The following is a 144179-nucleotide window of genomic DNA, read 5'->3' on the forward strand; positions in this document are numbered from 1 at the left end:
GAAATAATTTTAGTGATAGATTTTATTTCATCCACTACATCAAAAAATACTGTCATTCCAACAATATAATCAAGGTTAAAAAATGATTGAGATGTTTTCTATTTTTTCCCAAACTCAGTCTTGGAAATCTGGTGTGCATGTTACGCTTATAGCACCTCTGGATTATGCTTATAGCACATGTGGCTGGTGACTGCAGCACAGATCTAGATGATGAGCGGCACATGCCTCCTTTACTGGAAGACTGCTGCATCTTGTAGGGGCTTAAAAGAAGCTGCTCCAGCCTGGGTTCGCCATCCTCTGGTATCCCTCTTCCTTATCTAGTCAGAGTAGGGCCAGGTATATATCAGGTGTGCCTGATCGAATCCCTGAGGCATGTTCCTGAACTTTCCTGAGGCAGGATGCCAGGTTCTGTAGTGCTAGCCCAGCATAAGCCCCGCCTCCTAGAGTTAATCTCAGTGTGCCCAGAATGCATCATTCAGTCAGTTACCACTTGTTAATTGAGCACCTACTAACTGCCAGCCTCTGTGCTAAGTAAGCACTGGGAACACACACCAGTGAACATAGATAGCTGACAGCTCACAGTCCCACCACGATAAACAAGTAACCCACAAATGAAGAAACCATTAAAAACTAAGACGGACTTTCCTGGTTGTCCAGTGGCTAAGACTCCAAGCTCCCAATATAGGGGCCCAGGTTCAACCCCTGGTCCAGGGAACTAGACCCCACACTGCCACAACTAAAGATCCTGCATGCCACAACTAAGACCTGGCACAGCCAAATAAATAATTAAAAAAAAAAAGATCACTAACTTGGGAAACAATGAAAAAAAAGAACAAACTGTAAGAAATGCTATGGAGGGCAAATGACAGGTGCTGTGAGTCTAAACAGGGATACCTGATCTCTTAGGGGTCAGAGAAGTTCTCTTGGAGGAAGTAGAATTAACTGGGCAGAGGAGTGGTCTACGTGCAAAAGCAGTGTCAGGGATGCTGGGAGGTGCTCTAACATGGCCAGTGTGGAGGGTGAGCACCACAGAGGTTTAGTGCAGCAGCCCAGAGTGGATGGGAGAGCCCTGGCTTCAGAGTCACACAGACCTGGTGCAACTCAGCCAGAAACTTGGGTGACAAGTTTCAACCTGTCTGGGCCCCAGTTACCTCCTTTAGAAGGACATGCATGCTTGCTCAGTCGCTTCAGCTGTGTCCAACTCCCTGCGACCCCATGGACGGTAGCCCACCAGGCTCCTCTGTCCATGGGATTTTCTTGGCAAGAATACTGGCATGGGTTGCCAGGCCCTCCTCCAGGGGATCTTTCTGACCTAAGGATCAAACCCATGTCTCTTGGGTATCCTGAATTGCAGGCGATTCTTTACTGCTGAACCACAGGGGGAAGCCCTTAGGGGGATGTGGTGAAGATTAAACAGAGTGATGTATGAAAACTCTTGGTATACCAGCTGCCCTGCCTCATTAAATTATTGACCCTTGTTATTATTTATTGAAGGGTCTTCTGCACTATATCAAGAAGATGGCCAAGTTTTGTGTTTGTTTCCTTGTCTTGGGGACTTTGACAGGAAGACGTCCTGGAGAAGGAAATAGCAACCCACTCCAGTATTCTTGCCTGGAAAATTCCCTGGACAGAAGAGCCTGGCAGGATATAGCCCATGGAGTTGCAAAGAGTCAGACATGACTGACCATGTACACATGCATCGCAATGGGGACTTTGGAGTTGAAGGTTCTAAATTAAAAGTGTTTGGAGAAGTAGAGGCAGAGCTCCCCCCTTTAATTTTTTCCTGACTTTATTTTTACTAGAAAATTTGAATGATATGATTAATAGGCTTGACTTTTTAAAATGAACATTTTATTGGGTTGACCAAAAAGTTCATTCAGGTTTTTTCATAAAAAATTATGGGAAATTTTTTCCCATAATTTTCCCATAATTTCCCATTATGGGAAAACCTGAATGAACTTTTTGGTCAACCCAATGTTTTTGAGTAGTTTTAGATTTGCAGAGAAGTTTAAAACCTAGTACAGGGAGTTTCCACGTATCCTTTACTGAGGTGTTCCTAATAAGCACATTTGTCAAAATTAAGAACTTAATATTGGTATTAAATACCATTAACTGAACTCCAAGCTCAACTTGGTTATCCCCAGTTTTCCCACTCATATCCACTTTCTGTTGTTGTTGTTGTTCAGTCACTCGGTCATGTCCAACTCTTCGCAAGCCCATGGACTGCAGCACACCAGGCGTCCCTGTCCTTTCACCATCTCCTGGAGCTTGCTCAAACTCATGTTCATTGAATCAGTGATGCCGTCCAACCATCTCATCCTCTGTCGTCCCCCTCTCCTCCTGCCCTCAATCTTTCCCAGGATGAGGGTCTTTTCCACTAAGTCGCCTCTTCGCATCAGGTGGCCAAAGTACTAGGATCCAATCCAGAATACCACATTATATTTAGTCATTATTTTTTCTTTATTTTCCTTAACCTCTAATCTGAAAGAGTTTCTCAGTCTTTCCTTATTTTTCATGGCCTTGACTTTTTGAAGAGTGTTGGTAAAAGTATTTTGTAAGAATGTCTCTCAGTTTGGATTTTTCTGATGTTTCCTCATGATTAGACTGGAGTTATGGGTTTTGGGAAAGAGTATCACAGAAGTGAAATGCCACTCTCATCATGTCATATCAGAGAGTACATGACATCAACATGCTTTATCACCTTGATAACTTGGTTAAAGTGGTTGCTGCCAGACATCCCCACTATATTTCCCTATCCATACTCTAGTCTTTGGAATATAGGCTTAATTTTGATAGATATTTTAGAAAACATATTTAGAAATCTATGCTCAACAATGAGAGTTTATCTCTTTCTCAAGCACATTTGGAATATTTACAACTATTGACCACCTTATCTGCTGCAAAGCAAGTCTCAGATACCAATGCATCAGAAGCACACAGATTACAATATGTGACTACAACATAAAGACACAAAAGCAAAACTTCAGGGCTTCCCTGGTGGCTGAGTGGTAAGGAGTTGTAAGGCTTACCAATGCAGGAGACATGGATTCCATCCCTGGTCTGGGAAGATTCCACATGCCGTGGAATGGCTGAGCCCATGCACTACACAACTACTGAGCCTATGCTCTAGAGCCCAGGAACCGCAACTACTGAGCCCACGCATCCTAGAACCTGTGCTCCATAACAAGAGAAACCACCACAGTGAGAAGCCCGAGCACCGCAGCTAGAGAAAAGGCCATGCAGCCACAAAAACCCAGCACAGCCAAAACAAATAAATAAGTAAAATTAAAGAACAATACCTTAAAAAAAAAAAAACACAAAACTTTAGACAACGCTTAGACTTGAACCATAATGAAAATACTATATACAAAACTTGTGGAATGCAGCTAAATCAGTACGTAAGGAGAAGTTTATAACTGCAAATGACTTCATTGAGAACTTCTCTCCAGTAAAGGGAACACGTGACTCAGCACACAGGAGACTTACCTGCACTGTGGACAGGAGTGTGGACAGGAGTTCAGAGGGTTTCTCCCCAGTGTTCTGGTCTTGGGCACTCCACCAGGACTTTAGCCTGGAGAACCACGACAGAATCAGAACCACAGTAAAACACTGAGATTGGATAGCCTACCACGTCCGAAAAGTGGAGGTACAGAACAGATTCTTTTCAATTTTACAGAGAAAAGGGATGAGATGTGTTCCCTATCGTAGCTTTGTGAAGTAAGCTGGCCTTGTGGTTTCTGTCAGAGGTGTTAAGGGAAACCAGGGTTTATGTTATACTTGATTTAGATCCGCTAAAGACATTGCTTTGTTGGGAGCAAGCAATTTATCATTTAAAAGAAGCTGTCCTTTCCAAATCCAAGACAGACAACTTCCCAGTAGTGAAAAAAGTCACACAAGAATACAGGTTTAACCTCTTTTTAAAATAAAAATTTCTGAGTAATGAAGTTTGCTCTGATGTCACAGGTGTTGCCAGTAAGTGCTACCTTTTTTCAGAATGTGCCGCCTCCTTATAAACATCAGACCACTTCTAATAGACCCTCTGCGAACTCTGCTCTCACAGGTTTAGCTGTGTTCTACTTGAGGCAAGTCAAGACTGGGAAATACAAAGCTTCATGGAGACATCAGTGGGAAGAGTGCATTGGCATTGCAGAGCAACATCTCAGAAGTCTGCAGAGGAGACAGGCAAGGCTGCTTTTGCCAAAGGGAGTGAGGTGACCATGTCGGGGGCCAGCTGGGCAAGAGACTGCAGAACACACAGAGTTAAGGCCATCTACTGCCCTTCTCTTCACTGCTCTGGCTGCAGTAGGTCAGAGAGGCAGTGTGGTCTCAACAGAGCTGTGCAAGCCAATGCCTGGGCCCAGGCTTGCAGCTCAAGCATCTGCGGGGACTGCTGGTAGCTCAGAATCTGAAACCCAGCCTGGTTTCAAAGGGAGTGAGAATCATCAAAATCAGCATGTTAAAACCATTTTGGCAGCCCAATCTTTCACAAATTCATGAAAAAATTACTGCACCAGATACCAAGAGTGGGGTCCTTGCCAGGCTGCCCACTTGGAACCACAGCTGGCTATAAGGCTCATGACATGAGTCCTGGAGTATCTCAGGGCATCTGGTCAACCCACACATATGTGAGGGAATGGTGGGGGGTAAGACAGAGGGTCGAAGAGTTCTTCAAAGAGAAGAAATGGAGAATGAGACCCACAGGGGATGGATGTGGTCTGGGACTGCTTAGTCCTGCTTGGATGACACTTTTGGCTCTGGTCAGTCCCAACTACTGGAGGGAGCCTTAGAAAATTTCAAGTTAGAAATTTCTGGCTAACAGGCCCCTCATGGGGACTGGTCTAATTGGGGCACCTGACCAAGATGGTGTTATTGGCCTAAGAAAGGTACTTAGAAAATTTTGAGGAATACCATTCCAAAATGAAGTACTGCTTGAAGCACAGGATCTGGGGCAGGGTACCTCTTGCTGTGCTAAATCGCTTCAGTCATGTCCAACTCTTTGTGACCCTATAAACTAGAGACCTCCAGACTCCTCTGTCCATGGGGATTCTCCAGGCAAAAATACTGGAGTGGGTTGCCATGCCCTCCTCCAGGGAATCTTCCCAACCCAGGGATTGAACCCGTGTCTCCCATGGCTCTTGCATTGCAGGCAGATTCTTTACCGCTGAGCCACCAGGGAAGCCTGGGGACTTCTTACCCAGGTCTAATAACGGTTACTACCACTACCAATGGATATTATTCATTAAGACTTTAACAGTCCAGCAAGAAAGTGGGTTCAGTGCTGAGCCAATGAATTTTCCACCCACTCATCTATCCATCCAATAAATGGTCACTGACCACCAACGCTGTGTCAGTATTATATTAGGTTCAGGAGAAATAGAAGTGGGTCTTCTCAACCATTATCTACACCAAGCAAGTTCTACTCAACTAAAAAAAGAAAAAAAGGAAAAAAGAAAAAATTGGCTACAGACAACATACTTCTCATACATCTGTTCAGTTAACAACTTTTCTCAATTATGGCTCTTGAAAACTGTCCCAGTTACTATGATTCCATACAATTTACCCTAAAACTTAGTGGTTTAAGACAATGACAATATTTATTTTGCTCATGAATCTGCTGTTTGGGCTGAGGTTATCGTCTTTGTTCTGCTTGGTTTTAGGTGGGCTGGCTTGAAGCCTGGGGACTGGAATCATCTGAAGGCTTCCTCATTCACGTCTGGCCATTGATCTTGTCAGCTGAAACATTCTCAAGTTGTCAGCTGAAACATCTCCATATGCTCTCTTCCTGTGGTCTGAGCTTCCTCCCAATATGGTGACTGGGTTCTGGGGGTGAGCATTGCAAAAGAGGGTAAGCCAGGTGGAAGCTGTATCCTCTTTATGACCTAGCCCCAGAAGTCACAAAGCATTGCTGCTGCTGCTGCTGCTAAGTCACTTCAGTCGTGTCCGACTCTGTGCGACCCCACAGACGGCAGCCCATCAGGCTCCTCTGTCCCTGGGATTCTCCAGGCAAGAACACTGGAGTGGGTTGCCATTTCCTTCTCCAATGCATGAAAGTGATAGTGAAGTCGCTCAGTCATGCCCAACTCTTAGCGACCCCATGGACTGCAGCCTAGCAGGCTCCTCCGTCCATGGGATTTTCCAGGCAAGAACACTGGAGTGGGTTGCCATTGCCTTCTTCGAACAAAGCATTACTTCTGCCCTATTGGCCAGAACAGTCACAGCTGCCAACCAGACTCAAGGGGAGGGAGTATGGATCCCATCTCTCAGTGGGAAGATGTTGGTTACATTGTAAGAAGTACTGGGGGATAGACAATGTATATTGGTGTCATCAATTTAGGAAAAAAGTCTGCCAGGAAAGTTGATGTTACTGTTCCATTTCAGTTTCAGACAATAATTCCCCACTTTATTCTACTTTTATAGTTAGAATTTACAACGGAGAACCAATCTATTTTGGAGAATCCAAATTTTTTCCTATATAGCATTTCACGTCTCTTCAGTCTATTGTGTATGCATACTTTTCCCCATTTCAAAGTGTTCTGATATTTAGTCTTCATTTTCCCTCAAGGTGCTTTGTGTGTGTTATAATTTTATTTTTATGTTGGTTTAAGAGAAACCCTCAAAGTTTTTTTTAGAAACTGATAATGAAAAGGTGCAGAAATATCATCTTTAAAGAATGACTCATGTGCATCTTTCCTCCACCTCCCCTGCCCCCACCTAATACTAAATCGTATCTTCTTGGTCAGTGTATTAGTCCTTATACCTTACATTTTATGTAAAAGTCATATTAGTCCCTATACCTTACATTTTATGTAGAAATCATATTCTTAAGATTATTTATTGCTTATGATTTTTGTTTGCATTGTTTCATTGCTATATTTTTTGTTTAAAATATTTAGGTGTCTCGAGTTGGAATTAAACATATTTTTTCCCATCAAAATTAATGGAAATATAATGTTTTTCATTTATCAGCTTTTCACTTAAAGGCAGAATTTGCAGGAATGAATTAAAGTCACCAGGTAGGAGACAGATTATTTTTCATCATCTCCCTAAAAGCTCTGACAGGTTCCCAGTCGTCTGTGTCTGTCATTTTCCCAGTTTCTATCATCCGTCGCTCTTCTAATTTGTCACCTCCATTATTAGCCCCTTACCTGTCTGTTATATTACAGGACTTCCGTATTTCTTATGTTAGGAATGAGTCTGATTGAAAGTAAGAGATAACTAAAAAAAATTGTGATCTAAAGAAGAATCTCCCCCTGCCCCCCATTGACTCCCCCATAAAACAGGAAGGCAGTCCAGGGTTTGTGCAGCTGCTTGAGTATGTCCTAAACCAGTCTTCTTTTGTTCTTCTGTTTCACATTCCCTAGCACAATCCTCCTCGCGGTGCCAAGATGACCGCAGTACCTCCAGGTGTTGTGCCTCAGTTTCAAGCATGAATTAGGGGAAGGGTGAAGCTCACAAACTTCTCCCAAGAGTTCCTTTTTATTCTGAAAAGGAAGTTCTTCCTTGAGACTTCTACCTATATCTTATTGGCCAGAACTTTGTCTTACTGCCACTCCCAACTGCAAAGGAAGTTGGGAAGTGTGTGCTTTGCTTTCCAGCCTCTGTAGTTTAGAAAAGCAAGTTTAAGTGGTTGGAATAAATATTGAGAGCCTCTCATCATATTTGCCACACGGTGTTTAATTGAAATGTATAGCTATGATCCACAAAGTGACCTAGATTTAGCTCTCCTCTAGCTACTTTCATGTGTGTACAAAATCTTAAACACTCTTCTCTTTTCTTTCCATGAGGATACCAATTCCTTTGTCACTCTTTGCTCCATGGTCTCTTCTGAAGGTAAGGAGGAGGAGTCAGCATCTTCTATGCTCCCTTCTGCTCTTTGCAGATAGTGACTGCAGCGCTATTACCCTGATCCCTTCCTCTCTGAATATCAAGGACAATCTCAAGGCCAGGTTCTCCCTCCTCTTCTCTCTCAGCCCAAGTTTCCTCTTCTACACCCCCAAGGCACTTGAGCTGTATCTCTCTAATGGCATTTATCATTTTCTTCATTGAAGCTGAAACCAAACGATTGGAAGTGGTACTGTTTATGAAACGTGTGGTGCATTGTAGGTGCTCAAACTGGTATCTCTTGCTATTACTACTACAGTTAATAACGTTTTATTGCCTTTATCAGACTCAGATCCTTAATGACAGGCTCTGAAGTTGATGTCTGATTCATCTTGGTAACTCACATCTGGCCTGGAATTGTGCATTGCTCATAATGCTATAAGGGGGCGGAGGGTAAAGGCCACATTTCAAAAGAAGGGTGCTGTAATGGTGGGACGTGAGAAATTCCTGGAACCTGAGTAGGAGCTAGAAACTTGCAGAGAAGACCTTACTTCGTTCGCATCAAAAACAGGCAGAGTTCCGACTGATTCGTACGGACGCAGGTGGACCGCCTCCACGCCTGTATTTCGATGAGATACGAGTATCCGTCACTCCACTCCTGCTCTTCTTGATCCGGAAAAGAAGGAGGGACTATGTCCCGCGCGCGGCGATCTGGGATAGCTGCGCACGCGCAGCTTCCGGCTCCGTGTCTTGGGAATTATTTGACGCCGCCGTCTGGGACCTGCACAAGTCTCTGATCAGGCGCGCTGCGCACGCGCGGTGGCCCAGTCGGCTCGGGGAGTTATTTGACGCTGCCGCCCCTGGCAGTCGGAAGTTGCCTGAGCAGATCCCAGCCGGCCGGCCCGACTGGCCTTCGTCGTCCCCGGGCGCCGTGGGAGAGTCGCTGACTGGTGGACAGAACGCCCGCCTGAGGACAGCCGGCCAGGGCAGCGAAAGCGCCGGTCCTATGGCGCGGGTGGCGTGAGGCGGAAGGCCGAGTGCGGCCGGCGGCGGCGCCCACCCCAGCGATGCGGGCCCCGCCCGTCGCCTCAGGTAACCGGGCGGGCCTCCAGGTCTCGGCCAGACCCTCCCCTCTTCTCCCCTCAGGCTGGTCCAAGGATGGCTAAGCCTTGTTTCTCGGTCCCGGAGGCTCTGAGGGCCCGGCCTTCGGAAGCGCATCTTATTTTGCGGGCGGGGGGGACCCACGGGGTCCGGGGGAGCTTGGCCCTGGAGTCGGTGGCCTCTGTCGGATCTGCTCAAACCCTGGGTGGTCCTTGAGAGCTGCCCTGGCCGGGAGAAGCTCTTTCCTGGCAGCCTGGGGGAGGGGGCGGGTCTGGAGCGGAGCTAGACAACTCCGGCGAAGAATCTGGTCCAGCAGCAAGGTTGGTCGAGTGGCTGCCGCCCTGTGGGAACGATGCTGCCCATTGCACGGTGACTCTCGAGGAGGAAGAGTTAATAATGAAGATGAACACCTAGCCCTTGTTTAGCGCTTACTATACGCCGGGCGTTGTGCCAGGCCATTACGTTCACCCCATCCAACTTCACAACAACCCGGTAAGGGAGGATTATTATCCCCATCTTCCTGATGAGGCAACTGAGGCCCTTAATGGTTAGGTGACGTCTATGCCCAAGGTCACAGAGCTGGTAAATTTGACTCCAGATCCAAGTTCTTAACTATTAGGTCAGTGGCTCTCCAACTTCGCTGTACGTAAAAATGACCTGGAACATCTTTTAAAGATTTCTGATGCACGGGTAACAGAGCCAGGCCAATTAAATCAGGGTGTCTGGGAGTGGAGCTGGCGGGCGGGGGGCGGGGACGACGCCAGACAGTATTTCTTAAAGATCTCCGCCATGAATTCAGTGTGCAGCAAAGTTTGGGAACTGCTAGATAATTTTGCATCTCAAGAAAACGTTTCAGTGTTTCTCCAGTTTAAGTGTGTAGGAGAACCTTATGGGACTTTTTTTTTTTAAACTCTGGTTCCACCCGCAGATAATCTTTTCATTAGGCTCACTGCACCTTGTGAAAGCTTACTGGGGGTGGGAAGTAACTTTCTGTGCAGGATTTCCGAGTCAGCTGGACCTTGTAAAGTGTGTGCATCTCATGCGAAACTGTTACCTTGCAATTTTCCTAGATACACAGTCTCACGGATATAGTGTCTCTGATCTCAGGGTCTTGTTTGCATATGTTGTTCTTTGCCTAGACTGTCCTCTTGGGTTTCTCCCTGCGCCACCCAAACACACACACTTCTGCTCTTTCTTACACACGTGCACGGAGCCTTTTCTTCCTATCTTTGGCTGCATAACTCCCAGAGTTTTTAACCTTCAGGATCCCTCTCTGTGACTCTTCCCTCCCAACCCCTCACTCCCAACAACCTTGGGTCTTTCCTATCTGCTCCTTAGCATGATCCTAATGAAATTTACCAATGATCTTTCTGTGCCATATTTCTCTTTCTTCTGCTAAGATTGTGAGCGACTTGAACCATCTTTTCTCATCTCTGTACTCCGCCCAGTGCTTTGACATACAGACTCAACAAAGGTTTTACTGAATGGAATGTTTGAGTCCCTTTTATGCCACATATTGCATGCGGCAAACAGATCCTTCTCTATTTCCATTTTTGCAAAAGGTGTTTGGTAGTTCTTAGTCTACAGAGTTTTGCTCTTTTTTGCTTGAAAAAACTCTAGTTAGGTTAATTAGTGTCCCCAAGTTGAATAAACACGTTGCATTCTTAGCACTTGAATTGCACTAAGTTGCACACTTAGCACTTAGTGACACACTCAAAAGGACTATGTGCAGTCAACATTGATTGATTTTTAATATCTAGTTTTATCACAAGCAGATACAATCAGTTCTGTAGTGGAAACCTTTTTATTGCTCTTAGACGTTTGTCTGTGTTCCCCGCTGAACACTATACTGTCCAAACACTACGTTTAGTTACCATCCACTCAGTGTAATTGGGCTTCCTTGGTGGCTCAGAGGGTAAAGAGTCTGCCTGCAATGCAGGAGACCCGGGTTCGATCCCTGGGTCGAGAAGATCCTCTGGAGAAGGGAATGGCTACCCACTCCAATATTCTTGCCTGGAAAAATCCCATGAATAGAGGAGTCTGGCAGGCTACATCCCATGGGTTCACAGAGTTGGGCACCACTGAGCAACTTAATACTTTAAAATGTTACTACCTTGTTGGCACTTGGTAAATATTAGATGGAAGTGCCGTTGGTAGTTCATCCTATTACTGGGAGGGAGAATTTAAGAAATACTTAACAAAGATTAAAACCTTGATGTCAGAAGAATTGATAAAGTTAGTATGTATTTATTACAGAATGCCTGAACTGCTATTGTCCAACATATTTACAAATTATAAAGGAAGGCAGTCTGGTAATTCAGATTATATTTGTACTTGGCTAGTCTTAAAACCATGTAAGGTTTATACAAGTGAGTATGTGTGTGAAGGTCATTATGAAGAGGTTTTTTGACAGTAAAGATTTTTTTATTGCAGTTAAATATGGTGAAGTATATGGACTGAATAAAAAGCACATTTCATGGAATGGCACTCTTTACATTATACAGATTATTATAGAAAGATTTTCTTGGTTCAGTTTTGTATTGTTTGCTCAAATTTTAGGCTAAGGCTAATGTAGAAACTGATGGAATAATTTATGTTACATTCAGACACTCAAGAAACTTGCCCTGTTTCTCTGATCAGATATGGCAGAGTATCCCATTCTGGCCTTAGGACATGGAAGAAACTCAGTCTTTAAGCTTCAGGTTTAAGTCTCTAGGTGATCCCCAAGAAAAGGTGAAAAACTACACAGACTCAGTTAAAGACCAAAGGTGACTAATCATGAGAGCCTGAGGACTAGAAATGATTCTTTTAAATATGAGGTACCCATCGGTGTTAGCAGATGTGTTGCCTGACATCTGTAAAGACCTTTCAGATAGGTCTGTTTCAGATAGAATACATTATTTTCTTTGGTGCAAGCTGATTAAGAGTTTTAGAATTAAGGTACATGGAGTTTAAGTCTAAGTTTTTATAGATGAAGAAAATAGGTAACTTGCTCAGGACTACATGGTTGGCTGTAGCACATCCAAGACTAGAATGCAGGTCTTCTTGCTCTGGATACAGTATCCCCTTCCACCCTCACACCTCTCATATGAGAGGATGTCATGTTTCTGTGTGTGTGTGTGTGTGTGTGTGTTGGGATGGGGGAAGTGGACAGAGTAGTGTGCTATGTTTGAGATACTAAGTTAGATGAATAGTGAGTGCTTTTCATCGTATGACATGTACTTTGCTGTATAAACTGGGGATGTTACGATAAATAAGACACAGCTCCTTTCCTTCAGGAATCTATAGCCTAATAAGGGTTGTAATAAAAGTGTAGTATCTAAGGCAGCTTTGCCAAATAGAAATTTCTGGAACTGTTCTATATCTGCACTGTCCAATATGGTAGCCATTAGCCACATGTAATATGTGAAATGTAACTAGTGTAACTGAACTGAATTTGTAATTTAATTCAAATTTAAGTAACATGTAGTTATGGTTACTGTATTAGAGCAAGTGTGAGGCATAAAAGATGAGCATGAGCACTGTGGTGGTGGTGGGGACAGACAGAGTATTCTTTTGTGGGGGGTAGGCTAGCAAAAACTACCTGTTTTCACTTTTCGGAAGGAATGCAGGCAGAACTTGTCTCTCTTTCTTGTAATTCAGGCATTTTATAGGATCCCTAACAGTTAGAATCTGGTGCACAGGTGAATGCATTCCTTTTTGGCCAAGGTTGATTGATATTTGCCATGGGGGTCAATAGGACTACAACAGAAATATGAAATATGTTCTTTTTGTCTTTGTTAGTTATAAAAGTTCTATGCGTGACCTTGAACACATGTATGTGCCTTAAGATCCAGCATTTATTTACTCAGTTCATTTATCCAGTGTTTCGGCACCCTATACCCTATTTTTCCTTAGAGAAACAAAGCATGCCTGATAGTGTTTATCTTGGATTTGTACTACTCAGAGTATGTTGACTTACATTGCTTTGTTTGATCCTTCTCCCGAGTCACTGTAGCTAGGTACTGCAGGTATTCTCCCTGTTTTACAGGTGAGGAAACTATGACAAAGAAATGCCAAGTGACTTGTCCAAGGTCATATGGTGAGGTGCGGAGTCTGAACAAAAGAAGGAGCATTGGACTTCGCGGCAAGAGGTGGAACTTCTTATCCCAGCTCACCTGTTGCTTCATGTGACCGTGAGCAAGTCGTAGTGGCTAGTGACATCTGTCTTCCTTAACTTCCTATGCTTGTTATGGAACTAAAGTGAAGTAACGTGAGAACTTTTTGAAAATGGTCAATTGTATCCAGCTGCATTGTTATCCAGCAGGATCTGTAGCAGTTTTTTTGTTGTAGGATGTTCCCTTCATAAATCATCACCTCAGTTGTCATGTTGAATGCTACTGTATCTTGGATTTATTCATCGTGGGTTTCTCTTCTTCACTATGAAACTTTTTCTTGGGCAGCAGTTGTGTCGTATTCATATTTGCCTCCCTACATGTTAGGACAATATCTGACACATAGCAGGTGTTTAAAAAATGTTTGTTCAATGAAATAACTGATGTATGAATTTATTTTACAAAGTTATGAAAAATTGTTTTCTGTAATTAGATTTGAAGCTCCTTAGGAACAAGAATGATGTTTATTCATTATGATATTCCCCGTGCTTGGTGTATAGAAGGCATGTAATAAATATTGGCTGAGTCAATTGATGTAATTAATGCCAGACTGTGGTCTTAGTGTGTCTACCACTGTATTGATCATTTTGGTAATTTGTCAATTAGACCAGACCTTCATGTTACTCTGTGGTAGTACTTAGAAGCCATAAGCTGTTACCTAGCACACAATGACCTGACATTAGAAACATCCAGAGAGTACCTAGAAAGTGGAAGTGTGTGAAGTTGGGAAGGATATTAAGTGATCTTCAGGGGGCACTGTCATTTTTGCCTTGCTCCTATCTGGTAAAAAAATCCACCTGCAATGCAGGAGACCCTGGTTCGATTCCTGGGTTGGGAAGATCCACTGGAGAAGGGATAGGCTGCCCACTCCAGTGTTCTTGGGCTTCCCTTGTTCTTCAGCTGGTAAAGAATCTGCCTGCAATGCGGGAGACTTGGGTTTGATTCCTGGGTTGGAAAGATCCCCTCGAGAAGGAAACAGCTACCCACTCCAGTATTCTGGCCTGGAGAATTCCGTGGACTGTATAGTCCATGGGGTCGCAAAGAGTCGGACACGACTGAGTGACTTTCACCTTCAATTCAATATCACATTTACTTCTAGAGTGTTGACAGTGGAGACTTCGCTGTTAGCAGCTCAAATTGATAGCCAACAGCCCTGATAGTTGGGAAGGAGACTCATAAGATCCTTAACACAGCAGTCAAAGCTGTCAACCATCTGACTTCAGTTATGTCTTCCTATTTCACCACAGTGCCCAACCCTCCCGGCCATGTTCCCATCCTTCCTGCCCTTCCCTTCCTCAGTGTATCAGACACACTGGTGTCTGCTTTTCTACTGTCCCCTCAGCCTGTGTTGGACACTTCCATCAAATTTCCTTAATAGGAATTCAGTTTCTGTTGTGTTATTCCTGTGATAAAGTTAAACTTTTTCTCATCTCTGCCCCCAGTTTTTACTACATTAATTTCAGATCTCCAGTCCTAGTATTCATAGTCTTTCATAATTATTAATTATAATTATAATTATAATAATGATATTCCATAAGTTCAAGATAAGTCACTCCTTATCTTGAAACCCTACTGCCTTCTGTATGTAGTTTGCTTTTCTGCCACTCTAGGTTTTTAGTTTATGATGCTATTTTTTGCTACTTGAAGCAAGTGTCCTTCCTCTTATATACTAGCTGCCCCTTGTATTCTCTTATCCACTCCATTTTCTTATCTCTGTTAAAATTTATAATTTTGCTTTGGTACCCAATTCATATGCCCTATATACTATAGTCTTCCCTGATTGTGTGCTTTTGTTTTCCAGCTCAGCCTTTCTTTCATCCAAAAGTCTTTTGTCCTCTAAACTTAGATAATATCTTGCCTATAGCTTTTCTTTTTTTAAAAAAAGGTGTTCAGAACTTGAATTTTTTAACTTTCGTTATTTATGTATTTTTTAACCTCAATTAGACTATAAACTTACTGAAATAATAACCAAGTCCTAGTAATCTGTTTCCTTCCTGATCTACTGCATTGTACATAATAGATGGTTCAGTTCAGTTCAGTCGCTCAGTCGTGTCCGACTCTTTGCGACCCCATGAATCGCAGCTCGTCAGGCCTCCCTGTCCATCACCAACTCCCAGAGTTCACTCAGACTCATGTCCATTGAGTCGGTGATGCCATCCAGCCATCTCATCCTCTGTTGTCCCCTTCTCCTCCTGCCCCCAATCCCTCCCAGCATCAGAGTCTTTTCCAGTGAGTCAACTCTTCGCATGAGGTGGCCAAAGTATTGGAGTTTCAGCTTTAGCATCAGTCCTTCCAAAGAACACCCAGGACTGATCTCCTTTAGAATGGACTGGAATAGATGGTTAATAACTGTCTATTGAATAAATCAACTTGATGCCAGTGTCTGAATATTTGTGTCTATGGTGAAGTCTACCCATATATACTTAGCAATTCTTTGACATGTTGTTGTTCAATCACCAAGTCATATCTGACTCTGCCGCCCCATGGACTGCAGCACACCAGGCCTCCCTGTCCCTCACCATCTTACTGAGTTTGCCCAAGTTCATGTCCATTGAATCGGTGATGCCATCCAACCATCTCATCCTCTGTCGCCCTCTTCTGCCTTCAGTCTTTCCCAGCATCAGGGTCTTTTCCAGTGAGTCAGTTCTTTGCATCAGGTGGCCAAAAGAGTGGAGCTTCAGCTTCAGCATCAATCCTTCCAATAAGTATTCAGAATTGATTTCCTTTAGGATTGACTGGTTTGATTGCCTTGCTGTCCAAGGGACTTTCAAGAGTCTTCTCCAGCACCACTGTTCGAAAGCATCAGTTCTTCGGTGCTCTGCCTTTATGACATGAAGAGCTATTAATTAGGGGCTTCCTAGGTTTGGCACTAGTGGTAAAGAACCCACCTGCCAGTGCAGGAGATGAAAGAGACCATGGGTTTGATCCCTGGGTGAGGAAGATCCCCTGGAGGAGGGCATGGCAACCCACTCCAGTTTTCTTGCCTGGGAAATCCCATGGACAGAGGAGCCTGGTGGACTGCAGTCCATAGGGTCACAAAGAGTTAGACATGACTGAAGTGACTTAGCACACATTCATGCTATTAATAAGAACTTATATCAAACTGTACAGCAGTTCTACTATGCAGCTAAAACTACTCATATTTTTTCTGTGATCCTTCTAATTTTCAGTCATGAATGTTTTTCTAGTGTAATCATGATATATACATCCCCCCATACATGTTCCAAACATCTTACATGTCTTGATTCTCTAATCACAACTCTAAAGGGGGCCGTTATCCTGCTGTTATTTGCATTTTACAGATGAAGGTGCTCAGATGCAGAGGTAGAGTAACTCTTGTAAGATCTCTTAGCTTGCAGGTGGTGGAGCTGGGTTTGAATATAAGAAGCTTAGTTCCAGAGTCCTGGCTTTTAACCAGTCTCCTATTTGTTTTTATGCTTCTTATCTCTATGTTTAATGGCTACATTATAGTATATAGAGTTAATCTGCCCTAATTATGAAGGTATTGTTGATGGACAGTTAAATTATGCTCACTTCCCCGTCTTAGGTGCAATACAACAGTGACTGTCTAGTGCATTTCTCTTTTGAATTGGTTCATGAGGATAAATTAAGCAATATTAATATCACTGCATCAAAGCACCTGATATTACTATGTCTCCTACTATGTATTGGCAAAACATTCATGCTGTTCTTGGGTGAATGGTTAGAAAATTGGCATCAGCCTGAGGTGCCTTACAAATGTGTGTCCATTTAGTGACAGGATAGAACTAGAAATGGTTCCATGGTGAGTGGATTAGGCAGTCAAGGCCCAACAGGATTTTTGACTCGTGAGAGGTTGATGCTGATGTGAACATCCCTGTCCAGGAGGCCCTAGACTATGGAGCACTTCTGGTTCCTAAAACCGTTGATGTTCTCTGAGATCTCTGGGTTTGGTATTTGGACAGCCTGAGCTGTCCAGCAAGAGGGGGTTCTTCTTTGTGCGTTTGAGAGTAGGCTGACCACTGACAAAACTGAGCCCAGCAGGACTTACCCTGCCAAATCTGCCACGTTACACTCGACCCTCAGCTTTTTTCCTCCCCTAACGGCAGCAAACATGAAACAAAATGATGTTATAGGACCTCCACAGATAGATTATAACCCCAGACCCTGGGGCAGAGATGGGTTAGGGTAACTTCCAGGGCGGCAATGGCTCATTCATAACGTACGCCTCCCTACGTTCCTTCCACAAGAATCATGCTAATTTGGTTATCAAAACTAGCATATGCTTTTATCTTTGATCAGTCATAAATTGACCCACGAGTTTTTTTTAGCTTGCATCCTGTTTTGTTTTGTTTTTTAAACTTGAGTCAGCTGAAAACATTTGAAGAGTAGACTTTACAGAGAAGTTCAAATTTTCTCTGTGTCTCTTGAAAAATTGGGTCTGTATTCTTTAAGGGTAATAGTTGGTTAAGGCTGAGTAGTGACTGTGCCATTAAAGAGAGCTTTAATTCTCTAGTTTGCCACAATGCCCACCCTACCTGCTTCACAATTTACTGTGTTTAGTTTCCTAGACTGGAGGTTTTTGTCCTTCCCAGATCTAATATTTGGTAATGACTGCTTCACTGTGTTGAAATTAACACATAATATATAACCTAACAACACAGAAATTTAAAAAAATATGTGAAACTAACAATAACAAATTAAAACCATGAATTACTATCCTTCCGATAAAATTAGTATTTTGGTAAGAATGTTCAGGTCCAGCTATACTAGACATATAAAGTGGTCAGATGCTTGTGTCTGCTTATAAATTGAGAAGTAAGACAGTAATATGCACTTCATATTTGACATTTTGAAATAAGGGCTAAGTACATACGAAATTCTTGTGATTGTGTTACTGAAAGCAGTGTGTGGTATTAGCAACTCAGATACCACCAATGCTGTGGCCTTTGGTGATGTGATTGTTCTGAAATGGTGAACAGTTCTTGGTACAGTAAGGTTCTAAACATGAAAAACTTGAATTTTCCCTCAGTTTGCAGGGTTAATTACGTTACTGGAAAATCTGATGTATATTAAAACACCACAAAATATTTTGTATATATGAGTAAAAGTTAGATTTTTAGGCTGAAACAATTGAAAACACAATGATTTTCTGGCAGACATTAGAAAGTCAGGTAAAATGTAGCATAATTGTAACATAATTATTCATTGTGCAGGACTGTCTTCTGTATTATAAGATCTGCCCATAAATAACCTGAATCTGTCCGTGAATAACCGGTAGCATGCCCTGATCATAATGTTAACCAGAAGTGCACCTGATGTTTCCTAGGTGTCTTCTGGAGTGGGGGGGCAGTCCTTTTTTTAATTGAATATCTTTCCCTTAAACTCTTGAAATGTGTCCCATTGGCCTTACCTCCTAAATCAAAGTGTGGTTTTATCACACATTTTGCTAGTTTAATAGGTACAAAAGGATACTTTTAGTTGCTTTACTTTTTGATATTCTTATTTGTTTCCAATGTTTATTTTCTCTTCATTGTTTTATTTAACTTGCCTGTGCAGTTGGCCCTCTGTTGGTGGTCCTGAATCTGCAGCTTCAGCCAACCATGAATTCAAAATATTTAGGAAAAAAATTTTCATAAAGTTCCAGAAAGAAAAACTTGAATTTACCATGTGCAGGCAGCTTTTTATATGGCATTTCTCTTATATTTACAACTATTTACATAGCATTTTCACCGTAGGAGGTATTTATTATAAATAATCTGGAGATTTAAAGTATATGGGAGGATGTGCATAGATTACATGTAATTACTTTATGTAAGAGACCTGGTCATTTGTGATTTTAATATTGTCGGAGGGTCCTCGAACCAGTACCCTGTGAATACCAAGGGACAGTTGTAATTACAATGTATATCTTCGTCTTAATATTTTTGTCTTTTATGCATTTTATTGAAAGTTAGCATCTATATTTTTCTATTGATATTACATGCATTTAAATATTTTAATTCAACCTTTTCATTGTATCTTTTCTATTCCTGTCTACCTTACATGTTTCTTGAAATGTGATAAGCATTTTTAAGCATTTATTTCATTTTCTTCCATGTAATCATTTAAACATTAATAGATTTGAAAAATTAAAAATCTCTTATATTTAAAAACTTTAAACAAAATTTTAAGAAAAATTTAAGAGCTATTAGTCCTGTTTTGACTGGTCTTCCAGAGTGTTTTTTCAAGAAAGATACTCCTGTCTATACTTCAGAATTGAGAAGGATGGTAGCTGTTTTTTTTTTTTTTTTTTTTTTTTTTATTTTTAAACTTTACAAAATTGTATTAGTTTTGCCAAATATCAAAATGAATCCGCCACAGGTATACATGTGTTCCCCATCCTGAACCCTCCACCCTCCTCCCTCCACCCTCCTCCCTCCCCATACCATCCCTCTGGGTCGTCCCAGTGCACTAGCCCCAAGCATCCAGTATCATGCATTGAACCTGGACTGGCAACTCGTTTCATACATGATATTTTACATGTTTCAATGCCATTCTCCCAAATCTTCCCACCTTCTCCCTCTCCCTCTCCCACAGAGTCCATAAGACTGATATACATCAGTGTCTCTTTTGCTGTCTCGTACACAGGGTTATTGTTACCATCTTTCTAAATTCTATATATATGCGTTAGTATACTGTATTGGTGTTTTTCTTTCTGGCTTACTTCACTCTGTATAATAGGCTCCAGTTTCATCCACCTCATTAGAACTGCTTCAAATGTATTCTTTTTAATGGCTGAGTAATACTCCATTGTGTATATGTACCACAGATTTCTTATCCATTCATCTGCTGATGGGCATCTAGGTTGCTTCCATGTCCTGGCTATTATAAACAGTGCTGCGATGAACATTGGGGTGCACGTGTCTCTTTCCCTTCTGGTTTCCTCAGTGTGTATGCCCAGCAGTGGGATTGCTGGATCATAAGGCAGTTCTATTTCCAGTTTTTTAAGGAATCTCCACACTGTTCTCCATAGTGGCTGTACTAGTTTGCATTCCCACCAACAGTGTAAGAGGGTTCCCTTTTCTCCACACCCTCTCCAGCATTTATTACTTGTAGACTTTTGGATCGCAGCCATTCTGACTGGTGTGAAATGGTACCTCATAGTGGTTTTGATTTGCATTTCTCTGATAATGAGTGATGTTGAGCATCTTTTCATGTGTTTGTTAGCCATCTGTATGTCTTCTTTGGAGAAATGTCTATTTAGTTCTTTGGCCCATTTTTTGATTGGGTCATTTATTTTTCTGGAGTTGAGCTGTAGGAGTTGCTTTATATATTTTGAGATTAGTTGTTTGTCAGTTGCTTCATTTGCTATTATTTTCTCCCATTCTGAAGGCTGTCTTTTCAGCTTGCTAATAGTTTCCTTTGATGTGCAGAAGCTTTTAAGGTTAATTAGGTCCCATTTGTTTATTTTTACTTTTATTTCCATTATTCTGGGAGGTGGGTCATAGAGGATCCTGCTGTGATGTATGTCAGAGAGTGTTTTGCCTATGTTCTCCTCTAGGAGTTTTATAGTTTCTGGTCTTACGTTTAGATCTTTAATCCATTTTGAGTTTATTTTTGTGTATGGTGTTAGAAAGTGTTCTAGTTTCATTCTTTTACAAGTGGTTGACCAGATTTCCCAGCACCACTTGTTAAAGAGATTGTCTTTAATCCATTGTATATTCTTGCCTCCTTTGTCAAAGATAAGGTGTCCATATGTGCGTGGATTTATCTCTGGGCTTTCTATTTTGTTCCATTGATCAATATTTCTGTCTTTGTGCCAGTACCATACTGTCTTGATAACTGTGGCTTTGTAATAGAGCCTGAAGTCAGGTAGGTTGATTCCTCCAGTTCCATTCTTCTTTCTCAAGATCGCTTTGGCTATTTGAGGTTTTTTGTTTTTCCATACAAATTGTGAAATTATTTGTTCTAGCTCTGTGAAGAATACTGTTGGTAGCTTGATAGAGATTGCATTGAATCTATAAATTGCTTTGGGTAGTATACTCATTTTCACTATATTAATTCTTCCAATCCATGAACATGGTATATTTCTCCATCTATTAGTGTCCTCTTTGATTTCTTTCACCAGTGTTTTATAGTTTTCTATATATAGGTCTTTAGTTTCTTTAGGTAGATATATTCCTAAGTATTTTATTCTTTCCGTTGCAATGGTGAATGGAATTGTTTACTTAATTTCTCTGTTTTCTCATTATTAGTGTATAGGAATGCAAGAGATTTCTGTGTGTTGATTTTATATCCTGCAACTTTACTATAATCATTGATTGGTTCTAGTAATTTTCTGATGGAGTTTTTAGGGTTTTCTATGTAGAGGATCATGTCATCTGCAAATAGTGAGAGTTTTACTACTTCTTTTCCAATTTGGATTCCTTTTATTTCTTTTTCTGCTCTGATTGCTGTGGCCAAAACCTCCAAAACTGTGTTGAATAGTAATGGTGAAAGTGGGCACCCTTGTCTTGTTCCTGACTTTAGGGGAAATGCTTTCAATTTTTCACCATTGAGGATAATGTTTGCTGTGGGTTTGTCATATATAGCTTTTATTATGTTGAGGTATGTTCCTTCTATTCCTGCTTTCTGGAGAGTGTTTATCATAAATAGATGTTGAATTTTGTCAAAGGCTTTCTCTGCATCTATTGAGATAATCATATGGTTTTTATTTTTCAATTTGTTAATGTGCTGTATTACATTGATTGATTTGCGGATATTGAAGAATCCTTGCATCCCTGGGATAAAGCCCACTTGGTCATGGTGTATGATCTTTTTAATATGTTGTTGGATTCTGATTGCTAGAATTTTGTTAAGGATTTTTGCATCTATGTTCATCAGTGATATTGGCCTGTAGTTTTCTTTTTTTGTGGGATCTCTGTCAGGTTTTGGTATTAGGGTGATGGTGGCCTCATAGAATGAGTTTGGAAGTTTACCTTCCTCTGCAATTTTCTGGAAGAGTTTGAGCAGGATAGGTAGCTGTTTCTTAAAAGCAAATTCCCAGGCCCTAATCCAGACCTACAGAATCAAGCTTTTTAGGGATGGAGTTTTGGAATCTGCATTTTAAACTAGAGGGGCTATTCTTATGTGTACAGTGGAGTTTGAGAGGTAGCTTGTCTTTTTTTTCCCTAAAAACACTTTTTCCCCTCCAATAATGTATTGCCTGGAATGGACACTAAATATTACGTAAATATTCCTTAAATATTTGAAAACCTTCCAACTACTTTTTTTTTTTTTAACTAATAAATACCTTAAAGCGAATGGACATTTTCAATTTTTTGTTTGGACTTCCTTCAGTGGCATAAAGGGAACAGCTTCTAACATCTTCCTTTTTCCCATTGGTAAACCTTGGCATTCTAAAACATTCAATATGCACTGTGTGCCAAGGACTTCTCAAAGATTCAGGAAGTGAGGTTTCCCCTCAAAAAAGGTTGACACACTTATGGTAAAAGATATCTTTACAAAGCTAATGAATAACCTAACCTGACACTTAAAATGGATAGCCTGTAACAGGGACTCAGAGATGGGGTAGAGGGGTGATTGGCGGATTAAAAAAAAAAAAAAGTTTTCCCAAAGAGGGTACTTGAGCTGTGCCTTGGAGAAGGCAGTGGCACCCCACTCCAGTACTCTTGCCTGGAAAATCCCATGGACGGAGGAGCCTGGTAGGCTGCAGTCCATGGAGTCGCTAGGAGTTGGGCACGACTGAGGGACTTCACTTTCACTTTTCACTTTCATGCATTGGAGGAGGAAATGGCAACCCACTCCAGTGTTCTTGCCTGGAGAATCCCAGGGACGGGGGAGCCCGGTGGGCTGCCATCTCTGGGGTCACACAGAGTCGGACACGACTGAAGCGACTTAGCAGCAGCAGCAGAGCTGTGCCTTGAGGGGTAGAGACTTCATAAGGTGCATTGAGGTGGGGAACAGCATGAGTTGTAATAATAGGGTGTGAAAAAACTTGCTGAGTGTGAGCAATCATCAGTAGTTCTTGGGGCCATTGCTTGGAGGATGGGATGGGAAAGTGGCAGTAGAAGATGAAACTGAGAAGGTGGATAAGCAGTTTCAATTAGAATTTCAGCAAGATTTTTTCCTTTATTTGGATAAAATCATCTTAAATTTTATATAAAAGAGTAAATGCCTGAGAATAGCTAAGAAAAGTTTTGGAAAAAAATAGTCAAGGTAAAGGGAGCTTCCTTTCTAGATACTAAAACATTGTATAAAGCCACTGAATTTAAATCATTATAACATGAGCATAGGGATAGACAAATAGTTGAACAGAACAGGTTTGTAAATTTCTACATAAATGAGAATTTAATATATGACAAATTGGTATTTCAGGTCAGTAGGAAAGGGTGTGATTTAAAAAAAAAATATTTGACTACATCAGGTCTTAGTTGCATCATTCAGGGTCTTTTGTTGCGATACATGGACTCTCTAGTTGTGGTGTGTGGGCTCAGTAGCTGCAACATGCGAGCTCTTGAGTTGTATTCTTAGACTGCAGAGAATACGAGCTCAGTAGTTGTAGGGTAGGGGTTTAGTTGTTCCACTCCATGTGAGATCTTAGTTCCCTGACCAGGGATCAAACCCATGTCCCTGCATTTCAAGGCAGATTCTTAACCACTGGACCATCCCAAGGATGTATTTTTAATAGATGATGTTGACACAACTGACTATACATCTTAAAGGAAATAAAATTAGGTCTTTCCTGTAACACTTACAGAAGTAAATTCCAGATGGCAAAAACTTAAATATGAGGACTAAATTATCTTTCTTGGAAATCTAGTAGACTACATATACATTTTAGGGCTATGTTTTTAAACTTTTGGACCTAGACCCACAATAAATATTTTATGTATTTTATATTGTGACCCAGAACATACGCATATATAAAAAATGAAACAAAATTTCACAGAACTTTGCTTACCTTTACTGTGTATGGTGCCTTTATTTTATATTCTGTTTCATATAATTAAAAAGTATTATCTATTACATTTATTTTATGACCCATGTTTTGGAAAGCACTGATATGGAGGATAGGAGGGAGAAATCATCTAAGGCAGACTCAAAACTAGAAGGTGTAAAATAAAAATATATTTGGCTAGAATAGTGAAATTTCATTTCATACCTCCAATCTGGCAAATAAATAAATACATAAGTAAATCTGATTCTTGGCAAAAGATTGGGAGTGAGAAGATAGAAAAGCTCTCATCCATTCCTAATGTGAATGGGAGTTATTACAGCTTTTGGGGAAGCGATCTGGCAACGTTAACCTGTTAACGTTAAAAATACATATACTCCTTGATCCAGTAGTTTCTCTTGTAGAAATTTAAAGGCCACTGATTAAGGATATATAAGCAAGCCTATTTTTTGCATTATTATTTCCTAGTGACAAAAAAATGGGAAATGAAGTAAATATATTAGTTTTTTTCTCCTGAAAAAAACATTATTAGGAGATTGGTTGAATAAATTATGCCACATCGTGGAATAGTACATAGCCATGAAAAAGAATCTGTTATTAGAAAGAAGTATATTTGTGAGGTACTGGTGAATAAGAAAAAGTATATAGTTCCTAGCTTTGCGTGTATATAAATTATTTTAATATGATTGAGCAAAATACAAGAGGAAGTGTTAGGTTGTTTAAATGGATTATGTATTCTGGGAAGTGAATTACTTGGATAGGGAATGAAGGCAAACAAATGAAAAGGGTGAAAAATCACACTAAAACAAAAAACCCTGTAGTATAATGTTCCTGTGTGTTTAGGTAAGAGATTATAGTGTGTGTATGTATATTATACTGTGTACTCTATGTATATGTATTTATGTGTATATATGCTTATTTTAAAAGGTGAGAAAAAATGTGTGGGTATAAGTTGTCCTCTGATGGGAATGGCACCCTATCAGAGTTTCCCCTTTTTTCCCTTCCAGTTTTGAGAGAGTTATTTTAGGGCAGCCGGGGGTAGGGGAACACCAGGATACCCTTGTCGGGGGTTCCTTATAAATCCTAAGGAGACTGAGTCAACTTTAATAGGGTCTCACATCCACCCATCCTTCACATTGTAGGTACCTTTTTTGATGCTGATCCATCCCTTCTGCCTTTGTGTTTTCAGGGACTCTTGTCCAGAGGAGGGCCATATCCTCTTGAAAAACACTGGTACTTGTTGAGCCGGAATGAGGTTTTCTAAGATAAAATTAAACAAAGCTACCCATTTGAAGAAAAACTAGCTTAAATGATGGAACTTTTTAAAGCTTAAATGTACCCTTAAACTCTGCTGGTTGGGCCAACAGATTTCAGAGCAAGTAGAAAATGAAGGTTTACAGAAATGATTTGGAAAGGACCAATCATCCTTGATTTGCTTCATGAATATGACATTTGTGATTATAATATTTACATTGTAATCATATAAATAACGTTTTCTGTGGCTAGAATTTTTTATTTGTATAGTAGACTTAGATATCGTTTCATAGAGAATATACAGCATTGGGAAAAGCAGTCTATGTCGTGGAGAATCTATAGGCTAGAGAGGGGCAGTACGTACTCCAGTTAAGAGCATGGTCCGTGGAGTGCAACAGATGGGACTCAAAACCCAGCTCTATCATGTTATAGTTCTGAAGCCCCAGAGGCACAGCGCACGTCTCTATGCCTCAGTCTTTTCATCTGTGAATAGGGATAACGTGACTTAATTTTCACAGAGTTGTGATACTTTCATGAGCAGTAGGTAATATATGCTCAATCAGTGGCAAGTCTTAATAGATTTTCTGAAGGATACTGAGTTCCAGGTGTTCCATTACCAGAAGAGGGTATGCCACTGCTGTAGAGAATGAAATGTTCTCGAAGAATTTTATGTCTGATTTAAGGGCAGTGGTGGGAAATTGCAGGGGTCTGTTTCTAGCATGTAATAGGTACTTGGAAACTGTTAACTGAAAAATCTGGGGCTTGGAGTAAACCCTTTCCTTTGTCTCCCTTTTCTACTTGGAGCATACCCTTCTTCCATCTTTTTCCATTCTGGAACATGGAATGAGGAGGGTTCCCTCATGCTGTGAGTACCCCAGGTCTGATTATTTTATCCCCTTGCACGGCAGCCATCTGCCCCAGGTCTCCTCTGGGCTTCTGAAGGCTCTTTTGGGTAGGTGCTCAGACAGCTGCTTCCCAGAGTCTGCCTTTCCTACCTGATCTCACCAAGAGGCTATTGAGAACATTCTCAAAACATTTAGGTGTTTTTTTTTTTTCCTCAGTCATCTCGAGGCAGCTGCTTTATTGTGCTATGTAGGGTAAATATGTATTTTACTTATTTTTATTAGCTTCCAGCAGTATAATCTGACGTGGAATTCTCTTTTGTCTTTTCAGGTGCCATTTGGATAGTCCTTTAGCGGCACAATGTACTCTGAGTGGAGGTCGCTGCATTTGGTGATTCAGAATGATCAGGGCCACACCAGTGTGCTGCACAGCTATCCAGAGAGCGTTGGGCGAGAGGTGGCAAATGCAGTGGTTCATCCTCTCGGGCAGGCCTTAGGTACCCCTTCAGTGGCTGGGAGTGAGAGTTTGTTAAAAACTGACAAAGAAGTAAGTGTTTCTTCATTTCATTCTACTATGTGCAAGTATGTTTGTTACTGCATGATTTATTTAACATTTTATAGGCTTCCCTGGTGGCTCAGACAGTGAAGAATGTGCCTGCAATTAAGGAGACCCAGGTTCAATCCCTGGGTGGGGAAGATCCCCTGCAGGAGGGAATGGCAACCCACTCTAGTATTCTTGCCTGTAGAATCCCATGGACAGAGAGAGGAGCCTGGCAGGCTACTGTCCATAGGGTCACAGAGAGTCGGACACAGCTGAGCACTATCACACGCTTTTAAAGTGGATTTCTGCTCAATGGAGTGTGACTTCTCAGTTTGAACTTATATGGGTTGCAGGTTAGAGCCCAGAGTTTGTGGGAGTTCAAGGAATAGATTGTTCCATTGTGCTATTGGGACTTCCTGCTAGCTGGACCCAATTCTCCTCCACCTGAGCTGTGTGCTGAGCAGACTTGGATGTCAGGACCTCAGGCCCCTTTCCCCAAGTTCTAGGCTCAGTCATCAGATTTCTATTCAGAGGCAGTGTTTGGAAGGTCTTCATTTTTACCTCTAAAAGGCCTCTAACCAAAGGCCTGTCTTGTGTGGTTTTCAGGCTACCCGTGTGCATTGAGCCTGAGGCTCTCCTGCTGTCTCCATCCTGACTTATAAGTTTGAGAGTACTGCAGAGCAATTCAGTCGGTATGGCTGTGAGCCCAAGTGGTTGGAACAGGGGTCATGTTTGCTGTCCCTAAAAATGAGGAGTTTTTGGAGTGGCTTGGCCTGGAGCTGGTTCTCTGTTCTTGGGTTCAGGGGACTGGGCATTAAAGTTAAGTTGCTTTAAGTTGGACTTAACCTGCCCATCCCTTTTCACTTATGTTCTGATTTCTCCTGAAGGAGAGATTAGACTTAATCCAGGTATAAGACCACTCTAGATAGACTGAAGATTATGGCTCAGGAGGCAGTTTATTTACCCTCTGTAGGCCATGGATTACCGAAGGGGAAGCCTTCATACTGAAGAGCATTTTCTTCTCAGAGTGCGCTAGCAGAGACCTACCCTAAGGACTAGCACTTGCCCTGGTGCGCTCTCTTCTTGGTGTATCTGTAATTCCTTGCTGCCTTCTCCTGGGAAGAGATGGCATGTGATTAGGTGGTGGTGTTCAGTGCAGCTCTTTCTACCCTTGAAAGAATATGAGAGAATAATAGTTCTTAAATCCAGTGTCCTCTCAAATTATGTAAGTGAACTGTTGTATGAAGATAACACCAAAGGTATATCTTCTCCTTGGTCTTTCCTCTGATAATTAGGAACTTGCCAGCCTCTTTTAAAATTCTTTCCCTTGTTCAGCTTAATCCAGCTCTGCACCCCTCCCCGCCTCATTTGTCACAGCCTCACTGTGTTGTTATAGTTGCTTTTAATATTAATTGCTGTGGCATTGTTGTTTTCTATTATACTGTTGTTAATATTTTCTACCTGTGACCTTTGTAGTTTTGTTCTGAGCTTAAAAATTTCAGTACATGTATTTATCTTGTTACATTCAGCTTTAGTTTTAAACTGGTGAAATCTTTGTGAATCCTGAATTTCTGTTTTACAAGTTAGTTATTTTTTTAGTTTTGTGATGTCTACACATGGTCAGCATATAATCTGATTTTCTCTAAGTTAAAATCTTGGCAGAGCCTTTGGCATGCCATTGGACATCTTCTTCCAAAATGATCTTGGTACAGTAATCCACTGCTAGTCTCCCATGTTATTTTGACCAGTTACAAATCCAGCCATTCTACCTTCTTCTGGACTATATGTTGTCTCCATCTTGTCCACAAGGACCAAATTTGTTAAAACCCAGAAACCCCTTTGCCAGAGAAGGCTGTTAATGGCATGGTGAGAATAGCTTTAGATTTCTAGGCCAGGGATCTGGTTTTCAGCTCCAGCATTTTGAAGCAGATGCTTTGGGCCAAATAGCTTAATTTGCTAAACTTCAGTTTCCTTATGTCTAAAATGAGGATAGTTTACCCTCTCACATGGGTTATTCTGATGGTTAGATAATATTTATGAAAGTTCCTCGGAAACTGATTTTAAATCAGTACCAGGTTTATACCAGCTGCCTTCATAGTAACCCTCTTAATAGAGGAGTGAAGCTTGTCTGGCATGACTTGTTCTTTTTGAGCAGGCTAGTTCCCACTGACCCTTCTTCCCTTTTGTAAGTACTCACTGATCATCTGCTTAGTAATTTGTCCCAGAGTTTTGTCTGGAATTCACTTAAACTTTCCAGTCTACATTATCTGGAATATAGTTTTATCTTCTTTTGCAAGTTGGACCATTTCCCCCTTCTCATTGTACCTTATTCATTCATGATTGCTGGCAGTGGTTCAGCAGTCTCTTAGACAATTTCTCTCAGCCCCTATGATTCGGACAGGTCAGGAGGCTGGAAGTCATTTAGTGTAGCTAAGTGCCTTTTTAAGATGTTACCCAGCTTCAGTCCCTTCTGACTTGTGTTTGATCTTACCCTTCCATTTAAAATATTATTTTCTTTGCCAAATGAAAATAGTCACACAGTAAGAGTTGGACAGTTCATCTTCCTTCCTGTTGTTTGTTAAAGTTGCATAATCTGAAAATGGAATATGATTAAATTTATGTAAATGATTTCCTAAATGACACATACCCAAATGTGTCATTTGGGTATTAAGTGGAGGAAAATATCTAAAATTTTCTATTTCTGTGCATCTAATCTCTGTGGAAAGCCAAGATGACCTGTACTTTTTATTTTACAGAGCAAACAATAATAATGTCTAAGGGGTGAAAGCCAATGTCGGCTTGATAATTAGAAATAAGCACATAATTTATTTTCTTAAATATTTTGCTTAGAGTTGTCTGAGTATGTCTTATACATGGGAGGTGCATTTTCTAAAATTAATCTGAACCTTGTTGAGACGAATATACTTCAATTGAGAGGTTTTTGGCAATAAGAAGTTAACATTTTAAATCAGTCTACTGATAAACAGGGAGGGATGTTTAATAATTCTATATCTATATTTTCTTTTGTTTAGGTAAAATGGACCATGGAAGTAATTTGCTATGGACTGACCCTTCCATTGGATGGAGAGACTGTAAAATATTGTGTTGATGTATATACCGACTGGATTATGGCTTTAGTGTTACCGAAAGATTCTATTCCATTGCCAGTTATTAAAGAGCCTAATCTGTATGTTCAAAGTATACTAAAACACCTGCAAAATCTTTTTGTACCAAGGTAAGCTATACTAGTCTATCTGGCCATTATCCGGATCATAATAAAATAGTCATCATTGTTACTTTTTTAAATTATAGGAACTGATTTCATTGTTAAGTCTTTTGAGCAGTAATTTTCATGTCTTTTTCAGTTAAAGCGTTAATATGAATGAGAGAGATGGGCTTATATAATGTTTTCTAGGACTCTTTAACAATGTGTTTTCATTTTAACAGCTTTTGGCTTTGCTTCTAAGATCTGATAGCTATTAGGTGTGAAAATACTGTGACCCCTTTCCCTTACAGTCAAAAAACTCTGCTTTTGCCTAACATAATTCTTGTCTAAACTTAAGCTAAAGAATAACTAAGCCCTGTACCTTAAAATGAATCTTATGAGAGAATGAAGATATAGAAGTAAGCAGATTTGAAATTATGGGCAAATTTGTAGAAGACCAAAAGAATACTTTTGACAGTTTGTTACTGAGTTTTTCTCCTACCTTCTGTGACAGAGACCTTAAATATTGTAATGTACAGTTGCCTTCAGTTCAGTTCAGTTCAGTCGCTCAGTCGTGTCTGACTCTTTGCAACCCCATGAATCGCAGCACTCCAGGCCTCCCTGTCCATCACCAACTCCCAGAGTTCACTCAAACTCATGTCCATCGAGTTGGTGATGCCATCCAGCCATCTCATCCTCTATGGTCCCCTTCTCTTCCTGCCCCCAATCCCTCCCAGCATCAGGGTATTTTCCAGTGAGTCAACTCTTTGCGTGAGGTGGCCAAAGTATTGGAGTTTCAGCTTTAGCATCAGTCCTTCCAATGAACACCCAGGACTGATCTCCTTTAGGATAGACTGGTTGGATCTCCTTGCGGTCCAAGGAACTCTCAAGAGTCTTCTCCAACACCACAGTTCAAAAGCATCAATTCTTCGGCACTCAGCTTTCTTCACAGTCCAACTCTCATGACCACTGGAAAAACCATAGCCTTGACTAGATGGACCTTTGTTGGCAAAGTAATATCTCTGCTTTTTAGTATGCTATCTAGGTTGGTCATAACTTTCCTTCCAAGGAGTAAGCGTCTTTTAATTTCATGGCTGCAGTCACCATCCGCAGTGATTTTGGAGCCCAAAAAATAAAGTCTGACACTGTTTCCACTGTTTCCCCATCTATTTGCCATGAAGTGATGGGACCAGATGCCATGATCTTCGTTTTCTGAATGTTAAGTCAACTTTTTCACTCTTCTCTTTCACTTTCATCAAGAGGCTTTTTAGTTCTTCTTCACTTTCTGCCATAAGGGTGGTGTCATCTGCATATCTGAGGTTATTGATATTTCTCCCAGCAATCTTGATTCCAGCTTGTGTTTCTTCCAGCCCAGCGTTTCTCATGATGCACTCTGCATATAAGTTAAATAAGCAGGGTGACAATATACAGCCTTGATGTATTCCTTTTCCTATTTGGAACCAGTCTGTTGTCCCATATCCAGTTCTAACTTGCTTCCTGACCTGCACATAGGTTTCTCAAGAGGCAGGTCAGGTGGTCTGGTATTCCCACCTCTTTCAGAAGTTTCCACAGTTTATTGTGATCCACATGGTTGCCTTACTTATACCTAGAACATTTTTTCCCATTCTAAAAGAATTATATGTCATTTTAAAGGATTTTGGAAATAATAGAAAATGGAGAGGAAAACATTAGTTGCCTACCCATTTGTAGGGATTTCCTTTGAGAAAAATATGTTTTCATCTGTGTGTGTATGTGTGTTTTTCTTCTTTGAAAATGTCTGTGGAAGGATCAAGAGGGCTGACTTCCATCCTTCTGGAAAAGTTTTGGTTAAGACTTTTGGTCTGTCAGATGAGGGACTGACTATGAATCAGCCAAAAACCAGCTCTGTAAATTTTAGCTTTTTAAATTTAGAAGGAAGATTACTTTGGAAAATCTGAATTAAAAAGAGAATCTTCATTATGTGCTGTGATGTATAGGATCAAGTGTACAAACATACCTCAAGATATTGTTGGTTGGTTCCAGGGTGCTGCAGTAAAGCAAACATTGAAATAAAGCCTTTTTTGGTTTCCCAGTGCATATAAAAGTTATGTTTATACTATATTGTTGTCTATAAGTGTGCAATAGCATTATGTCTAAAAAAAAAATACACGTTTTAATTTAAAAATACTAGGATTACTAAAAAGTGCTAACTATCATCTGAACCTTTAGTGAACTGTAATCTTTTTGATGGTGGAGGGTCTTACCTTGATGTTGATGGCTGCTGGCTGATCAGGTTGGGTGGATGTGGTAGTTTCTTAAAATAAGACAGCAGTGACATTTGCCACATTGAGTGACTCATCAGTTCATGAATGATTTCTGTGTAACATGCAGTGCTATTTGATAGCATTTTGCCTACAGTAGAGGTTCTTTCAAAATTAGAGTTAATCCTGTCAAAGCCTGCTACTGCTTTATCAACTAAGTTTATGCAATATTCTAAATCTTTGTTTTCATTTCAATAATGTGCACAGCATCTACACCAGGAGTAGATTCCATCTTAAGAAACCACTTTCTTTGCTCATCTATAAGAGGCAGCTCCTCATCCATGAAAGTTTTATCATGAGATTGCAGCGATTCAGCCCCATCTTCAGGTTCCATTTCTAATTTTAGTTCTCTTGTTATTTCTGCCACATCTGCATTCACTTCCTCCACTGGAGTCTTAAGCCCCTCAGAGTCATCTGTGAGGATTGGAATCGGCTTCTTTTAGACTTTTATTAATGTTCATATTTTGACCTTTCCCCATGAATCATAAATATTCTTAATGCCATTTAGAATGGTGAATCTTTTCCACCGGGTTTTCAGTTTCTACTTGAAATTGAAAATGTCCATCAGAGGAATCACTGTCTATGGCAGCTATAGTCTTACCCAATGTATTTCTTAAATAATAAGACTTGAAAGTTGAAATTACTCCTTCATCCATGGGCAGCAGAATGAATGGTAGGTTAGCAGGCAACATTTATCTCATTGTACATCTCAGTGTTGACTGAAAAAAAATGCACAGCCTAAAAGTTGAGAATTACATTTTATTCATCGGACTTATTGAAAACTATAACCTGGATATAGCCTCTCAGAAGCTCAGAGGGAGTGTTCCAAAGAGGTAAGGAAGGAGCAAGAATATATAGGAGTTTTGCTGGGAAAAAAAAAAAAAAAGCTGTGTAGCAGAACATGAAAAATTACTGCTAATCAAAAAGAAAAAAGACATCTCAAGTTAATGAGTTTTCTTTGTATAGGAAGATGCAAGAGTTTGAGCTTATTGAAATTATTCCTTTGATATGCATCTTAACTGTGTAGGCCCAGTATTTTGTTTTCCTCTGTCCTGAATTCCCCTAGGGTGTACTGTAGGGAGCAGCTGTAGTGACTGGTGGCTTTATGGCCACAACATTGTTTACTGAAATGGCAGGTGACGTTGCTTGTCCACATCCATCAGAGCTCTTGGATGACCAAGTGCTTTGTAAATAACCAGTAGTATTTTAAAAGGAGTCTTTTTTCCTGAGTAGTAGGTCTCAACAGTAGGCTTAAAATATTTAGTAAACCATGTTGTAAACTGGTGTGCTGTCATCTAGACTTTATTGTTTCATTTATATGGCACATGCAGAGTAGATTTAGCATAATCCTTAGGGGTCCTAGGATTTTCAGAATGGTAAATGAGCATTGGCTTCAACTTGAAGCCACTAGCTGCTTGAGGCCCCTATCAAGAGTCAGCCTGTCCTTTGCATTTTTGAAGCCAGAAGTTCTCTCTAGCTATGGAAGTCCTTAGATGGCATCTTCCAATAGAAGCCTGTAGGCTGTTTTGTCTCCACTGGAAATCTATTGTTTAGTGTGGCTACTTTCATCTACCTTATTTATCTTGGCTAGATCTTCTGGATAACTTGCTACAGCTTTTGCATTAGCACTTGCTGCTTCACCTTGCTGCTGCCCCGCCCCCCATGTACACCTTTTTTTTTTTTTAATGGCAACAGCTTCTTTCCTTCAGCCTCATGAACCAACCTCTGCTGACTGCAGACTCCTGCAGCTTCGTCACCATTCTCAGGCTTCACAGAATTGAAGAGAGTGAGGGCCTTGCTGTGGGTTAGGCTTTGGCTTACGGGAATGTTGTGGTTTGTTTGATCTTCTATTCAGACACTAAAACTTTCTTCATATCAGTAATAAGGCCCTTTCTTTTTCTTATCATTTGTGTGTTCACTGGATTAGCACTTTTAATTTCCTTCAAAAGCTTTTCCTTTGCATTCACAATTGGGCTTACTGATGCGGGAGGCCTAGCTTCTAGCCTGTCTTGGCTTTTGACCTGCTTTCCTCACTAAGCTTAGTCATTTCTACCATTTTACAGTGCTTTGTTAGATTTTGTTATACAACAAAGTGATTCAGTTTTGTTCACATGCATGCATACACACACATTCTTTTTCAGATTCTTTTCCATTATAGGTTATTATAGGATATTGAATATGGTTCCCTGTGCTATTACGGTAGGTACTTGTTATTTCTAGTTTTTGATTTAAAGTGAGAGACATGATTCTTCCTTTCACTTGAACACTTAGAGGCATTGTAGGGTTATTAAATGGCCTAATTTCAATATTGCTGTGTCTCAGGGAAGAGGGAGGCCTGAGGAGAAAGAGAAGGCAGGAAAATGGCTGGTTGGTGGAGCAGTCAGAACATGTTTATCAGTGAAGTTTGACATCTTATATGGGCATGGTTTGTGGTGCTGCAAAACAATTATAGTAGTAACATCTAACATCATTGATCATCAAATCATTGTAAAGATATAATAATAATGAAAATATTTTGAGAAATACCTAAATGTGGCATAGAGACACGAAGTGAGCAATGCAGTGGGGCAAATTGCACATATAGACTTGCTCAGTCAGTGTAGGATTGCTACAAGTCTTTAGTTTGTAAAAAACCCACAATATTGGTGAAGTGCAATAAAACGAAGTGCAGTACATTGAGGTATGTCTGTTAACTCCTTAATCTTATCACCACATCACCAGCCACACAATTCTCCTTCTGGTGGTGTAGTCATTCAGTCATGTCCAACTCATTGTGACCTTGTGAACTGCAGCACACCAGGCTTCCCTGTCCTTCACCATCTCCCAGAACTTGCTCAAACTCATGTCCATTGAGTCGGTGATGTCATCCAACCATCTCATCCTCTGCTGCCCCCTCCTCCAACCTTTGGTCTTTTCCAGGATTAGGGTCTTCTCCAACGAGTCGGCTCTTTGCACCAGGTGACCAAAGTATTGGAGCTTCAGCCTCAGTGCTTCCAATGAATGTTTGGAATTGATTTCCTTAGGATTGACTGGTTTGATCTCCTTGCTGTCCAAGGGAAGTCGTCTCTAACACCACAGTTCAAATGCATCAGTTCTTCGGTGCTCAGCTTTCTTTATGGTCCAACCCTCACATCTGTACATGACTACTGGATAAACCATAGCTTTGACTGTTTGGACCTTTGTTGGCAAAGTGATGTCTCTTCTTTTTAATACACTGTCTAGGTTACATTTGGGTGAATTAAATGCTGGTTGTTTGTATTTATTGATTTCAAAAGAAGTTATAACAGGGAATGGTAGAAAATAAATGGTAGGAAGACATTGTTTGTAGCTAAGCAGATTCTTCTAAAATGATATTACTTTTAATGCTTTCTTATCATCCCATTTAGGAGACTAACTTACTAGGCTTTTTCTTAGTAAATGGGAGAGTTTCATGGCTAGTATTGTCTCCTCTTTGTACTCTTACCAACTCTGAGTGCTCAGTTAATTTTATTGATGAGAAAAAGCAATTGCATTTATATTAATTAGGCTTTTGCTTTTCTCTTTTGAGAAGCATCAATATCGTATAAATTGTTCTTTTTACTATTTGGTAATTAGCTTGTTTTCCCAAAAGTGTGCGTAATTCTGAGAGGGTGCTGAACTGAGTATTAGAGTTCTCCTGGCAAATTGTATCTTAGGGAGCTGAATATTTTCAGTGCTAAATATTGGGAGTTATGATCTTATCTCCTGTTATTGGGAGTTTTTTGTTTTTGTTTTTTGAGTCAAATAGTCACAAAGTTGTCAAGTTTCCTTAGTTAATTGTTTTTATGAAAACTAACTCTCAGAATAGAGGAAATAGCCTCTACCACTTTGCTGAAGATTAGATCAGAATGATGTAGCCTTTCTCTTTTGCCCGTCAGTTTGATTTGGGGGAGCGCATGGCTGAGTGAAGAGTGACCCATCATCTAAAACTGATTAGGGTCTTCATTGCTCGAATATACTGTACTTTAGAAAGTGTGGCATTCTTCTAAAGCAGTCGTTGGCAAACTTTTTTTGTAAAGAGGCATATAGTAAATATTTTGGGCTTTGTGGGCCATACCGTAGTGTCTGTCACAACTATTCAACTCTACTGATACAGAGAAGCAGCCATAGACAATATATAAATCAATGTGCATGGTTGTGTTCCAATTTTTTTTTTACAAAAACAGATGACAGGCCAGATTTGGCCCACAGGCCATACATAGTTCACCAGCTCATGTTCTAGAATGGTTTTTCTGAAGTTCATAAGTTGCTTTTGGAAATATTAGGGGGAAAAGAGCATCTTTGATGTTTCGACCTTTCTATTTCTTTTTCAGTAAAGATTGCCGTATTTCTCTTAGCTGTAGAAACTTGGACACTGCTCTTGAATTTAGGCTGTCTGAGTGATGCCACAGTACCTAAGGAGCAGATGTTTCCTTTTCTGCACTGGGCAGGTAGTACTAGGAATGGTAGGTAAGCCTGGGTCACCATTTGGGAAGTTTCTAGTGTCGTTGCTGGCTTGTAAGAGTGTTGCCCCCAGGACCACTAGTGGTATTTTCATTTTTACTCTGGGTGTCCTCTTACATGGCTCCATGAGGTTTGGGACTATTGTATATTTCTTACTCTTGCTTAGTAGCAGACCAACAGATACAGGCTTGAGCCTCTTGGCTTCCCATGGTCCGGATTCACCTCAAACTGAACATGGGACCTCTCCCTGTCCTTGGGGACTCTTGTCTTTTCCTAGGTGAATGTCTCATCATTTCACTCTAGGTCTGGCTTCTTGAGGGGGAACTTAGGGTTGTCATTTTCTTGCAGCTCTGGTGTAAGTGTTTGGTTTTATGGGTCGTGGCCCAGAATCTGAGAATCTTTATCCTGAGGTTGTGATGGAAGTTCTGAGAGCACTCACTTCATTGTCTGGATTTCTCAAGGAGGCTCTGAGATTCCCTCCTCTGATAGAAACATATTTTATGAATTTTTTGTGACATGAGTCATGTAGAAACTTGGCCTCAAGATTTATTTCAATAATAATAGTTACTTGCCTTGGTCTTCACATGGGAACTCTGGAAGCCAATTCACTATTTATTCTTGAAAATCTTAAGGTGATCTATGTTGGACAGTGGGGATAAGGGCTGGGGCTTGTACTTTTATCTTCCTCCTCAACCCTAGCCCTGATATACTAATGTAATAATACTCTTGGGAAAAAATGGTGTTGTGAACTAAACAGAGCTATAAAACTTCTTTGGGAGTATCTTGGGTACCTTTGGGTTAAGTTGCCTCTTTTTTAATAGAGCCACAGTTAGCAGGTGCTCATTTCTGAGGAAGTTGTCTCTGTATCCCATCAGTTTTGGGGACCTGTTAGGATATTTCATTTTTTAGGCTCTTCTCTAGCAGACATTAACTTCAAAGGGATTGTGAGCATTATGAAATTCATGCTGAATTCTTGTGAACATATGTTTAAAATTTTTTTAAAGAATACAAAGGTCATTCTGCTGTGTGAGCAGCAGAAGTGGCTGTGGGTATTTATTTACTCATTCATTCAGCAGAAACCTATGGAGTATCTGTTGTATGTGCCAGGCACATTTCAGACTTAGAAAACCCAGAGGTGAAGTCCACTTTCTAGTATCCTCCCTCTCCCCGGGAGCTCTTCAAGCTCTTTAGGAGTGGTAGGTTTAGATCCCAGAGTGCCAAACTGCATGAGAAGGAAATAGCTTTGAACTGAAGAGGGTGCGCCTAGTTCTGTCTGCTGGTGCTGTTAGGGAGTTGCCTGTCTTTAACTGTTGCATTCTGTCCTTAAGCTTGTCAGTGATGTCTGTCTGTCTTCTTTAGACAGGAACAGGGCTCCAGTCAGACCCGACTATGCTTACAGGTCCTGAAAGCCATTCAAAAACTGGCCCGTGAGTCATCCATTATGGCGCGAGAAACCTGGGAAGTCTTACTGTTGTTTCTTCTGCAGATTAATGACATACTTCTAGCGCCACCAACTGTTCAAGGTTTGTTAATTATTTTTTCTGATTTATTGCTGTGCTCCAAACACAGTTCACTTTTAGACTCAATGAGTAGTAGACTCGGTGGGGATTTAAAATTTGGCACTACAGTTGAAAAACCAATATGAGGAGAGACGCAGTGAATTAATACGTGTTTGATAATGACAGCAACAGTAGCTTGTTCAGTGTATCAGGACAGAGCCTATATAAGAAACAGCTAATGTACCTGATTACAAAGTAGTTATCCAGGTAGACTGAAAACTTAATGACTGCAGAAGATATTTTGTTTAGCAAATGAAACCTAGAAAATCTTAAAGTATTCTATTTGGAAGTATGACAAGTGTGTCATTCATTACCTAGCCATCAAAAAACCTTCAGTTTCATGAGTTCAGAGTGTATTTTAAGATGTCTTGCTTTGTATAATATAGCACAGTATACACAGACAATAAGTTGATAATTCTAGTTCCAAATTCCCCTGTTGCTTATTCATCTCTGTATTTTTTTTACTAACACATGTGAGTGTGCTTGTGCTCTGACACAAATGCAGTGTCCAGGAAGAATTTTAGTGTTGAGAGGGACTCCGTAATAGAAATACCCTGTCTGGCATTGGTGATGAGCTAGCCAGATAGGTAGTGTGCCTCTCCCTTAAACAATCCCCATGCCAGGGATTCAGCACCATAAGTCAAGCCATCCATCCCCTTCTGGAGCTTATTATTGTTGAAACTTCATTTTTGCTCATTTGAAATCCTTAGAACTTTTCGTTCTGTATGGAAATCCAAAGTTTGCCTTCTGTGGGTAGGCAGAGTACAGACCGCTGCTCTTCTTAGTTCCCAGGCTTGGAACCGAGGAGCAGCTCTATTTTGGGCTCTGTGGTTGAGGCTTTGTCCTGCCAGAACTAGTCCTTTGGCTCCCTTCTTTGGCTCCCTCTCCCTTGAAGGGTGGCTTTGAAACACATGAAGCATTTTATAGCAAAGTTTGAAGGTAGGAAGTCTCAGGTATTTGTTCTGATTCCTTTTCTTGTTGGCTGTGTGAACTTGGGCAAGTTACTTAAATTTCCAGAACCTGTTTTCTCATCTTCAAATCGGATATAATTGATAATTGGTAATAGATACTATTGATATAAAAACCTACCCTGCAGAATTAATGTGAGGTCACGTGTATGAGCTATGTGACACGGAAGCTGATTAATAGCCGTTCATTGTAGGCAGTCATCCTTTCCCTTCTTCTGTGTGTGCTCCTGTCTCACTACTGGAAGGTTAAGATCTTCCATAAGAACCCAGCAGGGTCACTTGAAAACTTCCCATGTGATAATGGGTTGATGTGTTCATGATTTCCTTCATAAGAGCTCCTAAGAGTAGTTTTTTGTTCTTACTATTAAGTGATTATTTGAAAGTTAAAACTTAACATTGCAGTTATTTTAATTTTTTGACCAGTTCTCCCAAATCAGTGAGTTAAAGATTCTGCTTTACAAATAAGTATGCCAAAGATGTTTTCTTTTTGTTGGTAAGGTGGCATTGCTGAGAATCTAGCAGAGAAGTTGATTGGTGTTCTCTTTGAGGTTTGGTTACTAGCATGTACGCGGTGCTTCCCAACACCTCCTTACTGGAAAACAGCCAAGGAGATGGTGGCTAACTGGAGGCACCACCCAGCAGTGGTGGAGCAGTGGAGCAAGGTCATCTGTGCGCTCACTTCAAGGTAAGTTACCGTCATCAACTTGTCTTCTTTCATCCGTCTGGCCATAGGCAGCCTTCCCCTAATTCTGTGTCTTTCTAGAGTACATGGTAAAAGCCTCTATTCTGTGTCTCTTATTATTATACTTTAGTTAATAGAATCAATCAGTTTTTAAAAATAGATGTAGCAGTGGGCATTGTGCCTATCTAATCTAAAACCTTTTAGATTGAGAAAGTATGTTGGAGAGGCAGATGAATTCTGAGCCCTACTATTCCCACCCCCAAAATCCCACTCTAATTATTAAAATGTTTAGAAAGAAAGTGAAAGTGAAGTCACTCAGTTGTGTCTGACTCTTTGTGACCCCATGTGCTGTAGCCTACCAGGTTCCTCTGTCCGTGGGATTTTCCAGTCAAGAATACTGGAGTGGGCTGCCATTTCCTTCTCCAGGGGATCTTCCTGACCCTGGGATTGAATCCAGGTCTCCTGCATTGTAGGCAGACGCTTTACAGCCTGAGCTACCAGGGAAGTCCAAAATGTTTAAGATCTTCATTAAAAAAAAATGAACCAAAGAAAGTTATAACAGAAAGAGTTAAGTTCACCAGAAATCTTATTATACATAATTTTACAGAAATAGGACCATACCATAATGTTCTCGTATGTAACCAAAGTAGGCAGTTTTTTATAATAATTATTTTGTTTTTTGGTTTCTTTTTTTAGCCATTTATATATAATATCACTATTCTGTGAGTAAACCGTTAGGCTTCATTTTTTTCAGACTTTTTTTTTTCATTTCTTGTAATATATAACTCTTTAAAAGCTGAGCATTCTTTTTTAAACATGATCACAATACCATTATCACACATGAACAAAATGTTAACAGTTTTCTAATATTGTTTAGCTTTTGAGTGTTCAGATGTCCCTGAATGTCTCAACTTTTTGAAATAGTTGATTCCATTGAATCAGAACACAGACAAGGTTTGGACATTATATTTAGTTGACATATTTCTTAAGCCTATTTTAAACTGTAGGTTCCTGCTCTCTCATTTTTATTTCCTTGCAGGTTTTTTTTTGTTGAATTGGGTTGTTTTGTCTTATTGAATGCTTCACATTCTTGATTTTTCTGATTATGTCCTAGTTGTTAATTAATATGTTCCTCTGTCCCTTATATTTCCTGTCAGCTGGTAGTTAATCTGACAGGAGACTGGAGACTTAATCTGATTTAGACTTAATGGGAGAGTTAGTGGTGGAGGTGGGAACAGATAATTTATAGGTGGTATTACGTATCAGATGGTACATTGGTCTTTTTATGAGTTAATATATATATCTTTATCACTCATTTAAGATGAATTTTTGTTTGTTTATTCTGGTATGTCTTTGTGAATGTCACTATTATGAATCTATTTTTAAATAATACATCCTTTTATCTTGATTATAAAAGTACAATACATGCTTATTATGGAAAATTAGGAAGACATAAGGGGAAATATCCATCACTTACAAATAACCGATCTTTGAATATATTTTCTTCTGCTGCTGCTGTTGCTAAGTCGCTTCAGTCGTGTCTGACTCTGTGCAACCCCATAGACGGCAGCCCACCAGGCTCCGCCGTCCCTGGGATTCTCTAGGCAAGATCATGGAGTGGGTTGCCATTTCCTTCTCCAATGCATGAAACTGAAAAGTGAAAGTGAAGTCGCTCAGTCGTGTCCGACCCTCAGCGACCCCATGGACTGCAGCCCACCAGGCTCCTCTGTCCATGGGGTTTTCCAGGCAAGAGTACTGGAGTGGGGTGCCATCGCCTTCTCCGATATTTTCTTCCATCTTATCTTTTTTAAAAAATCAATTCGAGATTATTCTTTATAGTGTTACCTGCTTTTTTTAACTTGATGTCTGATTCTTGTCCCAGTAATTACATGTACCTTTTTTCTTCTTATGTAGATCTCAAGATCCTATTTTAAATGGCCTTATAGTTTTTCATTATATAAATGGAATTATAATTCATTTAATAGTTTCTCTGCTGTTTTGATATTTAAATTGTTCTCTTTGTTTTCCTTTTAAAAACTATTGTTGGGAATTCCCTGTGGTTAGGACTTGGCACCCTCACTGTTAAGGGTCTGGGTTCAGTCCCTGGTCAGGGAATTAAGATCCCATGAGTCGCTCAGTGGGGCAGAAACAAAACAAAAAAAGCTAAATAAGGATATAAAAGTAAAAAAGAAAAAATATTGTTGATTTGCGAGTACTTTACACTTAGTCTTTGTATGTATTCTGGTTATTTTATTAAGATATTTTTAGATTAGCTATAGTAGATCATAATCTATTCTAAGTATAATAGATTAATAATTGAGTCAAAGGGCTTTGAACAGTTTTAATACATTTGGAATGTTAGTATTTAGTTAAGTAACTGAATGGTCAAATTCAATTTATGGGACACATACCATAAATTCTAAACTTCATGTAAAGTTATGTTGCAGTTGTTATGGATAAATTATAATAAATTAGTTGTGTTGAGGGCATTTGTAGTATGATGAATCTTTTAAAAAATTTATCGTTTATATTATATGACTATATAATCAACATAAGCATAATTGTGCATGATTATATGATTTATTTATTTGTTATTTGCAGTTATAAATTAAAATTTTAAACAATTTGTAATTTTATAAAATTATATATAATTTGTAATTTATGTTATAGTATACATTGTAAATGGAGAAGGCAATGGCAACCCACTCCAGTCCTCTTGCCTGGAAAATCCCATGGACGGAGGAGCCTGGTAGGCTGCAGTCCATGGGGTTGCGAAGAGTCGGACACTACTGAGAGATTTCACTTTCGCTTTTCACTTTCATGCATTGGAGAAGGAAATGGCAACCCACTCCAGTGTTTTTGCCTGGAGAATCCCAGGGACGGGGGGAGCCTGGTGGGCTGCCGTCTATGGGATCGCACAGAGTCGGACATTGACTGAAGCGACTTAGCAGCAGCAGCAGCATACATTATAAAATTATATTCTGTATAAGTGTTATATACAGTGTTGTGTATTACATACAATGTTATATATAATAAGATGTATTAAAATTTATAATATGAGAAGCAATATTTAATTTATAAATCACTTGTCATTTTATAATATCATATAAGTAAATAACAAATTTATAATATAATCATATAACTATATGAGCTAAATTATAAATGATACTAATTTTTTAAAGAAATAAATACTTTAAAATAATTTTTACAAAACTGAAAGTCCTCTTCCAGTTTATTTTATAAAAAGGTTTTCATTTATTTTATTCACTTCAGTGGGGTATAATACAAGTTTCATCTATTTTCTCCTATCATATTTCTCCTACTATATTTTAATGCTTGAATGTATCTTCAGTTCTGTTAAAAATGAACTTGGTGATGTGATTTTTTTTGTTTTAATTTTCTAGATTGCTACGCTTTACATATGGTCCTTCATTTCCTCCATTTAAAGTTCCTGATGAAGATGCCAGTCTGATCCCTCCTGAAATGGATAATGAGTGTGTTGCACAGACGTGGTTTCGCTTTTTACATATGTTAAGGTACCCTTGTTGTTGTATTTCATGTGTCCTTACCCAGTAAATGTCTTAGGCAGGAACCATACTATAACTCCTTGTTGGAGTTCACAGTGTGGCTGCTAAGCCCAGGGGTCAGATAGAGCCAAATTGGACAGTACACTCATCTGTGTCACATGCCCCTTCCATCCTGGCAGGGTCAGGCTCTCCTCAGCTGCTCTTGGGCCACACTCTTTAGGGGCTCTTCCCTGCGGTAGGTGCAGTATTTGTTCTCTTGCCTGTTGCTGCCGCCTGGGTGACAGTCTGTCTTCCAGGATTTTGTCACATTCTGTGGGGCCTGAAGACTATCTTGTTCCTCTCTGTGACCGGCAGTGACTGGTCAGTCTTATTCTCAAGGCCTCTCCTCTGGTAGCCTTGTTTAAAATTCCACTAAGGGAACAGCATAAAATTTCACAGAGGGACAGATTGTTAAAAGTAATAATACTTCATGCTCTTTCTTTCTTTATGATATTGTTTTCAATTCAGTTTCATTGCTTCCTGCCTTTCTGTCTTCTAGCCCCATCCTTGTGCTCTGTGGAACTTTAATTCTGTTGTGTACAGTCTTGATTCATAAACTTTTTCCTTGCATCTTTTCTTTCTGGTTTGATGAGCCTCATTTTTCTGTTTGTATATTAGTGATTCTGAATTACTCTGTATGACTTGTTTATAAATTAGGGATCTTAACTATTTTCTGTCATTTTATTTTTCAGTTTGTAGTTTGTTTTTCATCTTTCAGTGATTTTAGTTTATTTTTTTACATCTACCTTTTTCTGTGACCATTTTATATTTCCTTTAAGATTAGAAAGTCTTCTGTGTACTTTGATCCGGTATATGCTCACCTATACTCACTCACTGGAGAAGGCAATGGCACCCCACTCCAGTGCTCTTGCCTAGAAAATCCCATGGACAGAGGAGCCTGGTAGGCTGCAGTCCATGGGGTCGCGAAGAGTCGGACTCGACTGAGCAACTTCACTTTCACTTTATGCACTGGAGAAGGAAATGGCAACCCACTCCAGTGTTCTTGCCTGGAGAATCCTAGGGACGGGGGAGCCTGGTGGGCTGCCGTCTGTGGGGTCGCACAGAATCGGACACGACTGAAGCGACTTAGCAGCAGCAGCAGCAGCAGCCTCACTCACTGCTTCTGACTTTGTGTCCTTTGTGCCATTAAGTTCCTTTATATGTATGGGTTTTGTCTTTGGGTTGCATATTATTCCATTGATCTTTCCATTCATTCTTTTTTTTTATTATATACTTTAAAAAATTTTTAAATTTATTTATGGCAAAACCATTCATTCTTATAGGAGAGTCACACTTAATTACTTTAACCTTCTATAGTTATTGGTATTTGGTAGAACTAACGACTTTTTCCCTTTTTCCATGTCTTAGAATATTTTTAAGAATCCCTCTTGCCTGTTTAACATTTTAGATGAATTTTATAATCCATTTGACATGCTATAAAGCACATGTGAAGAGAAGAAACTCACAAAACCTGTTGGGGTTTGGAGTATATATTAGGGTAAGGAACATGTCCTGCTTTAGCAGATGAACCTGGAAATCTTAGTGGCTTAGTACAGTATGTTTCATAAAAGCCTTGTGTAAGAAACAGCTTTGCTTAGGTAGTTATTCAGGGCCTCAGGCTGGCAAAGCCTCCGCCATCTTCAACATGTGGCTTTATTAGAGCATTAACTTTGTAGGCAGAAGCCTCTGTATCTGGCTAAAAGATGGAAAAGAGAAAGCAAGGAAAATTATGTGGAAAGTTTTTATGGACCAGTTCCTAAATTGATGTGAATCACTGCTACCCATATTCCTTTGGCTGGAACTCACATATGCCACATTAAATTACAAGAGAACATAGAAGGAAAAGAGAAATTATCAAACAGCTAAGCAATTCTCATCTCTGCCAAAGATGAGAATTGTATTAGCTTGTATTTATATTTAGGAGCAGCTGACATCTTAATATATTGTGGTTGCCTTTCAAGACTAGGTATTTTTCTTTTTAAGAATCTTAAATATCTTGTGGAAGTGTTTTGTACATCTGCATAATTTTTTGTGTGTGTATGATTATTCCTATGTATTTATTGCTGATGTTGTGAAAGGCCAACTTTTTTTCCTATTGTTAAATCTTACAAGTGGCTGTTGCTGCTGTAAAGAAAATGTTTTACCTATTTTACTTTTGTATATTATATTTGGGGTTTTAAAATGCTGTATTTCACTGATTCTTTTTAGATTTCTAGATATAATGGACACATATATTTGCACATATCTGCAAATAAAAAATGTCTCCTTTCTAGTAATTTATACTTGAGTCTGTGGTAATTCATTAAAAGTGTTTTGGTTGCAGTAAGACCTGTATATAAGTTTGTGTTCTACTGCTTTTTCCTTTGTGAGCTTGAGCAAGCAATTTAGTCTCTCTGAGTCTCAGTCTCTTTTTAATCTATAAAATGGGGATAAAAAATAGTGTCCATCTTGTTATAAGAATTGAAGAAAATGTAAAACAGTGCATCTAGTATGTGGTAGGTGCTTGAAAAGTTGCCATTTTTGTTACAGTTCAGTTCAATTGCCATGTCCTGTCCTACTCGCTGGGATCCCATGAACCGTAGCACGCCAGCCCTCCCTGTCCATCACCAACTCCCAGAGTCCACCCAAACCCATGTCCATCGAGTCGATGATGCCATCCAACCATCTCATCCTCTGTTGTCCCCTTCTCCTCCTGCCCTCAATCTTTCCCAGCATCAGGGTTTCTTCCAGTGAGTCAGCTCTTCTCATCAGGTGGCCAAAGTATTGGAGTTTCAGCTTCAACATCAGTCCTTCCAATGAACACCCAGGACTGATCTCCTTTAGGATGGACTGGTTGGATCTCCTTGCAGTCCAAGGGACTCTCAAGAGTCTTCTCCAACACCACAGTTCAAAAGCATCAATTCTTCGGGACTCAGCTTTCTTTATAGTCCAACTCTCACATCCATACATGACTACTGGAAAAACCATAGCCTTGACTAGATGGACCTTTGTTGGCAAAGTAATGTCTCTGCTTTTTAATATGCTATCTAGGGTGGTCATAACTTTCCTTCTAAGGAGTAAGCATCTTTTCATTTCACGGCTGCAATCACCATCTGCAGTGATTTTGGAGCCCAGAAAAATAAATTCAACCACTGTTTCCACTGTTTCCCCATCTATCTGCCATGAAGTGATGGGACCGGATGCCATGATCTTAGTTTTCTGAATGTTGAGCTTCAAGCCAGCTTTTTCACTCTTCTCTTTCACTTTCATCAAGAGGCTTTTTAGTTCTTCTTCACTTTCTGCCATAAGGGTGGTGTCATCTGCATATCTGAGGTTATTGATACTGGTCAGAATTTCTACAACACTGTTGTGTTAAAATGACACTGTTTCGACATCCCTCTTTTCTGATTTTCATTAGAATGCCTCTACTGCATGAAATTTTGAATGGGATATTGGTTGTTAATATTAGATAGTTACTGTTTCTTGTGTTCTTGATTTCATAAGCAATTAAAGAATTTTAAATTTAAAAATACAAATGGGAAATAGTGCTGAATTATTTTCAAGTCATATTTTGGGATCCGTTTAAGCAATTAAATATCTTTTCTTCTTTTATCTATTGATAGGATATTAATTTTTTTCCCCAGTGTTGAATCATCCTGCATCCTTTAAAGATAAATTCTGCTTAATTATGGAATGTTGTTCTTTTAATATTTTCCCAAATTGTCTCTCTTTCTGTTTTTTGACTAATTTATACTTCGGTAACTTTAAAAAACTTAGGAAACTTCCTATCTTTTTCTGTACTCTGTTGTATGAAAGTTATATATTCCTTAAGAATTTGAAATATGCCACCAGTAAAACTCTAGTAGTGGAATCTTCTTTAATGGTAGTTCTTTTTTTTTTAGTGGTCGTTCTTAGATAGTCTTTTCCTTTTCTTCACTATTTATTTCTTTACTTTTGGTTGTGCTGGGTCTTTGTTGCTGCACGGGTTTTTCTCTAATTGCAGTGAGCGGGGGCTACTCTTTGTTGCACTGCATGGGCCTCTAATTGGGATGCCTTCTCTTGTGGGGCCCAGGCTCCAGGGCATGTGGGCTTCAGTAGTTTTCAGCGAGTGGGCTGAGTTGTGACTCCTGGGCTTTAGAGCACAGGCTCAATAGTTGTGGTGTGTGGGCCTAGCTGTTCCATGGTATGTAGGATCTTCCTAGACCAAGGATCGAACCTGTGTTTCCTGCATTCACAGGTAGATTCTTTACCACTCAGCCACCAGGGAAGCTCCTACTCCTTCACTATTAATTGATCTCTTCATACTCTATCCTTCTTCTTGAGCTGAAAGAGTGTTTTAGTTGCTTTTTTTTTTTTTGGATATACAGGATAGGAATTTGAACAAATGCTGGTGGAAAAGAGGGGTTATTGTGTAATGATAGGTCTTACTGGGCGTCGGGAAGCGGTGAACATTCGGTACTCGTGATTGGAGGGATCTGGGCAGCCTTGGGATAGGCTGCTCTATCATCTGTCTCTCTTGGCTGTTTTGATCTTCTTGTGCATATATGCACTGCTCTCTTTCTCTGGCCCTGAGGCACATGGGACCTTAGTTCCCCAACCAGGGATTAAACCTGCGTTCCCTGCCCTAGAAGGCAGATTCTTAACCACTACACTGCCAGGGAAGTCCTTAGAGGCTTCTTTTCTCCTCCACCCCACAGAGTGAACTACAGTTCTGTGGATACAGTATACTAATACTAGAAGCCCTTTTCCATACAGGCACACACATTCTTTTGTCCTCACTTTCATTTACTTGAAATTAAGATTCTAACTAGATGGAAAAAGGTTTCAAAGGCCCAGGTCCTCTATAAACCACGGATTTATATTTCTCAGCCTAATTCTTTTGATCTTGTAGCCAGTGGAAGTTCTTTCCAAGTGGCTGGCTATGTGTTAACTAACATTATTACTTTGAGTTGGAAAGGCTGTTTAATGGACGCTTAGGCAGACGGTTTTGAGTGAAAACATAAATCTGTTTTTCAGTAGAAATACTCAAGCCCAAATATGTTGTTTTAAATATATCAAAATGTATGACTTGAGTGCATGCACAAGAATGTAAGCACTAATCCCGATTTTCACATAGTTTTTTAAAACTTGGAAATATTAATACTAAAGTAAAATTTTCTCCTTGGGGTTCTTGTACATTTATTTATAATTTTACCATTCTGTTGCTTAATTCCAAACATATAACAATATATCCATATATACTTTTAAAAAATTAAAAATTTCTAGTCTTATTTTGGTTCTCATTCTCTGAATAGGCAAATGAAGTTTATGTAAGCACACTGCAGGTCTTCTGTAGAGTTGATGTTTGCTTCTCTAGCCTATTAAACACAGATTCATCTCCTCTCTTAATCAAATAGGTACACACAGCCCTGTTCTTAAAATTATATTGTGTGTATTTTATTGCTAAAGAAATTTCTAAATGTATAATTAATTCTTGCTCTCTCTTTTGATAGTAATCCCGTGGATTTGAGTAACCCAGCCATTATAAGCTCTACTCCCAAATTTCAGGAACAGTTCTTAAATGTGAGCGGAATGCCACAAGAATTGAATCAGTATCCCTGCCTTAAACATCTGCCTCAAATATTTTTTCGTGCCATGCGTGGAATCAGCTGTCTGGTGGATGCATTCTTAGGTGAATTTTGTATATGTTGCTGGATGTTTGAAGATAACTCTAGAGTCTGGTTTTAGAGACTATTAGGGGACAGCCCAAAGAAAAAGATGAAGAGATTTGATTGCCAAGTAGTAAACTAGGAAAAATTATTTGCAACTAATGTAATAGCCTGAGTGTTTTTGTTATTATTATATAAATGCTGAATAGATCAGACGATGCAAAGAGAAAAGAATAAGACCCAGTAGGTAAGTGGACAAAGGCTATGAATAAATGATTTGCAAGAGAGAGACGTGTCATTTCACTAATAATCCTAGAAAATACAGATTAAAATGTGTTAGGTATCATTCTTATATGAATCATTAGGAAGCAAATTATACTTTTTGTGAAACGTTGTTTTAAACTGTTTTTCACATGAAAAGTCAGAATTTTTTTAACCTGTTAAAGAGCAGTGATATTTAATGTACTCAGATGCTCAAGTGTGTCCAACTGTTTGTGATCCCATGGACTGTAACCTGCCAAGCTTTTCCATCCATGGAATTCTCCTGGCAAGAATAGTGGAGTGGGTTGCCATTTCCTCCTCCAGGGGATCTTACTGACACAGGAATTGAACCCACATCACTTAACATCTCCTGCATTGGCACGCAGATTCTAGTGCCACCTGAGAAGCCCTTGATTACATACCTGTCATTTAGAAAACATTTGTTATGTGTACTTAATATATTACAGAGGTATTACAGAGGTAATACATTAGTTCAGTTAAGTTTGGCTGCCACTTGGTCAAAAATACCAGTGGTTTAAACAGGGTAGCTTATTTTCATACATGGTAAGCCCCAGGCTAAGCTGTATGGGGCTGCTATGGCAGGTCCACCATTCTCAGAAACCCAGGGCACTTCCATCTTCTGGCTCTTCATCCTTTGTGCACATTCTCATGGGCCATGATGGTTGAAAGAGTTCCAGCCATCCTCTTAGTAACTAGGAAGGAAGAAGCATCTACCTTTGATTGGTCCTTAAAAGGACACTTAAAAGGAGATTTTTGGAGAAGACTCACCTAGTAATCACCCACTTCTCTATGGTCAGAACATGGCCACATCTGGCCATAAGCGAGCCTTTGGAATGTAGTTGTTTATTCTGGGTAGCCACGTCCAGCTAAGTTTTGTGTTCTGTAACTCAGGAAGAAAGGATGGTTGGCAATTGGGAGGCAGCTTGTAGTCTCTGCTATACTAGTCGGTCCTGAGCCTTCACCAGTGTTGCTTGAGGAAGATGTGCTGACCACATATTTTGAACAAGAAGAATAACTCTTTTTGTCTTTCTTTAAAGGCATTTCTAGACCCCGATCAGACAGTGCTCCTCCAACACCCGTGAACAGATTGAGTATGCCTCAGAGCACTGCTGTCAATACCACCCCACCACATAACCGGAGGCACCGGGCTGTTACTGTGAATAAGGCCACCATGAAGACAAGCACAGTAAGTTTTCATCACCATTATTATACCTTATAAAATTGGCTGTTTAATCAGCCATCCTTTTAAAAAGTCCTGCTATTTTTGCAAACTTCTTGTGACTGTGGCTATATTTTTTTGTTCTTCTAACAGGTTAGTACTGCTCACACCTCAAAAGTTCAGCATCAGACATCCTCCACCTCTCCTCTGTCAAGTCCAAATCAGACTAGTTCAGAACCCCGGCCACTGCCTGCCCCCCGGAGACCAAAGGTTAACAGCATCTTGAATCTCTTTGGATCATGGTTATTTGATGCAGCATTTGTTCACTGTAAACTTCATAATGGGATAAACAGAGACAGCAGCATGACTGGTAAATATTGCTCAAGAAATACGTTGTCATTTTTTTCTTTCCTTTTTTTTCTTTTTAACCTTTCCTACCTGCAAGATTAATATGTATCTTAAAAAGCTCTCTGTCTCTGACCAAGCAGTGTCTTGTGCTTAACCCCTTCCAGCTGAACTAATTTTGAACGTTTTCCTACGTGTCCTTTTCATGTTTATTCTACGAGGTTTGGCTTTTGTCTGGTTTTATTAGATACATTTCAGGCTAGCCACTTTTTGTTCAATCAGATTCCTTTCAGTAGGTGACCTGGAAGTTCCCTTCATGTCAGCCAGGATAATACTATTGATATAAAGAATTAAACATGATTGACCGGAAACTTATTCACAAGAAGTGTTTTCTTAGATTTTGACAGCCATTCACTCATTACTGCATATAAATCAAATTTCTGCTTCACAGAAGACTATCCTTTTAGGTTTTAGTCTAGAAAAGTTTATTTCAAGGGCACATTTTAAAAAAATATCATTTGCTTTGTAAGTAAATAAGACTAATAAAGAATTAATAACTCAACCTTGATATCTCAGAAATGAAACTCTTATCTAAATCTGATCTATGTCATCTTACCATTATAGTTGTAAGTAGTGGCATTAGGGTGCAGGATGGGAGGGCGGGGTCCTATAGAATATACTGAATATTTATGACTGTATGAATAGAGCTGAATAATAATAATGGCTAACATTTATTGAGTTGTGGTTACTTTGTACCAAGCACTGTGCTTTATGCATTAATTCTGCTCTATGTAATAATATAATTAATATTGGTTGATTGGTAAGAGAAGCACTTTTCCCCTGGGGTTGGAAATAACTTGAGTTAAAAGGATGCCTAATTGTATTAGATTATGCATCTTCCCTGGTGGCTCAGACAGTAAAGAATATGCCTGCAATGCAGGAGACCCAGGTTCTGTCTCTGAGTTGGGAAGATCCCCTGGAGAACGGAATGGTAACCCACTCCAGTATTCTTGCCTGGAGAATTCCATGGAGAAAAGAGCCTGGTGGGCTACAGTCCATGGTGTCACAAAGAGTCAGACACAACTGAGCAACTACCACACACAATGCATCTCTGGGGAGAGTGTTGATTTCAAGGATAAAACTAATAAAATAGCCATAAAAGTTTCTTGCTTTCTCTCAGAAATAAATTCTTTTCTTTTATATATCATCTCAGAACTAAGGGTCTATGTCTGTTAGCATTATACACATGTAATTATTCTGGATGTTCTTATAAATCTTTAAATAATTTATAAGAGAAGTGGATATAAAGACATTTTCAGGAATATAATTTGAGGTTGCATGATTGAGTTTAGGGATTCCTTGATTGTTTTGTTCAAATTCAGATACCTTTTATTCTACCATTTCATATTTTATTTACAAGTTTGACTTATGGATAAGTAAATGTATTTATTTGATGACTAAATGAAAACACTTAAAAAACTTTCTGGCTTCTATTTTCTTATTTCATGTGCCTTATATTTTGAATTTTATGACCCATGTTTATGTTTATTGTATTATATTTTCTAGATTGAGTTAGTCATATATTTATTTTCACTAAGATATAATTCTTTTACAGTGTAACTTTTGGGTATCAAGCTGTTGACACTAAAATCCCTGAATCCAGAGTGGTTCAACCTGCTGCTTCCTTGGGGGGCTTGCTTAAAGGGAACTTACAAATCTTCCCACTCTATAGGGAGTTTTTAACAGCTTTGCTCATCCTCTCGTGCCAAAAGATAGAAACTAAAATTCACATCGTATGTGGGCAACTAATTCTTATTTTCAACTCTTAACCATTTTCCTTGGTGGAGAAAGGATAGCAGCTCTTCTTCCCCGACCTTGTGTTCAGAGATGAGAAAATCTGTTGTATTACTCAGGAGATAGGAGGTGTCCAGACAGTTGAATGGGTTAGAGTCCTTTTGGGTCCTGCTTTTGAGGATTTGGGGGTGGTGGAAAGTTGGAGAATACTAACTCTATTAGTCTGTTTTCTAAGTACTGGCTGCCATCAAGGAATTCTGCCATGTAGTTCACCTCTAACTTAAAATGTTTGCTTCTATGAACTAGTTAGCTTTAGATATACATGACAGTACACGGTGCTTTGTAAATGTAACATTGAGCTGGGAAGGGTTAATGAACTAAAATTTTAATGCACGTTATGGGCAGTTCAGAACCTCAATTCTTTGTAGTTATGTAATTTTCTTCGTTCATTGTTTTGCATGATACAAAAATCATAATTTTGGATCTGAATGCACAGTTTCCTGTTTTTGAACTAGCTTGTTGTATCATAAAGCTTTTAACCTAACTTTTAAAAAGCTAAAAAGCTTCTAAACTTATTGTAAAATTTCACCATCTTTAAAGTATTTTATAATTACTGCTGTCCTTTGATTTGTTTCCATTTATTTCTATTATCTTGCAGCATCTTTTATCCAAATTCTTCTTTCTTATAAATCTTGTAAGTAGGAACCAGAAGCTTCTCCTTAATTGCAGTCATGTTTTTATTTTTTTCATAATTCCATTAAAATTTTTGATTGTCATTGTCTCTTGTAGTTTTTGCACTTGGGAAGAAAAATACTTTTCTGTGTTTTGAATGGGGAAGATTGTTGGCAAAAGCAAATTAATCTGCCTGAATCAGTCCCATTATTTTGTACACTAGTCTGGTCATGTCATGAATTCCAGGATTTTGCACTAACTGTGTTTTGGCTTTTTTTTTTTTTTTTAATTTAAAGCTTAAGCTTATTTTTTTACAGATTTAGTGTTTGATTTGTATGCATTCTGCATGTAGTGTTTTTCAAATGTATTATTGCTGGATACCTTATTCAGGACTAAAAATGGCTCATGGGAAGTTGCATAAAGATTTGTGCTTGACTCTGCATCCTGTTAAATCTATTACTATAAAATAAACATTTCATGTAGAGTGATAAAAGATTTCAGAGTGACTTACACTACACAATGAAATCTTTTCCTAAAAACGCGAGCAACTTTCGAAGGGCTTCTGTTTCAGTGACAACAAATGACCATGATAATCTTTCTTACCCAATCCAATTTTCTGATTTATCAACCTCAAGTTAGCTGCTGTCTGTGGTTGTTAAAATTCATTCTCATTTTGCTTGGTTGAGCAATTCTTTGGTGTGTGCTTTGGAGTTGGGTGGGTGGTGGGAACGCTCTCTCTTCCTCCCTACCCATTCTGTCCTTACCTTGTCCTCTCCCTGAAGTATACACCCTGGCATGGGATGACCCATTCAGTTATGATGTCTGTCTGGGGTAATGTGTAAATTGCAGCACCTATTTTTTTTTATTGTTTAAGCATCACTTTTATCAGGAGAGGAAAAAACAGAATAAGTAATAGAAAAGCCAAATTCTGTGTTATATATCTGTATGTGTGTGAATACAGATATATATAAATGTACTCTGCTAATCAAAAATTCAGTTGAAAAATGCTTCTTGTTGAATCTGTTAACTGACAGTACCACTATAAACTAATTGTTACTCCTTTTCAAAGAAGATTTCAGAGAGCCCTTTAAAAAAAAATTAAGACCTAGTTGCCAAACAAAAGCATTATTGGATTCTATTCAAGTAGCTATTTAATGACACCAACATTTGATCTTTGTGTCCAGGGTCCCATGAGCCTTTTTGCATATCAACAAATATAATAAAACCCTCCTTTTTTCTCCCCAGCCATTACAACACAAGCTAGCATGGAGTTTCGACGGAAAGGGTCACAAATGTCCACAGACACCATGGTTTCCAATCCTATGTTTGATGCAAGTGAATTTCCCGATAACTATGAAGCAGGAAGAGCTGAGGCTTGTGGGACACTGTGTAGGATTTTTTGTAGCAAGAAGACTGGAGAAGAGATTCTGCCAGCTTATTTATCCAGGTCTTAGAATTTTTTTGTTTATTTTTCCATTTGTATAGTTGTGATAGTGAAAGTCTATTGTAGCATGGCTTGGTAGGCTGAATTGATAAGTAAATGTTGGTTTTAAATACCTGCAAATGCATGTAAGTAATTGAAAGTTTTGCTTGAATTCCTTTTTACCTACCGTACTAGATTTTATGAGGACCCCCAATACATCTCTTTTATTTTAGAAGTATTTATTCTAACTTGTTGACATTTAATAATTATAGAGAGATTTGGAAGGGCCACACTCAATTTTTGATACATGTTTTTTGGCCACAGTATTAGACACTATAGATGATCCAAAAATGTTAGCTGTCAATCCTGCCTCTAAGGAGCTAATTTTCTCAAGCAGAGCCATGTACACAGTAATACCAATCCAGCAGCAATAGGAAGTTGGCAGGAGAGAGACACAGATAAAGTGCTATAGGAATTCAGAGGAACAGCAGCATACCCTTGCTCCAGAGGTTCAGGAAAGAGTACAGAGAGTTGGATGATTGTGCTGGACTTACTAGATGGCTAGTTACTTAGACTAGCAAGTGTTAGCAAGTTGAATGGGGTCATTCTATCCAAATCTGTGCCTTCAGCCAGTCTTTTTGAATGTCTCTGCCATCCATTCAGTTGCTTATGCCAGAAACTTGCTGTCATTTTAGGCCTCTCTTCTCTCCCTCTGTATCTTTAGGTGGTCAGCCGACTCTTGCCTTTCTTCTACTTAACCCTCTTTCTAATCTCTCCACTCTGTCCCCACCATGACACTTCAGGTGTCACTTTTTCCCTAAATTAACTGGTAATGGCCTCCTATTTTTCTTGACTCTCTTTTGCCCTCCTCAGCTGATCTTTCACACAGCTGCTGATGTGATGTTAGAAAGAACATTCAGGTGTCTGTGTACATACTAGATTCTCAGGAGAGAAGATTAAACTGACTCAGAAAAAGTAGAGAATATAGGTAGAAACAGAATGGTACATGCAGGGAACTAATCAGGAGTTAATAATAATAAGCTGTTGACTTTAATGGAAACCCCTCTTAATGTGACTTAAGCAAAAGTTTGAGAAACTCGTGCTATTTAATATGTCTAAGATCAGGACATGCAGCAGGGTCTCACAAAGGGCAGGAACCAGGGGTTAGAAAGTATTCAGGGACCAAAACACCTTTCTTCCTTTCTGTTTCTCTGTCGTCATGGTCTTCTAGAACTGCCTCATTCTTCTGTTATCTGCATATCAATTTCTTACATTGTAGTGTGCTTCTAAGTTCCAAATTTCCATGGCCTTTGCCTTAGTGACACAAAGGCCAATTATTATTCTGATTCCCAATTTCAGATTCCTGGGAAAGAGGATCTGATTAATCAGCTGTCTGCCTCTAATCTGATCAGCTACAGCTGTGAAGGTGGTTCATACTGCATACAGGCACCCCTTGTGGGGGCACATTTCTTAGGAGGGAGACTGTGGGTTGGGGTGGTACTCCATACGGTGTCAGTAGCAGTAAGGGAGAAGGCTGTGACCATGAGCCTTCCATCTGGCCCATAAGATCGGATGGGTGGTAGTGTGATCAACCAAAGAACAGATGCGTGAGGGGGCGGAGGATGGGCTTAGTGTTGAAGCTGTTGAATTTGAGGTGCCTGTGGGTTATTTATCAACAGATATTTATAAAGTTCCTACTTTGTGCCAGACACGGTGCACAGGGAGTTCTAGAGTCAGACACATGCTGTCCTCAGGTCTCCAGTGTGCTTTTGGCTAATGGATATGGAGCTAGAGACTAATTCGACTATGTTTGCTGGCTTGTGTATTATTTAACCAGACTAACAGCTTAGAGAACCAAGGTTGTCAGCCTGGGGAACACTAGTATTATGAGGCATGTGGAATAAGATTTGTTAAGGGAACTAGCCATAGACATCAGAGAAGAATAAGAGAAGGGAGTGCTCAAAAGGTTGAATGCTTTCAAAAAGCAGAGTAAATTAAGAGTTAGACGTGTCTTTTGGATTCAGCAGTTGAGAGGCCACTGGTTATTTGTTAGAACATGTTTTTAGTTGAGTTCCAGAGAGAGAAGGTAGATTGAAATGCATTGAGCAATAACCAGGAGGTGAGGAGTTTTGTGGAGAAAATGCCTTATGTAGTTGAAGAGTATACCTATATAGTGTCTCTTGAATGATAGAAGTTTGAATGCTTAGTTCTTTGGGGTTAGGGGAGGATGTTGAAAGTAAGGTACACTTTAAGTACATTCCTAAAAGGATTCTTACTCAGGGTGACCTTCATATTGTGCATAAAGGGTCAGATGAGGTTTCTTTCTTTCATCGTGCCCCCCAAATAGTAGGGGAGTGGGAAAAGACACAACACACTTTTTTTTCAGGAATTTTGGAATACTGCAAAATTTTACTGACATGAAATTTAATTTGGTAATTCCTCCAGTTTATTGATAATTACTGCGGCCTTTTGTTTTTAGTTACTTCATTTGCAGGCACCTGTAACTTTGAGTTGCAAAGCTTAATTAACACTGCAAGAAAGTGTAATAAACATGAATCTCTGTTTTTTTTTTTTTTTTTGATTAAGAAATATAACTTGGTTCTTAGTGTATTTGATTCTGAATTGTTCTAACTTTCATTAATGCCTTTTAAAGGATAGAAGTAGAAGATTGGAAATAGAATTTAAGATGACTATGTAGAAAATATTAGTGATTATGAAAACAGTTGACCAGCAGTTTGTTTAAAATTTTTTTCTTGCTTTCCTAGATTTTACATGCTTTTAATTCAAGGTTTGCAGATAAATGATTATGTGTGCCATCCTGTCTTGGCCAGCGTTATTCTAAACTCCCCTCCTTTGTTCTGCTGTGACTTGAAAGGGATTGATGTTGTGGTTCCTTACTTTATTTCAGCTCTTGAAACCATTTTGCCTGACAGGTAAGCTTTCATCCTGTGCTAGTATGTCAGTTGTTGGTTTTGGCCTGGTGTATTTTGGTGCTTCCTGCCCGGTTTCCCAGTTTCTCCTGTCCAGTGGTCTTCGTAATCCAAGGGCTCTCAGGCCACATTAAATGAGAGTTAGAGCATCCAGACCCACCTTTTCCCTGAACTCCTTCAGTTCTGATTTGTCCATGGGTGTGTTGAATCCTTTCTGGCCTGGTCTAGAGCGATAAGAGTAGCCCCAGCCCATAAGTCTTTTGTAGCATAGGCCTGATATTTTAAATTAATCCATCAGATTCTAGTTTAATTTCCTAACAGTTTAACAGTGCGATTCTCTCTCCCAAAAAAACAAATTACAGAATATAAACTCAGTGGAAAGTAGTTTCTGCATTCTCTGTAAAACCAAACCCAGTATTTGTATTGTGAAAAATTAGCGTAATATATATTTGGCAATAGCTAAAAACATACTTGAGTTCAGAAATACTAATAGCTTTGGTTTTTTTTTTTTTTTTGCAGAGAGCTCTCAAAATTCAAAAGCTATGTAAATCCAACAGAACTGAGACGATCTTCCATTAATATCCTGCTTTCTTTGTTGCCCCTCCCACATCACTTTGGCACAGTCAAATCTGAGGTAAGGTTTTATTAAAGTTTTTCGTATTCTGTATGTTTTGTGTGCTAATTCAAGTCAATATATATTTTTAAGATGGAACAGGAACTTTCTTAAAAATTTCAGATAATTTCAGCTGAATCAGCAAAGTTAATTTGTGAAGGTATTCCTTCTGTCACTCAGCCATTCTACTATTTCACGTGGTGAGAGCCTGGTGTGTCTGATCCCCTATGTTGTGTAATAGATTTAGCACGGTGGCTACTATCAGTCAGACTGAAAGCCCTGCTCATTGGACTGATCCTCCCTTTGTCCGCTGTAGCAGTTCCTACAGGACTGTAGTGTGCCGCAGCAGGTGATATTAAATGTTATTTGTTTTTTCCGCAGGTAGTCCTGGAAGGAAAGTTTAGTAATGATGACAGCTCTTCTTATGATAAACCAATAACTTTTTTGTCACTGAAGTTGAGACTTGTGAATATACTAATAGGTGCCTTGCAAACGGAAACGGACCCCAACAACACTCAGATGATACTAGGTTTGTGTTCACATATTTTTTCTGCAAGTGGAAACCCAGATGCTGTTGTTGATCTCAGGCATCTTGAGGCAGGGGGTCAGTGATAGGAACCTAAGCGAAGTACAGCCCTACTTAAATCTTAATCAGAGGCAGAATTGTTTGCTCTTAAACATGAAAAAAATTTGAAGAGGTGAGATGAGGGAAGGAACGCATCAGTTGTCTTGGTAGGTCATGTTGGCTTAGTTTTTTGTGTGTTCTTTGTTTTTCTCTTCTGCCCTTGCCCTTCCTCTCTCCTTGTGTCCCCTTTTTCTCCCCTTTCCTCTCTGCCATCCTTACTTCTACTTCTGCCTTTTCCTCCTGCCCGTTAGTACATGCAAGGCTATTTGGAGTTGGGTGTAATTGTGGAAGTCATGACAGAACCTGCCAAAAGGAGATTAAGGAGTAGCTGTTTCTTCCTCCTCCCTTTTCCCTTATTGTTTCCTATTGGTTTTCTAATCATACTGTTTTGAATGACTGTTCATCATTATGGCCACTTCTATATTTTAAACCCTTATCACCTCTCAACTTGGTTACTGCAGCTGTCTCTTACTGTACTTTTTTGTTTTTTAATCAAATCCAAGGGCGTGGTCCTAGGTACAGGTACTCTGAGGAGAAAGAAGCAAATTGCACAGCTTTTATCCTTGAGCAAGTCTCATTGCAGAGATTGAAACACCTTCACAGAGTACTCAGATAACAGCAGAAGGCAGTGCTGATTGCATGTCATGTTGGATGTCTTTAGTGTTGAGAGAGGATAAACTGAAAGAGCAAGGAAACTTCGTAGGGGAAAGTGGAAATTAAATTGGATCTTAAAGGGCAGGATTTGAATAGGCACCAGTGAGGTTAGGATTTCATTTCAGGAGGGGAAACAGCAAGGCTGGAGAATTTATGGGGACAGTAGTGGTTGGAGTGGGCCCCGTAATTATAGTGTGTTATGCAGCAAGAAGGGAGAATACATAGAAGAGTAAATCCTTCATTTTGGAAAGGAGTTTAATAAACAGAGGTTAAATCTCAATATGAGAGAGCCTCCACGTTGTAGATTTTTAGATTGTTCAAAACACGTATCACTTGAAATCAGATAATTTCTACAGTTGATGGAGTATTTAGTTCTGCTTTATCCTTGTTCTGTGGAAGCTCCCCTTGTATGTTCCAAGGAAGAGTCAGTTGTCACTCTTGCATAGTTTGGCAGAACTATGTCTGTTCTTTCTATCCATAGTGCATGGGCGCACTCCCCCACTGGCATGAGTAGAGTGCAGGGTTCACCATCTTGTTTCTTTACTAGTTTCTAGGGCTATGAGTTCTTGGTGATAAATACATGCAGCTTGCCTTCAGAATATGCAGTGGGCAAGCCCTAAAAGCATTCTTAAAAAGCAGTTGGTCAGAAAGATATAGCTGTGGATTTTCACTTTGTTATTTCATACTGAAAAGATCAGAATCTGGTTTTAAAATGTTCCATAATATTTTTCTTAGTTTATATTACCCTTGAAATTGAGATGTTTACATCTAGTCTTTTACACCAATTTAAAAATTGGTCATGTTTTTATACAAAACAAAGTTTGACGTTCAGATTTATTTTAGAAAAATGTCATTTTAAAATTTGGGGGGCAGATCAGAATTAGGTCATTTTATCTTATGGAATTTCCAGGAATACTCTGCTAAAATCATATTCTTGTCTTTGCTGTTAATTGAGATATTTTGTCCATTTTCATATTCTTGTCATGTATTTAAATGTATTTTTTTTGCTGTTTCAGGGGCAATGTTAAATATTGTTCAAGATTCAGCACTTTTAGAAGCCATTGGTTGCCAAATGGAGATGGTAAGAAGCATACAACATGTAATTAGTCAGAGAATATCAACTTCTGTTTTTATGTAAATTATATTCCAAAATATCTGTCCTTGTGTTCTTAAAGGCATTTGTTTGTAGATTCAGCTCATTGATTCAGCAGGTCCTTTTAGAAATATTATCTGTTTTGAAGTTTCTTACCTTTCGGTGTCTCATCACGTCCCTGAGAGATTCTGCAGGAGAGAAATTCCAGCTAAACAGTGTCTTTACTCCTGGACAGTATTTACCTAAAGCTTTTATGTCTTTTGCTGTGTTGGTGAATTGGCTTGAATAATCAGAAAAATTCCCATACTCTGTGACTCCTTGTATCTGTAGTAGATCTACTGTTTGCTGTAAACAGCATCTAGTTTATCCTTTTCTATCTCAGCTGCTCTTTCTGTTCCTCTAGACCAAAGTTTGAAGGTTTCCCCAAAGCACCAGTGCTTCTAAATCAGAAGTACTTTCCAGAGACTCCAGTGCTCCCTACTTCTGTCTGCAAGATGTGTGATCCCTCTACCTGGAATAGAGGCAGGCAGTTGGTGGGAGAGGAATTAACCGAGTATACTGGGGTGAGATGAGTGGATGCAGGATGGGTGATCAAATTATTATTAAGGAAATTATGTTCATGTCCCAGTAGGTGGCTAATAACAGTCATCTTACATGGATAAAATGAATTGTGTTTGTAGGGGAGATGAGGGAAGTCTTTAGCAGATACCTTCATTAGCTCCTGTACATATAACAGTTGATCTTTATCTATCTATATATATATACTAATATATGCTATATATACTAATCATATATTTATTATTTATGTATTTTATGTAACATTGGAAAGTTACTGTTATTTGTTTATTTGCATTTTGTTTTTTAAGATGTATTCCTATTCTGAAGTTTTGCTTGGGAGGCACTAGGGTATTTCTTTACAGACCCAGAACCATTAACTATTGAAGTCCAGTGAAGGTGGAAAAAGTCTGATCCTTTTAAACAGCAGCAAAGACGATTCCAGAATGGGCAGCCTCTAATCATCAGACCCTTGATACCACCAGTAAATGGTGTTTATGTAAAAACACCACAACAGTTTTAATCCTTTGTCAATTTTTATCTACGTTTCAGTTTGTGCTATTTAGCTGGCATGTTCCATTTTACCAGCATGGCTTTTAGTAATTGACTTCTGTCCATATTTGCATATTTGATTCATTTTTTTTTGACCAGGGTGGTGGAGAAAATAACTTCAAGAGTCACAGTCGCACAAATAGTGGTATTAGTTCAGCGAGTGGTGGAAGCACAGAACCCACAACTCCTGACAGTGAAAGACCTGCTCAAGCTCTCCTGAGAGATTATGGTAAGCCATGTTTAGTTTAGTTTAGTTTTATTTTTTAATCTAAAGTTGTAGAAAAACTTTTAATGCCCAGCTATATAAAACAAGCAGAGAAATTTTAAACTAGATTTTCATATTCATGATTTTTATGTACTTAATATAACAGAGAAGCTATTAGTCTAAAACATTATGAAAAAGAAAACAGATCTTTTAAATTTAGCGCTACAGTTTTTAGTAGTTAGATTTTGGATAGTTTCTTAGATTTTATAAGTGATTTATAGGAAACATTTCTGAATTTTGTACCAGGCGCTAGTAATTCAGAATCAAATAGGATTTAGGCATTGCCTCAGAGTCTAATGGCAGAATCAGTCAGTATTTCAGTTTTTGCAGTGTCATGAGGATGGGTAATGGTTTATGCATTAGATGGCAACCCAAAGGAGTCTGCCTTTGTGTTTGAAGCCTGTATACCCTATATCTAGTTAGATTCTTCAGTCACAAAGAGTAAGGAAGCATTTGCAAGTAGAGCATCCTATTCATAATGTCCTTTACCGTGGCCAGTTGCTTTCTGGGTTTTGTTGAGTTTGTGGGTGCCTTTATGTTTTTATGCATAAATACTAGTGGTGTATTGAATCTAAGATTATTAATCCAACTAGATTGGAATGAAATCTAGCTTCTTAGATGGAGTTTAATGTTTTAATCATTTGGAGAGTTTATAAGCCCAGGAGTCCAGGCATGTTTCAGTGATTTAAGTTTGCTATAAATATCCTTCAGCTTGTCAGATATATAAGGTCATTATGTGGCTATTTAACACATTTAAATATTGCATTTATGAAGAAGTTATTTAAATCGTTATTTTATTCATTATGCTTGTGTTTAAATATAGGTGAAAATTTGTTTATTTTTCCTGCTTCTAAGACACGTTTAAACTAAAGAATTTTTGCATTATTATATGTGTTCTAATATAAATGTTCGAAGTGGTTATTGTTTGTTTCAGCATTTTGAACTGGTGTTAGTGAGTTCTGCTTGTAATGTCATAAAATAGTTTTTACTAAGAAATCCAGATTTGTGTTAGTGTTGCATGAATGTCTCTCTTTAATGATCATTCCTTTTTCTGTTGTCACTGCCCTCTTTCTGATAGGATCGACAGGTATAATGTCCCTAAAGCTTCCTTTATAAATTCAATTTAGTTTGTCCTAATTTATTATTAACTGACTAGTAATTACTTTTAAATATAGAATTGGAGGCTACATAAAAACACAGTAACTTGATTATTTAATTTTTTAAGAGTATTAAAGTTGTCTCAGAGAATTAAATGTTAAAGTTTGCTTAAAAAAGCATTGCATGTGACTTTTGACAATATGAACCCTGAAAATAATTTCAGCAGATGCTTTAGGATAATTCCCAGCATCTGAAGAGATTCTGAAATTTGAATTCCTTGCTCTATAAAATTCTAAGGAAATAATTGATAGCCTTTTGATTTTTTCATTGTTTTTTTTTTAAATGTAACTCTGTGAGTTAATTTGGAAATGTTGAGATTTATACTGTTATAAGAATGATATTGAAGCTTTCAAATCCCAGTGGATGTCTGTATGAGAGTACCTGAGCTGGGAGCTAGAAGCTGCTCTGGTCCAGTGTGTGTGCCCTGCGCACCATTGTTCAGTCAGGCTCAGCTGCTCAGGCCAGTGGGGCGGGGAGCATAACACTGTGTGGGTGCCCGTCATGCTCACTGTGGCTGCTGTGGTCTGTGCCTAGTGGAATGCTGTGCTTCTCGTTACTAATGCTTAGTTGTTTTCCCTCCCTGTGGGATGTGGCATTGGGGTTATATCCTAGCTCTTAATACAGATTCAGCTGCTGGGCTCCTGATTCGCAGCATTCATCTCGTCACTCAAAGACTCAATTCCCAGTGGCGGCAAGACATGAGCATATCACTGGCAGCTCTGGAGCTCCTCTCTGGACTGGCAAAGGTGAGATGACAGTCCCTTTATTTTAGCCCAGCAGCCTTGGAGTATGGCTCTTTTTTCTGTATCTCCTGACCCCTTTCATGTCGGTGTTGCAGTCTTGATTATACTCATCACAGTTGATATCCAAAGTGTGCAAAAATGAGCCTCCAAGTGAGATTTTACAAAATGATCTTTACTTTTCTGTTTAATAGGGTCAAAGAGTGTGAATGATATTTTTGCTGTTAGATGATAGGAAACATTTCAATACTTGCTCTTTATTTGCACATAATGATAGAACACCGGTTGATTTTGTGTTTATTCATAATACCCTTAAATTTTCAGCATGACATTTTGTGCCATTATAAGATCATCAATCATCTAATTTTAACAAATAAATACAGATTTGGCAACGAAAGAACAACTTATCCTAAAATACACCATTTGGGCCTACCTGTGACTCTTCCCATCTTCCATTATCAGAGATAAATGAAAGTTGGCTGTACTTTCAGATTTCTTTCCCAACTGTTTATCTATTTTGTGGAACCTTAGAGTTGGGTGTCCATTTGCATTTCTCTCTCTCTTTTTTTTTATTAAAGTGAAATTCACATAACATAAAATTAACCTTTTGATGTGAACAATGCAGTGCCTATTAGTACTCTCACAGTGTTGTGCAACCACCCCCTCTTTCTGGTTCCAAAGCATTTATCACCCCCAAAAGAAACCCTGTACCCATTTAGCAGTGTTTCCTGATCTCCCTTTCCCCTTATCTCTAATAACCACCAGTCTGCATTCTCTCTCTGTGGATTTACCTATTCTAATATTTCATAGAAATTAAATCATATAACCTGTGACCATTTGTATGTGGCTTTCTTCACTAAATACGTTCTTGAGGTTCATTTATGTTGTAGGAAAAAGTCTCAATCTCATTCCATTTGTGGCTAAATGATATTCCATCATATTTGTGTACCAGTTTGTCTATTCATTCCTCTGTAGCACATTTGAGCTGTTTCTACCTTTTGACTCTTGTGAGTAGTAGTGCTGCTGTGAGCATACATGTACATGTGTTTATTTGAATGCCAATTTTCAGTTATTCTGGTTATATAACTAGGAGGGGAATGGCTGGGTCATATGGTAATTCTGTATTTAACTTTTTGAGAAGCTGCCCAACTGTTGTCCTCAGCAACTGAATCACTTTACCTTTCCACCAGTGATGTAGGAGGGTTCCAGTTTCTCTGAATCTTCACTAGCATATAACTATTTTCATATCTGTAAAATAGGCAGGATCATCTTGTGTGTAACATCTGGTCATGTGAGGATGAAGTGAAATGAAATACGTAGAACACTTTGTAAACACAAAGGTGATATACACGCATAAGGTGATGTTGTCTGAGATGGTAAACTTTAAGCCCTCATTTTATAGATGAGGGGACAGGTGAGCAGAGGCTGTGACTTACCTGAGTCATGAAAGGCAAAATAGACAAGAAAACCTGAGGTGTTCTCACCACCACTTAGAGCTTACCTTTACCTCAAAGATTCTCAAGCATAGATGTAATGGCCATAGTTTTGTGAGGAGCAGTTACTGATATAGGAGGTAAGAACAGCCATTTGTGCAACGTGCAGGACCACATGGTTTTTGAGAGCAAGGTACTGTTGACTGTGACCGTCAGTACCCTTGCAGTAGTAAGGAATAATTAACCCTAAATGGAGTGCTGTCTAGACCTCCCAAATCATAAAGGGCTGACACTACCTGATTTCATGACTTGCTATAAAGCTGTGGTAATCAAAACAGTCTGGTATTGGAATGGATTAGATAACTAGATCCGTAGATAGAGCGGGGAGTCCAGAAATAGATCTGCGTGTGTATGGACATTTAATTTTTGACAGAGGTGCCATGATAATTAAAAGGAGAAAGGATAGTCTTTTCGTCCAGTGGTGCTAGATCAGATCTTCGTATACAAAAAGAGAGAGAAAGGAATGTTCAATGGTGTAACCATTTTAGAAAACAACCCCCTGGAGTAGGGAAAGGCTACCCATTCCAATATTCTGGCCTAGAGAATTCCATTGGGGGCTTAAAAAATGTGTCCATTGGGTCACAAAGAGTTGGACACAATTGAGAGACTTTCACTCACACTTCACAGGTCCTTAAAAAACTAAACATACACCTATCATATGATCTAATCAGTCTGCTCCTAGGAAGTAAGAGAGCATAAACTCTTACAAAGTTTTATACATAGCACCTTTATTTGTAATACTCAGGAACTGGAAAAAATCCAAATGTCTAACAGATGACTGGATAAATTAATTATGGTGTAATCCATATAATGGAATACTACTCAGTAGTAAAAAGGAATGAAAAATTGATATACACAAGACTCTGGATAAATCTCAAAACAATTCTGTTGAGTAAAAGAAGCCATACTCTCCCCCCACCCCAAATAGTACAATACTCTACGATTTTATTTATATAAAACTATAGAAAATGCAAGTTAACCTATAGTGACAAAAAACAAATCGGCAGTAACCTAGGGAGGGGACAAAAAGGAGTAGGGGGAAGTTTTGGGTTTTTTTCCTGGGGAAGTGTTATAAAGGTTCATGAGAAGATTAAGGGGTAATGAATATGTCTACCATCTTGATTGTGGTAATAGTTTACAGGTGTATACTTAGTCCAAAATTTATCAAATTGTACACTTTAAATATGTGTAGTTTACTATATGTTAATTATACCTCTGGACAGCTGCATAGAACTTTGTAGCCGATAGAGCATCATTATGGGGTGGGTTAGGGGGCTTAAAAAAATGTGTACATGTTCCATTGCCAGCTCTTCTTGTGATCTATGGCAGTCATGAGTAGTTGTACCCCAGCAGTTTAGGTTTTAGAGCATGAAAAGGGATGCTAAAATGAAATTTTACTGTTTTAGGGTTTGAAAAATGCCCTCTCTTTTTATAGAGTGTATATGATAGTACATCTGAAATATTATATTCTCAGAAAGGCTGGGCCTCCGTGTAGAGGCTTTGAAATTGGTACGGTGGTTCCTGGCTAATTGTGTTCACCAAACGAATATGCTCAGGTGAAGGTGATGGTTGACTCTGGAGACCGGAAGCGAGCCATCAGTTCTGTGTGCGGCTACATTGTGTACCAGTGTAGTCGGCCAGCTCCTCTTCACTCCCGGGACCTGCACTCCATGATAGTGGCAGCTTTTCAGTGTCTCTGTGTCTGGCTGACAGAGCACCCCGACATGCTTGATGAAAAGGTTAGTTTACTAGGTATTAAAACAGAAAATAGGAACCAAAATGTATATTGGGAAAATATCTTTTAAAAGAGAATATCTAAATTTAAATCCAATATTGCATACTTTAAGCTGAATATAACTTGTTATATTTCAGGAGAACACTTATCCTATTGAGTGTAACTGAAAAACTATCATCATGCTTATATAGTTGATCCTTGAATAACATAGGGTTGAACTGTGTGGGTCCACTTACATGCAAATTTTTAAAAAACTGTAAATACTATTACATGATTTGTGATTGGTTGAACCCATGCATGTGAAGCTGTGGATAGGGAGGAACTGCATATATGGAGGGCTGACTTTAATTTATATGTAAAACAGAAAAAAAAAAAGAAAAAATAATTTATATGTGGATTTTTTTATTGTACTGGGGATCGATGCCTCTAACTCCCATGTTGCTCAGGGGTCAACTGTATTTGATTGCAGATTAACCCATAGAGAAATTCTTTGAAAGATGGAGCTTTGGATAATTTATCTGCAAACAATCAGGATTGTGTTTTCTTGAAAGGATGGTAGCCTTGAGATGGCCAGAAGGTACTTTGGTCACCTATCATTAGACCAGAAAGGGAAGTTGATAACCAGGCTGCAAACCTAGAGAACACCTTGTTCGTAAAGGTTGCTTGTAGCTAAAAATTTCATTTCACAATGTTTCTTTCATTTTAAGTAAACGCAGATTATCTAGGCTGCTTTCTCTTACCATTGTAATACTTTTCTTATGGGAAGACAGTTATAAAAGAATGCATAGTGTAAATAAAAGAAGAGATATCAGGCTTATTGGAAAATTATACAGAGCTTTATGTAGTTTATAAAAATAATACCATTGGTTAAATCTTAGTCATTTGCATGATGACTTATAGCATTAGGATACCAGAAATTGTTTTAAAAGTATACAGGTTAAAAAAAAACAAAACAAAACAAAAAAATGAAAGTATACAGGTTTAGCAGAATTACTGTTATATCTCTTTCAGTTATCTTTCACAATTTATAGTCCATGATAATTTTATAAGAATGGTGACTGATAAAATTGAAGTGAATTTATCATTACTTATTATCTAGATCTCTTAATACTCAAATTTAGATCTTTAAAGAAAAATTTGAGGGGGGGGCAAGTTTATTTAATTAAATTATTATGAAGTTAATATGTACCTACCAAAGAAAATGAGAAATTAGAGTCCCACCACCAAAACACAACCAATATTGACCCTTGGATGTATTTCCTTGTCTTCTCATAAGATAGATGTATTACAAAAACTAATCTGCTTTTCCTTTTTCTAGGATTGCCTTAAGGAAGTGCTGGAAATTGTGGAACTGGGTATTTCAGGAAGCAAGTCCAAGAACAGTGAGCAAGAGGTCAAGTACAAAGGTGATAAGGAGCCAAACCCTGCCTCTATGAGAGTAAAGGATGCTGCTGAAGCCACCCTAACATGGTATGAAAGTGACGTCACAGGGATTGTGTCTAGGAGTTAGACAGGATTAGATGTGATCCTGTATTGTTTCATCTCCTCCCCAGTTGTTCAACATTAAGTGACATAACCTGATTTAGCATACTTTTTCTCCAGAAATAAAATGGAAAAGAAACTGTCTTGTTCTTTTGGACCAAAGAAACCAGGATCTTGAGGCTAAAAGTTTGGGTCCTTGTTTTTCTATGCTGGCTGACAGTAATTCAAGTCATATCATGTTAGAGCTAGAAAGGATCTTGGAGAGCCTTACCCACACCCTCACTCTGATGGCTGAGTCCAGAGATTTCGATTACACCATTACCTCTTCTGCTTTCCAGCTTAGTGGTTTTTATTCTGTGCTACACCATTTATATTACATATTAGAGGTTCATTCAGCCAAAACTTATAAACATCCTCTTACGAACTAGTAATAGAATTGTAAAAATAAATCAGGTTTAGTTTCCACACCCAGAGAGCTTCTAGTCCAATAGGGAGGAATAAGATATGAACACAAATATCTGTAATATTAGCTGGAGAATAAATGCTCCAAGAGAAGGGGTACATATGGAATGCAGGTGTGTTGGAAGAAGGGAGTGAATACTTTCAGATTCAGGGAAGTCAGATTCCTGAGGAAAATCACGTTGACCTGACTCTCAGAGAATGGATAGTTTGAGCTATAAGTCAGATTGCAGGGGTGGTTACGGCAGCAAGAGAAAATTCCTATTTCAAGCATTTGGTAATGAAGGGACGGAGACAGGTTGGTATCTTGAAAAAGTAGCAGAGAGAGTTGAAAGTTTATGTTTGGCCGGTTAGTTAGCAGAGTAGAAAGAGGGAAGAAAGGCAGTTTATTGACTGAAAGAGACAGATGGAGAAGATTGGGTAGAATTGGTACAGTTAGGAAGAAGTGGCTTATGAAAGGGTAAGTGTGGACGAGGATCCAGAAGAACATAAGAAGCAGGGAGGAGGAATGTCAGATCATATTGAGTTGGCTCATCTTGGTCTTCTTAGTAAAAGTGGTAAGACAGCTTGTGGGCTTCCCTGGTGGCTTAGCGGTAAAGAATTTGCCTATAATGCAGGAGACAGGGATTTGATCCCTGGGTCACAAAGATCCCCTGGAGAAGGAAATGGCAAGCCACTGCAGTATTCTTGCATTGGGGAATGCAATGTACAGAGCAGCCTGGCGGGCTACAGTCCATGGCATCTCAGCAGAGTCAGATACAACTCCCTGACTACACAAGAAGACGGCTTGCAGAAGATTTGTATGCAAATGAGCCTTTTCCAAGAGAACTTGGGGCATGCACAATAAAGTTGGGTTTATTTCTGTTCTTCATGGGCTTAGGTTATTCAGTAAAGTTTTAGAAGCATGCTTGCTTTAGTTCATTCCTGCTCACTGTGCTGATGCTGGGCTTTCAGTGACTGTGGAGGTTTGGCTGATAGCTGGAAAATCAGAAAAATGTGATTAATTACTAGAAATAATTATTAAAGTCCAGAGAGAAGACCATGTATGGTCTGGGGTGGACTTAAAAAGGTTATTAAAAACTAAGATCTGATGTGTACCTTGAAGAATAAAAGGGATATGGAGAAAGGGGGAAGGATATTTCTCACTGGGACTCTGCATTATATAAAAATAAGTTTGCTCCATCCTAGCCTGTGGATGGGACATTCCATTGAGAGTATGATTGGCAGCAAGGTTTGGATATAAGCCCAGAATGAGCAGAGAGTCATGCTTGTAGCCCTCAACCTAGGCAGGAGTTGTCTAGGTGGCTCATCTTATCTCTGCTGGCAGCTCTACAAAATGCCTCATGTCTTCAAGAGGGCCCTAAAGAGCCATCATGAAACATCCAAAACCAATTTTCTCTGTTCCCACACAGTTAGAGCTTTGTGTCAGTATCATGACTGTTTTCCAGCTATGCAAACTCAAAATTTTGACTCTTTCTGTTTATCTCTGTTTTATCTGTCTTTCCCCATATAAACTCAGTGACCAAGTCTGGTAGAATTTAATTTTGAAAGTATTTCCTCCATTCCCTCAGACCTCAGCATCCTAGTCCAGGCCCTTCTCACTTTCTGTCTGATTTCCCTGTTTTCAATCTCTTACTCTTTTCGTTTTGCATTCTGTTACTGAACTCATCATCTTAGATACTGTGCTTATTCTGCTGTGTGAGTGATTGAAAACAGAAGATTTCTGTTTATTGCCATATGCTGTGAAATTTTTGGTCTGGTGTTCAAGGCCCTCCTTGAGTCCCCACTCAAACTGTGATCTTTCCTAGCACAATCCTTCTGCCCCAGCTGGCTGGCCACTTGTGGCTGTGAACTGCACGTGTTCATACCTGTCTGTCTGCTTCCCCTGCGTTTCTCTTGGCCACATCCTCCACTGTTAGCTGCTCACATCACATCTAGCTACCTCTGTGGAACCTTCTTTGATTACTCTGCTGCTTTTCCACACCTCTGTGTTCATTCAGTCTGACCCTGCCACACTACATGAATTCTATGGTGTCATGATCACACCTGGTCGTATTTGATACGTGGTAGTCTTAGCTCCCCACCCTGGGTAGAGGCCCCATTTCCCTTTTTACACCCCTCACAGTGTGAGCACACAGGAGATAGTTACAGAATGCAGATCAGCTTGTTGGTGGTTTTCCCCTTGCTGTATAATATACATTAGGACTCTTGGAAGTCATTTCAATAGCCCCTCTGCTTAGTCATTTTTAAGAGTTATTTACCAAGTTATTTAGTCTCTAATTTGGGGATACTTTAACCCCCCAAGTGCCCATTTCATTTTAATTGTTGATAACTTGGTGTTTACATCGAGCTGAAATCTCTCCCGCTTTAACTTCTACCCATTTGTTCTGATTCAGACTTTTGATCGTGAAATTCTTTTTTTCCAGAGTGGGGATATCTGAAGACAATGCTTGTGTTCTTTTGTTTGTTTTTTATTTTACATTTTGGCTGCATCCCCTGGTAGGTGGGATCTTAGTTCCCTGACCAGGAATAAAACCTACACCCCTGCATTGGAAGGCAGAGTTTTAGCTGCTGGGCCACTGAAGGAATTCCAACAATGCTCATGTTCTTTCTCATTCATTTCTGCCAGTACCTTTAACTGTTTTTCATATGACAGGGATTTAAAGTACTTTTTATCCTAGTCATTTTTCTTTCAGTGGCATTGGTTTGACTGTGTACCTCTTTAAAGGGTGATCACCTTTAAACTCTGTAGAATATTGTATTTTCATTAAAATTGGGTTTTTGAGAACCTAGTCAAGGCAAACTTTAGAGGCTTTTATTTATTTATTTATTTTTTAACACATTTACCTTTTGTCTTTGTCATCCTGAACACTTATTTTGGGGTGTTTGGATGTAATATATAGAATTTTACATTTAAACTTGAAATTTCTTTATGTAAGATTTACCTTATTATTTTTAATCTTTTAAGATTCTTTTGGATCCCAGCTCTTACTCTGTCTGGTAATATTAACTCTGCAGCTCAACTTTAGGTCAACTGCAGATTTAATGAGCCTGCCCTGTGTGTCCTAATCAGAAACTCTGATAAGAATATTGAACAGAAAAAGACTGACAAAGCACATGATAAGAGATTTCCCTTCTGGTTCACAGGGATTTTTAAATCTTATCTATAAGTTTTTAATGATATACTGCCAAGTAAGTTGCATGTCTTAATTTCAAAGATACTTCTCTGCCTTTCCAGTCTAGTCATTATCAAGAAGAGAAAATGTAGTTAGGCTGGTGTGATTTGATCTTGGTGACCTATTCCCTTCCCAGCACCCTATATTTTGATAATGTCTTAAAATCTTGCATGGAACATAAGCTTACATGGTCCATATGCTTGTGACAGCCATCTCTGTTCCATATTAGAAAACCCATGTTTTTCCCATTACTGGTTTTCTACAAATCCTTAGGCCTGAACTCATCATGAAATTCTCCTTGTCTTTGAAATTCTTAAATAGTCCTCGTCCTAGGAGGAAAAAAAATGGAGGAAAAAGTATCTGTTGAGCAGTGTTGTCTTCTGTTATCAGAGAGATTTGGGTTCAAGCATTAGAATGAAAGAGAAGAGGAGAGGCTACTCAAGCTGAGAATTGCAATGATGAAAGTAGTGGTGGGGAATACTAATTTTCCAAATGAGTTGCTTTGGAAGGGTCTGATGATATTAGGACCACAAGATGAAATCTTTATGTTTTCTTAACAAGATTCTTTCTGTGTTTCAGTTTCTTAATTATGAAGTAGGAATAATAATGGTACCTATTTCATAGGGTTGTTATAATAAATAAATAAAATGTTATGTGTCAAGAGCTTAGCTCTAGACTCTGGCACATAGTAAGTGGTATTGTATAAGTTATTACTACTGTTCCTTGAAGACATGCAGGAATCTCTGTGGATGTAAACATTTTGGAATGTTTAGGCTTGATCAGTTGAATTCTAATTTAAAAAATATTTTTTTTCTTACATATTCTCATTTAATAATTACAGCAATCCTGTAAGATGTAGCTACTAGTGCATCTAGTTCCTGGTCTGTAAAATGAGGATAGCTGTTCATGGCCACACAGTGAGAGGGCAGCAGTCTTGGTTTCTGGTCTTTTAATGATCACTTATCTCTTCTGAGCCTGAGTTTCCTCAGCTGGAAAGTTGAGGGGATTTGGCTGATCTTCAGATCCTTGTCTGGGTCTAGAATGCTTTAGCTAGCATAGTCCTTAAACCTGGAGTGTGCATATTTTTAAAATATATCTTTAGGAGCTTCATGATTTGGAAGTATGATTGGTCAGGTCCTCTGGGGAGCAGGCTTTGAGAGAGAAATTTACCTGTAAGAGGTTTATTGGAAAGTGCTGTCAGGATCAACCCTTTTGGGGGAATGAGGAAAGTCAGACTGAGCAGAGGGAAGAACCAAACTATGATGCATTTGCAGCAAAGAGCTCTGGAGCTGGGCTGGCCCTTCAGGAGTCTCTCATGTTGGGACCTGGGTACTGGGAATAAAGTGGTTCTCATTGGCCTCTCCAGGACTCAGCTGAAAGTTAGGGCCACTGTCTCCCTGTATCTGGGGCAGTGGATCTTTCCAGTTTTGGAGAGGGAATCTGGACAGCACACCACAACATTCACCACAGGGAGTAAATCTGACCCTCAAAGAGGAAGCATGGCTGTGGTCAGATAAATCTAGAGAGACAGATTGATGCATGGGGTAAAGTTATGGTCTTACTTTGGGAATTAACTGTTATCTTTTGCATTCTCTCTAGTATTATGCAGTTGCTTGGCGCATTTCCTTCACCCAGTGGTCCTGCCTCTCCTTGTAGTCTGGTGAATGAGACCACTTTGATCAAATACTCCAGACTGCCAACCATAAACAAACATAGTTTCCGGTACTTTGTCTTGGATAACAGTGTCATCCTGGCAATGCTGGAGCAACCTCTTGGAAATGAACAGAGTAAGTTTCAGCACTTTGGGCTTTTTCCATCGCTAAATCAACATGTCTATCAATATTAGCAAGCTGTCTCTGGGATCGGGGAAGGAAAGACAAATTTTAAGTAATTTTGCATTTGTCAAAAAAGGCTTCTAGCTGATAACATAATAGCAACTGAAAAGCAGAGGGTCAGAAAGTGGAATATACATATGAAATAGAATCTTTTAGAGGCTCTTAATGTATATCTATTAGAAAAGAGCTCCATAGCTGTATAAAAAGTTTATATTGATAGAATATTTTCTGTTGTTTCCTGTGTATGAAAATCATTATTCCTCTTCCTTCCTTCTTGGCCTTTGGATCCTGCACCTCTCCTGTCCCACCTTCACTCCACATTGTTCTTTTTCAGTTATTGTTGCCACCCAAACAGGCTGGGAATTGGAGGAGTCATCTTCACCTGCTCCTTCCTGTTACTCCCTTATGTATTTGGTTTCCAAGTTTCTCTTCCCTTAGTGACTTTGGCATCTTCTGTTCTCTGCATTCCTCCCAATACAACCAAATGCAGGACTTTTATTTCTAGATTATTGCAGTTGCTTCTTGCCTGATCTGATTGTCCCTCCTTCCAGTTCCAAAATTCATCACCCTTCCCTCCATCCTACTTGCTGCCACTGGTGCCTCCATCCTCAAATGTAGATCCGATCATGCCCGTGCCCTCCTGAAAATCCTTCATTGATTTTCCATTGACGCAACATGCACTGTTTTCTTCCCATCTTTCCCCCAGTTACAGCCATCTCAAGGTGTATTACCCCTGCAGTGCAGACTGCTCAAAGTACATTTTTTTTCAATTGGAATCAACCAATATGTAAAGGAAGCATATTCTTATAGAAATCCTTATTGCTGGGAAGGGGAAGGAAAGTGAAGATTACAGAACCTTTAGGCATACAGGAACCCAGGGAATCTACAGATGAAGAAAGTAGGGCTCAGAGAGGGTATTTGACTTGTTCATGAAATGAAACTAGATGTTTCCCAGAAGTTCAGGGAAATAACCACCAGAGATGTCCTTCATGTTATGGTAAAATATAGTGATTTTAATAAGAACTAGGTGGGGCTTCTAATTGTTGCCCAACTCCAGAAGCACTGGTCCCAGGTCTTTCCTGCAGGTACCTCATCCTTCTCTACCTTAGACCTGGGATTGCTTGACTTTTTCCCCTGGCTTGTATTAATTATTCCTGGCTCCTCCTGCTTCCCACTCCCAAGCTACCTGCTATAAGAGTCTATAAAATACCAGTCTCTCCTCCAGGTTTCCTGCCTGGAAGGGTGTCAACCCTTTTCCAAATTTTTTAAGACTCCACTCCTCTCATTCTAAGTGATTTCATTACATTGAAAGTCTACCAAAAATATGAACAATTGGGATTATTTAGATGTACAAGGACATGTTAAAACAACAGTAAGAGAAGTTTGAACAAGTTTGACTGCTAGACCAGAGGAAAAAGAAAGGACTAGGAAGAAGGATCTAGGTGCTTAAGAAATCCATTCTGCGTTCATTCCCCCTTGGGATGAAACAGTGCCTGCCAGTGGTGGGCAGCAGTACACAAAGGCATGGGTGAATGTGACCTCAGCATCACAAGCACCCAGCCTGTCTTTTGCATTTAGACCGTCTGCAACACTGACAGTTAAGAGTATTTGCCAGTATAATGTTTCCAAAAAATGTGTATATGTACTGCTGGAGGTATGTGATAATGATGTTATTTTATGTATTTTTAAACAGGTGTTTTAAAAATATATAATTAACACACCAGAGTTCCTGGTTTTCCTTTTAAGGATATAATTTCCTTTTGAAAAGACAGAAAAATGGAAGAAAGACGTTAATAAAGAAAGTAAGATACTAGTCACAGCGGTACATGGGTACGGCAGAATCTGCAGAGGTGTTCACAAAGGAGAAGAGCTGGAGAAGCGCTGTGCTAGGGCTGCGTTTAGTAGAGGTTCTAAAATAGACAGCAGGTGTATTTTAGGTGGTTCACAAAGGAGAAGAGCTGGAGAAGCGCTGTGCTAGGGCTGCGTTTAGTAGAGGCTCTAAAATAGACAGCAGGTGTATTTTATATGTTGCCGGAAATAAAAACTTTTCCACCAACATTTTATTCTAGATGATTTTTTCCCCTCTGTCACTGTGCTCGTCCGGGGAATGTCTGGAAGACTTGCTTGGGCACAACAACTTTGCCTTTTACCCAGAGGAGCAAAAGCAAATCAGAAGGTATCCATCAGAAGTTACAGGGGAGTGGCTAGGAGTGAGTGCCTGTGTATGCGTTTATGTGTGTTGTGATTTAAAGGTTAAATAATATTCCAACAAAAATAACAGAGAAAATAAATATTTTTGATCCTAGCCAGGTTCTCAGTGAGTTCACATCAGAATCATCTTAGGAGGCTAGAATTCCAGGTCCACTGAAATACTCTTTAAAGACATCTTCAAGGCAGGTGTAATTTCAGAAAGCTTTCTGGGTGCCTCTGACATCCACTTAAGATTAAGAAGTGCTCTTCTGAGTATGGCTGAGTCCCTTTGCTGTCCACTTGAAACTGTCACAACATTGTTAATCAGCTATACTTCTAAGTAAAATGAAAAGTTAAAAAGAACTGCTGTTCTGAAGAGTGGCCCCACCTTTTTTCATGGAATGTTAAATAAAATCTACGTACATGCCATGTGAAAAACATGTGGCCAGATCCTAGATGTCTCTGTCAACAGTACTTAGTTTCTGATTGTTTCATTTAACTGTCTAACTGGCAGTATGCTCTGTAATTTTTTAATGTACTGTATAATTTAATGAAGTCTTTCTTTGGAGTGGCACAGCTTATTTCTTTATAACAGCTGTAATTATGTGAATAAAATTTGCTCATGGGAGAAAGTTGGAAAATGAAAATAATGAAGAAGGTATTTTAAGTCACTCTTCAGAAGTAGACAGCCTCTGTTTTAGTGGATTTTCTTCCAATCTTTTTTTCCCTTTCTGTACCTAACACTTCAATAGAATTTAGTCATTTTGTATACTGCTCTTTTCATTTTTTATCACATTGTAAGCTTTTACTTACGTTATTAAAAATTATTTAAAACATGGCTTAATAAAATTTTACCAGCATTTGAGAGAGAAATTCACAAAATTAGAGTACGTGCCTAAAATAATTCAACATTCTAGACGTTGCTGTTGCATAACATGCGTTTGCTCTGAGGAGCACATGCCTCTTTTCTCCTAGTGGCGTCATACCTGTCACCAATCTGTCAGCAACACTATAAGCCACTTAGTCCCGTTAAAGACTGAGGAGGAAGGAGGTCAGAAAAGGCACTAAAACCTGTTTGACAGTTTAATATGTGCCATATATATATATTTTTTAATCCTTGCAGCAGTCTTGTGATATGTTGTTTCCGTTTGTCACATGTGGAAAGAGAAGTGACATAGTTCATATATGTTTATTAAAGCACAGATTTGGAGCCATGAAGACCTAGATTCAGTGCCAGACTTTTTCAGTTAAGCGATGCTAAGTTTCTAATGGTTGAATTCACTGTCTAGAGATGCCCAGTGGATGTCAACTTGTATGATTTGAGAGCTGTTGGGGGAAGAAGGAAGTTTGAGCCTTAAATTTGGAAATGCCTTATCTATTAGCTTATCACTGAATGTGGAAGATTCAGGCCTGGTACAATAGAGGTCCGTAACACACATATCAGTTGCAAAAATCTGTAAGTTGATGAAGATTTTTATAAAAATAAAAAAGAGTACACTGGTGCCTTTACCATTAGCAATAGTATTTGCAGATTTTTACTGAGATTCTGTGTTTTGTAACCCTAGGGAAACATAGACATCTAAGAGACCAGGGAAATACATGTCATTTTGGATGGCACCAAATGTAATAAACATAGTGTTGTTTTTTTTAACAGCTTTTTGTGCCTGAACCTCGTCCAGTTCCTAAAAATGATGTTGGACTTAAATATACTGTGAAACATCGACCATTTCCTGAAGAGGTGGATAAGATTCCTTTTGTGAAAGCAGATCTGAGCATTCCAGATTTGCATGAAATCGTCACGGAAGAAGTAAGATAAATTATTACTAGCTATTGTTAAGAGAATGACTATAAACATCCTTAAACAACTTCTGTGATCAAGATACTGCCTTTGTTCGGAATTCCTGGAGGTGGTTCTTAAGATGACCTAGATGTTTGTCATCCAGGAGGTTGCCATGTAGTAAGACAAATAGAGACTGTGGCTAAGTGAAAGGAACTTGACATCGGGCTGCCGATGTCCAAAGGAACCAGACTAAAGGAACTGGACTGGTCTGTGGTTTCATTAGTGTGAGGGCATAATCCAACCCTAGTGGAGGATATTTGGAGAGGGGAGACCAATTCAGAGACCGTTATGACAACTCAGGCAGGGGATGGGAAGGACTGCTTTATTGGTAGTATAAAGTTTAAATATATGGCATGTCTCATAGAAATATTTTGATCCAGACAGTCTTGGATTGATGAGGGATAGAAAAGAGCTGAAGAACTTTAGATTTTAGGCTTGAGTGGCAAAGATAATAGTGCCATTTATAGAAATATAGATACTAGGAAGAGGACAGATTAGAAAAAAATTACTTGGCTTTAGATTAATTTAGGTACTTAACTAGATTAAATAATTGGTTGCTTAGGTCAAGGAAGAAGAGTTCTAAGAAATGAAAGACGGGTATGTCAGGGCATGAGCAAATAGAAGGGCAGGTATGGAGGCTGCCTATAGTATCAGATGCTGGAGAGACTAGGGGAAGGAACACTAAGAAGAGGCCCCTGGATTTTGTTATGAAATGTTGGTGACCTTTGAGATCAAGTTCAAAGGAGTATTAAAGTGTAAGGTCTGGGGAATGAATGGTAAATGAGGAAAAGGCAGTGAATATAGGCTACACTGTTAACTGTTAGCAGTAAGGGGAAAGGTTGTTGTTTAGTTGCTAAAGTCATGTCCGACTCTGCAACTCTGTGGACTATAGCCTGCCAGGCTCCTCTGTGCATGGTATTCTCCAGGCAAGAATACTGGAATAAGTTGCCATTTCCTCCTCTAGGGGATCTTCCCGACCCAGGGATTGAACCTGCGTCTTTTGCATTGGCAGGTGGATTCTTTACCTCTGAGCCACCAGGGAAGCAAAAGGTACAGAGTAGAAAATAGAATGAGGAAATGGCCTAGTGAAGGAAAGGCAAGGCTAATTTTTCTTTTCTTTTTTTTTTAATTTAAGAAGAATCAGAAGTAGAAGGAGCCAGTGAAGAAGGGTCAGCAGCCTACACTGTGAGGCAGGCTGGGGAAATAAGTAATAGAATAAGGCCCTGGAGGCAATTAGGTCAAGAAAATCTGTGATTGTATCTAGAAAAGGGGTCCTTCTGGTAAGATAGGAGAGAAGAGAGGCTTGGTTTAGGTTCAGAGACATTTAGAGGTGGAAAGAACGGAAATTGAAGCTGCTTATGTAAATTTTAGTTCTTAGAAATGACATAGGGAAGTAAGGATGCTTCTTGAAATTGCGGGCAGCCCAGCTAGATTAAGTAGTATCATCTGTAGTGAAGTTATTTAACTCACTCTGCTGACTTTCTTCAAAAGTTCTTGGTATCCAGAGGCATAAATAAAAAAATCTGAGTGATATGGAGATTGGCCAGGTGAATAGAAGCATAAGGAATAACATAGCCATTTTATATGCTTAGAAGAGGGTATTAAGGTGTCAGATTTGGGGGTTTAGTTTTGGTTGGGACATAGATGAAGCCAGAAGCCTTGGAGAAATAGAGGGGTTGTTTACCCCACAGTGTTGGTAAAGGGAGAATGGGTATACAGGTGAGCTGTAAGAAAGGAATTTCAAAATTGAAGCTCTTGAAAGTACAGCACATTTGAAGTACAGAGTTTGTCATGAATGGCCAGAGTTGTGAAGGTTGAGGAAGTTGTAGGAATGTAGGCCAGGCTATTCACCAAAGAGGATGAAATTTTAAATAGGATAGATCAGAAGGAAAGCAGAGGTAACTCCCAAGAGTATAGCAGCTAATCCATGCAGTTGTGGACTTCAAAGAATGAGGAGATCCTTGCAGGACAAAGATGGACAGGGGTCTGGAAGAAGAGGGAAAATGATGTGGAAGATGGAGGGGACATGGCAGAGAATGGCAACTCTGCCCCCTTTCTTGCCAGTGTAAAGGGAAGCAGAGACAGAATGGTTTCACTTATAGCGAGGAGATAAAGGAGCAATTTTTGAAGCTATAGGAACATTCTTGGGGTTTTATTTTAACTTTAAAACATTTTTGCTTGGTTTATGCGTATTTGCTCTTGGTTGTATTGAATTGAAGCTCAGTGTTGATCACTGAAAATTACCTTCTGTTTTGTTGCTTGCAGCCTTATTTTCATTTAAAAATTAAGATTAATCCTGATACAATAATTCCCCCAAAATGAAATGTTCGGTTTATTTCAGTTAGAAGAGAGACATGAAAAATTAAGGAATGGCATGGCCCAGCAGATCGCTTATGAAATACACCTTGAGCAACAAAGTGAGGAGGAATTGCAGAAGAGAACTTTTCCTGATCCAGTTACAGATTGTAAGCCCCCACCCCCTGCCCAGGAATTCCAAACAGCACGTCTTTTCCTTTCACACTTCGGATTTTTGTCTTTAGAAGCATTGAAGGTAATTTTCATAAACTTCTATGAGTAAATATATTCATAAATTAACATTCAACTAATGATAGCTAAAGCATTTTTGTGAAGATGGAGAATTAAAAAAACAGAAACTATTTAAAATCTTACCTTTCATACAAGGAAATAAAATTCTATGATGCTGCAGCCTACAATATGAGCTCCAAGACAGTTTTCCCATGAATGTATTCAGAGTTCTGTTGTGAGAGCTGCTTTGATAGTATATCCACCTCTGACTTTTCCTAGGTGCTGTAGAACTCATATTACATATATTAATGACATCTATAAGCAGTTAGAAAAAGAATGTTAAAACTTTTCCCTGGTAAAGGTTATGACTGAAAGTATGGGCTACAGTTGACTGCTCTTTCATGCCACTTTTGAAAAGGAACGAGTGTAAACACTTGTTAGGTTGTGCAGTTTCTGGGGTCAGACTGTCTTGGTTTATGTCCTGGCATCACTGCTTACCAGCTGTGTGATCTTGGGAAAGTCACCCAGCTTCTGAGCCTTAGTTCCTCATGTCTGAGATAGGGCTGATAAGGGTGTTGTCTCACTGTGGTTGTGTCAGGCGTGTCATGTAGTACATAGAACAGTCAGCCAGCCTGTGACGTAAATGTTGCCATTATTCTTAATTTCATTAAAACAGTTTTACTAGGAAAGTGGTAGCATCTGTATTTCACATACATAGAAACAGGGCCCCAAAAATGTGAAATAGCTTCCATGTATGTTAATTTAGAATTTGTACTAAGCCTATTTGTTTTGAAAAACCCAACTGAAGATTGCCAGGCAAGAAGTCACTTATTGCACAAGTTGCCCCCTGCCTTACTCTCTAGCAGCTACTTGGCTAAAGGCCATTTAACTTTTAAGAAAAGTAGAGGGGAACATTGCTGTCTTGAGTTTGGATTTTGGCATGTAGATGAAAAATATTTTATGTTGTAGAAAATTGATGTAGAAAAGTGGTGGAGAGTAAAAAATAAAAACTCTTAAAATGCAGAAGAAAAGAACAGAAAGAGGAAATAATGAGAAATGCAGTGGTAAATGTGAAAAGAAAGGAACAAAGATACAATCTTACAGATGATTAGTGATATTCCTGGTGGAGAAAATTGGACAGAGTAGAAGCAGTACATAAAAACATTCTAGAAGGAAATGATTGCATGCTATGGACTGAATGGAGACAAGACAAATCTCTGAGATTGCAGTTTCCTTTCATGTTATCTACTGTAGTTGAAATGTTTAATCTTTCAAGAAAATAATTCCTATGCTTTCTCACCTGGGTCAGAACATAGGGAAAGTCAGAAAGTAGCCTGATTTATTTTATGAATCTAAGCGTACCTCTAATAACTTAAACCTGACAGAACACACATGCAAAAGTATATACAAAAGTATTAAGGAGAATACTAATAAAACTGAATTCAGCAGCACGTTAAACAAATTAACTTCTACAACCAAGTAAAGTTTATCTTAGGAACGCAGGAGAGTCAGTTATGGGTAAATATTAGTAAAGTTATTAAGAAAATAATTTGATTCTGTTAGCAGATCAGTCAATACAACAGTCAATATTCAGTCTGATTTTTAAAAAATGAATAAACAGCCAAAAACTTCACCAGGGCCAATAATGTAGATCTGTGTAAATGGCAGCCCATTTAGGAAACAAGATGGAGAATGAGGAAATGTTAAAAAAAAATGTGTAGGGAGATTCCCCCAGTGAGTAACATCTTACCTAACTATAGTATAATATCAAAACCAGGAAGGTCAATGAAATACTAAAAGAAACTAAGTAAGAGGGAAAAAACCATTGGAAAGGAAAAGACAGTTCCCAGGTAATATGATTTCTAATTAGACAGCCATGGCATCATTGACTCAGTGGACATGAGTTTAAACAAACTCCACGGATTCTCCACGGTGACCGTTGATCTTGAATCATGTCTGGACGTGGCAAACAAGGCGGCAAGGCTCGCGCCAAGGCCAGGACTCGCTCTTCGCGGGCAGGACTCCAGTTCCCCGTGGGTCGAGTGCACCGCCTTCTCCGCAAGGGTAACTACGCCGAGCGGGTCGGGGCCGGGGCCCCGGTGTACCTGGCGGCGGTGCTGGAGTACCTGACGGCCGAGATCCTGGAGCTGGCGGGCAACGCGGCCCGGGACAACAAGAAGACGCGCATCATCCCGCGTCACCTGCAGCTGGCCATCCGCAACGACGAGGAGCTCAACAAGCTGCTGGGCAAAGTCACCATCGCCCAGGGTGGTGTCCTGCCCAACATCCAGGCGGTGCTGCTGCCCAAGAAGACTGAGAGCCACCATAAGGCGAAAGGCAAATAGAAGTCTGGATTACTTCGCAGCAGTTTAGGTCTCAATCAAACCAAAGGCTCTTTTCAGAGCCTAAAAAATAAAAAAAAATAAACAAACTCCACGAGATAGTGAAGGACAGGGAAGCCTGGCGTGCTGCAGTTCATGGGGTCACAAAGAGTCGGACCTGACTGAGCTACTGAATGACAAGAAGAAGGAGAATCAGTAGAGTGTTTAAAGTAAATGAAAGTTAAGATCGCCACATATGAAGTACAAATATTAATGACTATAGCTGTTAATATCCAGTTAGAAATACAATGCAAAATAGCTCAGTTACAACTGTGATATTGATAAAAGTTATCCTAACAAACTTTATTAGGAAAAACACAGACCTAGAGGAAAGAACTTTAAGAAGTTATTAAGAGATATAAAGTACATATGTGTTATGTTCCTGAATTAGAAGATCATCCAGAGAACAAGCTGATGAGGTAGCTTTAAAAAAAAAAAAAGAACCAGGAGCCCGTGTCCTATAAGATGTGTTGTAGCGCACTGCCAGACTGTGGTTCCTTCTCCACGATTTCAGAGTGAAAAATGAAAAGCAGAACGTTTTTTGTATGTTTGTAGAAAATTCATTTAGTGGAAAAATCTGACCTGAATTGACACAAGGCTATTTGTAGTCTTTTTTCATTGTGTTAATACTCTTCTGTTTGACTGCAGAAATAGTGGTGTCTTTAAAGACAGGGTGTTGCCTCAGCCCTTGTTTGGAGTAGGAAAAGAGTAATCCTTGCCATCTCTGAGGGATGCTTTCCTGAAAAATACCAAGGATGATACAACCTGCTGGTCAAGATCAAGATCTCAAAGAAGATAAGGGATCAGGGGGAAAGCAAAATAAGAAATGCATAAAAAGTAATAGACTATTTTTTAAAGCAGTTAGGTTTGCAGAACAGCCGAGTAGAAAGTGTAGAGGGTTTCCATATAACCTCTCTTCCTCCACACATGTATTTTCTCCTAACATCTTGCATTGTTGTGACATAATTTGTAACAATTGACGAACCAGTATCAGATGGATTATTAACTGAACTCTATAGTTTACATTAGTGTTCACTCTGTATTGTACGGTTCTGTGGGTTTTGGCAAATATGAAATCACATATGTCCACCATTATAACACTATAGAGAAGAGTTTCACTGCCCTAAAGTCCACTGTAGTCTTCCTAGTCATCCCTCCCTTTCTCTGGAAATTCCCCCAACTCCTGACAACTACTGATCTTTTGCTGTCTCCACAGTTTTGCCTTTTACAAAATGTCATATAGTTGGAATCATATAGTATGTACTCTCTTCAGATTGGCTTCTTTCACTTAGCAGTTTGCATTTCAGGATCCTCCATGTCTTTCTGTGACTTGATAGCTCACTTCTTATTATCATTGAATAATATTCCATTGGGTGGATTTACCACAGTTTACTTACAGAGAGACTCCTTGGTTGCTTCCAAGTTTGGGCAGTTATGAATGAAGCTGTTGTAAACATTTGTGTGCAGGTTTTTGAGTAGATGTTTTTAATTCATACGGGAAAATACCAAGTTATGCAGTTGCTGTCCTGTGTGGTAAGATTATGCTTAGCTTTGCAAGAAGTTGCCAAACTGTCTTCCAGCACGGCTATACCATTTTCCATTTCCACCAGCAATTAATAAGAATAAAATACATACTAAATTTTCCTAGAAAGTTTGGTTATTACAGAGAAAATTGGATTTTAAATTAAATACATAGTATGATCTCAACCGTCTTTAACAAAAAAAGGCAAAAGAACTGGAAGGAAGTACACAAGAATGTTAAATAGTTTCTGTAGTTTGGGATTATGGTTCTGCTTATTCCTGTCACTTTTTAATTTTTTTTACTTAATGTTTATTAAACCATGAGCAAGTATTGCTTTTATAATTAGAATAGAGCGAAGAGATGATACCTTCTCCTTTCTTCCTTTGGCGGTAGGAACCTGCAAACAGTCGTCTACCTCCTCACCTTATTGCACTTGACTCCACGATACCTGGATTTTTTGATGACATTGGGTATCTGGATCTCTTGCCATGTCGTCCCTTTGATACGGTTTTTATTTTCTATATGAAGCCAGGCCAGAAAACAAACCAGGAGGTAAGATTTCTGGATTTGGGGGGTAATTTTTTATGCTGTAAATTGAAAAAAATTTTCATGGTGGAAGGTGAGTTATTCTTTATCTTTAAAGATTTCTTGTGAATCAGTTCAGAAACTGAGTTAATGAAAACTATGATGCCTAGAGCCTCAAGTCTTTTGACTCTCAATGAAAGATGTAGAGAAGAGCTAGAGCATGTCTTTCTTACCTTAAGGAATTCAGATTCCTAAGACACAGGAAACTAAAATAACAAAAGTTAACCATGAAAAGCTAAAGTTAGGCTTTACTGCCCAGCAACAACTGTTTACTGACCATCTTCCCTGTGGCTCCCTTAATATGCCCAAGTATAGAAGTGATAACACCCTTTCCTCTTGAGGAACTCACTTTCCAGGTAATTTCACAAGGAAATAATTTTAGTCAAGGCATGCACAGTAGGAGAAGAACATCTGAAATAAAGTAAAGGATAAAAACAATAAGTAAAACACAGTTGGATACATGTAACAAAGAGACTAGGAGAAGGATGAAGACAACTATAAGATAGGTGAGAACAGAAGACCGAGAACAAATGTCAGGAGATCAAGTGTCTATCAGAGATAAGTGGTTGAAACATGGATTGGACAGGTAGTTACCAACTGTGACTAAGAGAGGACCAAAGGAAGATGTGTAAAATATAGAATGTATTCTCATGTATAGAGTGCTATGACTGTATTATCTTGGAGTTTCACTATAATCATTGTAAGACTATTAGTTAATCAGATTAAATACACTTAAAGAAATGTACCAGAATTACAAAATGTTTATACTAGAAGCATATTTCAGATTATTGGCAGACTACTAGAAAAGGAGAAAATTCTTCTCATTTCATGTTAGTGATTCAGTAAATACTTACCAAGTGTCTGCTGTCAGGTGCTTGGGTTATAGTGGTAAACAAGATATACAAGGTTTCTGGACTTCTGGAACTACTGTGTAGAGGGAAAGACAGATGATTAAACACACAACCATTGATAAAGTGTGCTGATAGGAACATGTTATAGGAGCCATACCATGAAAACCTAACCTGGTTTGAAGAAGACTTCCTGGAATAAAAGACTTTTAAGCTAATGTATCAGGTATACATTGGAAGTAGGTTAAAAAGTAGAAGTGGGTTGTCACTAATCAAGAAACAGCATGTGCAAAGGCCCTGGAGATGAGAGAGAATTTCATTTTCATAAAATTCATTATTGGTTCCAATTTGTTTAGAGCTTGGGAGGCTACCAGTAGCCAGAGATGAGACTGGTAGACTCAAGTTTTTTGGAAGATCTTCAGTAGAAGTGGATTAAATGCAGAGGGTGGGGATCTGTTTTGAAGGAAGTCTAATGCATGGTTCATATGAGAGTAGTGGGGCCATTTTCCTCCTACGTATAGAAGAAGACACAAACCCTTGAGGTAATTCTTACACCAGTTGAGTTTCCTTAGCTTTTTAGGGACCAAGGGTGACTAGAAAACGATAAGATTTTCCCAGAGGCCTCCTTTAGACTGGCTGAGTCCTGCCTTCCCTAGCCCCATAGGGAGGATTTAGATGAATTTCCAGCTGCCAGTCAGTGGCCTGCAAGTTGAATTTAACTTACTTATTGTATCTTGGCTACATTTTAAAATTGTTTAAAAGTCTCACCTCTGAATAAAATAATTAATTGGGAGAAAACAAAAACTGGCTGTCAGATCAGTTTCCTGGCACTTAAAAGAATATGAAGGGATATGGGAAACTAAATAGGTACACTTCTGAAAAGAAGTGTTTAAGAGATGAGGCCTGGCAACGATGCCCACTAGATTGAGAAGTATCTGATGTAACCACATATTTTGACTTCATTAGGTTAGCATTGTATGAACTACATCAGTGATCTGTGGGCTGGCTACATTAAAAGTTACTTGGGAGACCTCTTGAAAGTAGTAATTCCAGGATCTTAGCTCTGCTAATCTGATACAGAAGTTCTGGAGTAGGCTAAGAAAATTTCATGTTTAAGAAATTCCTCAGGTGATTTTGATACACTACCTCTCTCCCCATTTCATTTTTAATTTGTAGAGGATTTCTCATTTTCCTTCTTCTAGCATTGGACTTTGAACAGCAGCAGTGTTGCTGTTTTGAGCCAAGTAATTCCTTGTTGAGGGAGCTGTTCTATAAAAATAGGACATGTAGCAGCATCTTTGGCCTCTGCTCACTAGATCCCAGCAGTGCCCCACCAGTTGTGATGTCAAAAATGTTTCCAAAAAAAAAAAAAAAAATGTTTCCAGACATTGCCAGATGTCTGCTGGAGAGCAGAATCCACCTGATGAGAACCACTGTTTTAAAACAGGGGACTTTTCTTTCTGGGGCCCAGAAATTAAATTTGGTACCTGGTAAAGAGGAGAGAGCCTTCATTTTTATCTGGGATGGTTGTATTCTCTTCTTTGAACCCAGAGAAGAATGTTTTCCCACTCACTTATTAATTATAGCTAGTCATTATTGAATTTTTAACAAGTTATACTTTTTATAGCATTTGTCAAGACTTGTAAGTAAATAATCACATACCTATGTGAAGGCAGGGACCTAGTGTTTTTTGTTTACTTTTAGTAAGCATGTCTGGCTCAGTAATTATTTTGCTAGGGAGAGAGTTAAAGGATTTTCTTGCTTTATCTCACTTGATCTTCACAGCCATCATTATTACTCACTTTATAGATGAAGAAACTGAAACAGTGGGGTTTCAGAAACTGAAACTTGCCTAAAGCCCAGCCAGGATTTGAACCCGGATCTATATAACCCAGAAGCATGCATATTTAACTACAGTCATATGTATAGTTCTCAGTTTATTCTCAGCTTGGACTTGATTTATCAGACACTTCGAAGAGAATTTTTATTAAGATACTTTGATACGCTCTTTTGTTTCCTTCACTATAGTTGATGATTGGTTTGTATTTCAGATTTTAAAGAACGTGGAATCTTCCAGAAATGTTCAGCCACATTTCCTAGAATTTTTGCTCTCCCTTGGCTGGTCAGTAGATGTGGGCAAACACCCTGGGTGGACTGGGCATGTTTCCACCAGTTGGTCTATTAACAGTTGCGATGATGGTGAAGGACCTGAACAAGGTAAATCTCATATGGTCATTTGTTTTTTCTTGTTACTCTTGACTTTTCTCCTTTAATATGAATTTGTAGTCTTATGAAAGAAAAAAAAAAAAAAACAAGCAGAGGTATGGAATGGAGAAGTCTTTTTCCTCTCATCCTCACAGGAGATCATTTAATAATTGTATCATCTTCCAAACATTTTCTGTTAATATGAGGAAAAATTATGTATGTATATATATATAAACATGTATGTTATATACATACATTATGACAACTAATATAAAGTTAATGGCTTACTTATCATAAAGTTGGTAAGTTTTTTATAGTGGGAGTGAACAAATTCCATTTTCTATAACAGTATTATAATAAATTTAGATTATAGCAAACAGTAGTTTCCTAACAAGTATACTTTGTCTAATATAGTTTTTCTACTAGCAGGTATGTTTTTTAGACTTTGTGGCTATCATTTAAGGTTACGCTGTTAGGATATTATATAATAACCTTTGTAGTAAACAGCTGACTGAGAGATTCAGACACATCAATGCAAATCCTCCTGAGGAACTGTAATCAGGATAGCAAGTATAAGTTTAATCTTAAGGCCTTTGCCCTACCTGGCTGGAGCTTTCTGTTCCAAGGGCTCTTGAAATCACTGGAAAGTTAATAATACCTCTCCAAAGTGGGGAATGCCTGTGTATAGTGCTTTGAATTAGCAGAGTTCCTCTGTCAGCGAGATTATACTCTTAATTTCCCATTAAATACCATTGTGACTTGTGACATAGTTTTCTCCTGCTTTCAACCAAGGTTGAATCAAAGTATATGAGAATGTGCTCTAATTTCAATTGCCACATAACCTTTAATAGTTACCCTTGAGTGTATTTATCAACTAAATTCCCACAAGTAGAATTGATCAAAGATTTGCACATTTTTCAAGTTGATAAATGTATAAATGTATCACTTGGATGCTTAAGGTTGCAAGTAACAGAAAACCTGACCCAAACTGGGCTAGATTTTGAAGGTCATTTATCGCCTCATATAACTGAAAATCCCAGAGATTAGTGTACAGTTTTGTTGCCATTTGATCAGCACTCCTGCTCTATTTCTCTGCAGTTTTCTTTTAGCTCTGTTTTCCGTGTGTTGGTTTTGTCCCATCCTGGCTTTCCTCACACTGCAAAAAGGCCATTCCAGGCTAAAACCATTCACATACCACACTAGTCTAAAGAGGAGAGGTTAGCTGGGTCTCACCTTCTCCCAAAGCCAGAAATGCACAGTGTTTAGACCACCATGAGCCATTGCTGTGGCAAGAGAGGTGGAATGGCCCTGAGAGAGAGATGTGAACGAGGAGGCGGGTAGAATGAGTGTGTTGGGGCAGTAACCACAGTGTCTGCTATGGTAGACACAATGCCCGCCCAACATCTAAACCAGGAGCCAGCACCTACAGCCCATACCTGTTTTTGTAAGTAAAGTTTATTGGCACTCAGCCACACTTGTTCATGTATTATCTGACTGCTTTCACACTACAATGGCAGACTTAAGTAGTCATGGCAGAGACCATATGACACGCAAAGCTTCATTTACTATCTGATCCTTTGCAGAAAAAGTTTGCTAGACTCTGGTCTAAACTTTGTTTGCCACCTCCTCACCAAATTAGGTGTCTTCTGATCTGTTAGGTGAGGAGTTTTCTATTTTTAATTATGATTGAGTTTCAGCATCTCATATTTTTATTTCTTAGCCGAGAACTACTTGTTTATTTCCTCTTCCCAATTTTTTTTCAGGTTGTTGGTCTTTTACGTATTACTTGTAGGGCATTGTGTTCATTTTAATGGAGAACTATACCAGCTCTCGAGTGTTATTTTGGTTAATTCTATCTTGCTGACTTAGAGCAGATACTATGATTAAAGCTGCCTGTACATTTTCGTATTATATCACTGATCACTGGAGAAAATGACACAAAAGCAAAGCTGAAGAGCAGCAGAGAGACCAGGGACAGCAATGCCTGCGAGCAAGTGTACACACATGCAGACATCTGCCCCACCTCCCTTCAGAGGAACTGGGTGGTCTCTCTTTTAATTACTGTTACCTCTTCCAAAAAGACTATTCCCTGAATCCGCCTGATTCACATGAACTAAGGTCCTGCTAATCAGAAGTGATCTGATTTAGTTTCAGCAACTGTGAAATTAAGATTTTATGGTTTAAAGTTAGTGTTAAGCCATTTAATGAACATTTATAGTTTATTCTTCCTACACATTATTTATGTTGGAAATGTACCTTCTATTTATTATCACTTCTTATTAACTGCTACAGTTAAATTTCATGTAGCAGGGTGATACTGGTTTTCCCCGCTTTTCAGAGCACTGATGTAGCGTTTCTCATTCATAGATGAAGTGATTTCCTCTGAAGACGTTGGGGCTAGCATTTTCAACGGACAGAAGAAGGTGCTGTATTATGCCGATGCCCTTACGGAAATAGCTTTTGTGGTTCCTTCTCCTGTGGAGTCCTTAAGTAAGAGAATTTTTTTTATGGTGCTGGGTTTTTTTGTATGGAACAATTTTGTATTCACTGGTTTGTGCAGTATTACTGCACTGGGAGAGATTCTGAAGTCATCTAAGACATTCTTAAGCTTTGAAGACATGATAGCTTTTAGATTATGCAGAGGTATGCGGTGTTAGTTCCTCTTAACTAAAGGAAGGTAGTGAAATACTAGAAGAGTGACCCTCTAATAATAATTTTTAAATAGCAAAGGGGATCCACTTTGACCCATTTTTTTAACTTTCTTTAATGTGATTAATTGGACTTCCCAGGTGGCTCAGTGGTAAGGAATTCACCTCCCAATGCAGGAGACGCAGTTTTGATCCTTGGGCCGGGAAGATCCCCTGGAGGAGGAAATGGCTACCCACTCCAGAATCCTTGCCTGGAAAATCCCATGGACAGAGGAGCCTGGCGGGCTAATGGGGTCTCAAAAGATTTGGACATGACTTAGCGACTAAACAACAACAAATCTGATTAGTTTAACTGATACATAGAAGCCCTGTTTTTCAGTTTATTCATTTCTCTCTCTAATGAGTGAACCCCCACCTGCTTCCCTCTTTCCATGTGAGGGCCTTTGTATGGAACCCCAGAGAATCCTGCAGTTGGAGGCTCTCATGGTGGTAACTGCCTGGTCTTCTAACACCGAGGTGGAGAAATTCCAACCTGGAAAAGGTGGCCATCAAGCATGTTCTTCTCAAGGATCAGGAGTGATCATTACTTCTCAGTCTGAATTCTTAGTCTTATTTTGCCTTGAACCTTTGCTTCTTGCAAATTAAGTACATTACTTTGTGCCTGACCAGACAGGAGATGGAAAACTTCACCTTTTCCATGAGACCATCTATCGGATGGGATGCTGCACATCATGCTTTCACATTTCGCATTGCTAGGCTAATGACTTTCCCTGTACCCTGCTTTGGCCGCCTCTTAACCTTTGTACTTGGACCCTTGATTTTGCACTTGAGGTTCCGCCCTTTCTCTTCTCTGGGGCCAGTTGTGTCCCTGGTAGGAGGGCCCTTCCATGGTCTAGGTCAATGTCTGAGCAGCTGTTTGCCTTCATGTCAAGGCTGTGATCTCCTGCCTTAATTCCAAAAGCCAGGCCCCAACCATCCTCTGTGGACTGAGTCCATCCCTGATGTCTCTGGCCCAGCTTATTTGCACCAATTCAGTAGAGCTGGAGCCAGCAAATTATGGCACACAGGCCAAATTCAAAACACTAAGAATGTTTTTTGCATTTTTAAAGGGTTGTAAATAAAATAAAGAAGAATATGCAGTAAAGACCTATATAGCCAGCAAGCAAAGCCTGAAATATTTATTACTTGATCCTTTACAGAAAAGGTTTGCCAACCCTTGCTCTATAAGCAATGCTTTGCTTAAGTAATTTAAGTTGTACTGTTAACATAGCTAGTTTAATAAACACGTTTGCTCTAACGAAGTAGTAGATATTTTATTTATATATATTTTTCTTTACCCTATAGCTGATTCATTGGAAAGTAACATCTCAGACCAAGATAGTGATTCAAATATGGATCTTATGCCAGGAATTCTGAAACAGCCATCCCTCACACTTGAGCTTTTCCCTAATCACACAGACAATCTTAATTCCTCACAGAGGGTAAGTCACTTCGTTGATTAATCTCCAGAAATTTGTAGTGAAATGGAGGTAATTAGGTAATTACAGAATCACACCTGAAAAGCTTTTAACTTTAACCCAAAAAATAATTATATCTGTACTAATTCATTAGGATCTTAATTTTTTTAAATCAAATTTTCATGATTTTCTTCTTTTCAGCTTGCAACAGATGATTCACTGTCATTCCATCCTTGTTGCTTTTCTCTATTTAGTCATTTCGGTTCCATGCTTGGTTCTTTCACCCATTCCTTCTCAAGTATAGGTTATTATTTGGTCCCTGAAATATCCACCAGAGGTACAATAGTATGTATTTTATAGCATTAATCATGCAAAATTCAACTTCTGTCTGACAACACACATGATAGCATTTTGAAGAATAATCCAGTGTATGAATAACTGCACTGAGTGAGGTGGCACAGCGGCTACTGCAAGAAGAGCATGTTGGTTTCACACTTTTTTCTGACCTTATCAGTGGATGTTACGTCATTGTCTTTGTTCTCCCCTCGTGTTATCTCCTAATCCTTACTGGAAAATGATCAAGTAGTAATTAGCAAGAGTATAGGATCAGTTTACAGATGTAAGACACTTGATATAGAATAAATAATAAAGACGAAAGAAGTGTTGTGCAAACTTGTCTGAAACCTTTCTTCCATTGTAAAGAATTTTAATTTGGACCTCTCTACACTTAAAATTATTTTTAATATGAGTATTTGCTTAAAAGAATATGGGAGGGGTTTCACCTTTACAATTGATTTAGGAGAAAAAGTTAGCTTGTATAAAACTCTCTGAAGTAGACTGATTTTGAAAATCACAAGTTGCTCCATTTAAAAAAGATTTCACAGAATACAGTTTGGAGAAGAGCAAGATCGGCAAAGCACCATGTTTTTATTTACCACATACTTTGCAGACTACTCACAAACTAAGGGAAAAAAAATTTGTATTATTATCTCAGTAGACAGAGGAAAAGCAGTTGACAAGAATTCGACACTGAAAAGATCCCCAGGCGGAGCAATGATGTTACTCTGATGGAAAAAGCATACTGCCTTCTAGTCACAGAGATAGACTCGATCCTCTTAAGTCCTCATTAAGACATAGTATGCAAATTTTGTTTTTATTAATGTCAATTATAATTGTTCAGTATTGCTTATCTTTTTTTTATTTGACTATTTTAGACTTTCATTGCCTTGTTCTAGTTTGAGACTTGATAAACAGAGAAACCAAAGAAGGGCTTTTTTTGCAAATGTATTTTGTACTGTTTTCCAGAAGTGACTTCACATGACCTGATCCTTATGTCACTGGGTAGCTTGATGAATGTATGATTGTAGTTTTATTAAGCCAGTTTTTTTTTTCACCCTCTTCCGCTTTTCTCTGCCTCATACAGCTCAGTCCCAGTTCCAGAATGAAGAAGCTGCCTCAGGGTCGCCCTGTGCCTCCCCTCGGACCCGAGACAAGAGTTTCTGTAGTCTGGGTGGAACGCTATGATGATATAGGTATTGTGCAAGGACTTTGTCCATAAACAAGATTTTGGTAGGATGACAGTGACTTGCTGAATGTCTAAAAGGAGTGGCAGCATAGGCCCTATATGGTGGCCAAGAGCTGGGACTGGAGTTCAGGAAGCCTGGGTTTCATTACACCTTAGGTGACTAATCTGTTAAATGAGTGACCCAGCACTTATTTCATAGTCATGAAGATTTGATGGATACAGAGCCTTCAGGTCTTCTTGGTATGGCAGATACTGGTTTCTGGCCACTTGGTCCCACTTCATGTGGCTCCCAGTCACCCCAGGACCTCTGGGAAGGGGAAGGGAGTTCACCTTCCTCACCCTCTTTCCACAGTCTTGTTTCATTGTAAAGATTAATTGGTCCTTAGGGATTCCGCTATGAATATGTTTCTCATGATTTTTATGTAAGCTGCATAAGAACATTAGAAATGTGTATTTACCCTAGAATCTCGTTCAGCTCAGAGTTCATAGGAAAGTGTAATGGTTGCTTTCTAACACTTCTAAAGCTCTTTCTAAGCCCTCCAGGACTATAGATTACATTCTTTAAAAACTCTGCTTTAGATGAACTTTTCTAAAATATGCCTTTTTTTTTTTTTTTTTTTTGATTTGTGAGGAATATTTAGGACTACATGTTTTAGGAGAGCAAAGTCCATATATTTGTTGTCTGCTACGTAAAGAGTTTAGGAAATTGAGTTTTCTTGAAGGGAGATATTGAATGTAATGCCATGATTTTCTTCCAGAAAACTTTCCCCTCTCAGACCTGATGACAGAAATCAGTACTGGTGTGGAAACTACTGCAAACAGTAGCACTTCTCTGAGGTACTCCCTTACGTGGCTTGAAGTTTATCAATATTGACTTTAAGCTTAGAGAAAGCTATTTTTTATAATATGGTGGTTCTAGTTTAATTAAGAAATAATGACTTTAATGAAACAAAAGGGATGAAGACAGTAAGAAGTAAATATAATTATGGAGAAAGAATAAAAAAAGTTTGTAGATAAATGCACAAGGTGATCAAATTAGCAAGGATTTTTAAATGGCATAATTAATTGCTGTTGTACCTTTATCTGAGGCAAAAAGAAAGATGGAAAAGTGGAGACAATTAAGTATTAATGAAGAGTGATAATAGAGTAGCAATATTAGATGGAAATAATGGAGTTTAACTGGTCAAAACATTTGGATAGATAGCAGTTAAAGTATCCTCATCCCATGAGCTATTTAATGGAAAAATATTTCTAAGTAAAACAGGATACTAACTTTATTATAATATTAAGATTTTTATTTTAGCTGCTCATGCACAAAAATGGATTAAAAACAGAATAGTAAAAATGTGTCTGTGCAGGCTTTATCATCTCAAAGCTTTTTGCTTGTCTTGTCTTTTGTTTAAACAAATACTTTATATCAAGCTTAACTTGATATTTTAGCTTTGATAAATAAATAATAAACAAATAATATTTAAATAAATAATTTAAATATTAATTTTAAATTATTTTAATATATATTTATATATTTAATATATAAAATTTATATATAATATATATTTTATATTAAATATATAATATATAATATAACAAATATATATTCTATATATATAATATATAGTTTATATAAATATATCTTTAAAATTATTAAATATGTTAAATATATATTAAATATAATAAATATTTAATATTTACATAAATTATTTTAGCTTTGATAAATAATAAATAAATAAATTCCTTCTATTTTCCCTGTTCTGATTTATATTGCATATAAAATGAATTTAATCTAACATTAGAAAGGTGGTTTATTTTAACATTCAGTTCAGTTCAGTCTCAGTTGTGTCCGACTCTGCGACCCCATGAATCGCAGCATGCCAGGCCTCCCTGTCCATCACTGTCTCCCAGAGTTCACTCAGATTCACGTCCATCGAGTCAGTGATGCCATCCAGCCATCTCATCCCGTCATCCCCTTTTCCTCCTGCCCCCAATCCCTCCCGGCATCAGAGTCTTTTCCAGTGAGTCAACTCTTCGCATGAGGTAGCCAAAGTACTGGAGTTTCAGCTTTAACATCATTCCTTCCAAAGAACACCAAGGGCTAATCTTCTTTAGAATGGACTGGTTGGATCTCCTTGCAGTCCAAGGGACTCTCAAGAGTCTTCTCCAACACCACAGTTCAAAAGCATCAATTCTTCGGAGGTCATCTTTCTTCACAGTCCAACTCACATCCATACATGACCACTGAAAAAACCATAGCCTTAAATTTCCAGAATATGACAAATGATTCCTAAAATTTCTGTTTTTTATGCCAAAGTATGTTAATGCAAACTGTAGATTTTCTAACATTCTGAATACATCAGTATGCACCTCTGAAAATTAATACTTTTCAAATGTATAAAAATAACGTTATCAGTAGTAAAGTTAGTCGTAATTTCTTAATTTCATTTGGTAGCCAGTTCATATTCAAATTTCTCCATTTCCCCTAAAATAGTCTTTGCAGCTGGTTTGTTTAAACCAGCACGCATTTCAGCCTTGTGTCCGGTACTCATTCCTTGAGTCTCTTTTAATACAGAACAGTCCTGTTTTTCTAACTCCTTTTTAACCTTCTTTTTTGACACTGACTTGCTAAAGAGACCAAAATAGATTTCATGAGGTAAACTTTACTTGAACTAGTTTAGAAGAGCACTTTTAAGTGTCTTGTGCTGTTTTTTTTGTTGTTGTTGTTTTAAACTTTTTAGGTCAAATGTGCTATAATATGTTTGAACTGTAAATTTTGTATTTTACTAGTAGTTTAGCAAAGTTTAGAGTTTGTCTTGGGGACAGAATTAGTATAGGATTTATTTTTATTAGATGTCTTGAAAAATTGACTCCCTGTTGCTTTGGCCAAAATCACTTTAGAAAGAAGGCTCATTGTGTTGCAAAACAAAAACAAACCAAAACCCTGACAAATAGCATCAAAGAGTTACATGGGTATGTCCAGATGCATTGGCATATCCCCAACACATGTGTCATTCAGTCTCCTATGGGTGTGGTTGCTTGCCTTGGCACCTGTTGCCTGTTCAGGGGCTTTGAGGGCTTGGGCTGTGTCAAGATTCAGCCGTTTTTCACCTCTGCTGAGGAGGACACCTGCAACTGCCGCAGACTAAGGTGCTCCCAACCTCCTTCCCCAGCCCCTAAAAAAGTTACATCAGGGATTCCCTTAGTGGGCCTATACTACATTCTCACTTGCTCTGAGGTGCTAGTCTTGAACATGGTAGAATTCCCTGCCCTCTGGCCAGCTCTATTTTTGTTCCCTGCAAGGAGGAGGAACTAAGTGAAAGTCCCGCAGCTGGCCTTTCCTTCCACCCTGTGTCCCCAGTGGTTTTCTAAGCACAATTTTAGGCCCTTTTTTTGGTCAGCTTCAAAAATCTAACCCGAGTGATGGACATGTAGGGCCAGATGTTGGTGGGGGGGCTTCTACATGGCCTCCCAGGAAGAAGAGTTCTGAGCAGACTGATCACTTGGCTCATCTAAACACTGCCTGGCAGTATTTCCCTTGGTATTCTTGTATCACACATGGGGGACTAGGATTACAGCTCTTGAATATCTGGAGTAAAAGGAGTGTTCTTTTCTTTGCTTAAGATCTACTGCTCTTGAAAAAGAAGTTCCTGTCATCTTCATCCACCCTTTAAACACTGGATTATTCCGGATAAAAATTCAAGGAGCCACTGGAAAATTTAACATGGTCATCCCTCTCGTGGACGGGATGATTGTCAGTAGGCGAGCGCTCGGTAAGCCTCATATGTAGCTGAAGGATTGAAGTTTCTTTCTTTCTTTTCTTTTTATTTAACATTTTTATGAACCAGAAAGAAGTAGAAATAAGGAAATGTTAATATTACTTAATAGGTCCCACATGTAGAAAATCCTCTGGCTCTTATTTGTAAGAGGAAGCATGTTTTGTTCTGTTTTGAAGTTGTGCTTCAATCTAGTAAGTACGAGAAGAACTGTAATTCACAAACTTCCAATATTGGAAAATGAATATAGTTTGTTTGTAATCCAGGGCAGGAAATGGGTTGTCAGGCTAGAGTTTGATTCTGTTTTTCTTCCTCATTGTGTTTCTTTTGACAGTTTTATCTTACTTTCTTCTGACAGTTTTTATCTGTCTCTGTGAGGAGTTTTGTAAATGGAATAAGATAGTTTGAGTTTGCCAAAAATAGTTCACTTGAATACTTATAGTTCACCTAGCTACCTGTTTATTCACATTGATTTGAATGAAAACCTTCTGTCTTCAAGGTTTTCTGGTGAGGCAGACTGTAATTAATATTTGTAGAAGAAAGAGACTGGAGAGTGACTCCTACAGCCCACCACACGTCCGCCGGAAACAGAAGATCACTGACATTGTCAACAAGTACCGGAACAAACAGTTGGAGCCAGAGTTTTACACTTCACTTTTTCAGGAGGTTGGACTCAAAAACTGCAGTTCTTAGACCACTGTCTGTCTAGGACTATTGAACTCTAGTTTGGGGCTATAATATCAAAGCAAAGCAATTTGATAGGCGATCACTGTAAAAATAAATCACTCCCCAAGAGCTTACTGTTTAATCACCAGAATAGAAGAGACACATTATAAACCCATTTGAGAGAAGACTTTTTGGCTTTCTAGTGAAATGGGCTCCCAGACACAATCATATTCCTGCTGGTAATGATGATACACATTTTAGCCATAAACTTTTCTTTCAGAAGTGACAATTTTACTTACAAGCCTTTTGAGGAGAAAGGCTTTTATGCATCACAGTTAAACATGTGCATTGGTAGTTTCAAATTTGCAAATTAGAAGTTGAAGATAGTTTTATACCTCACTTTTTAGGAGGTTGTGTTCAAAATTAAAATCTGTCTCAGAATCATCCAGGACATTTAAAGACTCATGTTGCTAGCATGGAGGAGAAGGAAGGAAATCTCAACTTTCTGCTCACTCGTAGGTCCATTTGTCATCCATCTGTCATCCAACAATCGTACTGACAGAAAGGAACAGAAGTGTTTTTGCTCAGTCTGATATTAAAATATTTCATAGTTTCTCTCCAGATTTCAAAAAGTTATTCTCATCACTGCAAAGGTCTGTCTGAAGGCCTCAGTTTCTGGGCAGCCCAGGAACAGATCTGAAATGGAGGCATGGCCTGGTCCTTTAACGGGGATACAGATGGAGTTTGTGGAGTTAAAAGTCAGAAGTGACACCTCCCCCCTCTTCATTATTGTCTAGCTCAGAGACAAAATGACAGGTTAACCGTTTGTAATTCCTTGGTAATTTCTTGGTTAAATATTAAGAAATATAAATTCATAGCACAGGTTTAAACATTGTTTGGTTTCATCCCTTGTCTCTTATTTCAGGACCAAGCAGGAAACTGCAGTAGTTTATGAAGGATTCTAATTTGGGGTTCAGGAAATAGCCTCTCAACGCTCCTAATTCAGATCTCTCTCAGAGAGCTACTGGATTTCATCATAATTGACAAACATTAGTGACCGCCCCCTGGGGTGGCTGCTTTTAGAAACAGCTGTTGTCATATTTTCTGGACTTTGCCAGCTGAAGGCATGACAAATCCCTGCCCAGGTTTTTTAAATACTTCTGTTACCTCGCTGCTACTTTTCTGCCAGGGATAAATGTTTTGAGGTGGCCAGACCCAGAACATCCTTACAAGGATTCCTGTTACAGTGCTAGAGTGTACACTGCTCATTTCTCCTATTCTTATGTTTATTAAGAATAACATAAGAATATTTATGTTATTTTCTTTTTTATTAAGGTTATTTTGTGCTAAGAAGATAAGTGACATTTAAAAGTCCAAAGAGGAATGATCACAATTGTGTAAGGGGTGATTTCCTACTTGAACTCTGATGTCAGTAGATTCTGTAGGTCAGGACTATAGTGGGCTGTTTGGTTCAATGTTTTGGTAGTTTACTTAGAGGACAGGGGATAGTATAGGACCTAACTCCCAGTGCAGATATTTCTATTCCAGAAGTATATATTGATATCTAGGAGCAAGAAATGTGGGCATAGCAGCTCTCCAAGTTTGCCTCACCTTTTTTCTTCATGTTTGTTTTAAGCTCAGGTAAAGGTAACCTCCTCCTTCTATGACTCCCAGTTTCCATTCAGGGTATAACATTTGATTTTCTTTTTAATCTGGGCAATAAATTGATGTTCCCAGATGGTAGCAATGGGGGAGGGGGATGTACGATTAGTAAGTTCTACTCTTAAATTAGTAGCCCAGCTACTAAGCTATAGAGTGAGATTTAACAACTTTCATGGAAATTCCAGATTGACATTTCTTGGGGAAAAAATGGGCCCTTCTTTCTAATAGGTGTGGGCAAAGAAGGCTATAAATTAATGTGCAACTTGTAACATTCCAGAAGCTAAAAATAGCTGATGTAGGTATGCATCCACAGTGTGACCCTTGAGATGACACTTTGACCTTTGGCATAGTGCTCCTGTCAGGAAAACGTACTGTGGTTGTTCGTGTTAGTGGCGGGCTTCATGATGCTTCAGTTTGCTCTAATTTCTCACAGCTCTTTGTAATTCTAATGGCTTTGATAAGTCAGTGAACAACTGTGTTGAGTACAGTTATGATCTGGAAGACTCTGTGGTCTTCCAGGGAAGACAGGATGGATTCAGGGCTGTGCTGCTCCCAGAGGCATGAAACCCCAGTATATACAGCACAGAATACAGGGTATGCACACCTCGTCAGGTGCTGGCTCCTTCTGCTCAAAATCACATCTACCTAAAAAGGGAGTGTGGTGAGGACCCTTAGACCTTTCACTAGTGTGGGTGTGAGTTTCATGGTCACTGAGATCTCTCAACTGCCTTTGTAAAAATCACTTTGAGTAGAATAATGCCAGAGGGGCATATTTAGTCCCAAGAATAACCTTTAATAGTCCACTTGATGTTTGCTAACAGAGGTTCAGAACCTTTGGGGGGTCTTTGGCTTGAACAGTTCGGTTGCTGCTGTAACAGGTGAATGAGGGCATGGATGAATGTTGCATTTGGTGACAGGGAATGTATTACCCAAGGGACAGAGGCAGGTAGCCCCTCGTAGTCCCTTCTCACATTTGAGGGGAAGGGGCTTTCTCCCCGTCTGCCTGAGAGCACCAAGGACAGTGAGGAGTGCTTTTGCGTTTTCCTGTTCAGCCAGCTCTCTTTTTGTCCAGTGCTTCCTCCTAAGACCCCCTCCTATCCATTGGCCCTTTGACTGGAATCGTTACCTGGTGGGTTGACCCCCACTCCCTTCCTGACAATATATACACAACACGCATGCACGCTATCCTCCATTTCCAAGTCCTCAGCTCCCCTGAGGCAGCCCTTTGGACTCATTTATAAAACAAAATAGGTCTTTGGGCCAGTTACGTCAGTTCCCTACAGTTGCACATGTGAGGCCTTCATGAGTGGTTACTTCCTGTATACACTGAGGAAACATTTGTCGAGTTCTGCAGAGTGATTTTTAGAGAAGCAGAGTCTTCAAGAGTACTTAACTTGCATTGGAAGGTAGAACTTTACCCAAAGAAAGTGGAAGCCAGCCTTGCTCAAAGACATGTTTCGCACTGGACAGTAAAAAAAGTGTATCAGAGGTAATTTGACACTCCTGCTGGTTGTTCTTCATTCAGCATTTTAAAACCTGTTCTGGTTATATTTTTCCAAAAAAGAATTGGTTTATATGTTTACATAAAGCGGTAAGTTGTGTTAGATGGTCTGTTTTAGGGATTTCCATGACAACCTCTTGTCCCGAGATGGAGAGATTGGAGGTAATTCACCCATTTAACGTGGAATCAAACCGTGGGTTCTCAGCAGCAAAAGAAGCCATGTACTGTATAGTGTTTTTCTCAGAATATCAACTCATGTTTTTTCAGATGCTTTTCTTTTTTTAACGGTGAGGGAAAGGTATAATTTGGGATTCCACAGTGCCTTGCATACAGTAGGCGCCCAATAAATATTTGTTGAAGCAAACCAAGTTTCCCAAGTCCTTGTCTCTTGCAGTGACCAAGAACATCTTTCTCCTCTGAAGGGCTTGGCAGTTGTGGCTAAAAAAATAAACAGTATCATTATTTGCTTGAAATCATATACACAATTTGTATGAATTTTGGTATGTTGCCAAGACATGATCTTTTTCTTATTGTATTTTCTGTAAATATTTCTGGCACTGAACTGTAAAGTAAAGGCAAAATGTAAATACGAAGGTGTCCCGTGTACCCTCGCCTCCTGTGTTTCCTCTTCGTCGGTTAGGGAAGAAGGCCCAGAGGCTTGTTTGTATTTATGCAGACCCTTTGTCCAGAAGAAACCATGGAATATTGAATGTAATACATTTAGTCAATTAAATTTTAAGGAGATTCTTATCTAACAATGTCACGTGTGCTTTTGGTTTGACTCTTGCATAGATGTTCTTCAGAATTTACATCAGGCTTTTACCCTGGTTTTGTAGATTATCATGAAATTCTCAAAATCTGAAAATTTTTATTTACTTTCGTTTTTTTAATTGGAGGATAATTGCTTTACAGGGTTGTGTTTCTGCTGTACAACCATGCGAATCAGCTGTATATATACATATATATCCCCACCCACTTAAGCCTCCCTCCCTACCTCCCCCCAGCGCACCCTCTAGGTCATCGCAAAGCACCGAGCTGAGCTCCCTGTGCTGTACAGCGGCTTCCACTCACCATTTATTCAACACATGGTGGTGTATACAAAGTCAGTGCTACTCTCTCAGTTCACTCCCCTCTTCTCCTTCCCCTGCTGAATCCACAAGTCTGTTCTTCACATCTGCATCTCTGTTCCTACCCTGCAAATAGGTTCATCCATACCATTTTTCTAGACTTCATAAAATTTTTTAAAATTAAAAGTACTTGTCCTTTTATGCTGAAAGGATGTCATGTAACTAAAGCACTGCTGTCAAAAGGCCCACCTGACAGAGGCTAGCAGTTGCCGAGGGGCTAGCTCTCTCTGTGTGTCTTGAGAACCAGAAATGCCAGCTGTGCTCCCTGCCTGCAGAAGATCAGATCTCCATCAGGACTGGCCAGTCAGGAAAGCAGAGACGCAGCAGAGACTGGCCAGTCAGAAAGCAGTCAGGAGCGCCTCCTCTGCCCACTGGCCTTTGAGCAAAGGTGGCTGCAGCACGTTCCATGGGGCCCATTAGCACCTAATGCCTAGGTCACAGGTGGTGGCACAGCTGTGTGCCACTTGAGCACACAGCTATAGTGCGGGCCTCTGCCCAGAGCCGCCGCTCCAGCCTGCTGCTGACCACGTGACACTAATGTGTGACTCCTCACAAAGTACGCCTGGACGCCAGGGCTGGGAGCCACCTCCCCTGTAGCCGTGTGTCCATGCCTGCTCCCCCCAGGACCTGCCACTGTGTCCTGGTGGCCAGGGAAGCTTAGCCCTGGGCTGACTGCCCGGAGGTCCTGTTTCGGGGTCTGGAAAAGAAATGGGTGCTCAAGTCTGCCTCAGCTACATTGCTCAGTTCTTTCTGACCTCAGCCCCTTCAGGACCCAGGGCCGAAATCACCCCAACCCAAACTACCCATTTCCTCTACTTTTGGCCCCAGGGTCCTCAATGGCACAGCTCACCAGGGGACCATGCTTTGAAGGTACACATTCTAATACTATCTGCCCTGACTTCTGCTGGGGATTCTGGTCATTCCACAACTGGACTAAGACTCCCTCTAAACACACTGGCTCTCTGAGCCCCCGCTGTTACCCACTGTTTTGCTGAAAGTTTTCAGTTATCTGTTTGGCTGTGCTGGCTTAGTTGTGACACGGGGGATCTCTACTTGAGTCATGTGGGATCTAGTTCCCTGACCAGAGATGGAATCCAAGCACCCTGCATTGGGAGCACAAAGTCTTATTCACTGGACCACCAGGGAAGTCCCTGTTTTGCTGAAATTTTTACTTTTGTTTTAGATTTGTTAAACCACTCATTACACACAAACAATTTTAATTTTTTATAGCTTATTAGACAATTTCAATATATAGTCATTAAAAGAAACAATAGAGAAAATAACAGCATATATATCACCAAATTGGGCCGACCCACATCCAGACTTGAACAGCGCTGAAAAGTCCCTCGTTAACAGCAATCTGGAGTACCAGCTGGGAAAGGGTCCCTGGTGGTGGTGTGTCCACCCCATGGGAGAGACTTCAAATTGCAGTTTCGGGGGTCCCACTTATAAACCCAGGCTGCAAACTGATATCACCATCAGTTTACAGGCAAAAATGCAGCTCTGGTTTTACAATGCTTTTCATTTCACTGTGTGAGTCATAGGATTCCGTTAGACCCTGGGGATTGGCCAGACCTCCAGGGGCTCAAGAATTCCAAGGCCCATTCCCTTTCTTATCTAACGTGCTGCCTGACTTGCTGTGCTTGAAAGCAGGCGTGGAATCCAGGCAGTGTCCAGGTAAGTCAGAGGCCTGCTCTCCTGCTTCTGAAGCCTGAGTAAGACTTTCTCCATTTTAATCTCCCTAACACCTGCCCCATTTTTACAGTGGTGTCCCCCTTTGCCCTTCTCCTTTGGCCAGTGTCTTCTAAGGAGGTCCGTCCACTCCATGTCTCTCCTAAGTCTACCACCCGCTTCCTGCAGCTGCTTCCCCAGCCTGGAACTGGGTCTGCCTGACTTTCCAGCCTGTGCTTCTCTTGATGCCATGGTCTCAAAATCAAGTCGGCATCAGACTGGTTGCCCATTGATGTGTGGAGTCCAAGCATCACCCCCAGAGGTTCTGACTCTGCCGAGCAGGGTGAACCGTGCCAGTCGGCCTGTTTCCTAGGTCCCCTCCCCCCACCCCCATCTGCTGGCAGTGGTTGAGGCAGGTGGGCTAAGCACCCTCTTGGAGGATACCACGCTTCTCCCTTCCTCCCCTCCACGAGCAGCAGCCACTCTGAGAGGACTTCCCGCACCCATCAGGCTCCGAACCTGGCCAGAGCCGCCTTCCAACTTAGGTGCTCTCCTGCACTGGGAAGCCTGGGGCCTCCTTCCTGTGGAGGGGCCTGACTCGTGGAGCTTTCCTGACTACTTTACAAATGAAAGAATGAGAGATAAAAGAACAAGGTTAAAGTCTTAGAAGCTCTTCACCAAAAACCCTAATAAGGAGAGATACAGAAGTTTCCAGATTAAATAATAGTCATTTACTGAGGGACTGGCTGGCTCCAGGAGGAGTCTGTGACCTCAGATAAGTGAACACCCACCTGGGAACAATTTGTATCCATTTTTTCTAACTTAGCAGCTTGGCGTGCTAAGGATTTCCATCCTGCAAGAGGATTGGGGAGTAAGGAAATACCAAGTGCAGAAATGCACTTGGAATTGGTTGTCGTATATATAAAATTCATGATTTCTGAGCAAGCAAGAGGATTGTGATCCCACAGCATCTTAAAGGGAATTAAGCCCAGGCTGGCCTGCTTGGGAGCCTGGGCTTTTGTTCTCAAACTGTCCCACTACCCACTTCTGCCCACTCGTCTACTCGTCCCTGCCTGGGAGCCTGGGCTTTTGTTCTCAAACTGTCCCACTACCCACTTCTGCCCACTCGTCCAGAACAGCTTTCTCTTGGCCTGAAGGACATTGTGGCTTCCTTGTTACGTCACTGGCTCAGTCACAATTGGGCTGAGAGCAGAGCGTGGCCCAGCCCGCCAGGTCCCCAGGGCAGCCCCGGCCGGCCCGGCCTAGCCACACACGCACCATGAAGTACCCTCTGGTGCCACTGGTGAACGAGCTGACATTTTCTTTCCTGGTGTTCTGGCTCTGTCTGCCCGTGGCCTTGCTGTTGTTCTTGCTGATCATCTGGCTACGCTTCTTACTCAGCCAAGGTGAGCTGCCCAGGCCGGGCCCTAGTCCTGGAGCTGGGCAGGGCATGGAACAGGGTGGGGTTCCTGAAACAACTGTCAAGAAAAGGGTTTCCTTCAGGTGTTTTAGGGATTTCCCTGGTGGTTCAGACGGTAAAGCGTCTGTCTACAATGCGGGAGACCCGGGTTTGCTCCCTGGGTTTGGAAGATCCCCTGGAGAAGGAAATGGCAATCCACTCCAAGACTATTGCCTGGAAAATCCCATGGACAGAGAAGCCTGGTAGGCTACAGTCCATGGGGTCGCAAAGAGTCAGACACGACTGAGTGACTTCACTTCACTTCTTCAGGTGTTTTAACTGCTGGCTCTGTGTTAACAGACGGTCGTCCGCAAGAGAAAGGACTGACTTGCTAGTTTAGAGTTTCTGAACCTGGAGTCCCAGAGTGAATCTTGAGTTTGGGAAACAACACGTATGTGCTGGGAAACAACATGTATGTGTGCATGTCCGTCCCTTCAGGGCCACCACTAGCACAGAAGGTCTTTGGTCTGTATGAAATTATTGTGAGTGCGATTGCAAATTTGATTAAGGTATTCTAGATAGAAGATTGGAGAAGGAAATGGCAACCCACTCCAGTGTTCTTGCCTGGAGAGTCCCAGGGACGGTGGAGCCTGGTGGGCTGCCGTCTATGGGGTCGCACAGAGTCGGACACGACTGAAGCGACTTAGCAGCAGCAGCAGCAGATAGAAGATAAAACAATTTGCTTTTGCACTACAATATAAATATTTATGGTAAAATAAACCTGGAACAGAAATGGACTTGGTTGTTGTGTATACAAAATTCATGATTTCTGAGCAAGCACTAGTTATGTGCCACTGGTAATAAGAGCTATTAATATCAAAATGTATATGTAAAGTATATTTTATTTTTATATTTATAAACATATAAACAGAATAACAGAACTATACTTTTTGTATGAAATATTGTATCAAATGTAAAATGTATGTGTCAGCATGATAGTGAACGCTTTTTGTTTTTGCAACCAATCAGTAATTTAGGAGGAATTGAATCTTTATAATACATAAGCAAGTACAAAAAGAAAACAAGGTGTCCCTTCAGGGCCACCACTAGCACATAAGTCTTTGGTTACAAACTGGCAAGAGGTGGCCCCCTCTGGGCTGATGAAGTAGTAAGTGCTGTCCCTGCTGTGGGTGCAGCCAGGGCACAAGGCTCCAGGAGTAGAGAGCCTGGGCTGGCTTTCAGCCCCTCTCAGCCCTCAGCCTGGTGCTTTTTCAAACAACCAGCTGGATGGGCACAGCGGTTGTTGCGCCCATCAAGCACAACAATGCCTAAGCGGGCACCTTAGGCATTTAGCAGGTACTCGGAGACCACTCACTGGAGTAGGAAATGGCACCCCACTCCAGTATTCTTGCTTGGAAAGTCCCATGCACAGAAGAGCCTGGAGGGCTACATACAGTCCATGGGGTCGCAGAGTTGGACCTGACGGCACGCGCATGCGCACATAGAGAACACTCACACGGTTTCCAGCTCACATCGCGCCGCAGGGAGGATGTGGGTTTCTGTGGGACCCAGAAGCCGGCTGACATGTGTCCTGAACTCAGCTAACCACCCAGAGGAGCAGGAGACAGGGCGAAGCTGGCCTGAGGGAGGCTGGGGGCGGTGGGCCAGCGGGCAGGGACGTCAGGAATGACACTCTGCACCCCGAGGGTCCCGCCCGCCCCCCGCAGCCACTCCCCTCACCCAGGGACCGCTTGACCCCCCCACCTCCTGCTCCGCTGCCCCATCACCTTTGACCAGCTGGGCAGGGAGGGCGCTGGGTGTGCTGCCAGCTCTGCTCAGATGGCGTTCAGACCGGCCGAGCAGCTCACCGCCAACTTGTCCCATGATCTCCAATGTGGGGGCGGGGAATTGTGCAGTTGGGAGTTCCTGGCGAGGGCTTCCAGAAAATGTCTTAAGTGTGTTCTCTTTCGATTCCCAGGCTGGACCGCAGGCTGAGGGCTGGTGTCATGGTGTCAGGTAGAAGGCGGAGCCCTTGTCTGGGTAGTGGCTATAGAAGCACATCTCTCTCGAGCCTAGGGGAGGTGGGCCCAGGTTTCAGCCTCTCCCCTACCCCCTCCCCGCCCCCAACCACCCGCTTTTTTTTTTGGCCATGCCACACAGCATGTAGGATCTTAGTTCACCGACTAGGGATCGAACCTGCACCGCCTGCGCTGGAAGTGCAGAGTGTTAACCAGTGGACCACCAGGGAAGTCCTCTCCCTTGCCCTTAATTATAACAATAGCTTTTATGAAAACTGTACTGGGGCCTGATGCTCAACACTCGATGTGTGTTATTTCATTTAATCCCCAGGATAACCCTGTGAAATAATCCTTACTGTACAACTGAGGAAAGTAAAGTTGGGAGAGAAGTAACCTGCCCAAGGCTACACACCTGTGAAACCCTTGAGAGTGCCCTCTGGTTCCCATGTGGGCTCTGCCGCCTACCAGCTGTGTGACTTGGGACAAGTCCTTTCTGAGCCTTAGTTTTCTCCCCTACAAAATGGAGATGATAATGATCCCTTCCCTTTGTGTGTGTGTGTTAGTTGCTCAGTCGTGTCCAACTCTTTGCAACCCCATGGACTGTAGCCTGTCAGGCTTCTCCATCCATAGGATTTTCCAGGCAAGATACTGGAGTGGGTCACCATTTCCTGCTCCAGGGGATCTTCCCAACCCAGGGATTGAACCCGGGTCTCCCACACTGCAGGCAGACTCTTTACCATCTGAGCCACCCCCATCTCCCTTACCTTTAGGCCTGTGGAAAGATGCATGTCAAGGGGAGGGTACACGGATACACAGGGCACCTAGCAGGTGCTCGAGGGCTGAGAAGTAATCCAGGCAGTGTCAAGGTTAGAGGACAAGCAGGCATGGCTTTGGGTGACTCTTCTGGAAGGTGGGACACCGTCCCTGAGGTCCAAGGCAATAACCTCCTCCAGCAATTCATTCTCCCCGGAGGCTCAGCTCTAAGCCATCCACAACCTGCCCCGTTTGACCCCTTCTCTGACGGGCATTCACCCACCGACATCTCACGTGGCAGTTTGAAAGACATCCTTTTGTTAATTTTGCCATGAAGAGAAACTGTCTTTAAAGCGAGGCAAGCAGCCCTCCTGAGGGCCCCTGTCTTCTTGGAATTCTCAGTATTACTGGGTCTGTTCTGTCCTTGTGCTGAGAATTGGCTCAAACCCAGGGTCTGGGTCTGCCAGGGTTTGCTGGGCTGGGACTCCAGGCACCCTGTCCAGGGGTTTCTAGTCTGCCCTGGATTTCTTTGTTGGAATCAGTCTGGTCTGGAATCCAGTATGAACAGCAGGCAAGAGGAGTTCTGATTCCCCTCTCCCCGCCCCTGCTTGGCCCGGCTTAGCGGGGCAGTTTCAGAGCCCAGAAGGCAGAGGGCTCAGCACCCATGCATCCCATGAGGGTGGAGGCGCTTTTCCAAGTGCAGCTGGGAGCAAGTGGATAGGAGGAGGGAGCTGCCTGGTGAGAGGAGAGCAGAGGCAAGAAAAAGAAAAGGTCATGGCAGCTGAGCCCTGAAGAGGAGGGAAGGGGAGTGATGCCAGTCCCTAGCCTGACATGGGGAAGCAGGATGTAGCCTCTGAACTCTGCCTTCGAACAAGGGCCCCGGATGGAACTGCACCAGACTGTGGAACCTGCCTTTGAGTCCCAAGCTACCAGCACCTGGTGGGAGCCTGGTTTCACCTTTCCAAGCTTCCTTCCTTGCAAAAGATGAATAACACTGATAATTGCCTTCATGAAGTTGTTAAGAGGATCAAATGAGAAAGTGATGTAAAACACAGCACAAAGGAAAGAGGAACACGGAAACTTACATTACCATGTGTAGAAGAGATAGCCAATGGGAATTTGCCGTATGGCTCAGGAAACTCAAACAGGGGCTCTGTATCAACCTAGAGGGGTGGGGTGGGGAGGGAGATGGGAGGGAGGTTCAAAAGGGAGGGGATATATGTGTGCTGCTGCTGCTAAGTTGCGTCAGTCGTGTCCGACTCTGTGCGACCCCATAGACGGCAGCCCACCAGGCTCCCCCGTCCCTGGGATTCTCCAGGCAAGAACATTGGCGTGGGTTGCCATTTCCTTCTCCAATGCATGAAAGTGAAAATGAAAGTGAAGTCGCTCAGTCGTGTCCGACTCCTAGCAACCCCATGGACTGCAGCACACCATACTCCTCCGTCCATGGGATTTTCCAGGCAAGAGTACTATCTATGGCTGATTCATGTTGCGCTTTGACAGAAAGCAACAAAATTCTGTAAAGCAATTATCTTTCAAAAAAAAAAAAAGCACAGAGGATGTGTTCAAAAAACAGTCACTGTCTCTTGGGAGGAAAAGTCACTTCATCACACTGATTTTTTTTTTTTTTTTTAATGATCTCAGTTCTTTTTAAAAAAGATTTATTTATTTATTTTTGGCTGTACGAGGTCTTTGTTGCTGTATGCGGGCTTTCTCTAGCTACAGGGAGCGGGGGTTACTCTCTAGCTGCGGTGAGCAGGCTTCTCATTGCGGTGGGTTCTCTTGTGGTGCACAGGCTCAGTTGTCATGTGGCATGTGGGGTCTTCCCAAAGCAGAGGTTGAACCCGTGTCCCCTGCATTGGCAGGCAGACTCTCAACCACTAGGCCACCAGGGAAGTCCATCGCACTGATTTTAAATCACAGTAACTGCACTGAAAGCCTGTTTAACATGTCTTACTTCTCAGTGAACCCTCACCATACCAGGAGTTATTATGATGCCCATTTTACAAAGGAGGAAATCAAGGCTTGGCCTTTTCTTGATATGCATTTGAGGGGCTGTTTTCAGCCTCCTTTACTTCTCTGCAACCGGTGAATCACCTTGAGTATACCAAGAAAAATAATAATCTCTCCCATTTGCCTTCTTTTCTCAACTTGCTTTTCTGAGATAAGCCATGTTGGCAAGCTCATGTGCCCATTTAGTAATACGTAATTATCCAAATAATACAAAACATAATAATACAAAATAATCCCATTTTTTAAAAAATGGGAGGTGTGTTCTTTGGATTTTTTAAAAAGGGATTCTTTTTTTCTTAATATATATATTTTATTGAAGTATAATTGACTTACAATGTTTCAGGTACACAGCAAGGTGATTCAATTATACATATACACAAATAATATATATGAGTATATGTATAACTTGAATATGTATATGTATATTATTTTTCAGATTATTTTCTATTATAGGTTGTTACAAGATACCAACTGTAGCTCCCTGTGCTATACAGTAAACCTTTTTACCTGTTGCATATCTATTTCTTAAATTAGAAATCTAGCATTCTATTCATACTAAATCAAACAAGTGGAATCAAAATGTCATAATTTTTTTAGTTAGGCAAAAATTCATAAGTTTTCTAAAATTAAAGGGATTCTATCATATACTTCTCTGCAGTGCCATTGATTGGGTTGGCCGAAAAGTTCACTTGGGGAAGGATGTTGGCCGACCCAATAATACACCACGGACATCCTGCAGGCAGAAAGATACAGATCTGACATGTAACAGCCTCATGACATGCCACAGGATGGAGGGGTTCTGTGGTGTGAGTGTGCCACACTTCCTCACCCAGACCTCTCATCATGGACACACACGTGGTGTCCAGGGTATTTTAGTGTGTGTGTGCTTCACCAAAGAACAGTGCTGTGAGAAAAACCACTGGACACATATACTCAGATTTTTGTTAATGAATGAACCGGTGGACCAATGGATGAGCAGGTGGGTGGGCGGGCTTATGTCTCTTCAGTGTCCCCTCCTGGACCATGCTCAATGCAGGTAGGTCATTTCTTCACCTCTAGGGTCCTTCCTCCACTTAAAAAAAATATATTTATGTATATATGTATGGCTGCACTGGGTCTTCGTTGCTGCTCAGGCACTCTCTGGTTGAGGCAAGTGGGGGCTACACTTCATTGCAGTGCATGGGCTTCTCATCACAGTCCTCTAGGACTTGCAGGCTTTGGTAGTTACAGCATGCCGGTTCAGTAGTTGCAGCTCCGAGGCTCTAGAACTCGGGCCCAAGAGTGATGGCACATGGGCTTAGTTGCCCCATGGCATGCAGGATCTTCCCAGATCACGGATCAAACCCGTGTCTGCTGCACTAGAAGGCAGGTTCTTATCCACTATCCCACCAGGGATGTCCCAGGGTCCTCCCTCTTCTAGAAGGTTGGTATTTCACGGACCAGCCTTCTTTCTTGGTCTCTGGCCACCATTCAAGGCCTTGAAGTCTTCCTGGGAGGGCTGTCTCACGTGTCATGATTCTGCCTTGGCCCCCTGGCCTCAGATAAGGCTGCAAGGATGCCGGTATCCGGCAGGGGGCTCCTTCAGCATCAGGAATAGGAGATAAGAAGTGACCACCCAAGTGGCCTTGTCTTGTCCTCCCACAGATTCAGAGGAAAATGACTCAGATGTATGCCTCGATTGGGAGCCCTGGAGCAAAAACCCTGACGAGTTTTGCCAGGAGGAGATGCTCCACAGCCAAGAGGAGGAGAGGCCCTGCTGCTGAGCCTATTCTGCCTGGTGAGGCCCTCTGAGGGTTGGAGAGCTGGAACCAGAAGCCTCAGCGCTTCTGAAGCCTCAGCCAAAGCCTAGGGCGGCTGCCATCCTAGAAGTCTGCACCCTCCACTGTGCTGGAAAGCTTGAGGTCTCTGCCATCAAAGAACCTTCTGCCTTGTTGTGTGGGAGACCTGGTTTTGCAGGTCAAAGAACCAATCACCCTTCTCATAAGGGTTTCTTTACAAAGGTCCCCCTGCCTTTTATCTCTGTGACCTCACCTGCCACCACTCTCCTTAGAGTCTTTGCACTGGCTCTTCCCTCTGCCTGGAACCTTCTCCTCCAGACATCCCTCACCTCGGAGATCCTGCTCAAATGTCACTTTTTCAGTAGGGCCCCCCAGCCAACCTCCTTAATATTATTATCTGTCCCCCTCACTTACTTTGCTATAAAATTTCTTTTGCCATGGCACTTAACATCCCTGACATGCTCGATAACTGACATCTCTCTTCCTAAGCACCCACAGCAATGCCTGACACAATGGGGGCTCCGTAGATATTTGTAAAAGGAAGGCGAATGACATCATAACAGTAGTAATAGTAATAACGGGACTTCCCTGGTGGTCCAGTGGTTAAGACTTTGCTTTCCAGTGCAGCGGGTTTGGGTTCAATCCCTAGTCAGGGAACTAAGATCCCAGATGCCTCTGTGTCCAAAAATCCAAAACATTAAACAGAAGCAACATTGTGACAAATTTTAAAATGGTCCACATTAAAAAAAAAAAAAACTTTAAAAAATATAGTAATAGTAATAATAATGGCTGATAGTCACTGGGTTTTTAAGAAGTGCTAAGACCTTTGCTACGGAGAAGGCAATGGCACCCCACTCCAGTACTCTTGCCTGGGAAATCCCGTGGACGGAGGAGCCTGGTAGGCTGCGGTCCATGGGGTCGCTAAGAGTTGGACACGACTGAGCGACTTCCCTTTCACTTTCATGCATTGGAGAAGGAAATGGCAACCCACTCCAGTGTTCTTGCCTGGAGAATCCCAGGGACAGAGGAGCCTGGTGGGCTGCCGTCTCTGGGGTCGCACAGAGTCGGACATGACTGAAGCGACTTCGCAGCAGGACCCTTGCTAGGCACTCGCAAGCTCATTACAGAGTTCTAAATGAGGGAATGCGGAGTGGCAGTGCAGTTAACTAATCTGCCCGAGGATCAGAGTTCTACCCTCGCTGAGCAGGGGACACCTAGGACATCCCAATGGGATTAAATGCCACTTCTGTGCCAGTGACTCCAAATCTCTCTCGCTCTAATCTCCCTCTGAGCTCTGTTATCTGTCCACTCGAAGCCTTCTCATGGCTAAAATGAGATTCTTCCCTCCCTTTGCTATCCCACGAAGCAAAGCACAGCATCCAGTCTTTTCCCTGCTGGTCCCCATACCCACAAAGAGCACTGCCATTGGTTGGTCTAGCTGCCTGAGCTGCAAGCCCAAGAGTCAGGCTTCATGCCTTTCTTTTCCTCCTACCCACGTCCAGTCCATCAGCAACATCCTAAACGCCATCTCTTACACGTCCTCTCCTCTCTGTCCCCAGGGCCACCCCCAGGTCAGCCCGTGTATCTCACATGGAGAAAAGAGGCGGTGGCAAGAAGCAGGGACCTTCACTCAACCTCAGAGATGCTGATTCTTAACCTTGTCAGGTCATGACCTTGACAGTTGAGGGCCCTTTTCCCAGAAAACCACACACCTGGATGCGCACTCAAAGTTTTGTGTCCAGGGCCAGCTTCACAGTGGTCACCTGTGTAGTCCCACAAGGGTGCCTGTTCGGGAGAGCCTCGTGCTTTGTTTAACCTTCTGCTGTCCTCATCTTGAAATTCTCAATTTATTTTGGCCACGCCATGTGGCTTGTGGGATCTTAGTTCCCCAACCGGGGATTCAACCCCAGTCCTAGGCAGTGCAATCATGAAATCCTAACCACTGGACCACCAGGGAAGTCCTTTGAAATTCTTAATTTTTGAACAAGGGGCCCCGCATGTTCATTTTTTTAATGGGTGCCACAAATCATGTAGCCTGACCTGTTTGTGTACAATTATTGTTGGAGTATAGTTGCTTTACACTGTTGTGTTAGTTTCAGCTGTACACCAAGTGCATCAGCTCTGTGTGTACACATATCCCCTCCCTCTTGAGGCTTCGCATCCCATCCCACCCCCCGGGTCATCACAGAACACCAAGCTGAGCTCCCTCTGTTAGACAGCAGCTTCCCACTAGCTAACCTATCTCACACATGGTAGTGTATGTTGTTGTACTATTAATGGGGAGAGAGAAGGAGATTTTTGGTCTCTACCCTAGAATCCTGTCCCATTCTTTTTTTTTTTCTTTTAATGTTTAATTGGAGGATAATTGTTTTATAATGCGGTGTTGGTTTCTGCCGTACAACAATGTGAATCAACCCTAAGTATACGTATGTCCCCTCCCTCTTGAACCTCCTGCCCACCCACGTCCCATTCTCCCTTCCCACCCCTCACTTACTCTTTCATCTCCCTGTCACCCTAGATTCAGCGTTTCACTACTTCCGAGCCTGGTTTTCCTGGCGTCAGTGGGGCCGTGGCCATGGCCAACGGCGATGGGAGACTCTCCAGGGAGGGGAGAGGACTTTGGCGAGTGAGGTGCTCCCCTGTGAGCCCAGTTTGGCTCCTCCACTGATGGACACACGAACGCCTCCAGAGACCCGGCTCTTCTCTGTTACAGACGACCTCCCCAGCCCCCCAGGGAGGAGCCAGAGCTCCTCTTACACTGTGAAGACAGCATAAGCGGGCCCCCAGGGAGAAGCTGGCCAGCTGAGCTCAGAGGTCTGCGAGGGCAGGGCTGGGTCGGAGGGCGTGGGTCCGTATTAAAGAAACAAAGAGGGTTCCTGTGCTCAGGAGACCCTGATAAACCTGCTGGGCCTGATCAAGTCCACTCATTTGACAAGCTTTGGGTCGGGGGCAGCCCTGGCACCAGGGGTCGTCCTGGCACCGACTCGTGCCATCCTGACCTTTGGGGATCTGTTCCCATCTGTCCAAAGGGCTGGCAGATCATGCTCTGAACTTCTGTTCTCTCATTTCAAGCACAAATTCACTCATCTTTTTTTTTTTTTTTTGGCCACGCCACCCACATGACCTGTGATCTTAGTCCTCCAACCAGGAAGTGAATCTGGGCCCTCGGCAGTGAAAGCATTGAGTCCCAGCCACTGGACCACCCAGGAATTCCCTCAGTCTCACTCCTTGATTAGTCTTCAGGTTGATTTTAATAACAAATATTCATTTAATAACTATCACAAAAAGAAGAGCTCCCGGTTAGTGAATGCTTACTGCGTACCCGGTGCTTTCCCAGGCGTTGTTTTTATACACACGATGGTTTTTAACCCTCAGAAGCATGCAGTGAGGTAGGGTCTCTGGTTATCCCTGGTTGACAGATGGGGAAACTGAGGCATGGAGTTGTCAATCACCTTGCTCAGAGTCACACCAGTGGGGCTGGAAGGGAACCTCAGCCCTGACTCTAGTGCCAGCCCTGCTCCGCGGTGCCAGTTCTCCAGGATGGGGTGTTGGAAGAGAACATGGAGGAGACACAGAGCTCTGACCTTTCCAGAACCCCCCTGTCTCTGCACCCCCGCTGGCTACACGGAGGCAGCAGGGTTGATGGGCTGGAGATTAGGACAGACCCATGGGATCACCTGGGTGGTCCTTTGTCCCCTTTTTCTCTCTCAACCCATATCCCACCAATCCCCATAAGGCTTCTAAACAAAGGAGAGAGAATAAGTCTGAGTTATTAGAGACGGAATTACTTTTTTTGGTTCATTAAATGGGCAACTTGATTTTTTGTTACCTTTTTATTTTATATTGGAGAACGTGCTTCTGCAGGCAGGCTTGACCGTGTTCCAAGGAAGGAACAGAGCAAGGCTCCAACCCTCTGGGGAACTCCCAGAACCTCTCTGGAAAGCCCTGCAGAGAAGCCTGTCAAAGGAGCAGCCACCGTCAGCTGTGGCAAGTTGTTGTCCCTCAGGGGCAGGACCCCAGGATAATCCTCTCTTAGTTTTTTTTAGAAAGGAATTAGAGCTAGAGGATTTTAAAATGTGAGACCGCCCCATGTTCAAATAATGGCAAGCTACACTGAACTTGCTAACATTCCCGGGTTCAAATGATGGCAAATAGTAAATGTGCTCTAACATCCGCTAGGGGGAGCCACTCTGCTACTTCAAATGGAGCTTGGAGGATCCTGATCTGGTTGGGAGCATTTGTCTTTTCTGGGGTCAACGGGCAGCACTGAAATTTCCCCTAGTCACCTGAAAAATGCAGCCGGCCGCTCCCTCCCAGAAGTGCTATGTGAGAATTTCGATGCAGCCCATCTGTTCCCTCCCGACTCTTGAAAGCTTCTGTACAGTTCTCTGAGCCTTCGTGGCATAATGATGCCTCCAGCAGAGTGCCCCAGCCCTGGCTGCACAGGGGAATCAAGTGGGCAGCTCCCAATTATGCGGATGCCCACGTCCCATCTCCATTGGTTTTGGTGCCGTTGGTCTGGAGTTTTGCCCCGGCGTCAGGACTTTGAAGGATTTCCTGTGTGATTCCAGTGCACAGTCAGGGTTTAGAACCACTGGTCTTTGGGTCTGGTCTCCACACCTAGAATGCAGTTCCTTGGCCCAGCAGGTCTCCTATTTCTCTGGCTCTCACCCACCTTGCCCAGGTGAAGGGATTGCCCACAGCTGTGCTTTTCTCTATCTCCTGGCCCAGCCTCAGCTCGGATTCAGGAAACCTATATTAATTCTATTTCAAGATGTTTTCATCTGTGTTGTCTATACTTGAAAAATTCACAACCCAGAGATCAACTCTACCAGACTTACTATGTGGAAGAAAGTTGGTGAACATCACTGGACAATTCAAAGAATGAGCACCCTGCATGAAATGAACCCGTCTGGTCTTAAGGGTACCTTGAAGCCATGTAGGAAGACTGTGATGAGGCTGTGGTCCAGGGCGGAGAGTAGGGATTCTTGGACCAGGATGGTGGGAACTGGGGAGATGCAAGAGATGTATGAAGGATTGAATTATCTAGAGGTTTAGGGAGCTCAGCCTGGCACTCTGTGATGACCTAGAGGGGTAGGATAAGAGGTGGGTGGGAGGCTCAAGAAGGAGGGGATATATATATATAGTTATGACTGATTCATATTGTTGTACGGCAGAAACCAGCACAGCATTTTAAACCAAATATCTTCCAATTAAGAAAAAAATTTTTTTAATGAAACAAAATTGTCTAGTGGCTAGTCGGATGTGAGGGCTTCCCTGGTGGCTCAGTAGTAAAGAAGCCACCTGCCAAATGCAGGAGATGCAGATTCGATCTCTAGGTTGGGAAGATCCCCTGGAGAAGGAAATGGCAACCCACACCAGTATTCTTGCCTGGGAAATCTCATGGAAAGAGGAGCCTAGTGGGCTCCTGTCCATGGGGTGGCAAAGGGTCAGACACGATTTAGCAACTAAGCAACAACAACAAATTGGATGTGAAGAGTAACAAGAAATCATTTCAGGCCCTCAGTGCACTTGAAGCGACCATCTGGTGAGACCAGGAATTCAGAAAGGAGAGCAGGGTTTATGGAGGGGAAAGAATGGGCTCAGATCACTTCCTTCACTGTGGCATCCACAAACCATAGCGCACAGCAGTTGAGAGCACTGTGTCTGGGGCTTGCAACCTGAATTTGAACCCTGGGTCTGCAGCTTGCCAGCTGGATGTGTGTAGGTGAGCCATCTACTCCTGGGTCTGTCTGCCCATCTGTAAACTGGGGACAGTAGCACTCACCCTTGACTATTTAAATGATGCCTGCACGTGTCTGGTGCTGGGCATGTAGTAGTAACAATTCGATAAACGTTGGAAACAAAATGACAACTGGAGATTGTTATTCATACTGTCCACTGAGGATCTGTGCACTTTTCTGCATATACTGCACATCAATAAAACACTGAAAACAAACACAAAATCACCTGTTAGTGATGCTCGGAACAAATTCTATGGATGTGCTGAGCACTCTTGTTTTCTGGTGGAATGAGGGATTTGTTGCTGCACTGCCTCACATGACTTTAGGACAGCGATGCCATTGGAACTGTTAGGGTTTTATTTGACTTCTTTTCTGCACCCTTGTCTGACCTCCTCAGAAAGTACACCCAAAGAAACGACTGCTCTTCCCTCATTGCTTAGCTGTCAAAACGGGGTCACAGTCCTGAATATTCATTGGAAGGACTGATGCTGAAGCTGAAACTCCAATACTTTGGCCACCTGATGCAAAGAGCTGACTCATTGGAAAAGACCCTGATGCTGGGAAAGATTGAGGGCAGAAGGAGAAGGAGACGACAGAGGATGAGATGGTTGGATGGCATCACCAACTCAATGGGCATGAGTTTGAGTAAACTCTGGGAGTTGGTGATGGACAGGGAGGCCTGGCGAGCTGCAGTCCATTGGGTCGCAAAGAGTCGGGCACGATTGAGCGACCGAACTGAACTGAACTGAACTGAACACGGGTGTGACTTGGTTCTGGGGCTTTTTAGTCTCCTCCACCTAAGTGGCCTTCCTCCTCCAGGGCCCTGGGAATCCTCCAGTCTTCACTAAGGGGCTGTTCTGTGAAGTGAGAGAACCCGCACACCTTTAAGCATTTCCATCCATTTGCCTTTCTGGCCTGAGGACAGTAGGAAGGGACCCTGAGGCGAAAAACTTGGGCCCTAGGGTGGACTTCTGCTTCAGCCTGGAAAAATCACTTGCTGGGGCAATGAGCCTTAGCTAGGAAATAACTTCCTGGGGCTTTGGGTCTGAGCTCCAAGCCCATTTATTTGATCCTGGGGCTTGCACTTGAGTCTGGGAAATCACTTCTTCAGCCAAAAGTCCTGCATCCTCAGCCTCCAAACTTGCTTTCCTAAGTCAGGATTTCAGCCCCTGCACCCTAGGCCATTGCTACTGAGTGGACTGGGTCTGACCAAACAGAGGTTCGGTTCAGAAACAGATGTTCTATTTCCCTGCAGCAGCAGAGTCTGAAAGGCTGCAAGTTCAGGCTTGCAGTTGGGTCGGGGGAGGGTGGCGGGGCTGGGGAGGAACCTTCAGCATTTGGACTCCACAGACTCCAAACAAGCTGTGCAGCTCCTACAGAGAGGCAGGTGGTCCGGGGAGGCACCTATGCCTGAGGCAAGGGCTCGTGGCTGGGGAGGATGCTGCCCACAGGGCTGGTGGCCAGGCCCCATCTTGAGGCACCAGTACATGCAGAAATGGAGTATTTCCTGCCGTATCAGTAAACAAGGATGTCACAGTCACCAGCGATTGCAGCCACCACAGATGACGGGCCAGTGAGCCCTGAGGGAGCTCAGGAAGGAAAGAACACCTGCCATCTAGCAGCCGTCAGACTGCAGCCACTCCCTATACTGAGCCTTGAAGAAGTGCAAGATGTGAAAACACAGGATGCTGGCCCCAGAGAGCTGAGGTGCGTATCAAAGGAATGATTTCAGTGAGCCCAGACTCTTGAAAAGAACTTCCCATATATAGAAAAGAGCTAACTTGAGTTACCTGGTTTTCTTTAAGTTGCAATAATCTTGATGTTCAGACCACCTGTCTCTGGCTGGGGAGATTGCTGTCCAGGAAGCCTGAGGGTGGGCGTGGGCTCTGCTCTTAGTCCATGGCCCCCTTTAGGGGGCTAAATGGCCCACCTCCTCTCATCAAACTAGTGCTTCAGCCCTAAGCTCAACAAATAGATATTGCCAAGCTGTGTTTGGGGAACTGGGACAGGAAAGAGGCCCCACTGACCCCGCAGGCTCTGCCTGTCATCCCGGCGGCCTGACGTCCTCGATGAGACTTTCTGGCCAGGTCGCCTTTCTTGATGGCCCAGATGTGAAGACCGAAGGACAGCAGTGGCCGACAGCCCCAGCCCTGCGACAGGCGACTCAAGATCTGGATGTGAAAGACGCACGCAGACAAGAACAAGGCGGCGGACGGCCCCGAGTGGGTGAGTGCCCCCTACTCACCTCCACCCCCCGCCAGGTGGAAGAATAAAGGGGCAAGGGGCAGCGGGAGGGCACCTGGTGGCCCTGAGTTTGAATCCTCCGCATCTGCAAGGACTCGGGACCAGGCTGCCAGGAACGGCGCTGCCGATTGTGGCCACAAGGGGGCGCCCCGGGCCCATTGCAGCGAGCGAGGAGGCGGGGTCTCAGAAACTACCGAGGTGACCCGGCTGAGCAAGGCGGAAACGGTGCGGTGCAGCGGGGTCTTCTGGCAGCTATCACGTCTGCCCCGTTTTTAGGCAGCTCTTGTGTGCTTTGCCAAGGGTTGGGAAAGTGGGGTGTGGAGTGATTGTGGTGAGAAGCGGGCAGGAGAAAGGAAGGGACTTGTAAGAATCCTGAGTGTTCCAGGGAGGAGTCCAGAACCAAGAAGTTGGCCTTGTGCACATGTTTACGTGAACCTGTCTGCGTGGGTCTGCAGGTGCCCTGCACGCACTCCTGTTGTGTATGAGCATGAACGCATGTGCACACATGTTTCTGTGCCTGTGTTAGTGTGTGCACCCTTTGGGGAACATTGTGTATGTGGCCATGATATGATCCATGCACATAACTGGTGTGGATATGTATGTGTGTATCTTGTATTTTGAGCGTGGGTCTTTGTGAAAGTGGACGTGCATGAGTGTTTACACACACACATTTGAACTCCAGGCATGCATGTGTGTGTTCATGTTTAAGAATCTTTCTCTCTCTGCAGACTCCCTGAGTAGCAAAGATCCGGTGGCCTGGCCGATCAAAGATCCCCTGGAAGTGGCCCTGTTCCGCACACTAGAGTGGCCCACGTCCTCAGGCAGGTTCACAGAGTGCTTCAGCCCTGGATCACAGGGTCAAGAAAGCAGAGAGGACACGGACAGCTTCCCCTTACCCCTTACAGGAGCCTCTCCCCTGTAGGGAAAGGGGTGCAGGTACTGGGAGGGGTCAGCACCTTGAAGCTGAAGCCCATTGAGGGGAGTTGTGCAGGCGTGGGCCATTCCCTTTCTGGGGAGATCTGAACTGGGTTCTCCAGCCTTCTTTGAGAACTTCTTGGCTCCAAATCATAATGATGATAGCCATCATTCATTCATTCATTTGACAGGTATTTAATGAATGCCTACTCTTGACCAGGCACCATGTGGAATGCTAGAATCACAATGAAAAGGACAGGGGCCCTGGACCTACAAGTTCACAGCCCTGTGGAAGAGATAAGACATGAGTCAAATAGCCATGGAGTAAATATCAAGTTACAAAGTATATTGGGTTGTGTAAGAGATATAAGGAACAATGGGAATGTAAATCAAGTATAGTATAGTATGGCGTAGTCTGGAGAATGAGGCAAGGCTTCCAGGCCCTGAAAACTGCAGGTGCAAAGGCCCTGAGGCAGCAGGCCACGAGCTGAGAGAGGATCCGTGGGGATAATCTGCAACTGTCACCCCAGGATGTAAGAAACAGCTTGAACTCTCAGGAGCCCGCTGATAGAACTGGCACGAAGGACTCCTGGACTGTCAGTTCTTAGCAAGTATCTAGCCCAGTTCCTCTTGTACAGATGGGAAAACTGAGGCTCACAGAGGGGAAGAGCCTTGCCCAGAGCTGCACAGCAAATTGGGGACAGATTTTGGAATTGAACTTGGGATAGCCATAATTATCATATGATAATTATATGATCATTTTATACTAATTATAATTAACATAATACTCATTCAATATTCATAATCCATCTTGACTCAGAATTTGCCCCTAACTGCCCCTTCCAGGCCTGGGCTCCATACTCAGTGGTTGGTCTTACTTCCTCTAGAAGAACTAGCTGCTTGCTTCTCTCTGTCTTATAGCAACAGGTTCGTAAGTCGGTCAACATCTTCCTCTGTGAAGTCAGAGAGAATATCAGTAAGTGCTTTGATGGGAATGGGTCTGAGCCCAGGTCCCTGGGAGCTGTTTGACTTTGAGGACTCACCGGGCCCCTCTGGAGAAGGCCAGAGTCCACCCTGGGATGAATCTCTCCCTCAGGCCTCTGTCTGCTGTGAAACAAGGTAGATCCTTGCTGTGAGGTCAAGGTTCAGTTTGTGCATATCTAAGGATTCTGTCCTGGGGTTTGGAGTTTTGCCTGGAGCTGGCTTCAGGCAAGGAGGGGGCAGATATTTTTGTTTAGTGTGACAGCTCTTAGCACCTCCAGTGAAACTGATGTCTCTGGGCCAGGCTAGCTGAAGCCGACCTTCTCTGGAGCCAGTGGCTGTGGATTCCTTAAGGAATTCTACATGAGCACAGGCAAAGTCGTGAACAAAAATCCATGCAGGTCTAAGTCCACAAGTGGTGTTGGCGTACAGCAGTCCTAGGGTGGGAGCCACTGTAGGGAGTGCATGGGAGTGGGGGCTCAGCTTGCATGAGCACAGGCAAAGTTTGCCCCAGTCAGAAGAGCTAGCCCTCAGATAAAGGGATATAGATGCTCTTCTCTGCTCCTGCTATCATCTTGGTCCAAGCCTCTGTCATTGTGATCCTTTTGACGATGGTGATGGTGATGATAATGGTGGTGATAATGATGGTGGTGGTGATATGATGGTACTAAGTCTCAGTGGCTTCAATGCTTAAAAAAAAAAAAAAAAAAATGGCCACTCTGTGTGACATGTGTGGTCTTAAGTTCCCCAACCAGGGATCGAACCCCTGCCCTCTGCAGTGGAGGTGCAGAGCCTTAACCACTGGACCACCAGGGAAGTCCCTTCTATGCCTTTTCACTACTCTTTCTCCTTGCCCTCCTGTCTGTCCCCTGTACAGCAGCCATGGTGACCCTTGTAAAACAAAAGCTCAACTCTACAAAAAGCCCTCTTACTGAAAACCTTGCAGAGAGATGCCACACCACTTCAAGTATCAATAGTATCCGAGCCGCTCACCCTGGGCCGTGAGGCCCGTCTGTTGTTCTGCTGCCTCTTCGCCCACTCTACCAGCCTCGCAAGCTTCCTTTCCATTCCTCAGACGTACCAGGTTCATTCCTGCTTTGGGACGTCTGCATGTACTGTTTTCTCCTCCCAGAACATTCTCCCTTCAGCTACTCTCACAGCCAGCTCCTTTCAACTCCAGGTCTCAGCTCACATGCCACTTCCTTCCAGAGGCTTTCTCTGACCATCTTATTTGAAGTTGCGTGTGTGCTGAGGCACTTCAGTTGTGTCTGACTCTTTGCGACCCCATGGACTGTAAACCGCCAGGCTCCTCTGTCCATGGGATTCTCCAGGCAAGAATACTAGAATACATGGGTTGCCGTGCCCTCCTCCAGGGAATCTTCCCACCCCAGGGATCAATGCTTCCTCTCTTTCTCTTTCTCACCACCTTAATTAATTTTCTTCTTAGCTTTTATCACTACCCGAAATTATCATACTTAATTCTTTCTCATCTGAGACCCTGACTGGGATGCAGCCTCATGAAAGCAGAGACCATGTGGGGCTTTGTCCACCTTTGTGGATATAATGGTGCAGAGTAGGTGCTCAATAAAAATCTGCTTGCTGAATGAACAGATACACGAGTCCCTTCCTGCTCCTCTGTCGGTGTCCTCCGGAAACTGCTGTCTTCGCCACCTGAGTTAACTGATCTCCCTGGTGTGACGTGTGAGAATGAGGAAACGCACCTGAAGGACCTGTAGCGAGTGCTCATCCAGGGCTGTCATTATTATTAATTATCAACGAAAGCCAGGCGGCCTGCGATGGTAATGAATGATATTATCTCCCCCATCTGCGCTGGTCCATGGCACACCTCACTCCCTCATTAACAAGGCTGGGACGCCAGGGAGCTGTGTGGTTGGAGGGAGGATCCTCCTGCCTTAACCTTGGCAGGAGGAGGGGCACATGCCTCGGTGGGTGCTGGGAGCCCAGGCGTGGCTGCACTGACTTTGCCCATCAGCCATCAGCGGAGGAGCCCAGTTTAATCACATGTCAGTTTCCTCATTCGTCTTCGGCGCTATCCGAGGCCTCATCTTTCCTCACCCTCTGGCGTCATGGTGATTGATGACCTCACACCAGCCCAGCTGCTAGGTTAGCACAACTCACAGTGGGTACCCAGCCTCTCAGGCCTCTTTGCAGCCTGGGGCTCACTGGGCCTGGAATCATGTTTCTTTTAAGGAGCCCTGTTACGGACTGAATTGCATCACCCACCCACTCCCACCCCCAATTCATATGATGAAGCCATAACTCTCAAGATGACTGTATTTGGAGATCAGGTTTTAAGAAGGTAATTAAGGTTAACCAAGGTCATAAGGGTGGGGCCCTGATCCGATAAGACTGGTGTCCTTATAAGAAGAGACACCAGTGCTCTCTCTCTGTCCATTGGGCACAGAGAAAAAGCCAGGTGAGGACATAATGAGGAAGCAATAATTTGCAAGCCAGCAAGATAGTTCTCACCAGAAACCAAATTTTCTAGCACCTTGACCTTGGATTTCTAGTCCCCAGGGCTGCGAGAAAGTAAACATCTATTGTTTAAGCCCCCAGCCTGTGGTATTTTGTTGTGGCAGTAGGAAGAGACTAAAACAAGCCCTTGCAGCCTCCAGCTTCTGAGGTGGGAGGACGGATGACCTCCAATGGGTGAGGTTCCTCCGGCAAATGGTGTAAAGGACCCCTGAGCAGAGGAGGAGATGTCTCACCTGGCATTCAGGTGAATGCTTCCCCGGAGTGGCAGCGCTGAAACGGGGCCACCATGGGCCTGGCTGGTAGATAGGGCTCCAGTCCAACTCCATGGGATTGCAGGTAACTTGCCCAAGAGAGAGATTCTTGTGCTATCGCTACACCACAGAGAGTGGGGAGGATGAAATGAGGTAGTCTGCAGTCACTTGGCAATGACATTAAATACCCACTGTGATCCCAGCCCTGGGCTACGCTGGGGCCAGGGTAATAAATAGGATGAGTCTCAGCCCTCAGGGCACTCACAGACTATTGAGAGAGACACACTAACTTAGGAACAAATGATCTCACATTGTGATCAATTACTGAGAAAATGAGGCAGACAAGAGAGATGGTGGGGGGAGGGGGAGAGAGACAGAATGGGGTGGGAACGGGGTGGGAACGTGAGTGGATCTTTGTTTCGAGAGGCCAGAGAAGAGTCTTAGCTTTGGGGCCCCTAGAAACAGATTCCGAGCCAAGAGCTGGAGAGCAAGTATTTGGGAGGTGGTCCCAGGAAGACCCAGTGAGAGCAGAGATCTGAAATGGGGAAGGGCCAGAGCCAGTGAAGGGTGCATTTTTTGAGCAGGTTAGGGCCATGACCAGCTGTGTAGGGTAAGAGAGTTAGAGAAGGCGAGGTTCAGAAAAAGAAGAGATGGGCACTTTACAGGAACATCACCTTTAATGAGGCGGAGAGGCAGCAGTCAGATTAGTGAGCTGCTGCACTAACCCAAGAAAATAAGTATATATAGGCATATATGTGGAAAGCTACTGTCTTAAGGGGGCCTGTTCTTCTCCAAGGTTGTTCGGAGTCGTTTTCTCTTAAACGGCTTGGGCAAGGAATTTTGGAGACCGGCTAGAGGCTGGACTGGCTGGGAGCTGGGCGTAATCAACCTTAATGTCCATTTTTTTTCTTCAGGTGAGAGAGTTCTTTGTTTTGCATAGAATGGTGGGGAGGACCTGGAGGAGAGTTTTAACTCCAGGCTATTTTGATTCGTGTATCTTTTCTTCAGGCCGTGGGGCTAAATGCTGCAGGGATTTCTGGGAAAATGTGTAGATGTGCCTCTAATGCAGGCCAACCAAGGAGCAAAGAGGATGAAGTATTATCCACTGATTCTTCTTTGATGGGTTGAGTGTTCCTCCCAGGGGTATTAACTCCCTAGCTCGTCCGGCCCGTTCCATGTACTCCAAGGTTGGGCATCTTCCTGTGTCAGAGCAAGATCCTGGGCAGACAGAGTCCTGGGTGTTGACAATCGGAAGCCATCGTGGTGGCGCCAAGCGGCGTAGGTGGGCTGATGTGCGTGGAGTGTCTGCTACCAAACACCTCTCTGAGGAGATCACGCTGGAACCCACATCAAAATGATGAGAAGAGACCAACCACCGGACTAGTCAGGAGAAGAGGTCTGTAGGTAGAGGGAAGGAAAGGTGTCAGCCGTGGCCATTGTTGCTGGAGCATTGCTTGCCAGGGCAGCTAGGCCAAGAGATGGATGAAACTCCCTCCCAGAGTTTCCCCAACCCTCCCTCCTCACCCTCTTCATGCAGGCTCCTCCCACCCTTTGTCCTCAGCTGCAGCAGAGTCACTCCACCCTGTCCCCCTGCTCCTCCTCTGCTCCCCATGTTGGCCCCACATTTTCTGAACTTACTCTGTCTCTTCTTTGGCCCCAGAGCCTTAGCTCGTGCTGTTCCCTGTTCTGAGAATGCCCTTCCACCCCATTTCTGCCTAAGGAAAACCACCAACATGCAATCAACAAAAATTTCTGTTGAGAGCCAGACACTGAGGATGGAGCACTGAATCAGCACAGACCTTCATCTCAGAGTTTACAGCCTAGTGAAGGAGGAAAGAAGTTAAAATGATGCCTCCCACAAATTGCTATTTGCTGATTATCGTGGTTTTGCTAATTACAATTGTGGGGAGTGAGATGAAAGCGAGGGGAAATGGACTAGCTCTGAAGTTTTCCAGGAGGCTGAACTTGAAAGATGAACAGTGAGAGGTAGAAGACCACTCTGGGCAGGAGGAACAGTGTGTGTTAGGCTCTGAGTGGAGGAGATCCTGAAAGGCTGGTGTGGCTGGAGCTGAGAGAGGTCAAGGGGACAGTGGGCAGTCTGGGCAGAGATGGAACTGGATCCAAAGGGATTTGGGAAGACCGGAAGGGTTTACTAATTTATTTATTTAAAAAAATTATTTATTTTTATTTTTGACTGTCTTGGATCTTAGTTGCGGTATACAGGATCTTTTGTTGTGGTGGGCGGGCTTAGTCACCCCCTAAGGCAGTATTAGTTCCCTAACCAGGGATTGAACTTGCATCCCCTGCCTTGGACTACCAGGTAAGTCCTGACTGGAAGGGTTTAAATCTACCAGATCAATGGCCTGAGAATTCTGAGACCATTCCCAGATTTGCTCTTAGCAAATCTACTTTTGGCCCCAATGCCCTGGCATGGGATGTCAGTTGGTCTGCTCTGGGGGATGGCTACTGCCCCAGGCCCTTTCAAAGAGTCCCATATATTCTTCCAGACCTTCATTGAAGTCCTTCCTCTCTGGGAAGCCTTCTAACCTTGAAATCAGAAGAGATCTCACCTCCCACGTCCTCCCCTCCCCACACTTGGCTCTTGGCATCTTAGGGGCACTAGTGTGAAGGGGAAAGTTCTTCTGGGGGCAGGGCAGCCCAGGCTCAGCGGGAAGGGGGCTGAGGGGTGAAGGCCTGGTACCTTGCTGTGGGCAGGTGAAAGTGTTAGTTGTTCAATTGTGTCCAACTCTTTGCCACCCTACAGACTGTAGCCCACCAGCCTCCTCTGTCAATGGGATTCTCCAGGCAAGAATACTAGAGTGGGTTGCCATTCCCTTCTTCAGGGAATCTTCTTGACCCAGGGATCGAATCCCAGTCTCCTGCATTGCAGGCGGATTCTTTACATTCTGAGCCTGCAAACTCTCCTCCTATACCTCCCAGAGTCCACACCCCTGCTTGCCCCTCACACCTGGATCTTGCAGGATATGTGCCATAGTGCTCTATAAGGGACTTCATCCACAGACTTGGTAGGGGACGGTCTCTTGTCCTGATTGTCAAGTCTGGGTGGGGAACAAGCGGACATCCACTGCTGTGCTTTGCACGTCCCTGGAACCAAGGCTAGGGTGGTAGAAATGAAAGATTCCTGGCAAACCCATCCTGCTGCTCCCTGCCCCCTCCGTGGGCTGCTCAGAGAGTGGGAGATGCCTTCTATTGAGAACCCTCTTCCCACCCCAGCCACTTTGCCTTCTCGGGGAGGGGATGGGGAGCCACTTTCATTGTCCCTGAACACTGGCTGGCAGGGGGCCCAGGGAGGGGGCTCCCCAATAGCGAATCTGCAGCTGCCTGTCTTTAAGGTAAAATTACCGTAATTACTCCAATTACCAAATCCATCAAGAGCTTTGGACTGAGGAGGCCGGTACAATCAGTTCTGAGGAGTGTGAGTCACGGGGGTGGGGGCACAAATTGCAGAGAGGGTGGCGGTTAATGTTAGAGCAGGCCCTTGACTGAGGTGGGGGTGGGGAAGTGCAGAGAAACCGTTAGCCAAACCCCACTTTGCTCTCTCAGTGAGATTTTTCTCCTACATTGGAAAGAAATTCAAAATAAAACTGGCTCCTCCTTTCACAGAACCCCCCAACACCTCATGGCCAACTGACTTGGTTCGTCTTTACCTTCTATGAGAGTTAAAAGGAAAAAATAAAAATGAACCAAAGCAAAGTAAGAACAGCAACTGGTATCTCATAGGATCTTGCTCTGGGCCAAGCCCTGTGCAAAGAGCTTTTCAAGTTTCGTCCTTTCCAACCCCCTGGAGCACGTTCAGTCCATCTTACAGATGCGGGCATTGTGTATTTCCTCTTGGCCTAGATGCTCCAGACCCCAGACCCTGGGCGTGGTTTGCCTCTGCGCCCCTCATCCCTGCCATGTCTGTTCTGGTAAATCTGCTCTTTAAAAAAATAAGTATTCATTTGTTTTTGAATGTATCGAGTTCTAGTTACAGCACACAAGATCTTAATTGTAGCTCATGGGCTCAGTAGTTCCCCTGAGGCACGTGGGATCTTAGTTCCCCACCAGGGATTAAACCCTCATCCCCTGCATTGGAAGGCAGGTTCTTAACCACCAGGGAAGTCCCTAAATCTGCTCTTGGCACACACTCAAGAGATACTGTGAAGGAAAGGAAGTACCAGTTTGGCAGACTTGGTGGAATACTGGGAAAATCAGCTGACTGATCAGGCCCCTTTAAATCAGCCCATCTCCTCCCTCCCTGACTTCTCCATCCAACTGGCAGCCTGGACTTCGGGGCCCGGAGCTCCCAAGGGGTCATTCAGTGTGGACAATGACCTTGACCACCAGGCTCACCCGCTGAGACAGAAAGGTGACCCTGATCACCCATGCTGATGATTTCAGTGCTGTGCAGTTGTGTGTACTTTACCACTACTCACAATATACACATAAAATGTACCCATTTTAACCATTTTAGGGTACAGTTCAGTGACATGAAGTACATTCACGTTGTTGTACAGTCATCATTGCCATCCATCCCCAGGAATTTTCATCTTCCCAAACAGAAATTCTGTGTCCATTAAATGGAAACTCCCTGTTCCCCTCTCCCTCCAGCCCCTACCAGTAGCCATCGTTCTAGCTTCGGTCTCTGTGAATTTGACTACCTAGGTGCTTCGTCTAAGTGGACTCATGCAATGCTTGTTCTTCTGTGTCTGGTTTATATTACTTAGTGCAACGTCTTCAAGGTTCATCCATGTTGTAGCACGTGTCAGAATTTCCTTTCTTTTAAAGTCTGAGTAATATTTCCTTGTATGCATTGACTACATATCGTTTATTTGTTCATCCATTGATGGACTTTTGGTTGTTTCCACTTTTTGGCTATTGTGAATAATGTTGCAATGAGCATGAGTGTCTGAGTCCCTGTTTTTCATTGTTTGGGATATAGACCTGGAAGTAGAATTGTTTATTCATATGGTTATCCTATGTTTAATTTTTTTTTTTTAAGAAACCGTCATCCTGGTGTTTCTACTTTATGACAACTAAAAATTACCCCCCAGAATGATGTTAACTGTTGCATGATTATTTCCCCCATACTCTGAACAAAAGGGACATTCCAAGAAGGGGTGCTCTCTGGTACTCTGCCAGGCTACTCATATGCCCCTTTGAAAAGCATGGCTACTGTTCATGGATTTATTTATTAATTCCACAAATGTTGACTGGGTACCATCTGTGTGTCAGGAGCCCCACTATATTCCAGGGAGATAATAGGAAGCTGGACACGATATCAGACTGCAGGGCTTACAGCCTGTTTGGGAGGCAAGTGTCGGAGGCACAAAGGCCCAGAGTCCTTCTCAGAGCCCAGACCTGGAGACAGAGTCTCAGCCCGCAGCGGTGGGGCTTCGTGGTGGGCTGGCCCAGACCCCAGTGTCCCTTCTCTTCCCTGGGTCTCAGCTTTTATCATCTGTGAAATGGAGGTGACCAGTCTCCCCACTCCTCACTTCACTGACTTGGCAACATGGGACTCCAGCGCTCTCGTTCTCTTTTATTTTTAAAAATAATTTAATTAATTAATTAATTTTTGACTGCACTGGGCCTTTATTGTGGTGTGCGGGCTTCTCTTTGTGGTGGCTTCTCTTGTGGAGCACAGGCTCTAGAGTCTGTGAGCTTTAGTAGTTGCGGGACTTGGGCTTTGTTGCCTCACAACATGTGGGATCTTCCCAGACCAAGGACTGAACCACAGAATTTGTCCCCTGCCTTGCAAGGCTGACTCGTAACCACTGGACTGCCTAGGAAATTCCTCTCATTCTCTTTAAAATCCCTTCCAGCTCCATGGATCTGGAAGAGAATTATCACGCCCATTGCAAGGACAGGCAGACTGAGGTTTGTTGAGGCAGAGCCTGTCCTGAGTCCTTAGCAGGGTCTTTCTTCAGCAGTCTCCCCCTGCATATCTCCTCTCCTGCTCCCAGTTTTCCCTCAGCCTGTGGGGCACCACCCACTCCTCTAACTGGGCTCCTGCTGAAGGTTGGTGTATCCTGGCCTCTGAGGGCAAAGATGGGGGATAGTCCTTCCCAGGAAACTCCCAGGCCTCCTCCCCTTTCCTTGCTTTCTTATCCCTGGCAGGGACCCCCAGGCTCCAGCTGGGGCATCAGTTCCCACAATTCTGGAGCTGAAAGTCCAAGATCAAGCTGAGGCACATTTCGTTTCTCCCGAGGTCCCTTTCCTAACCTTGCAGATGGCTGCTTTCTTGCTGCGTCCTCGCGTGGTCTTTCCTTCCTGCCTGTCCATCCCCACTTGTCTCTTCCTCTCCTTATAAGGACATCAGGCGTTTATGGCCTAATTTAACCTTCAGTTCAGTTCGGTTCAGTCTCTTAGTCATGTCTGACTCTTTGCGACCTCGTGGACTGCAGCACGCTAGGCTTCCCTGTCCATCACCAACTCCCAGACCTTGCTCAAACTCATGTCCATTGAGTCGGTGATGCCTTAATTGCCCCTTTTATGTCCGGTCTCCAAATACAATCACGTTGGTGGTTAGGACTTTAACCACTGAATTTTCAGGGGGTGGGGTACAGACATGATTCAATCCATAACAATGACTCAGTAATTAAAAGGGAGACATTAATGATAAATAAGAGAAGTCAGACAAAAAATGTACACACTGTATGATTCCCATACAAAATGCTAGAAAAGTGAAAACACGTTTACAGTGACAAAAAGCACTTCAGTGGCAGCTGGTGCAGAGGGATGGGCGGGAGACTCCGTGGGGGGCTTGACTGCAAAGGGCAGGCGGGAACTTTCTGGGGTGATGAGACTGTGGCATCTTTTTTTTTTTTTTGGTCTCACTGCACAGCATGTGGGATCTTAGTTCCTTGACCAGGGATCAAACCGTTAGAGATTGAATCCGAGCCCCTGGCATTGGAAGAAAGAATCTTAACCACTGGACCACGTGGGAAGTTCTAAAAATGTTGCCTCTTGACTAAGGTAGTGGCTGTATGGATGTATCCATTTGCCAAAACTCGCTGACCTATAAACTGAGACTGGTGTGTGTTTTATTGTATGCACATTATGCCTCAATAAAATAACAGATGTCAAACCCTATCTCAAAGGGTTAAAAATAAGGTTCAAGTTAGGTGGTTGTTCAGAGTAGATGAGTTAATGTCTGCAAAGTGCTTAGATTGGAGCCCAGCACAGAGTAAGTGTGCAAGTAAATGGTAACCATGGTAACCTGAAAACAAGACTTTTGCTCAGTAAATGGGGCAAGAGAGAGAAATAAACAGAGGGCATCCAGAGGCAGGGGGAGGGGGCGAGGGGCTGAGGAGGGAGGAGGAGAAAGGCAGGGGCTGTGAACATTGTCCCCTGCTGACCCAGGGGTTATGCCCTTTTCACCCGTCAGCATCTTCTGGGCTCTGGGGACAAGCCACGGGCCACTCAGCCCCTGCTGTGTCCCTAGCCTGCCCTTCTTCGTTCATTCATTCATCCACTGAACACGCACACTGGAGTACCACCCATTACAATACCAGGGATCAATAGCTGCTTCTATTTTACGGAGTATGTTATGGGTGTGGGACACTGCTCAGCGCTGGACGGTTTAGGATGAGCTGATATTCAACTGGTTTTCACTCACAGAAAAGCAGTTTGTGGTTAAACCAAATACATGATCACGTTCTATTCTCATGACACATCTGTTGAGATATTATTCTCCTTTTTTTTGTGGCTGAGAAGGTTGATGTTCAGGGAGGTGAAGTGGTTGGCTCAAGGTTCCACAGCTATATAAGTGGTTGGATTTGAATGCAGGTCTGACTCGGAAATCCTTATATTACATGGTCTTTGTCCTCAAAGTGTCGATCCAGTGAGGAGATGAACACATTAAATATGTTTCCTGGGTCTCCCCCTGAGGATTCCTCCCTGAGTCCCTATACAGGCTTCTCTCTGCTCCTTAGACTCTGGGGATGAGAGTCCTTGGTCCTCTGAGGATGCCAAGGCCCTTCCTGCCCGCCCCCTTCTCCCTTGCCCACTGGGACATCCCCTCCCTGCCTGGCCTGCCTCTCCCTGGGCCTTGGGGGGCTTGTTGTGTGGGCAGAGCAGGCTGAGCCCCGGCTGCTGCAGTGTTTGTGTTCTTCTGCTGCCGCAGGAGGTGTCCCCATTCTGCCCATCTTGTCCTCACTCTGGGCCAGGCCCTCACAAGCCTTGCCCTCTTTCCAGCCTCCCTCTGAGTTTGTGTTTGTCTTTAATTCACAGCTCATTAGCAGATCAAAGAAGACAAGGATGCCCTGTGTCCAAGAGACCCCCAGGCAGCCCCCTCCTTACACTCTGCAATGCCCTCCTCCTTGGCAGGAGGCAAGGGACTCCCCTGGTTGCTCTTTGTGAAGCAAGAGAGAGGCCAGACTCCCCCATCCATAGCTGGGCCAGAAACTGAGCTGGTGGGGGGCTGAGGCTAGGGTGCTGGGAGGCAGCATCAGCCGCCTCCTCCAGAGCCTGTGCGGGACAAGGACAGTTAATTCCTCTGGTGTTATCAGCTGGGCACAGGCACTGGTTGCATAGCAACCCAGATTGCTCTCTGTCTCCAGTGCTCAAAAAAAAAAAAAAAAAAATCAGCATTTTCTCCAATTCCACATCAACAAGATAGAAATGGGCCAGGGGCAGCCTTGACTCCCTGCCCCCAAGTGTGACTAATTTCCAGGGAGCTTCTACCCATACCCTTTGGTGGGGTCCCCACCCTTAAGGCCTGCACCTCCTTCGTCCCTCCCACATACCAGGATGGGTGTAGGAATCCACCAATCACCCTGCAGTAGCATGCAGTTGGGTCAGGACCTAAGTCTGGGTTTGTGCAAGGAAACGTGAGGCAGGCCTGGGATCTGGGTTACAGGATGAATTGCAAGAGCCCCAGCCAGTCCTGGCAATAACATCAATTTATTCATTCACTTAAAAAATATTGATTGCGGGAGGGGACATTTGTACACCTATGGCTGATTTATATGATGTTTGACAGAAAACGACAACATTCTATAAAAAATTTTATCCTTCAAATAAAAAATAAATTAATTAAAAAAAACCCATCTTGATTGTGGACTTCCCTGGTGGTCCACCGGTTAAGAATCTGCCTGCCAATGCAGGAGATGCAGGTTTTGTCCCTGGTCTGAAAACTAAGATCCCACGTGTCTTGGGGCAACTAAGCCCATGCCCCACAACTACTGAGCCTGTGCTCTAGAGCCTGTGTTCTGCAACAAGAGAAGCCACCACAACGAAAAGCCCTTGGGTCACAGTGAAGCGTAGCCTCTGCCTCTGCAAGTAGAGAAAGCCCACAACAAAAGACAGCGCAGTCAAAAATAAATTGGAAAATTAATTGCTTAAAAAGAAATACTTATTGAGCATCTGTTGTTGTTGCTTAGTCACTAAGTCATGTCCGACTCATTGCGACCCCATGCATTGTAGCCCGCCGGGCTCCTCTGTCCATGGGATTTCCCAGGCAAGCATACTGGAGAGGGTAGCCATTCTCTTCTCCAGGAGATCTTCCTGATCCAGGGACTGAACCCTGGTCTGCTGCACTGACAGGCATGTTCTTTACCACTGAGCCGCCATTATTGAAGACCTTATTGAGCATGTACTGGATACCATAATCTTAAACGCTACAGATTTGATGGCTTAAAAATGGTGCAAATTTTTTGCCACTCCTCTCCTGGAGAAATAGAGTCTATTTCCCTTCTTCTTAAGTCAGCGCTGATTCTATGGCCCATTTGACCAGTAGTATGTGACGGGAGTGACACTGTGTAGCTCTGAAACTGGATCCTAGGCGATCAACAGCTTCTGCCTTTGTCACTTGAAATGCTCCTTCTTGGAATCCAGCCACCATGATGTGAGGAAGCCCGAGCAGCTACGTGGAAAGACCCTCCTGAAATCTGTATCATTTGCCAGCCATGTGAGAAGGCCATATGATGGCATGGGAAGCTGAAGAAGCATCCAGATGAACCCTACCAAAGCTTTGACCCACAGAATGATGAGCAAATAAAACCATTGTTGCTTGAAGCTAGTACTTTTTAAAATTTAATTTTTATTTTATATTCGAGTATAATATGATTTGGGCTTCCTGGGGATCAGCTGTAAAGAGTCCACCTGCAATGCAGGAAGCACAGGAGATGTGGGTTTGATCCCTGGGTTGAGAAGATCCCCTGGAGGAAGGCATGGCAACCTACTCTGGCATTCTTGCCTGAAGAATCCCATGAACAGATTGGGCTACAATTCACTGGGTCACAGAGTCAGACTCGAATGAAGTGACTGGGCACACACACACATAATTGATTCATTGTATAATGTTGTGTTACCTTCAAGTGTACAACAGAGTGATTCAGTTATACATACACATACAACCATTCTTTTTCAGATTCTTTTCCCATATAGGTTATTACAGAATATTGAGTAAGTGCCTTGTGCTATCCAGTAGATCCTTGTTGATTACCTATTTTATATATAGTAGTGTGTATATATTAATCCAAACTCCTAATTTATTTCCCCACATTTGCCCTTTGATAATCATAAGATTATCTTTAAAGTCTGAGCCTGTTTATGTTTTATAAATAAGTTCATTCATATCATCTTTTAAGATTCTGCATATAAGTGATATCTTATGATATTTGTCTTTCTCTGACTTATTTCACTTAGTATGATAATCTCTAGGTCCATCCATGGTATTGCAAATATCAATATTTCATAACTTTTTTGGCTGAGTAATAGTCCATTGTGTCTATATATATACCACATCTTCTTTATCCAATCCTCTGTCAGTGGATTTCAGTTGCTTTTGTGTCTTGGCTATTGTAAATAGCGCTGCAGTAAGCATTGGAGTGCATGTATCTTTTCAAAGTATAGAGTTCTCCAGAAGCTAGTAAGTTTTGGAGCAGCTTATTAGGCAGTAATAACTGAGACACTAGGAAAACTTGCCTTTTTTCTTTTTTTTTTTTAAACTTGCTTTTTTTCACTCAGAGACTCCCAGATAACAACAACATGGCTTAGGTATCTGATGTTGCTGGGCCTTGTGCTAAGCTCCAAAGTAAAAGTCCACTCAAAAGAGTTGAAGTCTAAATTTCTGTATGGCTGAGAGTATCACGAGGTGGCAGGGATGCAGGAGAATGGAACCAGGAGCTGAGACAGAAGCAGGTAATGAATAGAAGTAATTTGTAATTAGAGGAGTCAAGAGAGGCAGTGAGGAAGGCATCCTCAGTTCCTGACCAGTACACATAATTTTAAATTTGAGTACCAGGTCTGCTTATTCGGAAGTGGATGTCTGGACCACATTGGGAAGATTCTGATGCTAAGTCGGTTCCAGAGAGCTGTGAGTGATTAGTGATGTCTGCAGCGGGGAGGCGGGGAGAATAGAGACACACAGGTCATACATGTGCCTCTTGAGCCACGCTGTCTGTTGCCATCTTTGGCTAACTCTCCTGGACCTGCTTGAATGCGGAGAGAGGTTGGAGAACAAGGTGTTCAGATAGGTCCCGCGAGGGCTGGAGCAGAGGACCACAGATGTACACTCTTACTTGAGTCCTTCCACATAAACTAGCTTCAGAGGGTTCGTTTTAGTTTAGGTTTTGTTTTGATTTTTCATGTCTCCTAGTCAATTGAGTTCAGAATTCCATTGTCTCATTCTGTGTGGTTGGGTCAGACTTTCTTGGCCTTTACCACACGTCAGAAACACTGATAGCGAATTCCCTGGCAGTCTAGTGGTTAAGACTGCTCACTTCCAAGACTGCTCACGTGGGTTCGATCCCTGGTCAGGGAACTAAGATCCCACATGCTATACAGCCAAAACGTTAAAACAAAACAAAACCAAAAAACCCACTGATGATGGGCAGCAGGCATGGGGTGGGGGCAAGGCTGTGGTTTGTAGGGGGCATGAGATGAAATGGCAGGAGATGAGGCTGGGGAACCAGGTTTCTCAGAGTGTGGTACGCCGAACAGCAACATTGGCAACCCGAGAACTTGTTAAAAATGCAAATTTTGGGGTCTGACCCCAAATCTACTAAACCAGAAACCTCAGGGCCAGGACCAGAAGCTGTGTTTTAACAAGTCCTTAGGTGGCTCTGGTGTGTGCTCACGTCTGAGAAGCCCTGGATTAACAAGAGGAGGGGGAGGAGCCGTGGAAGGTCTTCTGTGACATGGAGGGACTCCCCCCTCGCTGCCTTCACAGTCGTCCTCCTCCTTGGAGCCACCTTGACAAGAGCTCGAGGGAGGAGGAAATTTCCTCACTCTCTTTTGGCTGCGTGCATGGGTGCTCAGTCTCTTTAGTTGTGTCTGACTCTTTGCAACCCCATGGACTGCAGCCTGCCAGGTTCGTCTATCCATGGGCATTCTCCAGGCAAGAACCCTGGAGTGGGTTGCCATGCCCTCCTCCAGGGGCTCTTCCTGACCCAGGAATTGAACTCACGTCTCTTGTGTCTCCTGCATTGGCAGTGGGTTCCTTACCACTAGCGCCACCTGGGAAGCCCCCCTTTTGTTTTGTTTTGTTTTGTTTGGAAGCCCCCCTTTTGGCAGCAATTCAATCCAACATCTGTCCTTTTCCTCTCTCCCACTCTTTTGCCACGTATTGCAGCATCAGTCACAATGACACAGTCACAGTTAATTGTGGGCAATTCCCTTATTCTGATGTGCCCGTGATGTGTACCCGTGTCACATGAACCCCTCCTACACTTCAGTCCCCGAGCCCTGACTTCCTAGTGAGATGTGACTTCTGAGTCAATGTCATGTGTGTGATGACTGGAGAGGGCTCCGCCTGGCACTGATGGATTTGCTGATGAAACAGTGATGGAGAAGGAATCTCCATCCTCTACCCCTTTACCCCAGTCTTCATCTGAAAATCTTTGTCCCACATTTGGCCTTTCTGAGACACCTGCTCTTCCATGAAGCCCTCCCTACCTGCCACTCCCCACCTTCATCCTGATTATGCCCCTCCGTCACTATGAGCTTACAGCCCCCTTAACCTTGCCCATCGCAGCGCCTTTCATGTTGTTCTCTGATCACTTGTTTAATTGTTTCTTTCTCCACCACAAGCCTGGGACCCTGTGCATCTTACTCGGGGTGACATCCCCACGACCCTGCCCACAGTGACCTCTATTCCACTTTCAGTATCACGCCAAGGGCTTATGGGCATTGTGTCAATTAAACTTGATACTCGCCTTATGAGATAGGCATTTTTTCATCCCCATTTTACAGATGAGGAAACTGAGGCACAGGAAGTAAAGTACATTGCCTAAACCCACAGGGCTAGTGAGTCACAGACTGCCTGCCTCCAACAAGATAAACACATCTTGTTTTGTGAGTACTATTGTTATTATTGTTTTTGTTCCAGGGAGGGGGAAGATGAAAAAATTTCCTGAGCATCTTTTTTTAAGGTTTATTTATTTTTGACTGTGCTTTGTCTTTGTTGCTGTGGGCCTTCTCTAGCTGCAGTGAGCAGGGGCTACTCTTCGTTGCGGCACACGGGCTTCTCATCGCAGGGTCTTCTCTTCTTGTGGAGCATGACCTCTAGGCAGTAACTTCAGTAACTGCGGCTCATGGGTCTAGAGCACTGGCTCGGTCCTTGTGACGCACACGCTTAGTTTCTCTGTGGCATGTGTGATCCTCTGGGACCAGGGATCAAACTGTGTCCCCTGCATTGGCGGGAGGATTCTTAACCACTGGACCACCGGGGAAGTCCTTCCTGAACACCTTTCTTGGTCCCTGGAGTCTGCAGCCGCCTCCTGATCACTGGCCTGAAGTCCTAGCAACACTGCTTTCGTCCTGAGGGACACTGAGGAAGGACCTGGCAGAGATGAGTCTTGTCTGGGACCAGGGACCACGACGTTTCGGGGACAAGGAGCCAGTGTCTCTGCCTAGACTCAGCCATGGTCCAGAGATTTCAAGGGAACTGTGCCTGCAGGGCGCTGACTGGCAGCTCTGGCAGACAGCGTCTCCCAGCTCCCCCTCTCTCCGAGCTACAGTCATTAGCTCTGCAAATTAGCATCGTAATTGCCTCTTAACTATTCATAGCCGTGAAAGAGACCAGGATGGTCCCGCCCCTCCCCCTCTCTGCCCAGAGACCCCCTCAGCCTTCCTTTCTGGCCAGGAACACCCCCTGCCCACGGTCCCAAGAAGGTTCGTCGCAATCTTGAGCCTCTATTGCTCCACCCCCTAAGTGAAGGTGATGATTCAAATCTCAGAGGCCCATTGAGAGGCATGGAAAATGCCGGGCGCGGTTTTTGGCACCTGTGAGCACTTGCTGTTGTTGCTGTTGTGTGTGGAGACTCAGAGAGAACAAATATTTGCAACGGAGGAGCCTGGTGAGCTACGGTCCATGGGGTCCATGGGGACACGACTGAGCGACTTCACTTTCACTTTTCACTTTCATGCATTGGAGAAGGAAATGGCAACCCACTCCAGTGTTCTTGCCTGGAGAATCCCAGGGACGGGGGAGCCTAGTGGGCAGCCGCCTATGGGGTCGCACAGAGTCGGACACGACTGAAGCGACTTAGCAGCAGCAGCAGCCAGCAGCAGCTTGGCCCCGGGCTAGCATTCGGGTTCTCTCTGCAAATGAGCTCAGAGCTCTTCCTCCATCGCCATCTCAATCCTTGACTTTATCTTTCCCTTCCAACCAGAACTGGAGGGCTTGTAATCACCAGAGTGGACAGTAAACAAGACCTTGCCTAAGACATTCTCCTTTCTCATCATAATTAGAAGATTTTTACTTTAAACCAATCAGGGCTTCATTAAACAGGGGATTTGCCCCAACTCTGTTAACCACCGAGTCATTTAATTTGAGGCTTCCTGGGTGGCTCAGCGGTAAAGACTCAGCCTGCCAATGCAGGAGACACGGGTTCAATCCCTGGGTCCAGAGGATCCCCAGGAGAAGGAAATTCTTGCCTGAGAAATCCTATGGACAGAGGAGCCTGGTGAGCTACAGTCGGTGGGGTGACAAAGAGTTGGATATGTCTTTGCGACTGAACAACAACAACGTCTGGTTTGTCTGTTGTAAATGTAAAGATGCACCAGAGTCGTGGTGAAGGGACTGATGCTCAAGCCCAGCTGCCTGGGTTCAAATCCAGTTCTGCCACTTCGTGCAGGGTGACCTTGGGCCAGTTACTTGACCTCTCTGTGCTTCAGTTTCCCACTCTGCAAAATGAGGATGAAAATAACAAACGCTTCCCTGTAAGACTGTTGTAAGGTATCAATTGGTCACTATGTGTGCAGTAACTAGAGCAGCGATACGATATAGTAAGTGCTCAGTGTTTGCCCTTATTACTTATTAAGTACCTTTTACTACTCGCTTGTGTGGCTTCTGCACTGTGTTTTGGGGAGGGAGTTTCTGCAGTGATCATCAGCAAGATGCTCTTAAGCCAATCATCATCACACAGATTACAGACAAAGTGCTTTCCTGCCCTTTATTTCGACTTGAGTCAGGCCAGGAGAGGAGAGCCCCAGGCTGGCCCCATTGACAGATGGGAAAACTGAGGCTCAGAAAGGTGAAGTGACTTTCCTGATTTTTCACACCGATTGTGAAGGGGAGAGCCCGCTCTTGCACGCCATCAAGCCACCAGTGCTGCATGCCAAATGGCGATAGCCACAGCAGGCAGTACCTTCTCTACCATCGCAGCCCCTGTCACCAACATGTCCACGCTGGATGCAAATACCAGACCTTTCTTCAAGGTGAGAGGCAAGATACCTGGCAGTGGTTAAAACCACAGATAAACCGAGTTGATGCAAGCATTAAATAAACTAATGTTTTTAGTGACCAACAGGGTATGAGGTGCATAACTGCACAGCGAGTAATCTCTATTATTATGACTAGTCCTGCTATCATTTAGCTCAGAAAATCAGCTCTCAATGACTTCACCTGATACACTACTTCCAGGTCTGGATTTTAAATCCCCTGCACAGGTTAGTGCTTTGTCCTGGCTTCAAATATATAAATCCTGCTGTGAGAAGGACATGCCCTCTTTAGTCATATTGCAACTCTGCTTTGGCAGACAAGAAAGTAGCAGCTTGATGCTGGTATGTCTTCAACACAAGCCTAGCACTCCTGATCTCTTTTTTTTTTTTAAATTATTTATTTATTTTTGGCTGTACTGGGTCTTCTTTGCTGTGTGGACTTTCTCTAGTGGTGGAGCACGGGCTTCTCGTTGTGGCGGCTTCTCTGGTTGTGGGGCACAGGCTCTGGAGCTTGCCAGCTTCCGTAGTTGCAGTGTGTGGGCTCAGCAGTTGTGCTTCCCGGGCTCTAGAGCACAGGATCAATAGTTGTGGCACACGGGCTTCGTTGCTCCGGGGCATGTGGAATGTTCCCAGACCAGGGATCAAACCCATGTCTCCTATAGTGGCAGGCGAATTCTTAACCACTGAGCAACCAGGGGAGCCCCGGAACTTTTTTTTAAGGAGAAAGCAAGCAGCCTTGACTGGCTTGATTTCAGTAGCATTATGGTTCTTTCATTGTATTTATCTTTATAGATATCTTACCTCTATGGCCAGAGATACTGGTTTTGCATTTATGGCAGTAATATGAATTCCCTTTTAAATAAACGTAAAAAGGGTAAAAGTTGAAATTTAGTAAGTAGTTGACAAAGTAAAAGAGTTGAACCCATTTAAAGAAAAATATTAAGAAAATAATAGTGTGGCTGGCACACAGATAAAGCCTACATTTTGATAGTGATTTGTAGATGATTAAATTAGAGAACACCGCCTTTATCCAGAGGGTAAGAAGACTGAGCATTCAGAGAGAGACTTGGAGGAGACTGGACTCTTGTGAGTGGCCCTTGGAGCCAAGGAACCCAGACCTGGGGTCAGCCAAGCCACTGCTGGGGCTTCCCCGGTGGCTCAGAGGTAAAGAATCTGCCTGCAATGCAGGAGACACAAGAGACGTGGGTTTGATCCCTGGGTCAGGAAGATCCCCTTCAGAAGGGCTTGGCAACCCACTCCAGCATTCCTGCCTGGAAAATCCCATGGACAGAGGAGCCTGGCAGGCTACAGTCCATGGGGGTCACAAAGAGTTAGACACAACTGAAGCGATTTAGCACACACACACACACACACACACACACACACACACGCCAGCCCCTGCCAACTTCCCCTAGGTGTCCTCTGTCAAAGGTAAACAGAGCCAGATGCTAGTTGAATGTGGGAAGGACGATTTGTATTGTAACGCAAAATAGTAACATACTATTGCAATATGGAAGAATCCATTGTGAACTCAACTCAAATTTGTAGAGAGGTGGCTGGTTGTATTAGAGGGAGAATGAGGGAATGGAGGTTGGAGGTGAACCAACTCAGTGCTCAATGGAGTCAGTGAAAATTTACAAGAAGTGGGAAGAGGCAGGCGATCCATGTGAAACCCATCTGGGTTTGCTCCCACTCTCCCGCAGGCGAAGGACACAGCGGCCCATCTTTAGGTGTCGGCTGGAAGAAATGGGCTGTTCAGTTTGGCCCCCCAGTTTCTGGACACTCACTGTCAAGTGGTAGCATTTATTCCCCTCCCCTTAAATGTGGCTGGCCAGGAGCTGAGGGGCAGACCTATGGAGTCAATCAGACACTCAGCTCAGCACCATCCAAAGAAAATATATGGCTGTCACAAATGTAACCCACGTATATCATTCTACATTTTTAGTAGCCATATTTAAAAAAATAATGAGACAGGTAAAGTTAATTTTAAGAATATATTTTATTTAACTTAATGGATCCAAAATATTCATGTCAACATTTCAACACAGAATCAATATAAAAAGTCATTAATGAGCTATTTTACATTCTTTCCTTCACACTCAAAGTTCAGTCTGCATTGTATGCTTGTTTCACATCTCTAGTGGGGCTCAAATGGTTACTGGCCACGTGGTTAGTAGCTCCTGTAGGGGATGGTGAACCCTTCTGTGCCAGGCACTTGGAACCTAAGGCTGGAATGGCCATGGGGGCCTCAGGAGCCAGGTCAGAGACAACCAGCCCACACTGAGAACCCACCTTCCCTGACCGGACCTGCCAAGGAGATGCACTTCTTGACCTGTCCACCCTGCCACCTTCTCTTCCATCAGGGGTTCCCTTGAACCTTCACTTCTCAGGAAGAAAAAGGAGGAGGGGAAGCCAGGCACTCAGGTGGCTACTTAAGAAAGGGGTAGTGAGGGACAGACTGCCATGTTCTTAGGAAGCTTTAAACCAATCAATGTCTAATTACAAAATTTGACACATGTCTTGAAAGAGAAGGAAAGCAACAGGGAGCATAGGGACTAAAAAGGTAGTGGGGAATTCTACTTCCAAAAGGATGTTCAGGGAGGGCTTCTGGAGGCGGTGACATTCAGCTGAGAGGGTAGGAGCCAGTCATGGTAGAGTGAGGTCCACAGCTTTCCACACAGAAGGAGGAACACGTGCAGAGACCCTAGATCATGAAAGCCATCAGCATGTCCAGGAAGCAGAAAGGACACTGAAGTCGTGGGGACACTAAAGGGCACCGTGGTCAGTGTGGGTTGCGGCAGGAGCAGGGGCTAATCCCCCAGGGTCTCGTCGCCATGGTGAAGACTCAGGGTTTGTTAAACCAGGGGAGTCAGAAAGGATGGCCCACCCAGCGCCCTGTATGTCCGGAAACACCCGAAGTTGGGTCCAGTTTGGCAGGTTCTGGGGCCTCTGGGGTCCCCAGGCATAGCTCCTCTCCCTCTCGGTCCCCGACTCTCCCAGGGCGGGGAGGGAGGGAACTCTAACGCGCCCCCACGGGCACCACCTTTAATTATTTTCGCGGCAACAGATAATTTTCTACTCGGCTCCAAGCGGGTCAGCAAAACCAAAGCAATACTTCTAACTGTCCGCGGAAGGTGCGGGGGAGGGGGCCGGATTGGGGGTGTGGGGAGCGAGCGAGGGAGCACCTGCTGATCTCCCGCCCACGCCCGCCCCAAATCCTCCCCCAGGAGCCCCTCCGGGGCGCGAGACCTCGACCCGGACTTGGACCCGGACCGGGACCCAACCTTGGGGGCCCAGCGAGTGGCTAGCGCACGCCGGGCGCAAGCGCAGAGGGCTGGGCGGGGGGCGCTCCGCTCCGCCGCGGCCCAGCCCGGGCCCTTTGTTCTGCGCCCGGGAGCCCCGGGCGAATGCCGGTCTGGGGATGGCACGTGGTCGCCGACCTGGAGCCCCCGGCCCAGCTCCTTTCCTGCCCCGGGTGGAGAATGGGAAGGGGGTTTGGGGGTGAGTTCTGCTCAGTCCTACGCCAAGCCCCAGGACCCGAGTCTCCCCACTCCTAGCCCACAGCTCTCCCTCTGCTTCATTCAGTGCGGATCTCCCTGTTTTAAGATCGGGAGGTATGCTCAGGCACTCTGGCAGCTCCAGAGCAGGGACCTCAGACTCGCCTGGCGAGATCCGGGAAGACCTCCTGGAGGAGGTGAGTCCGCAATGCCCGAAGCAGGGGTGGATGGAGTTTGATCTTGGAGGGCCTTGAATTCTGG

At 42.2% G+C, this 144179-nt stretch overlaps 3 protein-coding genes and 1 long non-coding RNA gene across 7 annotated transcripts; 3 read left to right on the forward strand and 1 right to left on the reverse strand.

Moving 5' to 3' along the window:
- Positions 1–2007: 2007 nt before the first annotated feature.
- LOC138990459 (uncharacterized) lies at positions 2008–8551 on the reverse strand. Its single transcript, XR_011466592.1, has 3 exons — positions 8373–8551; positions 3487–3571; positions 2008–2411 (listed from the first exon to the last, which is right to left on the reverse strand). It is a non-coding gene; the product is annotated as an uncharacterized lncRNA (long non-coding RNA).
- A 158-nt stretch (positions 8552–8709) lies between these two features.
- On the forward strand, positions 8710–102112 carry RALGAPB (Ral GTPase activating protein non-catalytic subunit beta). Of its 4 annotated transcripts, none has more exons than XM_070381718.1 (31): positions 8710–8913; positions 26422–26637; positions 29664–29866; positions 37957–38120; positions 39623–39809; positions 43211–43342; positions 48844–49022; positions 50319–50467; positions 50594–50810; positions 53238–53273; positions 54497–54698; positions 57440–57607; positions 58124–58238; positions 58599–58746; positions 60513–60577; positions 61796–61925; positions 63732–63865; positions 66909–67091; positions 68406–68557; positions 73804–73991; positions 76109–76215; positions 77884–78036; positions 80411–80620; positions 84892–85050; positions 87983–88148; positions 90504–90626; positions 92129–92265; positions 93665–93773; positions 94525–94603; positions 97382–97530; positions 98033–102112. In XM_070381718.1, the coding sequence occupies exons 2-31, from the start codon at positions 26452–26454 to the stop codon at positions 98224–98226; spliced, it is 4524 nt and encodes a 1507-aa protein (XP_070237819.1). In that variant the 5' UTR covers positions 8710–8913; positions 26422–26451; the 3' UTR covers positions 98227–102112. The 4 variants fall into 4 exon arrangements, with proteins under 4 accessions (XP_070237819.1, XP_070237820.1, XP_005896049.1 ...); XM_070381719.1 differs by having other exon boundaries at positions 63744–63865; XM_005895987.3 differs by lacking the exon at positions 53238–53273 and having other exon boundaries at positions 8711–8913.
- LOC102280777 (histone H2A type 1-like) lies at positions 81325–84869 on the forward strand. The gene has a single exon (XM_070381720.1). It carries the CDS (start codon positions 82548–82550, stop codon positions 82938–82940), a length of 393 nt encoding a protein of 130 aa, XP_070237821.1. The 5' UTR covers positions 81325–82547; the 3' UTR covers positions 82941–84869.
- A 3315-nt stretch (positions 102113–105427) lies between the features above and the next one.
- Positions 105428–115025, forward strand: ADIG (adipogenin). Its single transcript, XM_005895985.2, has 3 exons — positions 105428–105566; positions 111988–112120; positions 114640–115025. Exons 1-2 carry the CDS (start codon positions 105440–105442, stop codon positions 112104–112106), a joined length of 246 nt encoding a protein of 81 aa, XP_005896047.1. The 5' UTR covers positions 105428–105439; the 3' UTR covers positions 112107–112120; positions 114640–115025.
- The last annotated feature ends 29154 nt before the right edge of the window (positions 115026–144179 follow it).

This window comes from Bos mutus, chromosome 13 (assembly GCF_027580195.1).
Source record: "Bos mutus isolate GX-2022 chromosome 13, NWIPB_WYAK_1.1, whole genome shotgun sequence".
Classification (NCBI taxonomy): Eukaryota; Metazoa; Chordata; class Mammalia; order Artiodactyla; family Bovidae; genus Bos; species Bos mutus.

Bases quoted from the DNA above. Each gene is read 5' to 3' on its own strand.
- LOC102280777 (XM_070381720.1), top strand. From the start codon at position 82,548: ATGTCTGGACGTGGCAAACAAGGCGGCAAGGCTCGCGCCAAGGCCAGG.
- RALGAPB (XM_070381718.1), top strand. From the start codon at position 26,452: ATGTACTCTGAGTGGAGGTCGCTGCATTTGGTGATTCAGAATGATCAG. The intron at 63,866-66,908 runs GTGAGATGACAG...GAATATGCTCAG, and splicing joins TCCTCTCTGGACTGGCAAAG to GTGAAGGTGATGGTTGACTC. The intron at 92,266-93,664 runs GTAAGTCACTTC...TGCCTCATACAG, and splicing joins ATCTTAATTCCTCACAGAGG to CTCAGTCCCAGTTCCAGAAT.
- ADIG (XM_005895985.2), top strand. From the start codon at position 105,440: ATGAAGTACCCTCTGGTGCCACTGGTGAACGAGCTGACATTTTCTTTC. The intron at 105,567-111,987 runs GTGAGCTGCCCA...GTCCTCCCACAG, and splicing joins ACGCTTCTTACTCAGCCAAG to ATTCAGAGGAAAATGACTCA.